The 144,179-nt window shown below is 45.3% G+C and overlaps 1 protein-coding gene and 4 pseudogenes across 1 annotated transcript; 2 read left to right on the forward strand and 3 right to left on the reverse strand.

Annotated features, from left to right (window-relative positions):
* Positions 1-9,258: 9,258 nt before the first annotated feature.
* On the reverse strand, positions 9,259-10,103 carry LOC143386980 (bcl-2-like protein 1 pseudogene; annotated as a pseudogene).
* Positions 10,104-11,261: 1,158 nt separating this feature from the next.
* LOC143386998 (ras association domain-containing protein 5 pseudogene) lies at positions 11,262-12,049 on the reverse strand (annotated as a pseudogene).
* Positions 12,050-20,318: 8,269 nt separating this feature from the next.
* On the forward strand, positions 20,319-21,390 carry LOC143386987 (olfactory receptor 1468-like; annotated as a pseudogene).
* Positions 21,391-28,045: 6,655 nt separating this feature from the next.
* On the forward strand, positions 28,046-97,746 carry LOC143642310 (polyunsaturated fatty acid lipoxygenase ALOX15-like; annotated as a pseudogene).
* Positions 97,747-141,723: 43,977 nt separating this feature from the next.
* On the reverse strand, positions 141,724-142,683 carry LOC143642311 (olfactory receptor 1E16-like). The gene has a single exon (XM_077110633.1). It carries the CDS (start codon positions 142,681-142,683, stop codon positions 141,724-141,726), a length of 960 nt encoding a protein of 319 aa, XP_076966748.1.
* Positions 142,684-144,179: the final 1,496 nt, after the last annotated feature.

Consider the following 144,179-nt stretch of genomic DNA (forward strand, 5'->3'; position numbering starts at 1 on the left):
AGGCGCTAAGTGCTATTGAGTCTGTTTTTCTGTGGGGACAAGTGCATGGAGTACTGCATACATGGCATATGTTAAAAGTGTCTGAGCGGCAGGCCACTCCCTTTGTGCCAGGCATGTAAGCGGCAGGCTGCTTACCCCGTAGGCACAACCCTGGGCATTAGGGTTGTAGTCCCTGTGCTTGCACCATGGCCCACTCCTCAATTGGTCGCTGCAAGGGCAGTTAGCAGAATTGCACTGATGGCTGCCTGTAATCTGCTTAGCTACTGCCTCAGTATATATACATGGTAACTGTGCAATAAAATCAGACCTGCTTCCTGCTTGGTCTCCAGAGGTCTTGATTAGTGACTCTGGAGCCACACTGTCCTCTACCCTGTTCTGTGGACCTCCTCGCTGGATGAGACAGAGCCCACACACTTTTCAACCTCACTCTTCAAGGATCACCTTTCCCTCCTTGGTTTTACAAGTTATCAATAAACTTTACATCAATGCTCTTACATCAATGATCTTAACTATCTTTATCTATAGATCTTTATCAATCAATAAACTTTACATCAATGATCTTCTCCTGTAATGATTCCATGAAGGAAAGGGAATCTTAATATGGGTCAAAGATTGAAAAATGTGGAATTTGAACATGCCGATGCTCTACTATGTGTCAGTACTGAACCTGTTTAAGACTGCAAAATATTTGATTGTGGGGGTTCTTCTCATCTCTCCCCCACCTCAGAAATAGAATATGCAGCCTTACACTTTCCAACGTGAGCTACATGTACATTGTCTGGATTGTTATCATTGGCTCATGAGTTTCCTTGTCTCCTGCAAATGATGACAACCAACTGTATCATTTCAACTTCTATTAAATGGCACTGACCTCCACATCTCTGCAGCCCAGACCTTCTCCATATCAAAACATAATAGTTTTTATCCTCATTTTTCAATGGACATCTTCACTTGATGATTTCTGAGTCACACAAATTTGAGCTCCATTATCTACTCACATATATTCTTTATCCTACATTCTGTTTCTTGATTCACATAACTTCTATGTAGTTATCCAGAAACAAAATAAAATATTGATACATACTATTACATAAATGTACCTTGAGCTGGGGAACAAAAGTGACCAAATTATATTATGCATACATAACAATGAATCTCACTATTCTATATAATTTAATGCACCTATAAAATAAATGAAAAAACATACATGTACCTTGAAAACAATATGTTAATTGAAATAAGGCAGCTGTAAAGACCATATATTGTATAATTCTATTCATATGAAATATTAAGTCTAGGAAAATAATAAAGATGTACATTGTCTGGATTGTTATCATTGGCTCATGATGTTGTTGCAAACTGCTGAGTATTTGTACATATGGAGAAATAAAGAGTAGTTATTAATTGGGGTAATGATTAGGTTTTAAAATTGTGGTGAAGGGTGCACCAATCTGGGAAAATACACAAAAATAACTATTTAAATGTACACTTTAAATCAGTGAATGAAATGGTATGTATAGTATATGTTAAAAATTTGTGAATAATGTTTTTATAGTTCAGATCGATGGCTACATAGTTACAGTAAGGTAGGAACAAGAAGTTCAGTGTGCTATTTGGCTGATAGGTTACCATAATGTACTGTGCATTTCAATAAGCTGGAAAAAAATTTTTTTTAATATTTTCCCCATAAAGAAATGGCAAATGTTTGAGGACTTAGAAAACTTAATTTAAACATTATACAATATTTACATTTGTCAAAATGTTGCAAGCTGTCCTGATAATATGTACAATTTTCATGAGTTTTTTCTGTCAGTTTAATATAAATGAAAATAAAAATGAAAAAATATTTTTAAATGTTACAAGCTTTCTGAAGTGTCTATGTGTCCTTTTATTGTGATATTCTTTTGTATCTATCAGAAGATAGTTTTTTTCCTCCCTATAGTTCTTGCACCTAGTTTTCAGTGCAATTGAATATAGGATTCATTTTTTGTTAGATTTTTCTGGTATAAAAGAAATTGATTTAATTTAAATATTAATCCTTTGTCTTGTCACTAATACTTTTTTTGTTGTAGTTTGACACTGAGATTTCAGAGTTTATCTATGATAAAAACTGGTGTTACCTTAACAACCACATGGAGATTAAAAAAAACAAGTGACAACAATATTCAAAGGAATATTGTATGTATAGTGCAAAATGGTATAGTCTGCTTCTTTTATTTTTGGCAGTTAAAATAATAGAAATTTATTTTCTCTGTGTTCCAGAGAAAAGAAGTTCAAAGTGAGGTGTCAGCAGGGCCTTGGTCCCCATAAGACTGAGCAGACCCTCCCTTGCATCTGCACAGCTCTAGGGGTAGACATCAGGCTGGAGGTTTTTTTAGCTGGTAACTCTATTTCTTTGTTTTCTGCTTTCAGCATCACATGGTGCGCTCTCTGTGTCTCTGCCTTCACAAAGCTTTTTTTTTTTTTTTCTCTCTCCTTAAATGGGCATTGCTTATATTAGACTAGAGTTCACCACCATGGCTTCATTTTAACTTGAATACAAAATACAAAATAAGGGCATATTCACAAGTGCTGTGGGTTGTGACTTCAACATACCTTTTTGGGTGACACAATTCAACCCATAATAACAGATGTTTAGGTCTTATATGCTGGTGGGACAGGATATAATGGGACCTATTTCTACTAGCTAATTGGGACAGGAGTGGGGGCTAGGTGCGTGCCTGAGCAGGGGAGAGAGGGAAGCAGGATGGACTGGTCAGTGTGAGATCTGTCATATCCCCTGGTTCACTCAAAACAACAACAACAACAAAACAAACAAATAAACAAAAAACAGAGTCTGAGGATTGGAGAAGGGAAACAAGCTCTGCTTTCAGCCAACTCTGTGAGGCAGAGGACACAGAGAGGGACTACTCAGGGGTCAAGTGTTAAAGTGTGCAGGCAGAGAGAGAGAGAGAGGGAGACTTTCTTTGCCTGTTCAAGGAACACAATGCAGCTTTGGCACAAGGAGGGTCTCAAGGACATATACTGACCATCTGAAGCACTTGCAGCCTCAAGATCAAGGGCGCTGGGAGATAGCAGAAATATTAATGGGGGCCATTGCCAATGGCAGAATAGGGCCCTTTCAAGATGGTTTTAGAGAAGATCAAGGGAGAAGTGCAAGTCCCAAATGTGGGGAGCCGCTCTGAATGACCCCTGCCTTCCAGTCCCGAAGCAGGAGGCTCTGAGCAATCACTACATTTCGTGGTAACTTGGGCGTTGCCCAGCTCGGACGGTAAAGGCAGGTCTTCAGGTGTAGGTGTCGCCCCTAGGGTTGTGTTTCATTTACCTGTCCCTTCTAACCCTGCCTCTTCTGGCCTTTTTTTGGATAGAACTTTCTAAAGAACAAGAGTCCCCCAATAAAAGCCCACTTCCAAACGTACTCTCTCTCTCTCTCTCTCTCTCTTGCCAGCCTCTCATGACTTTCTCTTGCTCTCCTCTTTGGGGAGCCTGAGACTGAGAGTTGAGAAACTGTCTTGAAGCTTGTGTAAAGGTAATTTGTGTCTGGGTTTTATTTGATGTCCCTGCAAATTACAAGCGACCTGAAGTTCAGCTGCTCACGCAGGTCGGGGACGGCAAAGCCCCCCAAATCATCATAATCTACTTTTGTGAATACACCCTCCACACACTTACACACAGAAGTGGTTTCTCAAGTAACCACATGGGAGGTTGATATCGTTAATCATTGTATGAGGAAAAGGAAAAGGAGAACACTTGTTTGGAACCTAGAGTTTGAGGTTGTGCATTGTGCTAGTTTTTTTTTTTTTTTTTTTTTTTTTTTTGTCTGCGACCCAAACAAGAAAAACTGTGACTTAATAAGAAAAACTTAGAGGAGGAAAAGTTTATTTTAGCTCACAGTTTCACAGGTTCAGTCCTTGGTTGGCCAACTCCATTGTTCTGGGGCCCAGGGTGACAGTCCCTGGACGGGTTAATAAAGCTCTCATTGATTTGAACTTGAACTTAAGAGTGTTTTCTGAACACAATAATCAAGTCTTGTCTGGTGAGTACCTTACTGTGTTATCATTGGTCTTAAGACAAAGGCAAAGTCACTTTCAAGCGACAAATTGTACTTCATTATTTGACCTGTATCTACCCCCACTGTCTCCTCTGTCCCCACCGTGACACTTGCATCCCACTCTCCAGCAATGCTGGACCTAAGATTGTAAATTATTGTCTCTAGCATGTTAGACTCAGTTTCCCCCAGCCTATCACTTTTTCCCCTCTGCTTCCTCTTTGCCTGGCCCATCCTGATTTATCCTGTAATATGGCACTTGCTAACACAAACCTTGCTCTTTTCACCAGATCAAGTGAGTCCTGCTGCAGGTCCCACAGCCTCCTGCACTCATGTCACACCACTGGATGTCCTGATCACTGGTGGGTAGCTGACTTCCCACCAGATTGTATAATCCATGCAGGAAACTCCATGCCTGCCTCATACCTGCAGCAGGGCAGCTCCTGGCATGGTGCCTGATGTGGCCAAGGCTTCTTCAGTATTTGTTGGCTGTCCTTCAGGCTAAGACAGATTCCTTCAACTTTAAAGGCAACAAAGTTCCGTTAGGTTAGAATTACACTCCTGCTAAATCTTTCTGGAATTAGAATTCATTAGACTTACCCATTTGGCCCTAAATTTTGACATTCTAGTACCAAGGTCACACATGTAATTTTGTATTTACAAAAAATATTAGGGTACATGGAATGTGCTATAGTTTTCAGTGATACCAGTGACTAAAAACAACATCCTTTTACTTTAATCCACATGATTCCATTGATATTGATGTGCAAAAAATAAATATGATGAACATTTTGTAAGGTATGGGGAGGAAAGGTGCATTTTTTTAAAGACTTTGCTTCAATTCTTCTTCAGATGTTCACACCATAAGTGATGGTTAATTGTTATATGTCAAATTGGCTACGCCCTGATACCAAATAACAGTTCTAAATGTTGCTGCAAAGGTATTTTTTTTTTAGAGAGAGAGAGAGAGAGAGAGGGAGAGAGAGAATTTTAATATTTATTTTTTAGTTATCGGCAGGCACAACATCTTTGTTTGTATGTGGTGCTGAGGATCGAACCCGGGCCGCACGCATTCCAGGCGAGCGCGCTACCGCTTGAGCCACATCCCCAGCCCCTGCAAAGGTATTTTATGAGATGGACATCATCACCCTAGGTACATGTATGACTGCACATATGGTATGATGCTACCTCGTGTACAACCACAGAAATGTAAAGTTGTGCTGCAATTGTGTACAATGAATCAAAATTTATTCTGCTGTCATATATACCTAATTAAAAAAAATAAATTAATTTTTAAAATACATTTAAAAAATTTAAAGAGTATTAAAATTTAAATCATTAGACCTTGAGTAAAGTAGATTACCCTCTGTTTTAGGCAGCTTTTTTGCCGCTGTGACTAAAGGACCTGACTAACACAATCGTAGAGGAGGAAAAGTTTATTTAGGTGTTTAGTTTCAGAGGTTTCAGTCCATAGGAGGCTAGCTTCATTCCTCAAGGCTTGAAGTGAAGTTGAACATTATGGCATAAGAGTGTGGCAGAAGGAAGCAGCTCACATGGTGATCGGAAAGCACAGAGAGAGAGAGGTCTTCACTTGCCAGATACAAATATATACCCAAAGCCACATCCCAATTCCCATCTCCTCCAGCCACACCCTACCATTTCAGTTACCACTCAATTAATCCCCATCAAGGGATTAATTCACTGATTGGGTTAAGGCTCTTGTAACATAATAATTTCTTCTCTGAACCTTCTTGAATTGTCTCACATGTGAGCTTTTGGGGGACACCTCACATTCAAACCCTAATACCCTCCCTAATGTGATGAGCCTTGTGCAGTCATTTGAAGGACTTAACAGAAAAATCTTGAGTCTCTAAAGACAAAAATTTCTTCCTCCAGAATATTCTGGACTCAAGATTATAACATTCTCCTCTTTCCAGGGATCCCAGTAGGTGGGCCTGCCCTGCAGATATCAGACTTATCAGCCCCTAGGACCATGTGCATTATATTTTTAAAATAAATCCCCCACCCAAACACACACACTTCTGTTTTCTTCTGCACAACCCAAACTGTTAAATAAACAGAGGAGGCACATTAAGAGATGTAGGAAGCTCATAACTGAGCTCAGATTGCTGGAAACTTCACTCTGCTGATGGTGTGTAATACAGCTACACCAACAGTTTTTATATGTGGACAAAAGAAAATATCCTCTGAACAAACACTTGCACACTGAGCAACACAACCATGGAAAGCACTACCAGCAATCACACCACCTCTGGGAGGGAAGGAAACCCAACATGTCTTCCAAAGGCTCAGATCTCAGCATAGGTCCCAGGTCTAACTGTGCTTTAAAGTCTGAATTTTCCCATAATTTTCTTATTTTATAAACACCCTTATCTCTTTATATATAGCTATATGCCCCCATATATATGTGTGTGTGTGTACACACACATAACTTTTTTTTCCTTCTCAAAAATAAAATAGCCATCCCAATCAAGGGAGAGTCTCAGCAGCATTCAGCGGTTGCAGCAGGAGCCATGCCTTCTTTTAAGGTCAGAGACATGCAGGACAAAGAGAATAATATGCAGCAGGGACAGGGAGAGATTTTTTTTTTAAGGGAGGAAAGTGATAAGGCTGAGCATGAGGCAGCAGATAACCAGGTTTTTTTGTGGCTTAAAAAATTGTTGTTAGCTCGCATTGCTTTTGTAGTTCTGAAGATGATGCACAGCGTTTATGACAAGGGATTAGCATTGCTCTGGGATGAGGCAGTATGGACTTAGCCTTGGAAAAGGAGGAAAATTCTGAGGCTACATGAAGCTTGGGCTGGAACTGACTCAAGAGGGACTTGGGAAGGCAGAGGACAGCAAAGAAACGGTCATTCAGAGGCTGGATGAGGACACCAGTTCTGTTTTTGAGAAATGGCAAGTCCTTCTCCCTTTGTATTGGAGCGTCTCTGTGGTCCTGGCTACTTGCTGGAATCATCTGGCTAATTTATTTTAAGCTTGACCCTGAACAAGGAGCCAGTACAAATATTCAGAGTCAGGAATCTGATCCTCCTTGTCAATGTGCCCTGATATTACTTCTTGGGAAGTCACAGTCCAGGAAGCCAGATGGGTAGGAAGTATGTGACCCTCACCCTATGCTCCAAGTGAGGGCTCCCCTGGCCTTGTCTCCCACACTGCTGATGTCCACCTCCTGGCAGAAGCAAGCCAGCAGCAGAGCTTCATGCAAACACGCCCTGCTCCCATCTCTCTGCAACAAAAGGCACTGAGGTCAATGGGGAGGCCATGCCCACAGGTTCACTGAGCACATGCCTGGCCAGCTTCAAAACAGCAAGGGCTCCAGGTTGGCCCAGTTGGAGATCTCCCCCTGTAATCAAGGCCACACCTCTGGCAGCACCTGGAGACCCGAGAGTTCAGGGGGAGGAAGGAGGCAGTGCTGGAGGACCAGGGGGGAACCCAAGACAGCCAGGCCCTCATCTGCTGAAGATGGAGCAAGGCTGTAGACAACTTAGTATTTAATTTGAATAAAGAGTACAAAAATCCAACGTCATCCAAATATTATGGAGATTAAAAATCTCACCATTTGATTTTATAAGTCCTGAAGGAAAAAATAAGCTTGAAATAGTAAGCCACAAAAATAACGTTGAAACTACTCTTTAGCTTTGAAGACCCTTATATTGACTTTGGCAAGTTTTATGCCAAATGCAATGCTAGTAGTATTCACATTGTATGTTTTATCATTTTACATGTTTTTGTGTTTGGGATTGGACCCAGAGCTGCATGCATGCTGGGTAGTAAACCACCAATGAGCTATACCTCAGCTCCTAACTTTTTTCTTCCCACTGAGTCAACACAGTTTACTACTGACTTGCACTTTCACTTCCACACAGACTATTTTAAAGAGCTACAACAACTGAAGGAGGGAGGGGGGACAGGTGCCTCTCAGGAGCTAAGACCCCTAGAACAGCTTTCCTGGAACAGGGCAAGGGAAGGAGCATTAATTAGGCTGTCAATCTCCAGGCACCAGCTCTCCACCTGCACGCTCACAGCAAGCCAGCAGCTCCTCACACATGAATACACACACACACACACACACACACACACACACACACACACTTAATAAAAATAGTATATCATCTTCACAAGGAATGAAAACTTTTCTGGAATATGTACAGCAGAGGGTCTGGGGTGGCCGGTGATATGCTGGGACCCCCAGGGATGAGACAGGACAAGGCTGGAGTAGAGGGAGGCCCGAAGGGCTCTTGGCCAGGCCACTTTGACCTTGGTAGCCCTGATGCCCAGGATGGACAGTAGGGCAATATCTACCTGGTCAGGCAACACAGGCCCCTCCAGTCAACCCCATCCATTGGCCTGTGCCCTAAGGTCTCCTTCCCACCATTCCTTCCTGCATTAGGGAAGACCCCAGGGCTCCGACTGCTGTTCCCTATATTTCCCCTTTACATCCGGGGTGAGGCCCCTGAATCCCTGTACCCAATGGACAGTAGCCCAGTGCAACGATGCCACAGGATGGTCCTGTAGGAAGTGAGGCAGCTGAGGCCATAAATAGCTCTGAGGCAACTGTCTTGGGCCCAGGTGGTCCCTCGGTCATGGTCATGGGAGCCAGGAGAGAGGAGGGAAAGGGACTGGGGGGGTGTTAAACTACAAGGGCCATCCTAGGTTTAGCATGGGGGTACTTCCTGAAGTGATAGCACCCTCCCTCTTAATTGGGACTGGCTTCTAGCCAGAGGCCTCTGGGAAATATTCACACTAGGAGGGGGGACTTGGTCCAGGCCAGAGGTGAGGAGGAAGTCCTGATCCTTGCTTCTTTATCCCAAGCAGCCTGAATTCCTAATTAGTCAAAAGTGGCCTCTAAATGGTTCTTGGGGGCAGAGATGGAAGGAATAGGTCCAGAGGGGATGGAAAATGATGATCAACTCTGAGGCTACAAACATCAAAACAACAACAAAAAAAGACAATATAGTTTTTTCCTAGTGAAGTGGGTCAAAAACTGTTCTAGCTCTTTACCAAGAAAGCAGTCTCACAGGCTAAGGGGTAGTAAGGATTCTACCAACGAGGTAGGGCCCTCCTGATCCTAGCTGCCCCTACCCCCTGCCAGCCTTGAAAGGGCAGATTTTAGGGAAAATTTGTAGACTTTGAGGCCAAGAGAACTGAGGTATGCAGGTAGGTGGCTGTCACAGAAGCGTGGTAGATCTAGAAAACTAATTGCAGGGAACCAGGTATAGGCCCAAGCCAGTGATGGACGGTGGGCGTGGCCTGCCTGTAATGGTTCTCCTGGTGACAATGCTGGCTGGACAAGGGATGTGGTGAGGTGGGGTGGAGTGAGAGGGAGGGTGAGTGGGTGGTCAGTGTCTGGTCATTTCCAGTGAACAGTCAGACCAGCAGAATCATGCCAGCCACAGTCATGCCCGTCAGGAAACAACGGTTGAAGCACTCCTGGCCCTTCTAGCTCTTCACTGCAACATTATTCCCATAGAGTTCCCCAAAAGTGTCCCATCCACCATTCTCCTGGATCCAAGTCTCTAGGTGATCATTCAGGTAAATGGCCATCCAACTCAACAATACCTGCATCTCCTTGTCTATGCATTCCACGAACTATGTTCCCTGAAGGACAAAAAATGCCACAATGTGACCCCAGTTTACCTCATCCTGGAAGAGTTCATTCACTACCTGTTCAAAGCTCTGATGATCCCAGAGTGATGTGGAGCTGGGACATCACGTCACCGAATGCCTTCCAGCACCATAGTTCAAACTTGTCACCTGCCTCCCTTAGTGCTTGCTTCACTCCTGCCATGGGGGCACCTCCAGGGCATCCAAACTCCTGCTGTGGCCATGGCTCCACTCACCATGGGGCTGTCCATCAGATGCCAGGATGGGTTTCCATTGATGGCACTGGTGGGCTCCGCCTCTGATTCAGTCCCTTCTGGGGCTTCAATCTTATTCTCTTCCACTTCACTAAACTGACTCCAGCTGTATTCTTTCTGGGAAAGCTTGTAGGACAGAAAGTCAATCACTAGCTCCTGGTTGCTCTGAGCCATTTTTAAAATAGAGATGGGCTCAATCAGTCCAGTGTCCAAAACATCTGCTCACTCACTGTGTCTGATCTCTGCTTAATGATTCTCTTCTAAGATCCAAAGCCAAGATAAGATTCTGAGAGGACGGGCTGCTCTTTGTTGAATTCCAGACCCTACTTCCTCCACAGTGCCCGCCCACTGCTCCCGGTCTGGTCTCTGCCTGTGCTGCCACCTACCAGTTGCACAGCATGTCCTCTCCAAGATGGAAGAGGCATGTAAGGTCGCCACCGCCGACGCTCAATAATCTCCCTAGACATGATTCTCTGCAATGCTTTCTGGCTTTCTCTTGCTGCCTGATTTCTGGACTCAACAGGAGACTTTAAAAATGGTAAATGGCTAGTTTCCCCTTAATGGAAACACATGAGGATGATGGCAACGTTAAATTCAAATTTGTAACTTAAAAACAAACAGCATTGACAAAGATGTGACGATCAAACACATGTATGTATGCCTTTGGGTTTACACATGCACAGTTCTGCTAATGAGGACCAGGGCCAGAGCAGGCAGCAACTTCGCTGCAAATCTCTAAGCCAGCCTCAGCCTTGGTGCTCCTTACCCCAGCAGCTAGGCCAGAGGCCACATGAACTTCCCTTAAGCAGGAACAGCAGGTGCCTTGGGCAGTGTGGGACAACCCTTTTCTGAACATTATTCTGCTTTCAGGAACTTAGCTCAGACCTGTTAAAGGAATATGCTACAATACTTGACCTAAATAAAGGTTTTGAAGGTGGCAAATAAGAGAAACTAAAGATGAGTCAAAGCCAGAGAAAGAACATATAGTTCTAAAACCTTTTACTCTTTTCCTTTTGCTGGCTGGTGTGAGAAGTTCTGGTTTGGTGACAAAAGAGGCAACTATTTGGTCAGTGAAAGGCTTGCAGCTTGAGAGATGCCAATGTTGTCCATCTCATGAATTCTGATCCTTGGCCGAGTCTGTTGGGGGGCACAGCATGAGAAGTGGGCAGAAGTCAACCCCCACACAGACACTTGTCCATGGAAGAGACTTTGTGCCACGTCTAGAACAGCTGGGCGGGACAGAGGTGTCCTGAGAAAAAGCATCTGCTGCAAAATAATAACTATTAATAAAAACAAATCTGAGAGCATTAGGAGGAGAGGAAGCAAGACCAGTTACCCAGGTTTGCCCTGGGATTCTCTTAAAGCCTCTTCCAATTTCTGTCTAAACTTGTCGTGCTTCTTCTGCACTTGCTGGATTTTGTCCTGTTCCTCCTTTTCCAAGATCCTTAGGAAGTTCTGGAGCTCAGGGATGAAGAATGTGTCCCACTCCCCTCTCCAGTTTCATTCTCCTTTAGCACAAAGTTGAGGACATCTGTGTCTGGCCGGCAAGGAGGCACAGATAGAGGGAGCAGTCAGCAACAAAGAGTTTCTAGAAGAGGACTTGACCATCCTTGTGTATTTGCTTAAAAAGTGCAAACTTTGGGGGATTTTCCACTACCATAAACCTCTTGAGCAGCCCCTGGATGACCTTGCAGACTGTGATTGTGCTGCTGATGGGCAGCTACTAGATGATATCCAGTGGCATGTAGAAAGATGTCCGCTTGTCCGTCATCGCCCCAGGTTCACCTCCTTGATGGCATCGTTGATGGACTGGGCCCTGATCCCAGCAGGCACTGCCATGGGCCGCAGAAGTTTCAAATGCACTTTGATGAAACCCGTGTAGGTGCCATCTTCGCTCAGCTTCATGTCCAGGCAGTTCTTCTCCAGGCTATTGTGGCTGTTGATATGCTTGATCTCCTGCAGTGTAGGCAGAGGAGATTCCCGAGATTCCCTCCTCCACTATCTTACAGATGTTCTCTGACAGATGCCTGCTCTTCACATTCCTTAAAAAGGTCCTCTTGGCCAGTGAAGAAACAATCTTCCAACTCCTCCTCTAGGCTGCAGTACTTCTTACTGCTCATGCTCCAGCTGCACCAGAGCTGAGCCGGCGGGCGGGGCCGCCTGCTTTTGTCAGTAGGGCGCGAGTGGCCCAGGCGGCCCGACTGTCCCCGCGCACTGCCTGAACTTGCACAGCTGATGGATCAGCCCCGGGGGTCAGGACCCTGCGCCGAACTCACGCGCCTTGCTCTTGGCCGCTCTGGGCATCTGCCATTTCATCTCCGGCCGCACTGCACTAGCTGGCTAGCTCGCTCAGCCCAGGGGCGCCATCTCCTCTGTTTTTGAAGAATTGTCGAATAAATTCTCCAGAACAGCTGCACAATTTTACATCCCCACCAGCAATGTATGGGAGTTCCAATTCCTCCGCATTCTTACCAATATTTTTTTTCCCATTTTTAAAAGCTAAAATCAACCTGGTGTACAACTAGCATTTTGGAAAGCATTCCTTGAAACTTTTAAGATCTGTAGAGGATGACTGATGACATTGAACATCTTTTCATGGACACTGGGCCAAATGGGGCCATTTATACATCTCTTTTGGAGAAATATTCCTTGAGTTCCTTTGCACATTTTAATTGGGCTTTTTGTCTTTAACACTTAGTTGTGAGAATTCTTTATACATTTCTACATATTAATACTCTTACAAACTGATATGCAAATGTTTTCTCCCATTTGTAGGTTGTTTATTAACTTTTCAGATAGTGTTTGTTGATACATACATGCTTTTTATTCATCTATTCTTGCTTCTGTTGTGAGGTTCTTTTTTGTTGTTGTTGTTATTGTTGTTTGTTTTGTTTTGGTCATAATCACAGAACCACAGCTAAATCCACCTTCGTGAAGATTACTCTTACATTCTAGGAGTTTCATAGTTTTAATTCTCATATTTAAATCTTTCAGTAATGTATGTGTTACCTGTTTGTATGTCTTCTTTTGAGAAATATCTATTTCAGGGCCCTTGCCCATTTCTTAAGGGGATTATCAATTTTCTTTCAATAGAGTTTGTGTTCCTTAAATATATTGGATATTAATCTCTTATCAAATGCATGACTTGCTAACAAAGAATATTTGTATATTTTATTTTTCTTTATTTCTTTCATCAGTGCTTTGTATTTTTTGCTCCTATAGATCTTTGATGTATTTTTGTTAGATTTATAACAAAATATTACACTTTACGGGGATGAGAATAAAAATGACATTGTGTTTTTAATATAAAATTCCATTGTTAGAGTGAAGGAAATCAACTGACTCATGTATATTAGCTTGGATCATACAATCTTCCTATAACCCATTTGTTAGTTATGGAGTTATTTTGTGAACTTTTTTTGGTTTACTACTTAGAGGACCATGTCAGCATCAGACACAGTTTTATTTCTACTTTTCCAATCTATCACTATTTGTTTTTCCCCTCTTATCACATTAGCCATGATTCTAGTACTATGTTGAAAAGCGGAGATGATAAGCAACAAGCTTGTCTTGTTTATGATTTTAGGGAGAATGTATCAAGTTTCCCACCATTAAGTATATAAGCTGTAGGTTATTTGGTAGCTATTCTTTCTGAAGTTGAGGTTCTTCCTATCTATAACTAACTTATAACTAACTTACCAAGGTTTTTTTTTTTTTTTTTCATGAATGGGTACTGGATTTTGTCAAGTGATTTTTCTCTGCATTTATTGATTTGATCATGGGATTGTTTTTTCTATAGGTTGTAATGTAATGGATTTTACATTATTGATTTTTGAATGTTGAACCAGCCTCATATATCACTTGGATAGATTTCACTTGGTCATGGTTTATAATTCTTTTTATACATGATTGTATTTCATTTGCTAATATTTTTGGTTGAGAATTTTTACATCTGTATTCATGAAAGATATTTGACTGTACTTTTCTTATAATGTCTTTATTGGGTTTTGGTATTCTGGTAATTCTGTTCTCATAGGATGAAATAAGAAGTATTCCCTCTTCTTCTTTATTCCAAAGAGGGTCTACAGAATTGGTATCATTTTCTCCTTAAATGTTGGTAGAATATACCCAAATATACTATTTGGGCTTGGCACTTTCTCTTTTGGAAGGTTACTTATTGACTCAATTTCCTTGATTGGTACAGGCCTATTCTGATCATCTATTTCTTCCTGGGTGCACTTGTGAGATTTTTTTTTCTTTCAAGGAATTGGTCTCTTGCATCTAGATTAGTGAATTCATGGTAATATAGTTGTTCACAATATTATTTTATTCCTGATGTAAGTATTTATGTCATTTGTCTCTATCTCTTCCTTTCTCTCTCTTAGTCTGACTAGAGGCATCTTAATTTCATAGATCTTTTCAAAGAAGCAGCTTTTAGTTTTACTGGTTTTCTTTATTGATTTCCGCTTCAATTACATTGATTTCTATTCTCATTCTATTATTTATTTAATTCTGTTTAATTTAAATTTAATTTACTCTTCTTTTTCTAACTTGATAAAATAGAAGTATGGACAATCATCTTTAGATATTTTTTACTTTTGAATACATGCATTTAATGCTATAAGTTTTTCTCTAGGGACTGCTTTTGTTGCATCCTGGTAATTTTTATAAGATGTACTTTCCTTTTCATTGAGTGCAAAATAATTTTAAGGATTGTTTGAGAATTGAAAAATTGACCCTTTTATTATTATGTAATGAGAAAGGGCAAAAAAAGAACATGACAATTACTTCTGGAATTTTTCATTACATATTGTAGGACTGTGGTTTAGTGGAAGTAACTGCAATCAGGAAAAATGAGAACATGGATAAGTGGGACTATTGTGTCTCAAAACTATAAAACACTGATTAAAGAAACAAAAGATGTAAGAAATGGAAATGCATACTATGGTCTGGACTGGAAGACTCAATATTCTTAAGATGTTGACTCTTCAAAAACTTCTCTCAGGATTCAGAAAAATTCCAATCATAATTCCAACAAGATTCTTTTGTGTACAAAATGATGATCTTACTATAGAATTTATGCGTGAAGGCAAAGCTAGAAATTAAAATCAGTTTTGAAAGAGAAGAGCAAAATAGAAAGTTTCACATTTCTTATTTCTAGTCTATTAAGTGACAATGACCAAGTAAGTGTGATATTAAAGAAAAGATAGAAACATATATCACTATTGAGAGTCATAATAGCATAAAATGCAGAACTAGATTCACGCTTATATCCTCCATTGATTTTTAATACTGTAACCAAGGCAAATCAGTGGAATATAGCCTTCAACAAATGATGCTGGAGAAATCAGATTTCTCATGCTAAAGAAACAAAACAATAACAACAACAACAACAAAACCCTTTACTCCATTCCTCTCATTCTATAAAATAATTAACTTAAAATGTATCATAGACCTTGTTATTTGTGTGAGTATGAGGAGAGTTCCCATGACATCTTTCTCTGGAGTCAGAAAAATCCCAGAGACAGATGCAGTGGCACACACCTATAAGCCCAGCGTCTTGGGAGGCTGAGGCATGAAGATTGTGAGTTCAAAGCCAGCCTCAGCAACTTAGTGAGGCACTAAGCAACTCAATGAGACTGTGTCTCTAGATAAAATACAAAAAAGGGCTGGGGATATGGCTCAGTGGTTGAGTGTCCCTGAGTTCAATCCCAGTACCAAAATAAAATAAAAAGTCCCAGAACAAAAATTAAAGAACAGGTGGAGAAGGACTGAAGGAAGGTGATGTCAAGTTGCATCCTCTCAAGCTGGTTGAAGCCAGTGCAGAGCTGGTTCCTGCAGCTGTGGCTGAACGAAGCGATGAGACTGATGAACCTAAAATGTTGTATCAATATATATATATATATATATATATATATATATATATATATATATTGCTCAAAGTATGTGCTCTTTTGCCAGGAACATAGAACATGACATTAGGAAGTCATCTGATATATATGAAGAGTATTTGGGAGGGTGTTAATGATGGGTGCTATGAAGGTTTTCCTAGAGAGGTATGGAGGCAAAAGTAACTAAATAATGTGGAATCTGGGCTTCTTTTTCTAACTTGACCTGAGACAGTATTGGACATGATGTGGGGGTGTTCATCTTTTTTCTTATTCCTGTCCTTTCCTTATATAGGCATATATGAGCAGGCTGCACCAGCACAGAACTCCTGCCCATTCCCCAAGCAGCCAGTGATTAAGCATCCATCCCTGAGCTTGTTTCCATCCTCAGTGTTCCCCAAAGAATAGTCAGGTGTGATCTATGGCTATAATCACTCACTGCGGCAGAACTCTGAGAAAATTGTCCTAGTGAGATCCTGAGTAATTACTTTGTTTATAATTAGTTACCCCAGGATCTGAAGTCCATCGGGAGCCGGTTCCCTATGGTGCAGCAATGAATAGCAAGAGATATGAGCTGGGGTGGTGTAGACACAGATTATGACTATAGAGGTTTTTACTTCACATGCCTACAATGAATGAAGGGAGATGGATCTCAGGTCAGAGGTCACTCTTAGAAATCCTAGGTAAATCAAGAAGGGTGGTGCTTATTTCAACTGTAGTGTCTTTTTAATCTGAAGGTATAGTTTTTCCAGGTTATGCATTCTCTAGGATTTTTTTTTTAATGGGATGGCTTATCTGTTCTATACCCCTCTGCCTCTCACATCTTCCCAACATTCTATAAGTATTTTGTCTAATGTCTACAAGTTGAATTGTTAATGATAACATTCATAAATATCAATGTGCAGTATATCTTATGATACAACAACAAGATTATATAATTTCAACATAATGACAGCTCTGTGAGCTAGGTAGGCTTTAATGCAATAGAGTTTAAATAGAATTGCTTTCTTTTAAAATCATCTGTAAAGAATTAACATTTTTTGGACAGCCCCCCTCTTAAGACATTGTGATTAAATTTTTCTGAGAGGATCCAATAATCTGCAGTTTAAAGAAAATGTTTGTCCTTCCTATTCCTGTTCAACCCATCTACCAAAGCATTGACTTTCTGTGGGTATTAAGGAAAAATATAAAACCTGAACCATGAAGTCAGAATAAGTATTTTAACATTATGCCCAAGTGAGTTGCATGTACACTAAAGTCTAGAAGCCCTGCCCTCATTGATTCCTATGTGCACCCCGCACTGAGAATTCCTGATTTCAAGGGTCAGGGAGACATGAAGGTTAATCCATCCTCAGCACAGCAGCTGAAAGTGATGCCTCTTGTTTGTGACTCCTAGACACACTCTTGACATCCGGGATGGAAAGAAAAATTGTGAGAAGCCAGATATGTGATTTGCAGTAGACATTTTCTTCCCATTGCAATGCCAGCAGATAATGTTCAAATGTAAAAACTGCTAATGCAGCAGAATTAAACACCACTAGCAGGGTGAAGATCCCAGTGGTTGGCTTCCATTATGTCTTTTTAGTTAAGGAGCTCCTTACATCTCTTAATGCCCCTCCTCTGATTTATTTGTCATATTTGGGGTACAGTTATATTAGAGTCAGAATTTTCCAGAAATCAGAACCAGACCATTTACATAGATAAATATGTGTAGATAAAGAGGAAGGGGTAGAGAAGAACAGGATAAAGAGTGAAAAAGAGATTCATTTTAAGAAATTAACTCTCATGATCATGGGACTGGCAGGTCTGAAATCTACAGGGCAGGTCAGTAGAGCAGATGCCCAGTAGTGTTGATGCTACCATCTTGGGTCTGAAGGCAAACTGGAGTAGAACCCTTTTCTCTTCAGCAGACTTTCCTTTTAAGGCAAGACACCCCCCGCCCCAAGAAGGGTGATTTGTTTTATTGATTTGAATGCTAATCATAATACAATGCCTTCCCAGAACCATCTAGATTGGTGTTTGACTAAAGCAAGGTGGTGTGGTTTGGATCTGGAATGGCCACCAATCTCATGTGTTCAGAGGTGGGGCTTTGGGGAAGTGATTGGATCATAAGGCCTCTGACTTCATCAGTGGATTAGTCCATTGAGGGTGGAATGAGCCGTAGGGAGGTGGGACCTAGATGGAGGAAACAGGTCACTGGAGACAAGCCCTGGAAGGAGTTTATCTCTGGGCCCTTCCCTCCCTCCTTACTCTCTTTCTGCTTCCTGGCTGCCATGAGCTGAGCAGCTTTCCTTCACCACACCCTTACATCATTTTGATCTGCCTTACCTTAGGCCTATAACAACAGAGCCCAGACACCCATGGACGGAAACCCTAAACTGTGAACCAAAATAAACTTTCCACCTTTAAATTGCTTATGTCAGGGATTTTGGTCATAGTGATGAAAATCTAACTAAGACTTACACATTAGGTACCAGGGTCTAGCCGAGTTGAAAGGAAATGAAACTAACCATCACATGGGCTATGGATAGTGGAGGAAGAACTCAATTAAGGGCTTGAAGGTAGAATTGTTTTTGTTTCCCCCATAATTTCTAAAATTACCATCATGTTAATTTTTCCCCACACCAATATCAATGACATAAGGTGAAATGAAGCATAAAAGATTTTTAGATGAGGTGCTGTGGTTGTAGCTCAGTGGTAGAGTGCTGGTCTTGCATGTGTGAGGCCCTGGGTTTGATTCTCAGCACCACATAAAAATAAACAACAAAAAAATAAAGGTATTATGTCCATCTACACTAAATAAATAAATAAATAAGATTAGAAACCTCCTAGGTTCCTAGGGACTTAAAGAAAGGGGGAGTTTTAGACCAACTCAATACAAAGTAGTGAAATGAGCAGTAGATCTGATGTACCCTGATGTTTTTCATGTTTGCAAAATTACATCCATGAAGTTTGTAACAGAGTGTCAAAATACATAGCTAAATGGTAAAGAAGTGAGTTCTTGTTCTGGAAACAATTGATAGTAGCAGCAATTTTAACTTGATAGAGTTTTGCTGTCTTTTAAGGTGAAGGAATGCGTGCCTCAGCCTGAAAGGCAGTCAGTAAGTATTTATAGGACACTGACCACGTCAGGCTCCATGCCAGGGGCTTGCCCTGCTGCAGTATGAGGCAGACCTGACTTTTCTTCATGGAGTTCCTAATCAATGGGAAGTCAGCCATCAACCAGGGATCAGGGCACTGAGTGCCATGAGATGAGTCCAGGATGCTGTGGAAACTATAGCACGATACCAGGAAGGTTTAGCTTAGCAAGTGCCACGTAATACCCCTGAAAGATGAGAGGGTAGGCCAGGTGAAGAGGGAGGCAAGGAAAGCAGGTGGGAGGCAGGAGAAACAGCAAGTGCGAAACACTGGAGCCTAGAAATGATGGCTTCAGCCCAGCACTGCTGACAGGGGAGGCAAGAGGCATTGTGCAGCCAGGAGGAGAGGCTGAGGAAGTGGGAAAGGATCAGGTAATGAAGTGTCTTTTGTGCTCCTGAAGGGAACTTTGCCTTTTTTCTTAAGAGCACTGAGAATCTATCACTGGATGTAACCAGAAGAGAGGGATGACCAGATTTCATCTTATAATGTCACAGTGCAAAAGAAAGTATTTGGAGGAGAAGGGTATTGAAGCTTAGAAGCAGGAATTTAAGAGGCAGTTCGCACAGTTCAAGTGACATAGGAGGTCAGCTTGTCTAAGGTAGTGATGTTTGGAACAAAGAGTGGATGAATTCAGAATGCAGTGCAGACTCTGTAGGACTTTCTGGGTTGGGTATGGATAGTGAGAGAAATGAGTGAGTGAAACAAAACTCTCAGGTTTCTGAGTTTGAGCCTGAATTCCTTTTACTTAATATGAGAGACAGGAGGACAGGGTTGGGAAAGGAGCAGGCAGAGATTATGAATTTCACTTGGGATCTGTTTTACTTACTATACCTGTGGTACATTCAAGGGAAGATAGTCATTAAGCCTTAAAATAGGGTTCTGTAGGATAGAAAGAGGTCAACTCCTGAGTTTTAAATGATATTTGAATCCTTGAAGTACATGAGTTTTTCTTGGGAGTATATGTTGAATTAGAAGACTGCAAAATTTAGAAAAATTCCTAAAGAGCATTAGCATGTCAGAAACTGAAAAAGCAGGACCCAGTTATAATCACTGAGGGTGACTGGCCTGGCAGAAAAGCAAAAACCAAACCAAACCAAACCACATCAATACATTTTGTGTGTCAGAATGTTTACAAAAGAATGGAATATTATAGCATGTTAAAAAGAAGTGAAGCAAATGTCATGTCTTGTTTTAAAGATTATAATTATTCACATTGTGATATAAGATGGTAATTATTGCAAAGAGAGTGAAATAAAGATTTTTTGAAAGACCCCTAACAGGTTATATATCATAGAAATATGTAATTTTATTTGAGTTTCTAAAGGACTGTATTATTTTCTCTTTAAGAGACTGGAGACAGAGCATGATAGGAAGGAACCAAACTCTCATCTCAGAGTTTCTCCTCCTAGGCCTGCCCATTCAGCCAGAGCACCAAAACCTGTTCTATGCCTTGTTCCTGCCTATGTAACTTGCCTCTGTCCTAGGGAAGGTCCTCCCCATCATCCTCATTCACCTGGACTCCCATCTGCACACACCTATGTATTTGTTTTTCAGCAACTTGTCTTTTTCTGACCTCTGGTTTCCTCTGTGACCATTCCTAAATTGTTGCAGAACATGCAGATCCAAATTCCCTCCATCCCCTATGCAGGCTGCCTGACTCAAATGAACTTCCTCCTGTTTTTTGGAGACCTGGAGAGCTTCCTCCTTGTGGCCATGACCTATGACTACTATGTGGCCACCTGCTTCCCCCTGCACTACATCACCATCATGAGCCCCAAGCTCTGTCTCTCCCTGGTGGTGCTGTCCTGGGTGCTGACCATGCTCCATGCCCTGTTGCACACTCTGCTCATGGCAAGACTAGTTTTTTGTTTTTTTTTTTTTGTTTGTTTGTTTGTTTTGTTTTTTTGTGATGCTGGGAATTGAGCCCAGGGCCTTGTGCATGTGCGGCCATCACTGTACCAACTGAGCTATAACCCCACCTAAGACTGTCTCTTTTGGGTGGATGATATGATCCCCCACTTTTTCTGTGACTTGTCTGCTGTGCTGAAGCTGGCCTGCTCTGACACTCATGTCAAGGAGCTAGTGATATTTATCATGGGAGGACCGTTGTTGTCTTCCCATTCCTACTCATCATTATATCTTATGCATGAATTTTCTCCTCCATCCTCAAGGTCCCTTCTTCCCGTGGTATTCACAAGGCCTTCTCCACGTGTGGCTCCCACATTTCCATGGTGTCACTGTTCTTTGGGACAATTATTGGCCTCTATTTATGTCCATCAGCTAATAATTCTACTGTGAAAGAACCCATCATGTCTCTGATGTACACGATGGTGACTCCCATGCTGAACCCCTTCATCTACAGCCTGAGGAACAGAGACGTGAAGGGAGCCCTAGGAAGAGTTGTTTGTAAAAAGAAAAATCTCTTCTGTGTTTGATGGAAACACTTGTGATTTTCATATCAATTTTTTCCAGTGAATGTATGGATATTAATATTGGAATATTATTCCAGATTTTTCCCCTCACCTTGGGAACCTTTGCTGATGTAACACACTCACTACACAGTGGTTCAAACGTAAAGGAGAGGAAGCTTGGCTGAGCAGTTCACCTAGGGAAGGGGGTCTTGGTGATCTGATTTTGCCTTTCTTTGTCTTTCCCAAGTGATCCTGGGAAAGCCAGGTGTAAGAATTACTGTTTGATGTGATGTCCATGCCTGACATCCTTAAGTTATCCCAAGATCTTATCATTTTATCCAGAACTCTGCTTTGTCTCTGGTGTAGTTTTTAAATAGTGCTCTATAATCTTAGGTTAATATTAAATAAGATACAAAAATCTCAACCTTGTGGGTGAGAGCCCCTTGCCCTCCAGTGCTCCCCCAATGTCTCTTACATATGCTCTCCTGCAGACGTTTTCACATCATTTTATCTTGAAGCCTTCTTCCCTCCCTCTCCTGGATTTATTTTCATGTTTAACATTTTCTGACTTGACCTAAACATAAATGGATCTTTCTTTTTTAAAATAGATATTTTATTTTTGCTACAATATTTCATTTTGTTACATATCCTGGTGATTACCAAAATGAAACTTTATTATTATTTTCCCCCAGTAATAGGAAGAGTAACTAGAGGTTGGTCAAAATTTTTAGTTTGTAAGAACACCTCTCTTCTATTTTGGTATTTTGGACTTTGACAATGTATTTTATGTTTTTTTTTCCTACTCTCATGACAATTCAATAGGATTAGAAAAAATAGCATTGTTGTTTTACAGGCTTAAATTGAAGTTCAACATTTTCTCATATCACAAAGAGGGTCAGTTTGAACAAATGAAAAATCACAGACCATCTGATTCTACAGTTTCTTCTCATTCTTCTCCCACTTCTGAAAGAGAAAGAGAATCCATTTTTAATTTCCTTCCTTCCTCCCTCCCTCCCTCCCTTTTTTTGGTACTGGAGTGCTTTACCACTGAGCTATATCCCTAGTCCTCTGTATTTTTAATTTTGAGTAGGGTCTCTCTAGGTTGCTGAGGCTGGCCTCAAATTTGCTATCCTCCTGTCTCAGTCTCCCAAGTTATTGTACCACCAACAATGCAGTTATTTTTCTTAAACTCTTGGCAGCACTATGGAATGGTCCTTGATCTGTTTGTTTCCTTCACGCTCAGCAGTACTCAGTCTCTTCTGGGTCATAAGGGTGAGGGCCCCTTGCTTAACCATGTTCAGTTTCCTCTTGATTCTAGGGTGAGCTCCCCTCACCTAACAGTGCTCACTCTGTGTCCTCTAAGTGAGCACCCCTCACCCACCATTGCTCAGGATTCTCTGAGTTCTAGATTCTATCGTTTCACCAGAGTAGAAACCCACTGGGATCTGTGGATAAGGAGCAATTCCTACCTTGACAGGACATTGTGAAATATGGCAAAGGATCATTTCCCACCATCTTGGAGAACTTCCTGAGACCTGTGAGAAACCACACTGTCCCACCATCACTGTGGTGCCTGAGATATTGCCCTGAAGGATATTCTCTCAAAGAATCTGTGTTGTGTGAATCCTGAGTGTGAGCTCCCCTTGTCCACCAGCATGCAGACTCCTCAGTATCCTGAGTATGAGTACCCTCCTGCTCAGTGATGAGTCTTCTCTGTGTCTTGTGGGTGAGAGCCCCTCGCCCTCCAGTGCTCGATTTCTTTTGGTTCCTGTGGGTGAGCGCTCTTTGCCCACCAGTGCTAAAGCACCTCTGTGTCCAGGGGTCTCACCCCAGTGTGTCTTCATTGCAGTTGGTTCTTTGTTGCCTACTAGTGAGCACCACCCTCTCTCTAGTGTTACTTCTTTATGAGAATATGGTGGGTGTTTTTCCTGCAGTTCCCTGGGCACCTTTGATCTTCGTTGTTGAGTGCATATTTCCTTTCTTGCCTGTCCCTTGTAGAGTTTGTTTTGTGTTTTGTTCTGGGCTCTTGAGATGCTGGGAGTTTGAATTTCTTGGCTGCCTCTCGTGTGGTGCAGGAGTACTCTCAACTCACGGTGGTCCTTCATCACCCCAGCTTGTGATGATTCCTGGAGACATCTGGCTGTCCTGGTTGGGTTGTTCTGTCCTCTTACTTAGTAGATAGATCTGTGGCTGCTGACAGGCTTTCTGCAGGGTGCCTTTCTGCACTGTGCCAGAGCTGGCTATCCTGAGGCTCAGAAGCCCTGAGACAGAGATTTCCTGTACCTATCCCTGAGCCTCCTTCTGCACAGCTACCTCCTTCTCAGGGTCCTCCCTGGGAAAGGCTGGGAACAGGGTTCTGCCCTCCTCCCAGGCTCTCTTTTTGTCCCTTCTGGGTTCTTATTCACTGATGACAGCCACAGTCAGCTTCATGGTCCACCTTCTCAGTCACCTAGACTCTTTCCCAGGTTGGTCAGCTCTTCCCTAGAGGAAGTGTTGGGGATTGAGAGTGGGTTCTTCTTCCCCATCTTTAGTCCAGAGTTTTGGGGACATACTCACCATGTTCTGCTCTGTACCCAGTGGAAGGAACAGCACTGAGGGGAGGAACAAGAACTCCAGACACAGTGGATCTACACGTCTGCTTCTCCCAGCTTCGTTCCTGTAGGTGGCACTGCTTCTATGGGACAGGTGGAGGCAGATCAGCATCTTCCTTTGTTTTGGCCAAATGGAGATTGAATTCATTTTTTTCTTTTTATATTGTCTTTTCTTATTTGTGATGTTGGTGAGTGCCCCTATCCAGTCAGCAGGGACTCTAGATTGTTGGACCCTGGGAATAAAAAAATGTCGTCCCCTATGCTTGCTGCCCTGCTGAAACTCCCAAGGGTTCCCAGCCTACTGACCCTGGGCCCCTCACTGAGGTGCTGTCCATGTCCCCTGCACAGTTAGAAGCTATGGCCAGCCTGGGCCTGTGGTATCCCAGCTTCCAGTGTCTCTTCAGTCCCCTCCTGGACTCCCCACCTTTCTTCCCTTTTCCCCCTGTGCCAGGCCCCTTCAACAAATCCTCCTAAGGGCATGGAGCCCCCCACCTTCCCAGACCACCCTCAAGTAGCTCCTGGGCTTCAGGGCAGGTCACTGGGGCATAGTCAGGGCTGGAGTGAGAGTCCAGAGAGGAGGGCCTCCGAACCCCACCCTGGAGGCCCACCCCATGGTTAATATCCCCCTCCATAGTTTCGCATTCTAGGAGGCAGCAGCTGGAGTCCAGCTCACTGGAGAAATGTGAAGGACATGGGGCAAATTCCTTCAGTGGGAAGATCTGCATCTGGGTCAACAGAAGGAAAGGTGAGGGGTGGAGGGAGTCCACAGCTTGAGGGCATGGGAAAACTGAGTTGTGTGGTGTGGCTGCTGTCCTGTGGCTACCCAGGTGTGGCCGAGGGAAGGGCAGCAGGAGGGCTGGGCCCTGATCCCTCAGTGTATCACTAGATGCAGCTGGGGCAGGAAGGGCTCAGGAGGGCCCAGGAGGGCCCAGGAGGGTGAGCCCCAGGGGAATGCAAGCCCCTCCTCCAGGTCCCAAGGCTCCACGGCCACCCCACATGGCACAAGAAACATGATCAGCAGCTGCAGGACACAAGGACACATGTGCACCGAATTTGCATATACTGGCTGAATAATGAACCACAAAAGAGCTTTAATAACTTTCAAAGTATGGTGTGGATGGGCAGTGTGTGTGTGTGCTGTGTTTGTGTGTGGACAGTTGGGTGCTGTGCATGTTGTGTGTTGTTTGTACAGCACAATTTGGACAGGATGGTGTGTTTCTTGGCATTTGAGTTGTCATACTGTGTGTTGAGTGGGTGTATGTGACTATGTGTGTTGGGTTGTGTGATGTGCAAGGAGGTGTGTGGGCATCTGGTATGTGTGTGTGTAGTTTTGTCCGTCAATTCTAGTGTGACTGTGCCTTTACAGAGCCAGACCCTCAGGGTCAAGGTGCCACCTACCCTGTGTTGGTGAGTGGCAGTTATGGTAATGACAATGATCCCTTTGTCCACAGAACAGTCTGTGGCAGACAAGGAACTCCTGAGATTGACATATAAGGCAAGGCCCAAGTGTCCATCATAGAATTCCAGTGTCAAGATGGCAGTTGGCTGGTGGGCCTGGTGCCCAGCAGGATCGTGGTTTCCCGTGGCCTCATGGAGGACTTCATCAATTTCCTCTGGGTTCTTGTCTCCAAATATGCTACAAGCCCAACAAGCCAGTAGGAAGTTTTGGAAAGCAAGTTGGTAACTGGACCAGCACACAACCCAGACTCAAGCTCACCTTCCTTGGGCTCAATAATGCAGATGAAGCAATCGAAGAAACTCTGCTCACTTAGCCACTTCTAGAAATTGTCAAGCACTTGAAAGGGGAAGAGGAGGTGTTTACCCAGTAAGGCAGGATGAGCCCATGAAATGTGCACTGCAATGTGAAATGGAAATTCTGTTTCAGACCAAGGGAGAAAACACTTCTGTGATGAGGAGTGAAGGTGAAGGAGCTGAGAAGCTGGACAAAGTGGGCAGGGCCATGGTGCAGCTTCACAGAAGGCCACAGGGAGGAGGTACAGACCCCCCTGTCAGATGAAGTCAGGCCAAAGCACCCCAGCTCTGCACATTTTTGGTTCTGAGGTTTTGACCGTGGGTTGTGTGCATTGGCCCATAGATATGTGTATATGGAGTACTCTGTGTGCATTCATTATTTGGGTCTTTAGGGAACGTTTGTCTGCTAGATGCTAGACAGTGGTCCTTCCCTGACAGGGCTCTGCCTGGCCATTTGCCCTGTGCCTCCAGAGCCCTGCACTGCTGCCTGCCACTCCCTGCGGCTCTCTCCCAGCAGCCCTGGAGCATTCTTCTTCAGGGCTCCATCCCTCAGCAGTGCCCTGGCCAGGCCTGCGTGCCACCCTCAATCAGAACATGGCCACAGAGTTGGCACCATCACCCTCCTAGCCAGGTTGGGCCTTCCTGGACTTCTGCACCAGCTCCCAGCCCAAGGAGTGGGACTGAGCCTCCTTATGGGTGTTCTGGAGGCTACAGGGGAGCCAGACAGTGGAAGTTAGAGGGGGAGAGGAGAAAATGTGAGCACAGAGCAAGTGGAGGCTGGGGGACAGGAAATGCAGGCTGATGGGGAGGAGGCTCCCAGTGAGGGTGCTGACTTGAGGGTGTGAAGACAGGAGGAGCTCCTGGCTCCACCCTGCTGGTAAGACTGGGAAGGACAGAGCTTTCCTATGTTGACAGCACCTTATCTGCCCTGAGTCTGGCAGGATGCTCAACACACCTCATGTCATGAACCATCTGCCTCCAGTCTGTAAGGGAACAGTGATTGCCTCAGTTTCCAAGTGGCAAAGGATGCTCAGGGGGTTTATGTGACTTTGACAGTGGTACCTAAGCAACAAGGGGAAGGGCATGTACCAGAACCCAGACCCATCTGCCCCTGGGCCCATACTCTGTGTGGTACTAGCAGCACCCTCCAGGGGAGGACACAATCAGGAGCTGGTCAAGGAGGGACTGGGACCTGTCCTGTTGCCTGTGAGGATGTTCTGCCTGGGTGTTCCAGTAAGATGACAAATGATGTCTATCAAGCAGATGTCCCCAAGGGAGCACTGTGAGTTGGTGGGCTCATTCAAAGACTTGGACATTAAATCAATTGACTAGATTTAAATCAATTCTAGGAGCAATAGAAGCTGTTTCTACAGAGCAGGGTAAAGCACAAAGCCAAGGTTGTTAAGATGAAAACCAAAGCCTAGACCAAGTCCAGGGCTGAGGTGAGCCAGGTCAAGACAAAACCAAATGCCAAGATAAAGACCAGGGCAACCCCATCCTAGACACACCTGAGCCAAGCTCAGCTGACAGCGGTCAGGCAGCAGGACCAGGTTGTTGAGGCAGGGCCAGGTGTGGTGGTGCTGGGTACTTGCTCCCTCCACAGGCAGATCTGGGATCATCCTGGACCCTGATGCTGGCTCTTGGCACATCAGTGTGTGAATGTTTAAAAAACATACATGTATTTGTTGATGTGTGGTACCTGGAAGGGAACCCAGGGGCACTCTGCCAGACGTTTTTTCTTTTTAATTTCAACATAGGATCTCAGGAAGTTGTCCAGGCAGGCCACAAACATGTGATCTTCCGGATCTCCTCAGCCTCCTGGTAACTGGCATTAAGGTGTGGCCACTGCACCAAGCTCTATGGATGTTTTGACCTGGTGACCACACTCAGTGGAAGACTTGTGCACACTGCAGGGTGAGTTCCCTCGTCTCTTCTGGAGTGACCTTCTGGCAGATTCTGGGAGTCTCCTGAGTTTCTAGATGACAGTCCTCTAGAGTTTCTAGAGGACTCCTCAACACAGAAATGTTTCCTCCCTTGGTAATTCTAGTCTTTGGCAAGGAATGTGGCTGCAGAATATGCCCCTGACTAGGGCTGAGATGATGGGCCCAGTCCATTGATGAAAGGGACAGATTGATGGGGACCTTAACTAGCAAAAAGGATCTGACCCACATGGTTTGAGGAATGACACGGACCTGAAAAGTGCATCTTTCTGCCCCTGCAGGGAAGAATAGGTTGTAGGGAAAGGTAAATAGAAACATATGCCATCCTCCAGATGCAAAGGCAGCATTGGCTCTTTGGAAAATTCAGACTACAGATGTCCCCTGCCATCTGCGACAATGGCCTTGCTCAGCCCTGCCGAGTGGAAAGAAGGTGAAGGCCTCATCCAGCCCTGGTCAGAGGTGGAGTGGAGGCATCTGCTAAGTACCTTCCAGGTCAGCTTCAGCAGCAGAATGTGTAAGGCCTCCATCTCCCTGCTCACAGACTGCAGAGATCCCGCCTGGCACCAGGGCTGAGGTCTCCTGTGCGTCTCCATGCAGGCCACCGCTTCCTCCTGCTCTCACCTTCTCCACCTTCCCCAAGGTTTCCACAGTGATGTGTGCTGTTTTGTAACACAATAAAGATAGAATTTAATTGCAGATAGAATGTTTTCCCAAAGACCCTGAGTGTGAGTTAGCAGCCAGGGTCACCTGATCACTGTTGTGATGCCTAATTGACCCCACAGCTGGGGCATCCAGGAGCCTGCCCCTGATCACAGACGGTCTCCCAGGTAGAACTGCAGGATCCACATTTTTGATGGGGGAGGATGAGGCAGAGGAGATCCGGGATCCCTTAGCTCTACCATTGGAGGAAGGGACTGGGTTTTGGGAACACACTTAGGTGCATGTACCCCAAGGGTAAATGAGGAGATAGCAAAGTTCTCCATGCATGCAGCATTGGGAGGATGGGGAATAAGGTAGATCTGAGCACCTGTTTTGAGCCCCACATCCTCCCTGATGTCCCCAATGACCTTCATGGTGGATAGCCCCAGAGCCCTGGAGAGAAGTGGAGGCCCATAAGGTGAAAGGGGGGTCCTGGTAACTTGGACAGGACAGTGATGGCAGCCAGGGAACCTGGAATCTGGGGCTGCGGGGGGCAGATGCTGACCAGGGCCCCCTCTCCACTTCAAGCCCTCCTGGTGCTGCTCTTGATGGACCCCAGGCAAGTGCTTCAGGAATCCAGGTAAAAGCTTATCCCAGGAACCCACTTTTTCTAAGCCTGTTTTATTGCTCAAGTTTGGCTCAGGAAGGGTCTTTTGACACTGATTTTTAACAATCTGTCACTTCTCCTCTGATGAGGGGTCAGATCAGACAAAAGGACAGGACAAGTCCATTCCAGCGACATGGGCCCAGACCACTTGATGGACAATCAGTAATGTCTTCAGAAAAGGTTATTTGGAGACAGGGGCATTGTCAGAATGAAGATGGGCAGGTGCCAACCCTACCCAAAGCAGGCATTGCCAAGGCTTCAGAGCAGTTTCCCCAGTGTTCCACTAGGTGGAAGCAGTGGGCATCTTTGCAGGTTGGCTCTTTTCATTCATAAGCTCAGGGTTCCCTTGAGGGGATCTCAATAAAGGGCCAGAAGACAGGGAGCCCCACATCCCTCAAGACTGCAGGATGGACAAGACGGGGAGACTGAGACAAAGCCCAATAAAAATCAGAAATTTTCAAAGAAATTCCATATTGCCCTTTTCTCAATCCCTGCCATTTCCTACCAACATCCCAGCTCCCTGCAGTCAACTGTCCCATGCCCAGGATGGAAGCTTTGGCCAGATCAAGGCCCTGGCCCAGGAAGGAATGTAGGGCTGGAGGGAACTGGTCATGTCCCCAGCAGGGTCCCCTGGGCCTACACAACTGCATCTCCCAGCTTTGTTCCTATTGATGGCAGTGCTTCTGTAGGACAGAAGAGGAAGATCAGATTCTCCCTCTGTCTCCTGGCTTCCTTCCTGCAGATGGAAGGACAGGCAGAGGCAGATCAGCTTCATGCTCCATTTTGACCAAATTGTGATTCAATTCATTTTTCTGTTTTATATTGTCTTCTCTGACACTGGTGAACGCCCCAATCAGTCAGCAGGGACTCCAGATTCTTGGGTCCAGAAGTAAAAAAGGTTCCTCCCCAGTGTCTGCTCCCCTTCTAGGGCTCCCAAGGGTCCCCAGTCTACAGACCCTGGACCCCTCACTGAGGTGCTGTCCATGTCCCCTGCACAGCAGGTATGGCTATGTGCAGCCTGGGCCTTCGATGCCCCAGCTTCCAGCGTCTCTTTAGTCCCCTTCTGAATTCCCCACCTTTCATCCCTTCTCCCCCTGTACCAGGCCCCCAAAGCATGTCCCCCTAAGGACATGGATCTCCCACTTGCACAGACCACTCCAAGCAGCTCCTGAGCTTTGGGGTAGGTCGCTGAGGCACAGTCAGAGCTGGAGGGAGAGTCCAGAGAGGAGGGTCTCTGAGCTCACCCTGGAGGCCCACCCCATGGTTAATATTCCCCTCTCCAGTTCTGCATTCCCCGGGGAGGCATGAGCATTGGAGAAATGTGAAGGACACCAGGCAAAGTCCTTGGGTGGGAAGTTCCTGGACCAGCAGAAGGAAAGGCCACTTGGGTGATGGGTGGAGGGAGCCCACAGCTCTAGATCATGGGGATACTGAGTTGTGTGGTGTGGCTTCAGTCCTGTGGGTGCCCAGGGGTGTCCTTGGTTGACAGGTAGCATGAGAGCTGGGTCCTGGTCCCTCAGTATATCACCAGAGGCAGCTGGGATGGGAAGGGCTCAGCAGGGCCCAGGAGAGTGAGCCCCAGGGGCGCATGAGCCCCTCCTCTAGGACCTAAGACCCCCCATGGCCACACCACATGGCCCTGGAACCTGAGGTGCAGCTGTAGGACACAGAGACACACGTGCACAGACCTTTCCAAACATTGATCATATAGTGAGCCAAAAAAAGCTTTAATAATGTTCAAAGAATGGTGTAGGTGTGTAGTATAATGTTTATGTATATGGTGTGTGTGCAGTGTGTGTGTGCTGTGTGCATGTCGTGTGTGTGCTGGGTTTGTGTGTGGATAGTTGGGTGCTGTGCATGTTGTGTGTTGTCTGTACAGCACAGTTTGGATAGGATGGTGTGCTTTGTGGCATGTGAGTTGTAGTACTGTGTGTTGAGTGGGTGTGTGTGACGTGTGTATTGGGTTGTGTGATGTGTAAGGAGGTGTGTGCTTGCCTGATGTGTGCCTCTGTGTTTTGTCCATCAATTCCAGGGAGACTATGCCTTTGTAGAGTCAGACCCTCATGATCAAGGTGAGCAGAGCTGGTGCCACCCATCCTGCTGGCGAATGGCAGATATGGTGATGGCTATGATTCTGTGTCCACAGGACATCATGTGGCAGACAAGAAATGCCCCTGAGACTGACATATAAGGCAAGGCCCAAGTGTCCATCACAGGATTCCATGGCAGTCGGTTGGTGGGGCCAGTGCCCAGCAAGATTGTGGCTTCCAGTGGCCTCATGGAGGACTTTACCAATTTCCTCTTGGTTGTTGTCTCCTGAATTTTGAAGAATAAGATCCACAGACAATGATAAAAGGGAAGAGTAAAAGGATCAGGATTTACTTAAGGGAGAAAGGACAGATTCACCATGTGGGAGGAGGCCTGATAGCAGAAAAACCCATTTTGGTGTGCCAACTTAGGAGTTTATACATGGTTCTGGGTAGAGCATGGAGAAAAAGCTATGTTAAACAGTCAGAATCAAAGCCACTGTCTTCCTTTCCATCCAGGTTCACCCCCACATGTCCTCCTATACCTTCCATCTGGGTTCACCCCCACCTTATGGTTTTCCACCTCTGGGATAAAGGAGTTGGCTGGACTGTTCCATAGGACAGTCCAGCCCACAGGGGAGCCTCAGGTCTTTTACATTTGAATTAGGCCTTGATGGTGTTCATTAATGTCTACCCTTAGCCTCCAGGTGTGCTTCCTGTGACTGAAGAAGACTAACTAGGATATTCTTACACAGTGTTGCCACTGTTCATTTGCTTGCTTAGAACTCTTTAAAGGAAAAGAAGATTTGTCTATATGGGTTCTTTCCATTGTTCTTACCTGTACCCACCCTTCACTCCTTTCAGAGGAGTCTGGGATGTAATCTACATGATTGGCTAATTTTAGAATTAGGGTGGGCAAAAGGAAAGGGCTGCGATTGGATCCAATAAAGGCTGAATACCAGACTGTGAAAAAGAGCCACTAGACTTTCTATTTCTCATACTCAGGGCATCTTCCTGTGGATCACCCTGCCTCATCCTCCTGGGGCTGGGGCCAGAGGCTGCCCAGACCCCTGTTACAGAAGACTTAAAGGGTCTTTTAATGTGGACTCCCACAGTGACCCTGGGGAGATGGAAGGCAGAGCTCTAACCAAGAGGAAGCTGCCAGGTAGGGCCATGGGGGTGTCCCTGGGGCTGGGTGACAGCCCTTTGGAGCTATAGGGGCTGACAATGGCTCACAGGGTAGGGGTAGCTAGGTTTTTCCTGCTCTCTGTTGATTGGTTAATTTGAACAATTTGAGTGGACAAAGGGGCATAGGACTGCCCCTAGTTGTCCTGTACTGGGCCCTGGGGCTATTAGGTCAGAGCTTCATTTTAGCAGGAGGAGGGAAGTGGTTAGGGACTGAACTTAACTGCTGCTCAAGGAGGACACTGGCCAGCTCCAGCTGGAGTCTCAAGATTAGACCCAGACAACACACATACAGTAATAAAAACTCAGCTCCATCTCCCTACTCAGGCCAGGGTGCTAAGTGCATAGTGAGGGTCCGGCAGCTGACATTCAGATGCACCTGCGGCCAGAGGGGCAAGAGTCTGAGCTGGAAAGGTTCCAAGTTCAGTCACAGTGTCCCCACCCCATGTTCCAGTCTCCCTGCAGTGCCTGCCTTGCAGCTGCATTGGGCCTTCAGGCTGGTGAGCCCCTTGTTGGAAATACCCTGTGCTGCAAGAAATCAGGCACTGCTCAAGTTACTCAGCAAGGCAAACATTACTTCTGCAGAAGGATGTGCTCTGGAACAGTTCAGTGAGAAAGCACCCTGGGGTGGGCAGGCTGCCTCTTTTTATCCCTAAGGCAGCACTGCCCCTTGCTCTGTAAGAAGCCCTCAGGGCCTACCATCTATGTGATTGACTCACTTTAAAACTGTGGAAAAGGGAAGGGCTGTAGTTAAAATGGCAGCAACTGGCTCTTACACCAGGCTAGCTAAATACTCATTCTGAAAATGGGCCTCAGGACTTTGTGTTTCTCACACCTTCACACCCATCCTCCCTGCCTGTCAACCCCTGCACAGTCTCACTGTCCCTTTGAAGGGTAGTGCGACTTAGCGAGCACTGGCCCACTGGCTTGAGTGACTGTCCTCGCAGGCACTGCCCCCACTTTCCCAAGTTTCTGAACTTCTGCTTGAGCAAAGGTGACCTCCTTTGGGACAGTTACTGGGGTCACTGCCAATGTTACCATAGAAACCACCAGCGCCTCCTGGCGGGACAGTCCCTGTTCCTCTGGCTGGTGCAGTCTCCCTGACCAGGCATGGGGGCTGGCAAACTCAAACCCCATTTACCACCCACATTGGCCCTGGATGAGGCCGGTTCCTGGATGGAAATAGGCTGGCCGGGTGTGCCACAGGCTTGGAGAGCCTCCGCCTTACAGGGGTGTCCAACCATTGAGTCGCATCCCCAGCCTTTTTTATTTTGAGAGAAGGTCTCGTTTGGTTGTACAGGCTGGCCAGAACTTGAGATCTTTCTGCCTCAGCCTCCCTGGTGGCTGGGATCAGAAGCGTGGCCAGGAGGAAGAGGCTCAAGAGCAGAGGCATTCCCTCAAGGTAGCGCCCTGCTGGTCCGGGTCCGAAGCCTGGGGGAGGGAGCTGCAAGCCGCCCTGTCTTCATCCCTTGTGGGTGACGCCGGACCTTTTGCACCCCAGTCTCATTGTGAAGCCTGGGCGGGCGCCATAGTACACAGCAGCCCTCCGCGGCGTCCAGAGGGGAGCAGGGAGGTGGGTCGCCGCGTGCCCGCTGCCTAGCGCCCCCTAAAGGTTCCGAAGGAAACCTCGCGCGCGCCCCCAACCGTTGAGAAGGAAACCTCGCAGGCCAGAGGACGGACGGTTCAGGAAGGAAACCTCCCGGGCCAGGTGGGCGACGCCAAGGCAAGTTGGGGTTTATTTTTACTACTATTTATTTATTATTAAGTTGAAATGGAAAATAAGAGAATTTTAAGAGAACATTCTTTTTTTTATTTTAAAAATATAATTTTTATTTTTTTCTAATTAGTTATGCATGAGAGTAGAATGTACTTTGATATATCATACATAAATGGAGTCTGATTTCACATTCTTCTGTTTGCACATGATGTAGAATCCCACAGGTATTATAGTCATATATGTACATAGGGTAATAATGTTGATTCATTCTATTGTCCTTCTTACCCCAGATCCCCACCCCCTCATCTTTTTGACAAACCCTTGAGCTATGAGTTATGACAAGATGCTGAGGATCCTTTAAAAAGCCGTCAGTCGTTGAGTGGCACTGGCCTGTATCCCAGTGCCTTGGATGGCTGAGGAGGAGGATCTCAAGTTTTAGAGTAGCCTGGGCAACTTCAAGACCCTGTCTCAAAATAAAATAAAAATATGTCTGTAACCCAGCAGTCCATGCCCCTGGGTTCAATCCTCAGTACTACTAAATGAATTGATTAAATAAATTAAATAAAAATAAATAAAGGAGAAAATCTTTGGAGCTGAGTTGGTGGCAGTGCTGCCAGAACAAAGAGGATGTTGAGCCCCACAAGTGGCTGCAGGATCCCTGTGGGCCCAGGACACTTGAGGTAGGAAGCCCAGGCCTATGGGCAGGCCCAGCTTCAGAAGCCTCACCAGAATCTGGAAATGCAAAGGGGTTACCCTAGGCTGGAGGCCAGAGGCTGCCTGGATCTGTGTTTTGGGGTTCTGGGCTGAAAGCAGCAGCCCCTGGGATGCACAGTCGGGGGCTGTGTCCAGTCCCTGCCTGCTGGCAGAAGTGTGGTCTTGTGCTAGGGGTGCTCCTGGGGTGCCAGGAGGAAGAAGGTGAGAATGGGATTGGGGGTGAGGAATCCCTGGGGTGACAGAATGCTCTTTCATGGCTGCTTGTCAGGAAGCAATCCCCAGGGAGCCAGATGTGACAGGCACAGAATAGCAGAGATGGCCTACAGGACTAGAGTTAGAGCCCTGGAGAGGGATGACATGTGGACAGCCTTAGGAATCTGGAGACATAAAAGAATAAGTTGCTCTAAACAAGGTTCCCAGGTATAACGCCAGGGCAGTCCCTGGTCAGTGGCCAGAGCCTGCCTGCCCCCCACTTGAGATGTGATGCTTGCTCCAACATACCCCTGCTGTTAGGTCCCCATCGCCATCAACATGAGGTCTTCAGAAGAACTGAGCTGAGGCAGGTGTCATGGTTTTCCACCTTCAAAACTGAGCTAATTGGCCTCTTCTTTTTCATAAAGTTAGCTGCTTTGGGCATTTTTTGCAGTGATCCAAGTCTGACTAACACGCAGCTGACATTCATGCTCAATTCCACAGGCTCATAGTCCAAGGTCATGGCACTGGAAGACTTGGTGTCTGGAGGGGGCCACTTTCTGGTTGGCAGACATCACCTCTGGCTGTGCTCTCACATGTCAGAAGCTTAGGCCTCTTTCAGGAGAGCACTAATGCCACCCATAGAGCCTCTGCCCCCCTGACCGAATCCTCTCTCCAATGCTCCACAAATTTCAACATTCAATTGGGGGAGGAGGTCAGCAAGCATTAAGGCCATGCAGTTCCTCCCAAAATACACATCCTCCTTGAACATATAGAATATATTTGTTCTCTTCCAGTAGCCCCAAACACCAATTTAGGATGAACAGGTTTTCAGGAAATGGCTGGGGACTGAGAAAGAAAAAAAAAATCTTTCTTAGAAATTTTCTAACTTTAAATGGGCACCATTACACTCCACCCCCCTCCCCATTCCCATGTGTTCCTAAGCCTTGAGGGCTCTGGAGTGCCATCATCTAACTGGCCATTTGCTGCTGGGCTGCAGTGGGAACCCTATCAAGGCACCTGGGGCAGAGCAGATGTTTCTTCCTGAACACAGAGCACTGTCACAAACTGCAGAGCAGGAGGCAAGAAGGAGCCCAGGTGCAGAGGTGCCCAGGAAGCCCAGTGACTGTACCTGGTGTAGGATGCCTCAGTACTCTGGGCTGACACCAGTGACTCCATTTTGACTCTGACAATTTCCTCCTCTTGAGGGGCTTTCTCTGAAGACTTTGCTGATCTTCCACCAGGTGGTTTGGTCCCTCGATGCCGAGGTGGACTTGCCCCATCCTTGGTCTGATCTGGTCCCATATCAGAGGGGAAGTCAGTGTGGAAAGGCCCTTTTGGGTCTAACTTGGGTGACAGAGAGAGTTAGAAGGAGTGGTTCTTAGGCTGAACCTACCTGGAACCCATCATCAAGTTACATTACAGGAGCTGTCCATGGTCCTGTAAGGCGATGCAGACGCTATTACTCTGTGACAAAACACCAGAGAAATCGACTTACAAGAAGAAGTGTTATTTTGGCTCATGGTTCCAGAATTTCAGACCATGGTCACTGGCTCTATTGACTCTGGGCCCCAGGTAGAACATCATGACGGGAAGCTCCTGGCAGAGAAAAGCTGCTGGCTTCTTGGGGGCTGGGAAGGAGAGGGAGAGGGAGGGCCTGGGGATGAGATCACCCTTCTTCTCCCTAAGCCCCTCATCCTTCCTCCCCACCTTCCAGTATTCTCCTCCAAGGTGACCCAGTAAAGGACTGATCCGTCAGCGAGGTCAGAGTTGTCTTGATCTGATCACTTCCCCCAAGCCCCACTCTGAACACTGCTGCCCTGGGGACCAAGACTTCAACACAGGACTTTGAGGGGACAGTTCAGTTGCAAACCCTGTAATGCCTACCATGTACAAACTCCAGATGGACTAGTGCCATGTGCAGGTGCAAGTGCTGGTCACTCACCGTCACCACCTACAGCACACAACAGATTTGGGTATGAAAAGCTCAAGATTTTTGTTTTTGTTGGTCCTGGAGATTGAGCTGCATCCCCAATCCTTTTTATTTTTATTTTGATACAGGGTCTCCCTAAGTTGCTGAGGTTGTCCTTAAATTCACAATCTTCCTCCCTCAGCCTCCCGAGTTGCTGGGATCACAGGCATGTGCCACCTGGCCTAGCTTAAGATTTTTGTTTATGAATCCTGCAAGACGTTCCTAAAACACCAAATGGATTTTAAAAAGTACATTTTAAAGAATTTCATGTAAGCAAAGGAGTGATAGAAATAGAGCAGCAGCTGACATTTTGCAGAGAAGTCCCTGCCGTCCCTGCCATGGCTGCTGGCATTGGGCCACATAGTAAAGGGTTCTCAACAGGCAGAAAGGGCCAGAGCTGCTGCCTCTATCAGAATAGCCTTCATTAGCCCACCTACCACAAAGCAAAAGATGTTTCCCTCAAACTGACTGCTACCTAAAATAGAAAGTGGCTATTTTAAAGCTTAAGCATTGAATGAGTTGTCCTTATACAAATTATTGACTTCCAGATATTTTAAAATGGATGACAAAAATGATCCTTAAATATCTTAAAACTTCATTGTTCAAAGTCCACTGAAGTATGTCTCCATATGAGATTGCTTTCTAATTAAAGTTTTTTTCTAGATACTTACATTGTTCCTCTAGAATAGTAATTCTCAAAAGATCAGATAATCCTTGATGACATCAGTGTTTTCTGTACCAAGAATCTGTGAACCACATGGAACAGACCCAAATGCAGTGCCTTTCAACAGACTTCATGAATCTGAGTACTTGATTCATACTTAGCAGAGGATGGCTTAGTATTTTAACTCACTTATAAATTATTTTGGATGTTTTATTCCTATCACATATATTTATCCTCACCAAATTTATTATTATTATTATTATTATTATTATTTGGTTTGGGGTTTGAATTCAGGGACACTCAACCGTTGAGCCACGTCCCCAGCCCTATTTTGTATTTTATTTAGAGTCAGGGTCTCACTGTGTTCCTTAGCACCTTGCTAAGTTTCTGAAGCTGACTTCGAACTCACATTCCTCCCTCAGCCTCCTGAACCGCTGGGATTATAGGCATGTGCCATAGCGACTGGCCACCAAATTTATTTTTAAGTTATTTCTTGATTACCTTCTCATGAAATTTTGAGATGCCAGAGAAGCATTGTTAATGCTTTAACCTAAAACCCTAAAAATTGCTGTAATAATACTGAACGGCAGGAAACCCCCAGCCCCAAACAAAAACAAAACCAAACAAACGTGTTTCAGTTTTGAAGTCGACTTTATTGTCTCTGACAAATCTAAATTAACCCATTTGTCAGAGATCTTGCTAGGTTAAGAGTTTAGCCATGAGACAAAGCACCATGTATGTAAATACCAAGTCTATACACAGGCAGTTAGATCTGAGTCATGCTGTGATCTGCTGAAACAAGCTGAGGTCACATGGTCGTATGATTTAACATTAGGATGCTATGGGCAAGTCTTTATCAAAGTTTTCCATGCCCAAACAGTCTGAGAGTTAATTTATTTTCCTTCCTTCCTTCCTTTCTTCCTTCCTTCCTTCCTTTCTTCCTTTTCAGAGAGACAATTCATTTAGGAAAGCAGATTCACATTCAGGGGTGTGTTAACTTGAGGATTGATGAACAGTCCCCTAAGTAACCTTGAATAAGTGGAGCTTACCAGCAAAGGAGCAGAGAGGGCCCTAAAGCCAAAATCTTCCTTTGAAACAAAACAAATGTATAATTTAAGTGTACAAAACCAAAGAATGAATTTATCACTAAAACCCCCCAAACCCATAAGCACAAAAGGACGAAAGCGAGGCAGCCGTGGACATCCTAGTGAAGTTGCTCTGGGACTTCTGGGCAGTCTGCTCAGGTGGGTTCTGATTCAGTGCTGTGGTTTCTGGCAGAGGCTGGTCTGGTGGTTGAGCTGTGGTCCCTGCAGCCAAACCACAGTCCCTGTCCATCCCTATGAGGCCCAGACACCTCAGGGCTCCTTTAAAACCACAGCCCCCTGGGGAAGTCTGTGGTGGGGGTACAAGTTGGTAATAAGGACATGCCCCGGCTCTGTAGCCCTGGGGACACTGGGGCTAACCTGTGGGGGAGAGGCAGGCTCTGCCTGGTCACAAGGGCCTCTGGCTGAGGAGCTTGAGGACTATGAGAGATCCCGGGCCTGTGTGGGGGCAGTGACTGTGCTGCTGAGTGGGTTCCTTCCTAGCATGTCAGCCAAGGACCAGAAGCCACCTGGCACGGCACGTGTCTCAGGGAGCATAGAACATCAAGGGGGTGTAAGGTGGCTCCAGGGTCAGGGCCACCACACCCATAGAAGCAGGCTATGTGCTTCTGAAATGAAATCCTAGTGTCACTAGATGGGGTCTGAGGAGGTCCCAGGAGGGAGAAGAGGACATCAACTCAGCCCTGGAAGGTAGTTGACTTGCTGCAGAAAGGAATTACAGGACCTGTCAATAGAGACACAGGCAAAGATTTATTCAGGAAGGCAAGCCACAGAGCAGGGTCTGTGCCTGGGGTGAGATGTGCTTTTGGGGTCCCAAACACTTCTTTGCAAGGAAACCTTGTAGATGGTGAACATGAGAAGCAGGGGTTGTGGTATCATCCTGATGAACCCTATTCCTTGGGTCATGGGGTGCAGGGTGGATCACGGCCATCGGGTTCCCCCTCAGGACCCTCAGGTTGACACTATCTAGTTGATATGCAGCACCTGGACTGAACCCACATCCTGGGTCTTGAACAATCTCTCTCCAGGCTTCTTTTAATCAGTCTAAAAATACTTTCTGTAAACTGAGTTTGTAGGCGCTACAAACCTGGCCTTACAGGACTCCAAGACTTGTAGGACTTTTAAAGAATCCAGGCCTGGAGGAAAACAGGCCTGGGGCTGAAGGTGAGGGCGATCTTTTAGGTACAGAGCTGCAGTCCCTCTTTCCTTCCCTGTTTCCCTCCTTTCTCCAGGTCCTTATTTCTTCTATGCTACCTCACTGTGAGACCGCTGTGTGTCACAGTCCACTGACAGCTGTCAGGACCCTGGCCTGTTGGCACCCTGGAGGGAGCATCTGTCTCTTCAGAGTCCCAGGAATATCAAGTTAAGTTTTCAGCAGGACTGTTGTCACCAGGCACCATTTCCTCTAGCCTCTGCCAGTCCAACACTCAGGGCACATAACTCTGCTCACTCCCAGCTGGTGCCGCTGTCCTGCAGCCAAACCACTGTCCCTGTCCATCCCCAGGGCCCCAGACACCTCAGGGCTCCTTTAAAAACCACAGCCCCCTGGGGAAGTCTGTGACAGGGTTGCAAGTTGGTAATAAGGACATGCCCCAGCTCTGTAGCCCTGGGGACACTGGGGCTAGCCTGGGGGAAGAGGCAGGTTCTGCCTGGTCACAAGTGCCCCTGGCTGAGGAGCTTGAGGACTATGAGAGATCCCAGGCCTGTGGTGGGACTTTCTTCCCACCCTTCAATGAGCACCACACAGGAGCCTATGGGACTCCTGTCAGGACCCAGTGCAGCATGGCAGTCTGCATGTGCCTGGGGAGGGCTGGAGAAGGGGAGAAGAGAAAGGGGAGACCCAGGTTTCCTGGGGCTGAGCACAGAGGAAACAAGGTTTAGAGACCAGGCGTGGGGTCCCTATTTAGAAAGCAGCAGGCAGAGATGCCCCTGGCACCAGCAGGAACTAGATGGGAAACTGGGGCTCTCAAACTCCACAGTTACACTATGACCCCAAATCCCTGATGCCCAGGACAGCACCCCCAATGGAATCAATCAATTCAAGGGACAAAAATCAGAAACTGAATTTGGCCAGGGCTCTTCAGGTCTTGACTTGAGCCAATGGGGGCAGAGGTCATTAGGTCCAATGAAATGGACAGTCAGTCTTGAGGGCACGGACACGCTCACCAATGAGCTGTGCCTGCCCCTCCCCCACCCATTATGACATCAATAACATCCTGGATACAAAGGAGAGAGGTTGGGCAGAGCTCCAACAGACTACCTGGAGACACGTCTCAGACCACCAGGGCAGAGGACACAGTGAGGCATAGGACATAGTGCCCTGTTTCCATGAACAGAGAAGAACCCAAGAAACCTAGAGATCAGGGCCAATGTCACATCAGAACAGGAGACATCTGAGAACACTGAGTGCTGAATTCACATGAGGAATAAGATATTAACTGGTGACAAAGAAATTTCCCCAGCAGTACTCAGACAGCTCAAGGTCTTGCAAATGAGTGCCCTATGCACAGGAGTAATAAATGCCACCCGGATATAAGTGATAGAGATCTTTGCCAAGCAGTGCTCAGTATCCTTAGGACACATGGAGGGTGCATCCCCATCACAAGTTCTATTTCCTCCTCTCCCACCCTGGCCAAGGTAAGACAGACATGGGGTTGAGGGATCCTCTGCAAAACACGTCTGGGACTCTGAGCCCTGTGAGGAAGCTCTCCTCTCCAAAAGCGCTCTTTCACCAGGGTTCCTGCTGGTGTGCACCCTGAGCACCCCAGTACTCACACTGGGGTCCTAGGGGTGAACACCCCTCACCCAGCAGTGCTCCTGGCGGCCCTGAGTGTGGAGGGAAGCCGCCCTGGCACCTGGGGGGCTCAGGTTTCCTTAGTTCCAGGGGGTGAGCACCACTCCCTTGGGCAGTAATGGGAATGGCCTGCTGGGTGTGGGTGAGCGCCCCAGGTGGCCTGCAGTCCACATGCCTCTGCGCCCTGCTGGTGAGCGCCCCTCGACCAGCAGTGCTGAGTGTGCTCAGGGATGCTGCTGGTGCCCCCATATCAGCCCCCGCCTCAACTCCCAAAAGTCCCAGCCCTGTTCCCTTTCCCCAGGGTCCTGCTTGGCAGGGCCCCTGGGTCCCTGGCATTCATTCTGCACTGCGTCCTGCGGGTGAGCGCCCCTCGCCCGCCAGTGCCCAGTGTCCCCAGGGTCCTGTGGGTGAGCCGCCTGCCTTGTGGGGGGGGCCCAGCAGGCTTCCTTGTCCTCCGGGGCCTGCGGGTGAGCGCCCCTCGCCCGCGGGTCCTCGGTGTGCCCGGGCCTCTGGGGTTAGCCCCCCAGGCGCGCCAGGGACCAGTGACCTCTGGGGCCCGCGGGTGAGCGCCCCTCGCCCGCTGGTCCCCAGTGTCCTCTGTGTCCCGAGGCTGAGCGCCCCCGGCTCAGTCCCCTCTGGGTCCTGAGGGGTGAGCGCCCCTCGCCCAGCAGTTCCCAGTGGGTCTCCTCTGGGGCCCGTGGGTGGTGCCCCTCCCTCGCCAGGGCTCAGTCTGCCCTGGGCCCTGTGGGTGAGCGCCCCTCGCCTGCCAGGGCTCAGTGTCCTCTGGGCCTGTGGGTGGGTGGGGGGGGACTTCCCCGTTGCCCGCCAGGGCCCAGTCTCCCCTGAGCCCTGAGGCCACGTGGCGCCTGGGGAGTGAACTGTGTGGCTGGGGTCTTTCTCTCCCACGCCTGGACGGGACACCCTCTTTGGCCGGAGGGGTGAAGAGTCCCTGTGGAGGCCGCCACCCTGGAGACTTGGAGCTAGGTGGAGAGTTCCTCCTGGCAAACACCTGGCTTTTGGCCTTCGAAGCGGCCCTGCAGGCAGCCTTGTGCTCAAAACCTGCGACCCCAAGAACACTGTTAGGGGATCTCAACTCCAAGGGCACCCAGGACCCGGATCCATCCCGCCTGACACAGCATTTTCTGGCCTTTGGGCCCATGGGGCTGTGCTCCTGTGCATGACCACAACCTGCCCGGGATGGCGGAGGTCCCTGGGAAGAGTGGATGTGGATGTCCAAGGCTTGTGGGGATCTCCTGGGACGCGCCAGCGGGCGCTCTCTGGGCCCCAGGGAAGAACCCTGTGGGACCCTTGGATCCGGAGCCACGCCCGCCTGGGCGGGAGCCTGGGAGATTGGACAGAGGACATCTCCCCACCGTCATGGAGGACCTGCTGAGACCCGGGAAAAGGGCAGCACTGTCCCACCCTGGCCCAGGTAAGGGAGACTTGGGGCTGAGGGCATCTCCGCCAAAGGTGCCCAGGACTCTGAGCCCTGTGGGTGAGCGCCCCTCGCCCACAGGCACTCATTCTCCAGGGTTGCTGCGGGTGAGCTCCCTCAGCCCCCCAGCGCCGCTCAGGCTGCTCGGGGTTCTGGGGGTGAGCGCCCCTCACCCAGCAGTGCTCCGGGCCGGCCCTGAGTGTGCAGGGGAGCCGCCCCGGCCCTGGGGGTGGGGGGCTTAGGCTTCCTTCCTTCCTGGGGGTTAGCACCCCTCCCTTCAGCAGTGCTGGGCCTGGCCTGCCGGCTGTGGGTGAGCGCCCCAGGCGGCCTGCAGTCCCCAGGGCGCTCTGGGCCCTGCTGGTGAGCGCCCCTGGGCCTTCAGTGCTCAGGGTGCTTGGGCCTGCTGCTGGTGCGCGCCTGGCGGCCCCCGCCCCAACTCCCCGCGGTCCCAGCCCTGTTCCCTTTCCCCAGGGTCCTGCTTGGCAGGGCCCCTGGGTCCCTGGCATTCCTTCTGCACTGCGTCCTGCGGGTGAGCGCCCCTCGCCCGCCAGTGCCCAGTGTCCCCAGGGTCCTGTGGGTGAGCCGCCTGCCTTGTGGGGGGGCCCAGCAGGCTTCCTTGTCCTCCGGGGCCTGCGGGTGAGCGCCCCTCGCCCGCGGGTCCTCGGTGTGCCCGGGCCTCTGGGGTTAGCCCCCCAGGCGCGCCAGGGACCAGTGACCTCTGGGGCCCGCGGGTGAGCGCCCCTCGCCCGCTGGTCCCCAGTGTCCTCTGTGTCCCGAGGCTGAGCGCCCCCGGCTCAGTCCCCTCTGGGTCCTGAGGGGTGAGCGCCCCTCGCCCAGCAGTTCCCAGTGGGTCTCCTCTGGGGCCCGTGGGTGGTGCCCCTCCCTCGCCAGGGCTCAGTCTGCCCTGGGCCCTGTGGGTGAGCGCCCCTCGCCTGCCAGGGCTCAGTGTCCTCTGGGCCTGTGGGTGGGTGGGGTGGGAAGGACTTCCCCGTTGCCCGCCAGGGCCCAGTCTCCCCTGAGCCCTGAGGCCACCTGGCGCCTGGGGAGTGAACTGTGTGGCTGGGGTCTTTCTCTCCCACGCCGGGACGGGACACCCTCTTTGGCCGGAGGGGTGAAGAGTCCCTGTGGAGGCCGCCACCCTGGAGACTTGGAGCTAGGTGGAGAGTTCCTCCTGGCAAACACCTGGCTTTTGGCCTTCGAAGCGGCCCTGCAGGCAGCCTTGTGCTCAAAACCTGCGACCCCAAGAACACTGTTAGGGGATCTCAACTCCAAGGGCACCCAGGACCCGGATCCATCCCGCCTGACACAGCATTTTCTGGCCTTTGGGCCCATGGGGCTGTGCTCCTGTGCATGACCACAACCTGCCCGGGATGGCGGAGGTCCCTGGGAAGAGTGGATGTGGATGTCCAAGGCTTGTGGGGATCTCCTGGGACGCGCCAGCGGGCGCTCTCTGGGCCCCAGGGAAGAACCCTGTGGGACCCTTGGATCCGGAGCCACGCCCGCCTGGGCGGGAGCCTGGGAGATTGGACAGAGGACATCTCCCCACCGTCATGGAGGACCTGCTGAGACCCGGGAAAAGGGCAGCACTGTCCCACCCTGGCCCAGGTAAGGGAGACTTGGGGCTGAGGGCATCTCCGCCAAAGGTGCCCAGGACTCTGAGCCCTGTGGGTGAGCGCCCCTCGCCCACAGGCACTCATTCTCCAGGGTTGCTGCGGGTGAGCTCCCTCAGCCCCCCAGCGCCGCTCAGGCTGCTCGGGGTTCTGGGGGTGAGCGCCCCTCACCCAGCAGTGCTCCGGGCCGGCCCTGAGTGTGCAGGGGAGCCGCCCCGGCCCTGGGGGTGGGGGGCTTAGGCTTCCTTCCTTCCTGGGGGTTAGCACCCCTCCCTTCAGCAGTGCTGGGCCTGGCCTGCCAGCTGTGGGTGAGCGCCCCAGGCGGCCTGCAGTCCCCAGGGCGCTCTGGGCCCTGCTGGTGAGCGCCCCTGGGCCTTCAGTGCTCAGGGTGCTTGGGCCTGCTGCTGGTGCACGCCTGGCGGCCCCCGCCCCAACTCCCCGGGGTCCCAGCCCTGTTCCCTTTCCCCAGGGTCCTGCTTGGCAGGGCCCCTGGGTCCCTGGCATTCCTTCTGCACTGCGTCCTGCGGGTGAGCGCCCCTCGCCCGCCAGTGCCCAGTGTCCCCAGGGTCCTGTGGGTGAGCCGCCTGCCTTGTGGGGGGGCCCAGCAGGCTTCCTTGTCCTCCGGGGCCTGCGGGTGAGCACCCCTCGCCCGCGGGTCCTAGGTGTGCCCGGGCCTCTGGGGTTAGCCCCCCAGGCGCGCCAGGGACCAGTGACCTCTGGGGCCCGCGGGTGAGCGCCCCTCGCCCGCTGGTCCCCAGTGTCCTCTGTGTCCCGAGGCTGAGCGCCCCCGGCTCAGTCCCCTCTGGGTCCTGAGGGGTGAGCGCCCCTCGCCCAGCAGTTCCCAGTGGGTCTCCTCTGGGGCCCGTGGGTGGTGCCCCTCCCTCGCCAGGGCTCAGTCTGCCCTGGGCCCTGTGGGTGAGCGCCCCTCGCCTGCCAGGGCTCAGTGTCCTCTGGGCCTGTGGGTGGGTGGGGGGGGGGACTTCCCCGTTGCCCGCCAGGGCCCAGTCTCCCCTGAGCCCTGAGGCCACCTGGCGCCTGGGGAGTGAACTGTGTGGCTGGGGTCTTTCTCTCCCACGCCGGGACGGGACACCCTCTTTGGCCGGAGGGGTGAAGAGTCCCTGTGGAGGCCGCCACCCTGGAGACTTGGAGCTAGGTGGAGAGTTCCTCCTGGCAAACACCTGGCTTTTGGCCTTCGAAGCGGCCCTGCAGGCAGCCTTGTGCTCAAAACCTGCGACCCCAAGAACACTGTTAGGGGATCTCAACTCCAAGGGCACCCAGGACCCGGATCCATCCCGCCTGACACAGCATTTTCTGGCCTTTGGGCCCATGGGGCTGTGCTCCTGTGCATGACCACAACCTGCCCGGGATGGCGGAGGTCCCTGGGGAGAGTGGATGTGGATGTCCAAGGCTTGTGGGGATCTCCTGGGACGCGCCAGCGGGCGCTCTCTGGGCCCCAGGGAAGAACCCTGTGGGACCCTTGGATCCGGAGCCACGCCCGCCTGGGCGGGAGCCTGGGAGATTGGACAGAGGACATCTCCCCACCGTCATGGAGGACCTGCTGAGACCCGGGAAAAGGGCAGCACTGTCCCACCCTGGCCCAGGTAAGGGAGACTTGGGGCTGAGGGCATCTCCGCCAAAGGTGCCCAGGACTCTGAGCCCTGTGGGTGAGCGCCCCTCGCCCACAGGCACTCATTCTCCAGGGTTGCTGCGGGTGAGCTCCCTCAGCCCCCCAGCGCCGCTCAGGCTGCTCGGGGTTCTGGGGGTGAGCGCCCCTCACCCAGCAGTGCTCCGGGCCGGCCCTGAGTGTGCAGGGGAGCCGCCCCGGCCCTGGGGGTGGGGGGCTTAGGCTTCCTTCCTTCCTGGGGGTTAGCACCCCTCCCTTCAGCAGTGCTGGGCCTGGCCTGCCGGCTGTGGGTGAGCGCCCCAGGCGGCCTGCAGTCCCCAGGGCGCTCTGGGCCCTGCTGGTGAGCGCCCCTGGGCCTTCAGTGCTCAGGGTGCTTGGGCCTGCTGCTGGTGCGCGCCTGGCGGCCCCCGCCCCAACTCCCCGCGGTCCCAGCCCTGTTCCCTTTCCCCAGGGTCCTGCTTGGCAGGGCCCCTGGGTCCCTGGCATTCCTTCTGCACTGCGTCCTGCGGGTGAGCGCCCCTCGCCCGCCAGTGCCCAGTGTCCCCAGGGTCCTGTGGGTGAGCCGCCTGCCTTGTGGGGGGGCCCAGCAGGCTTCCTTGTCCTCCGGGGCCTGCGGGTGAGCGCCCCTCGCCCGCGGGTCCTCGGTGTGCCCGGGCCTCTGGGGTTAGCCCCCCAGGCGCGCCAGGGACCAGTGACCTCTGGGGCCCGCGGGTGAGCGCCCCTCGCCCGCTGGTCCCCAGTGTCCTCTGTGTCCCGAGGCTGAGCGCCCCCGGCTCAGTCCCCTCTGGGTCCTGAGGGGTGAGCGCCCCTCGCCCAGCAGTTCCCAGTGGGTCTCCTCTGGGGCCCGTGGGTGGTGCCCCTCCCTCGCCAGGGCTCAGTCTGCCCTGGGCCCTGTGGGTGAGCGCCCCTCGCCTGCCAGGGCTCAGTGTCCTCTGGGCCTGTGGGTGGGTGGGGTGGGAAGGACTTCCCCGTTGCCCGCCAGGGCCCAGTCTCCCCTGAGCCCTGAGGCCACCTGGCGCCTGGGGAGTGAACTGTGTGGCTGGGGTCTTTCTCTCCCACGCCGGGACGGGACACCCTCTTTGGCCGGAGGGGTGAAGAGTCCCTGTGGAGGCCGCCACCCTGGAGACTTGGAGCTAGGTGGAGAGTTCCTCCTGGCAAACACCTGGCTTTTGGCCTTCGAAGCGGCCCTGCAGGCAGCCTTGTGCTCAAAACCTGCGACCCCAAGAACACTGTTAGGGGATCTCAACTCCAAGGGCACCCAGGACCCGGATCCATCCCGCCTGACACAGCATTTTCTGGCCTTTGGGCCCATGGGGCTGTGCTCCTGTGCATGACCACAACCTGCCCGGGATGGCGGAGGTCCCTGGGAAGAGTGGATGTGGATGTCCAAGGCTTGTGGGGATCTCCTGGGACGCGCCAGCGGGCGCTCTCTGGGCCCCAGGGAAGAACCCTGTGGGACCCTTGGATCCGGAGCCACGCCCGCCTGGGCGGGAGCCTGGGAGATTGGACAGAGGACATCTCCCCACCGTCATGGAGGACCTGCTGAGACCCGGGAAAAGGGCAGCACTGTCCCACCCTGGCCCAGGTAAGGGAGACTTGGGGCTGAGGGCATCTCCGCCAAAGGTGCCCAGGACTCTGAGCCCTGTGGGTGAGCGCCCCTCGCCCACAGGCACTCATTCTCCAGGGTTGCTGCGGGTGAGCTCCCTCAGCCCCCCAGCGCCGCTCAGGCTGCTCGGGGTTCTGGGGGTGAGCGCCCCTCACCCAGCAGTGCTCCGGGCCGGCCCTGAGTGTGCAGGGGAGCCGCCCCGGCCCTGGGGGTGGGGGGCTTAGGCTTCCTTCCTTCCTGGGGGTTAGCACCCCTCCCTTCAGCAGTGCTGGGCCTGGCCTGCCGGCTGTGGGTGAGCGCCCCAGGCGGCCTGCAGTCCCCAGGGCGCTCTGGGCCCTGCTGGTGAGCGCCCCTGGGCCTTCAGTGCTCAGGGTGCTTGGGCGTGCTGCTGGTGCGCGCCTGGCGGCCCCCGCCCCAACTCCCCGCGGTCCCAGCCCTGTTCCCTTTCCCCAGGGTCCTGCTTGGCAGGGCCCCTGGGTCCCTGGCATTCCTTCTGCACTGCGTCCTGCGGGTGAGCGCCCCTCGCCCGCCAGTGCCCAGTGTCCCCAGGGTCCTGTGGGTGAGCCGCCTGCCTTGTGGGGGGGCCCAGCAGGCTTCCTTGTCCTCCGGGGCCTGCGGGTGAGCGCCCCTCGCCCGCGGGTCCTCGGTGTGCCCGGGCCTCTGGGGTTAGCCCCCCAGGCGCGCCAGGGACCAGTGACCTCTGGGGCCCGCGGGTGAGCGCCCCTCGCCCGCTGGTCCCCAGTGTCCTCTGTGTCCCGAGGCTGAGCGCCCCCGGCTCAGTCCCCTCTGGGTCCTGAGGGGTGAGCGCCCCTCGCCCAGCAGTTCCCAGTGGGTCTCCTCTGGGGCCCGTGGGTGGTGCCCCTCCCTCGCCAGGGCTCAGTCTGCCCTGGGCCCTGTGGGTGAGCGCCCCTCGCCTGCCAGGGCTCAGTGTCCTCTGGGCCTGTGGGTGGGTGGGGTGGGAAGGACTTCCCCGTTGCCCGCCAGGGCCCAGTCTCCCCTGAGCCCTGAGGCCACCTGGCGCCTGGGGAGTGAACTGTGTGGCTGGGGTCTTTCTCTCCCACGCCGGGACGGGACACCCTCTTTGGCCGGAGGGGTGAAGAGTCCCTGTGGAGGCCGCCACCCTGGAGACTTGGAGCTAGGTGGAGAGTTCCTCCTGGCAAACACCTGGCTTTTGGCCTTCGAAGCGGCCCTGCAGGCAGCCTTGTGCTCAAAACCTGCGACCCCAAGAACACTGTTAGGGGATCTCAACTCCAAGGGCACCCAGGACCCGGATCCATCCCGCCTGACACAGCATTTTCTGGCCTTTGGGCCCATGGGGCTGTGCTCCTGTGCATGACCACAACCTGCCCGGGATGGCGGAGGTCCCTGGGAAGAGTGGATGTGGATGTCCAAGGCTTGTGGGGATCTCCTGGGACGCGCCAGCGGGCGCTCTCTGGGCCCCAGGGAAGAACCCTGTGGGACCCTTGGATCCGGAGCCACGCCCGCCTGGGCGGGAGCCTGGGAGATTGGACAGAGGACATCTCCCCACCGTCATGGAGGACCTGCTGAGACCCGGGAAAAGGGCAGCACTGTCCCACCCTGGCCCAGGTAAGGGAGACTTGGGGCTGAGGGCATCTCCGCCAAAGGTGCCCAGGACTCTGAGCCCTGTGGGTGAGCGCCCCTCGCCCACAGGCACTCATTCTCCAGGGTTGCTGCGGGTGAGCTCCCTCAGCCCCCCAGCGCCGCTCAGGCTGCTCGGGGTTCTGGGGGTGAGCGCCCCTCACCCAGCAGTGCTCCGGGCCGGCCCTGAGTGTGCAGGGGAGCCGCCCCGGCCCTGGGGGTGGGGGGCTTAGGCTTCCTTCCTTCCTGGGGGTTAGCACCCCTCCCTTCAGCAGTGCTGGGCCTGGCCTGCCGGCTGTGGGTGAGCGCCCCAGGCGGCCTGCAGTCCCCAGGGCGCTCTGGGCCCTGCTGGTGAGCGCCCCTGGGCCTTCAGTGCTCAGGGTGCTTGGGCGTGCTGCTGGTGCGCGCCTGGCGGCCCCCGCCCCAACTCCCCGCGGTCCCAGCCCTGTTCCCTTTCCCCAGGGTCCTGCTTGGCAGGGCCCCTGGGTCCCTGGCATTCCTTCTGCACTGCGTCCTGCGGGTGAGCGCCCCTCGCCCGCCAGTGCCCAGTGTCCCCAGGGTCCTGTGGGTGAGCCGCCTGCCTTGTGGGGGGGCCCAGCAGGCTTCCTTGTCCTCCGGGGCCTGCGGGTGAGCGCCCCTCGCCCGCGGGTCCTCGGTGTGCCCGGGCCTCTGGGGTTAGCCCCCCAGGCGCGCCAGGGACCAGTGACCTCTGGGGCCCGCGGGTGAGCGCCCCTCGCCCGCTGGTCCCCAGTGTCCTCTGTGTCCCGAGGCTGAGCGCCCCCGGCTCAGTCCCCTCTGGGTCCTGAGGGGTGAGCGCCCCTCGCCCAGCAGTTCCCAGTGGGTCTCCTCTGGGGCCCGTGGGTGGTGCCCCTCCCTCGCCAGGGCTCAGTCTGCCCTGGGCCCTGTGGGTGAGCGCCCCTCGCCTGCCAGGGCTCAGTGTCCTCTGGGCCTGTGGGTGGGTGGGGTGGGAAGGACTTCCCCGTTGCCCGCCAGGGCCCAGTCTCCCCTGAGCCCTGAGGCCACCTGGCGCCTGGGGAGTGAACTGTGTGGCTGGGGTCTTTCTCTCCCACGCCGGGACGGGACACCCTCTTTGGCCGGAGGGGTGAAGAGTCCCTGTGGAGGCCGCCACCCTGGAGACTTGGAGCTAGGTGGAGAGTTCCTCCTGGCAAACACCTGGCTTTTGGCCTTCGAAGCGGCCCTGCAGGCAGCCTTGTGCTCAAAACCTGCGACCCCAAGAACACTGTTAGGGGATCTCAACTCCAAGGGCACCCAGGACCCGGATCCATCCCGCCTGACACAGCATTTTCTGGCCTTTGGGCCCATGGGGCTGTGCTCCTGTGCATGACCACAACCTGCCCGGGATGGCGGAGGTCCCTGGGAAGAGTGGATGTGGATGTCCAAGGCTTGTGGGGATCTCCTGGGACGCGCCAGCGGGCGCTCTCTGGGCCCCAGGGAAGAACCCTGTGGGACCCTTGGATCCGGAGCCACGCCCGCCTGGGCGGGAGCCTGGGAGATTGGACAGAGGACATCTCCCCACCGTCATGGAGGACCTGCTGAGACCCGGGAAAAGGGCAGCACTGTCCCACCCTGGCCCAGGTAAGGGAGACTTGGGGCTGAGGGCATCTCCGCCAAAGGTGCCCAGGACTCTGAGCCCTGTGGGTGAGCGCCCCTCGCCCACAGGCACTCATTCTCCAGGGTTGCTGCGGGTGAGCTCCCTCAGCCCCCCAGCGCCGCTCAGGCTGCTCGGGGTTCTGGGGGTGAGCGCCCCTCACCCAGCAGTGCTCCGGGCCGGCCCTGAGTGTGCAGGGGAGCCGCCCCGGCCCTGGGGGTGGGGGGCTTAGGCTTCCTTCCTTCCTGGGGGTTAGCACCCCTCCCTTCAGCAGTGCTGGGCCTGGCCTGCTGGCTGTGGGTGAGCGCCCCAGGCGGCCTGCAGTCCCCAGGGCGCTCTGGGCCCTGCTGGTGAGCGCCCCTGGGCCTTCAGTGCTCAGGGTGCTTGGGCCTGCTGCTGGTGCGCGCCTGGCGGCCCCCGCCCCAACTCCCCGCGGTCCCAGCCCTGTTCCCTTTCCCCAGGGTCCTGCTTGGCAGGGCCCCTGGGTCCCTGGCATTCCTTCTGCACTGCGTCCTGCGGGTGAGCGCCCCTCGCCCGCCAGTGCCCAGTGTCCCCAGGGTCCTGTGGGTGAGCCGCCTGCCTTGTGGGGGGGCCCAGCAGGCTTCCTTGTCCTCCGGGGCCTGCGGGTGAGCGCCCCTCGCCCGCGGGTCCTCGGTGTGCCCGGGCCTCTGGGGTTAGCCCCCCAGGCGCGCCAGGGACCAGTGACCTCTGGGGCCCGCGGGTGAGCGCCCCTCGCCCGCTGGTCCCCAGTGTCCTCTGTGTCCCGAGGCTGAGCAGCCCCGGCTCAGTACCCTCTGGGTCCTGAGGGGTGAGCGCCCCTCGCCCAGCAGTTCCCAGTGGGTCTCCTCTGGGGCCCGTGGGTGGTGCCCCTCCCTCGCCAGGGCTCAGTCTGCCCTGGGCCCTGTGGGTGAGCGCCCCTCGCCTGCCAGGGCTCAGTGTCCTCTGGGCCTGTGGGTGGGTGGGGTGGGAAGGACTTCCCCGTTGCCCGCCAGGGCCCAGTCTCCCCTGAGCCCTGAGGCCACCTGGCGCCTGGGGAGTGAACTGTGTGGCTGGGGTCTTTCTCTCCCACGCCGGGACGGGACACCCTCTTTGGCCGGAGGGGTGAAGAGTCCCTGTGGAGGCCGCCACCCTGGAGACTTGGAGCTAGGTGGAGAGTTCCTCCTGGCAAACACCTGGCTTTTGGCCTTCGAAGCGGCCCTGCAGGCAGCCTTGTGCTCAAAACCTGCGACCCCAAGAACACTGTTAGGGGATCTCAACTCCAAGGGCACCCAGGACCCGGATCCATCCCGCCTGACACAGCATTTTCTGGCCTTTGGGCCCATGGGGCTGTGCTCCTGTGCATGACCACAACCTGCCCGGGATGGCGGAGGTCCCTGGGAAGAGTGGATGTGGATGTCCAAGGCTTGTGGGGATCTCCTGGGACGCGCCAGCGGGCGCTCTCTGGGCCCCAGGGAAGAACCCTGTGGGACCCTTGGATCCGGAGCCACGCCCGCCTGGGCGGGAGCCTGGGAGATTGGACAGAGGACATCTCCCCACCGTCATGGAGGACCTGCTGAGACCCGGGAAAAGGGCAGCACTGTCCCACCCTGGCCCAGGTAAGGGAGACTTGGGGCTGAGGGCATCTCCGCCAAAGGTGCCCAGGACTCTGAGCCCTGTGGGTGAGCGCCCCTCGCCCACAGGCACTCATTCTCCAGGGTTGCTGCGGGTGAGCTCCCTCAGCCCCCCAGCGCCGCTCAGGCTGCTCGGGGTTCTGGGGGTGAGCGCCCCTCACCCAGCAGTGCTCCGGGCCGGCCCTGAGTGTGCAGGGGAGCCGCCCCGGCCCTGGGGGTGGGGGGCTTAGGCTTCCTTCCTTCCTGGGGGTTAGCACCCCTCCCTTCAGCAGTGCTGGGCCTGGCCTGCCGGCTGTGGGTGAGCGCCCCAGGCGGCCTGCAGTCCCCAGGGCGCTCTGGGCCCTGCTGGTGAGCGCCCCTGGGCCTTCAGTGCTCAGGGTGCTTGGGCGTGCTGCTGGTGCGCGCCTGGCGGCCCCCGCCCCAACTCCCCGCGGTCCCAGCCCTGTTCCCTTTCCCCAGGGTCCTGCTTGGCAGGGCCCCTGGGTCCCTGGCATTCCTTCTGCACTGCGTCCTGCGGGTGAGCGCCCCTCGCCCGCCAGTGCCCAGTGTCCCCAGGGTCCTGTGGGTGAGCCGCCTGCCTTGTGGGGGGGCCCAGCAGGCTTCCTTGTCCTCCGGGGCCTGCGGGTGAGCGCCCCTCGCCCGCGGGTCCTCGGTGTGCCCGGGCCTCTGGGGTTAGCCCCCCAGGCGCGCCAGGGACCAGTGACCTCTGGGGCCCGCGGGTGAGCGCCCCTCGCCCGCTGGTCCCCAGTGTCCTCTGTGTCCCGAGGCTGAGCAGCCCCGGCTCAGTACCCTCTGGGTCCTGAGGGGTGAGCGCCCCTCGCCCAGCAGTTCCCAGTGGGTCTCCTCTGGGGCCCGTGGGTGGTGCCCCTCCCTCGCCAGGGCTCAGTCTGCCCTGGGCCCTGTGGGTGAGCGCCCCTCGCCTGCCAGGGCTCAGTGTCCTCTGGGCCTGTGGGTGGGTGGGGTGGGAAGGACTTCCCCGTTGCCCGCCAGGGCCCAGTCTCCCCTGAGCCCTGAGGCCACCTGGCGCCTGGGGAGTGAACTGTGTGGCTGGGGTCTTTCTCTCCCACGCCGGGACGGGACACCCTCTTTGGCCGGAGGGGTGAAGAGTCCCTGTGGAGGCCGCCACCCTGGAGACTTGGAGCTAGGTGGAGAGTTCCTCCTGGCAAACACCTGGCTTTTGGCCTTCGAAGCGGCCCTGCAGGCAGCCTTGTGCTCAAAACCTGCGACCCCAAGAACACTGTTAGGGGATCTCAACTCCAAGGGCACCCAGGACCCGGATCCATCCCGCCTGACACAGCATTTTCTGGCCTTTGGGCCCATGGGGCTGTGCTCCTGTGCATGACCACAACCTGCCCGGGATGGCGGAGGTCCCTGGGAAGAGTGGATGTGGATGTCCAAGGCTTGTGGGGATCTCCTGGGACGCGCCAGCGGGCGCTCTCTGGGCCCCAGGGAAGAACCCTGTGGGACCCTTGGATCCGGAGCCACGCCCGCCTGGGCGGGAGCCTGGGAGATTGGACAGAGGACATCTCCCCACCGTCATGGAGGACCTGCTGAGACCCGGGAAAAGGGCAGCACTGTCCCACCCTGGCCCAGGTAAGGGAGACTTGGGGCTGAGGGCATCTCCGCCAAAGGTGCCCAGGACTCTGAGCCCTGTGGGTGAGCGCCCCTCGCCCACAGGCACTCATTCTCCAGGGTTGCTGCGGGTGAGCTCCCTCAGCCCCCCAGCGCCGCTCAGGCTGCTCGGGGTTCTGGGGGTGAGCGCCCCTCACCCAGCAGTGCTCCGGGCCGGCCCTGAGTGTGCAGGGGAGCCGCCCCGGCCCTGGGGGTGGGGGGCTTAGGCTTCCTTCCTTCCTGGGGGTTAGCACCCCTCCCTTCAGCAGTGCTGGGCCTGGCCTGCTGGCTGTGGGTGAGCGCCCCAGGCGGCCTGCAGTCCCCAGGGCGCTCTGGGCCCTGCTGGTGAGCGCCCCTGGGCCTTCAGTGCTCAGGGTGCTTGGGCGTGCTGCTGGTGCGCGCCTGGCGGCCCCCGCCCCAACTCCCCGCGGTCCCAGCCCTGTTCCCTTTCCCCAGGGTCCTGCTTGGCAGGGCCCCTGGGTCCCTGGCATTCCTTCTGCACTGCGTCCTGCGGGTGAGCGCCCCTCGCCCGCCAGTGCCCAGTGTCCCCAGGGTCCTGTGGGTGAGCCGCCTGCCTTGTGGGGGGGCCCAGCAGGCTTCCTTGTCCTCCGGGGCCTGCGGGTGAGCGCCCCTCGCCCGCGGGTCCTCGGTGTGCCCGGGCCTCTGGGGTTAGCCCCCCAGGCGCGCCAGGGACCAGTGACCTCTGGGGCCCGCGGGTGAGCGCCCCTCGCCCGCTGGTCCCCAGTGTCCTCTGTGTCCCGAGGCTGAGCGCCCCCGGCTCAGTCCCCTCTGGGTCCTGAGGGGTGAGCGCCCCTCGCCCAGCAGTTCCCAGTGGGTCTCCTCTGGGGCCCGTGGGTGGTGCCCCTCCCTCGCCAGGGCTCAGTCTGCCCTGGGCCCTGTGGGTGAGCGCCCCTCGCCTGCCAGGGCTCAGTGTCCTCTGGGCCTGTGGGTGGGTGGGGTGGGAAGGACTTCCCCGTTGCCCGCCAGGGCCCAGTCTCCCCTGAGCCCTGAGGCCACCTGGCGCCTGGGGAGTGAACTGTGTGGCTGGGGTCTTTCTCTCCCACGCCGGGACGGGACACCCTCTTTGGCCGGAGGGGTGAAGAGTCCCTGTGGAGGCCGCCACCCTGGAGACTTGGAGCTAGGTGGAGAGTTCCTCCTGGCAAACACCTGGCTTTTGGCCTTCGAAGCGGCCCTGCAGGCAGCCTTGTGCTCAAAACCTGCGACCCCAAGAACACTGTTAGGGGATCTCAACTCCAAGGGCACCCAGGACCCGGATCCATCCCGCCTGACACAGCATTTTCTGGCCTTTGGGCCCATGGGGCTGTGCTCCTGTGCATGACCACAACCTGCCCGGGATGGCGGAGGTCCCTGGGAAGAGTGGATGTGGATGTCCAAGGCTTGTGGGGATCTCCTGGGACGCGCCAGCGGGCGCTCTCTGGGCCCCAGGGAAGAACCCTGTGGGACCCTTGGATCCGGAGCCACGCCCGCCTGGGCGGGAGCCTGGGAGATTGGACAGAGGACATCTCCCCACCGTCATGGAGGACCTGCTGAGACCCGGGAAAAGGGCAGCACTGTCCCACCCTGGCCCAGGTAAGGGAGACTTGGGGCTGAGGGCATCTCCGCCAAAGGTGCCCAGGACTCTGAGCCCTGTGGGTGAGCGCCCCTCGCCCACAGGCACTCATTCTCCAGGGTTGCTGCGGGTGAGCTCCCTCAGCCCCCCAGCGCCGCTCAGGCTGCTCGGGGTTCTGGGGGTGAGCGCCCCTCACCCAGCAGTGCTCCGGGCCGGCCCTGAGTGTGCAGGGGAGCCGCCCCGGCCCTGGGGGTGGGGGGCTTAGGCTTCCTTCCTTCCTGGGGGTTAGCACCCCTCCCTTCAGCAGTGCTGGGCCTGGCCTGCCGGCTGTGGGTGAGCGCCCCAGGCGGCCTGCAGTCCCCAGGGCGCTCTGGGCCCTGCTGGTGAGCGCCCCTGGGCCTTCAGTGCTCAGTGTGCTTGGGCGTGCTGCTGGTGCGCGCCTGGCGGCCCCCGCCCCAACTCCCCGGGGTCCCAGCCCTGTTCCCTTTCCCCAGGGTCCTGCTTGGCAGGGCCCCTGGGTCCCTGGCATTCCTTCTGCACTGCGTCCTGCGGGTGAGCGCCCCTCGCCCGCCAGTGCCCAGTGTCCCCAGGGTCCTGTGGGTGAGCCGCCTGCCTTGTGGGGGGGCCCAGCAGGCTTCCTTGTCCTCCGGGGCCTGCGGGTGAGCGCCCCTCGCCCGCGGGTCCTCGGTGTGCCCGGGCCTCTGGGGTTAGCCCCCCAGGCGCGCCAGGGACCAGTGACCTCTGGGGCCCGCGGGTGAGCGCCCCTCGCCCGCTGGTCCCCAGTGTCCTCTGTGTCCCGAGGCTGAGCGCCCCCGGCTCAGTCCCCTCTGGGTCCTGAGGGGTGAGCGCCCCTCGCCCAGCAGTTCCCAGTGGGTCTCCTCTGGGGCCCGTGGGTGGTGCCCCTCCCTCGCCAGGGCTCAGTCTGCCCTGGGCCCTGTGGGTGAGCGCCCCTCGCCTGCCAGGGCTCAGTGTCCTCTGGGCCTGTGGGTGGGTGGGGTGGGAAGGACTTCCCCGTTGCCCGCCAGGGCCCAGTCTCCCCTGAGCCCTGAGGCCACCTGGCGCCTGGGGAGTGAACTGTGTGGCTGGGGTCTTTCTCTCCCACGCCGGGACGGGACACCCTCTTTGGCCGGAGGGGTGAAGAGTCCCTGTGGAGGCCGCCACCCTGGAGACTTGGAGCTAGGTGGAGAGTTCCTCCTGGCAAACACCTGGCTTTTGGCCTTCGAAGCGGCCCTGCAGGCAGCCTTGTGCTCAAAACCTGCGACCCCAAGAACACTGTTAGGGGATCTCAACTCCAAGGGCACCCAGGACCCGGATCCATCCCACCTGACACAGCCTTTTCTGGCCTTTGGACCAGAGTTTTGGCAGAGAACATCTTTCCACCGTTATGGAGGACCTGCTGAGACCCGGGAAAAAGGCACCACTGTCCCACCGTGGCCCAGATAAGGGACACTTGGGGCTGAGGGCATCTCTGCCAAAGGTGCCCAGGACTCTGAACCCTGTGGGTGAGTCTCTTTAGTGTCCTGAGGGTGAGTGCCCTCCTGCTCAAGGGTAAGTCTCTCCTTGTTTTGAGGGTGAGTGCCCCTCGCTCACCAGTGCTCAATGTCTCTTGCTTACTGTGGTTGTGCGCTCTTTGCTAGACTCCTCTTGGTTCTCTGTGTCTGAGCCTCTTTCTCACCAATGTTTAGGTCCTCTGGGTCCTTTGTCCCCATCCCATCTGTCTTCACTGCAGTTGTCCCTTGGTGTCTTGCTGGTGAGCACAACCCTCTCGCTAGTGTTAACTTCCTTATGAGAATATGGTGAGTGTTTTTCTTCCAGTGTTTTCAGTGGGCACCCTTCTTCTTTGTTTTCGAGTATTTCCTTTTTTGATTGGTTTAATTTTTTAATTTCTTTTCTTTTCTTTTTTTCTGTAGAGCTGGTTATGTGCTTTGTTTGGGGCTTTGAATTTCTTGGCTGCCTCTCGTGAGGGGCATGGCTACTCTACATGTGTAGCTGACCTTCATGTCCCCAGCTTGTGATGCTTCCTGGAGACATTTGGGCGTCCTGGCTGGGTTGTTCTGTCCTCTCCTTTAGTGGATAGATCTGTGGCTGCTGACAGACTGTTGCGTGGTACCTTTCCACACTGTGCCAGAGCTGTGGTCTTGAGGTTTAGAGCCCCTGAGGTAGACATTTCCTGCCCCCAACCCTGAGCCTCCTTTTGCACAGGCAGCCTCCTTCCCAGGGGCCTCCCTAAGGAAAGCCTGGAAACGGGGTCTCTGCCCTCATCCCAGGTCCTCTTCTTTACTGGGCTCTCATTCACTCTGATGACAGCCACTGTTAGCTTCACGGTCTGCCTACTCAGCCACCTGGACTCTTTTGAGTATTTCCTTTTTGGCTTGTTTTTTTGTAGAGCTTGTTCTATGGTTCCTTTTGGGATCTTGAGATACTGGGAGTTTGAATTTCTTGGCCTCCTCTTGTGTGGTGCATGGCTGCTCTAAATGTGTAGCTGACCTTCATGTCCCCAGCTTGTGATGGTTCCTGGAGACATTTGGCTGTCCTGGCTGTTCCTTCCTGGAAGAAGTGTTGGGGTTTGAGAGTGGGTTCTTCTTCCCCATCTTGAGTTCCAGCATTTTGGGGACATACTCGCCATGTTCTGCTCTGTGCCCAGTGGGAGGAGCAGCACTGAGGAGAGGAACAAGAGCTCCAGGCCTAGCAGGTGAGTGGGGAAAGGATCTGAGTGGGGTGGGCCTGGGCCTTGCTTTGTTCTCTCCCCCAGTGGTGCGCCATGCCCTGTAGCCCTCCTGGGACTTCAGAGGCCCCCAGTGGGCCCCTCCCTGGACCCCACCTGTGGTTCCATTGGATGTCAATCAGCAGGCTTTCTGAAGAGCACTTGTGTGCTCATTATTAACTTCACTGGTACAGAGGATGTGACACACACTTCACAAATCATCTTAAAATAAACCTCTCTCGATTGTAAATTCCACAGATCAAGGGCTTTTCACTAAATGCTTCAGTTCTGGCTGGACTTTTGTATCTGTAGCCAGCTGATGGTTGCCACAGAACCATCATGGACAAGATCAATCTCATAGCAAATGCTCCATGCTATCTAATTCAAGAAGAGAATTTGCTTGTGCTATTCACTGGCTGATAGTTGAGTGTAGTTCTGACAAGAATGTTGGTTGATAATTTCATTGATACATAAGACAAAAACAAAGCAAGCAGAACATTCATGTGCATTGCACTACTTTGTTAGGGCAAAGGTGTGTTCTTGGTTGAATGGATGCTAGTGTTGAGTACTGGAAGTGTAGTTCAACACACTTTTGTAGCTATTCATAATGGAATAGCTACAGACATAAACATTCCTGCATTATTAACCTTTTCTCCATCTCATCATTAAATTGAGACAATGAACAAAACAGCAAACCAGCCTGCAACAGGTGGTGATTGCTGATTTTCCTTTTGTAGATGCCTCATGCGACCCGTACTCTGCATGGCCAGGGAGGGACCTGGAGTAGAGCAGCGCCATGATTGCAACTGAACATGACTCAGGTGAATCCTGAGTATGGGTGTTAGCAAGACTCGGTGGAGAGATCTCCAGGTCGTAAGCCATGAGAACAGGAGGGAACAGGCGGCCCAGAGTCTGGTCCTAGCAGCATAGGGTGGGCTGAAATGTCCAAATGTGAGCCCTGCCATGGCCGAGCATGGCTTCTACACACATGTTCCCATGCACATGGCATTGAAGGAGGATGCAGCAGAGCTGGGAGGGTTTGGGGCCACGGGCCAGCTCTGTCCTAGAGCCCAACTGTGAAGGCTAATACCCCCTTGCTGTCTCCCCTGCTTCCATCCAGCTTCCAGGGCTGCTCTCCCTCCCCAGGCTTCTCCTGGCCCTCTGGTCCCTCCAAATGACTCTTCTCCTGGAGCCTCCACCACTGCTTCCCTCTAGAAAAACCCAAACCAAAGATCACAGCTTGGCTTGGGCTCTACAGGCCTCCTCTGAACCTGAAGTTAGAGTTTAAGAAAACCATATATACTTTCATTCAGAGCAACCAACAGGGACTTTCAGGAGAAAAAGAAACCGCTGAAAACTGAGAGATTGGGCAAACGCATCCACCTTAGTAGGGCTTTAGAATCTGGCACTCAGAAACATAAATAAAAGCAAAGCCACCCTCTGATCAGCAAAGACATTTCTTAAAATCAAGTGTCACTGAGGATGAGTTGAAATGGATATTTTCAAATAAACTACAGGCCAAAAAGCCAGTAGGACGTATATGGAAAGTAAGTTCATAACTGGACCAGCACACAATCCAGCCTCAACACACATGCCTTGGGCTCAATAATGCAGATGGAACAATCAGAAGGAACTCTGGCTCACTTGTCCACTTCTAGAAATTGTAAAGCACTTGAAAAGGGGCAGGAGGAAGTGTTTATCCAGTAAGGCAGGATGCGCCCATGAAATGGGCAGTGCAGTGTGATAAGAAAATTCTTTTTCAGACCAAGGGAGGAAACACTGTGTGATGAGGAATGAAGGTGAAGGAGCTGAGAAGCTGGACAGAGTGGGAAGAACATGGTGCAGCTGCACAGAAGGCCACAGGGAGCAGGAACAGATCCAGCTGTCAGATGGCCTCAGGACAAGGCACCCCCTCTCTGCACAGTTCTGGTTCGGAAGTTTTGACCTTGGTCCATAGGTATGTGTCTGTGGAATACGACGCGTACATTCATTAGCTGGGTCTTTGGGGGTGTGGGGGAAGGTCTACTTGTCTACTAGATGGTATATAGCAGCCTTTCCCACACAGGCCTCTGCCCTGGCCACTTGCCCTTGCCTCTAGATTCCTGCACTGCTGCCTGCCACTCTCTGCAGCTCTCTTCCAGTAGCCCTGGAGCATTCTTGTGCAAGGCTCCATCCCTCAGCAGTGCCCTGGCCAGGCTGGCAGGCCACCCTCAAGAAGGGCACAGCCACAGAGCTGGCACCATCACCCTCCAGAATAAGCAGGGCCCTCTCTTGAGCTGCAGGACTGGCCTCTGCCCCAGCACCCAACTCAAGGCGTGTTACTGAGCCTTCTTTTGCAGGGGGAGACAGGCAGTAGGATTGGAGAGGAAGAGAGAGAGGATGTGAGCATAGAGCAAGTCGGCTGCGTGGGAGCAGGAACTGAGGGGCACTTGGAAGGAACGTCATAGGTCCAGTCCAACTTGAAAAGGCACAAGGGTAGGAAGAGCTTCTGGCTCCATCCTGGGGTAAAACTGGGGAGTAAAGAGCTTTCCTAAGTTGAGAGCTTTTTTCCTGCCCTCAGTCAGCAGGATGCTCGACATACCTGATGTCATGGACCACCTGCCTCAAGTCTGTAAGGGAGCAGGGATCCCCTCAGTTTCCAAATGGCAGAGGTGCTCAGGGGATTGATGTGACTTTGTCAGTGGAACCCAAGCAATGAGGGGCAGAGAAGGTACCAGAATCCAGGCCCATCTGCCCCCGGGCCCAGCTCTGTGTGGTACTAGCAGCACCCTCCAAGGGAAGGATGCAGACAGGGGCCGGTTAAGGAGAGGCCGAGTCCTGTCCTGTGGCCTATGAGGCTGTTCTGCCTGACTGTTCCAGTGAGGTGACAGGCACTGTCTACCAAGCAGCTGTCCCCAAGAGAGCCCCATGGGTTGGTGGGCTCGTTCAGAGACTTGGACATACCTAGACTGAAGTTAAATCGAGGAGCACACAGAAGCCTGTGTAAACAGAGTAGGATAAGTCACAAGGCCAAGGGTCCATACAAGACTAAAAGCCCAGAACAAGTCCAGGCTGAGCTGAGCCAGGTCAAGACAAAACAAATGCCAAGATAAAGACCAGGGCAACCCCATCCTAGACACATCTGAGCCAAGCTCAGCTGAAGCGGGCAGGCAGTAGGACCAGGCATGTTGAGGCAGGGACAGGCGTGGTGTGGTGGGTACTCGCTTCCTCCACAGGCAGGTCTGGAGTCATCCTGGATCCTAATGTTGGCTCTTGGCACATCAGTGTGTGGATGCAGATTGTGCTCCTGACCAGGCCTGAGATGATGGGTCTAGTCCATAGATGAAAGGGACAGACTGATGGGGGGACCATAACTAGAGAAAAGATCTGATCCCCATGGCTTGAGGGATGACACTGACCTGAGAGGTTCTTGTTTCTGCCCTTCCAGGGAAGAAGTGGCTGTAGTGACAGGTAACACAAGCCATCCCCACACGGAAAGGCAGCCTTGGCTCTTTTGGAAAATCCGGACTGCAGATGTCCCCTGCCCTCTAAGACAATGGTCTTGCTCAGCCCTGCCATGTGGAAAGGAGGCGAAGGCCAATGCAGCTGTGGTCAGAGGTGGAGTGGAGGCGTCTACCAAGTGCCTCCTGATCAGCTTTAACAGCGGAGTGCTCAAGGTTTGGCTGCTTCTGCTGGCCTCCATCTCCCTGCTCACAGACCGCAGAGACGCCCACCTGGCTCCGGGGCTGAGGTCTCCTGTGTGTCTCCATGCAGCCCACCGCTTCCTCCTGCTCTCACATTCTCCACCTTCCCCAATGATGTGTGCTGTTTTGTAACACAATAAAGATAGAATTTAATTGCAGATAAAATGTTTTCCCAAAGACCCTGAGTGTGAGTTTGTAGCCATGGTCACTGGGTCACTGTGCTGATGCCTCATTGACCCCACATCTGGGACCTCCGGGAGCCTATTCCTGATCACAGATGGACTCCCAGCTAGAACTGCAGGATCCACACTTTTGAAGGGGGAGGATGAGGCACAGGAGGTGCAGGAGCTCTGAGATCTACCATTAGAGAAAGTATCTGGGTTTTGGCATTGCATTCAGGTATAGGTAGCCCAAGGGTGAATGAGGAGAGTATGGGGGCTCAGATGGCAAAGTTCTCCATGCACACAGGTTGGGGAGGATGGGGAGGATGGGGAGGATGGGGAATGAGAGGGGAGGTGGGTCTGAGCACATGCTATGAGCCCATGTCCTCACAGACTTCCTCAGTGACCTTCATGGTGGACACCCACAGAACCCTGGAGAAAAGTAGGGTCCTGGGAACTTGCACAGGACAGTGACTGCAGCCAGGGAGCCTGGAGCCTGGGGCTGGGCAGGAGGCCACATGCTGACCAGGCCTGCTCCACACTGAAAGCCCTCCCAGTGCTGCACCTGGCAGACCCAAGGCAGGTGCTTCAGGACTCAGGTAAATGCTTAGCCTGGGAACCACTCTTTCTAAGCCTGTTTTGTTGCTCAAATTTGGCAAAAATTTGGTCTTTTGACACTCTTAACAGTCTGTCCCTTTCCGTTTGACAAGATCATTTAGATCAGTCTAAATGATGGGAAAAGTCATCCTAGTGACATGGGCTCAGATCACTTGTTGGATAATCAGTAATGTCTTCAGAAAAAATTATTCAGAGATGCGGGAATTGTCAAAATGAAGATGGCCCAAACCAGGTGTTGTCAAGGCTTTGGAGCAGGATTCCCATGTCCTCCACTAGGTGGAGCCAGTGGACGTCTTTGCAGGTTGGCTTTTTCACTCTCAAGGTTTGGGTGCCCTTGAGGGGATCCTCAGCATCAACCTTCAATAAAGGGCCAGATGACATGGAGCTCGACATCCCTTAGGACTGTGGGATGGACAAGATGGAGGACAGTGCACCGATCAATTAAAATCAGAAAATTTCAAAGAAAAGCTCCTAGTTATTTTCTCTCAGTCCCTGCCATTTCCTGCCATGTCCCAGTTCCCTGCAGGCTAGCATTCCTTGACCAGGATGGAAGCATTTGCCAGGCCAAAGCCCTGGCTCAGGAAGAAAAGTAGGGCTGGAGGGAACTGACCATGCTCCTTAGGAGTGTCCCCAGGGCCTACCCATCTGTGTCCCCAGGCTTCCTTCCTGTAGGTGGCAGTGTTTCTGTGGGACAGGCAGATGCAGGTCAGCTTCTTCCACTGTTTTGGCCAAATTGTGATTAAATTCATTTTTCCTTTTTACGTTGTCTTCTCCTGGTTCTGATGTTGGCCAATATCCCAGTCAATCAGCAGGGACTGCAGATTCTTGGGCCCCAGGAATACAAAAGTTCTTCTCCTGTGCCTATGACCCTGCTGGGACTCCCAAGTGTCCCCAGGCTACTGACCTTGGGGCCCTCACTGAGGTGCTGTCCATGTTCCCTGCACATCCAGTGGCCATGAGCAGCCTGGACCTGCAGTGTCTGAGCTTCCAGGGTCTCTTCAGTCCCCTCCTGGACTCCCCACGTTTCTTCCCTTCTCCTCCTCTGCCAGACTCCCACAGCAAGTCCTCCTGAGGGCAGGCCCCACCTTCCCAGGCCACCCCAGCTGCTCCTGGGCTTTGGGGCAGGTCACTGGGGCACAGTCAGGGTTGGAGGGAGATTCCAGAGAGGAGGGCCTCTGAGCCCTACCCTGGAGGGCTACCCTTCTGCCCCCCATCTGCTCTGAGAGCTCTGTGCCTTTCCTGCTGTTTCCAAGGCCTGGAGTCACTTATGGCCTAGACCAGATGGATGAAGAGGCTGGGGGAGGCCATGCCATCCAGGAGGCAGGGAAGGTTCTGGCTGAGACAGACACTGGGGTAGCCATGGGGATGGCAAGTGAAACAGGAAATGTCAGGTGTCTCTCCTGCCCTTTATATTCAACTCACCCCTGAAGTGGCAGCCCTCATGCTTTCCCCACAGGGTGAAGATCGGGCAACCCCACAGGCCCTGGACCTGCCTCAGCAGAAAGGGCACTGGTGGGATCTGGGTTTCATAGAAACAAGAATAATTGTTTAGTGTAGGTGTGTCTCATGCAGCAAGAGGAGTGAGTCCCAGCAGGACTGCCTGGAGGACACAGTGCCCCACAGGCCCATGTGTTAAAGGCCAGTCCCCAGATGGTGCTTCTGCAAGGTGGTGGAACTCAGGAGGTCAGGCCTAGTGGGAGGTTTCATTCAAGTCACCCTGTTTCTTCTTTTTTTCTCTCTTGCATCCCAGACATGAGTTGTGAAGTTGGCTCTGCCCTGGTCTCCTCCATGACATGCTGTCTCACCACAGGCCCCAAATAGAATAGAGGATCAATAAAACAATTTTTTTTCTTGAAAGATTAACAAGATTGATAAGCCCCTATGCAAACACAACAAAGAGAAAAACATAGAAAAGCCATGATCATAAAAGTAGGGATGAAAGAGGAGAAATCACCACAGATATCACAAAAATTCAGCAAATCATTAAGGACTATTTTGAAAACTTTTACTCCAATACACTGAAAAAACCTAGAAGTGGATACATTTCTAGATAAGTTGCTCTGAGGACTGAGAATGTGTAGGTGCAGAAGAAAGATCTGTCAAAACTGAATCAAGAGGAAAAAGAAAACCTAAGCAGACAAATAACTTATAGTGAGATAGAGGAGGTAGAGAGACAGATTAAAAGACTCTCACAGGCTAGGGTTGTGGCTCAGTGGTGGAGCGTTTGCCTAGCATGCCTGAGGCACTGAGTTTAATTATTAGTACCACATACTAATAAATGTGGGATAAGGTGTGCCAGGGTGTACTGTGAAGCCATTCAGCTCTTAAAGGCACCTGCGCCCCCCCCCCAAAAGAAAAGAAAGAATGAAAAAATGCAGTATTGTTGACATTCCTTCTTCAAGGCTGAGTGAACTGTATCCTCTGTTCTGGGTGGAGGCCAGAGGGATGGGCTGTCATCCAGGCCACCAGGCCTGTAAGCAATACTTGATGTCTGTATCAATTGTTTTTTTCCCTGTGATCTTGGTTCCAAACACAGAATTGTCACCCCATTCTCATCAGTGGTGCTGACCCTTGTAAGTTGTAATTTATAGTTATATTCTTAATGGTTTGTTTTTTTAATGTGTGTGTGAAGCTATGTTCAAGAAAGGGATCATAGAAAGAGTGAACATATCTTAATCTCATTGAAGAAATGCCTTTTGGATTTCTAATAAATATTTATTTTGCCGGTTATGGCCACATTTTATTCTTGGTATGTGAATGTGAAGACTGACTAGAAATCCTGGAGTATTCCTTAACAGAAATGGATATGAGGAAGGCCAGTTTTTGGACCAAAAACATTATTGGTCCCAGTTCAGGGCCAGCATGCTGTAAGACATGTGACCTTCACATACTGTCTACACTTCAATGTGCATGCATGTCCAGGATTCTATCTGAACCACTCAGCAACTGTGGAAGCAGCTCGAGTAAAGGATTCACAGTCAGATGGTGTTAGTGGTTCAGGCCACAAGATGCCCATGCAGTGCTCTACCCATCTGGCCCTGCTGGCTCTCAGCTTATTTTGCATGGCTACAACCCCATGGCTCCACCAGGAGACCAATGGACCAAATCTTCTTATCTGACTTACAGGATTCTCATGAGGAGACAATGGAAGAATGAGCATGAAAGAGCTGCTAGTGTTACTATCTTTATTGCCCATCAGCCCAACTCATATGTGTGAGCATTTTTATTCTTTTTAAAATTTGTTCTAATTAGTTATGCATGAAAGTAGAATGCATTTTGACATTGTACACAAATGGAATACAACTTCTCATTAGTTATTTCATAAAGACGATTATTTTCAACCTGATTCTTCCCATACTGCTTTATCTTGTGGAAAGTGTGACCAATTTATTAAGTGAAATACTGCATTTGGTGAATTATTTTCTGGATTTAAATGATTCCCAGAATATCTTCCTTCACTGAGGCAAGTCTTATTGAGGGGCCAAGAAAAGGCTATTTTTCCGAGCACTGCATACCTGAAATCTCAGTGGCTTAGGAGGCTGAGGTGGGAGCATTGGGAGTTCAAAGCCAGCCTCAGCAATTTAGCAAGGCCCTAAGCAACTCAGTGAGACCCTGTCTCTAAATAAAATATAAAAAAAGGCATAGGGATGTGGATCAGTGGTAAAGCACCCATGGTTTCAATGCCTGGTATCCCCCCCCGCAAAAAAAATGCTGTTGAACACAATCACATCTTAGAATAAATAGGTTTTAGCTCAGGATCTAGGAATAGGCCATTCATGGGAACATTCTGGGTAGGCTGATAGAAAAAGGGTGGAAACCCTTCTTGGAGGATATATTTCTGGGAATGGGACACCTGGGTCAATGGTCATGAACATTTTTATGGCACATGATACTGTGAAAAATGAACTGCCAAAATGGTCACAGCAGTTTTTTTCAGCTTTTGAAATAATAGGCTATCCTCTATAGCTCTTTCATTTGTGTGTTATCTTCATAAGATAGTTTTATAGGTTCAGTATTATATCCCAGTTTAATAGGTGGGGAAATTGAGACCTGGAGTAAATGGCATGAGATGCAAAGGTCATGATTTTTCCTGGCCTGAAGATCCAAGTTCTATGAAGTTTAATTAGGCTGGTATCAAGAAAGACCACTTTTTTTTAACTGTTCCAGGCCGTTTCTCTGACAATGCAGCAACATTTTGCAGAAAGGAAGGGATACAATGCAATTCTATAAAAATGTATCTCACCTGCTGTGTGTGAGGACTTAGAACTAATTCAATAAAAATTAGACATCCAATATGCCCAATGATAGAGGAGACAAATATAAAAGAGAAATTTCTTTCCTTAAAAATGGTGGAAGGAGGGGGAAGGATGTGAACACTGAGTGCCTATAACATGCCATGCATCTTACCCACAGAGTCTTATTTAATCCTTACAATACCCCAGTGGTTACTCTAGTTCCTTCATCAGTTCTATTTTCCAGTAGTTATTTCAAAGCTGTCATTCTTGACCCCATTTCTCTGTAAAAACCTATAGGTAGTTTAATCTCCTACTTAGTAGTGAAAATAGAAGCCATCAGATGGAAACACCTTCAACTTTTGACCACCAAACCTACAAAGTTATCTGTATTCACACCCACAGCATTAAAATATTCTGTCAGGGGACCCTCTCTACTTCCTTGAGATTTCTTATGCTATTTCATAATTGTGAAATTTATTTCTCCACTTAACAGATCCTTTTCTAAAATTAACCTTAGGGCCTAACCGAAAGGGCCAAAAAAGGTATTTAGGGCCTCACCTAAATTGATAAAATTTAGGTTAGGCCTCAAATGATATTTAGGACCTAACCTAACCTGTGTCACAATAAATATCATAAAATGTTTTATGATATTTAGCTAATTTGGCTCTAATATTTTTCTTTCTAAATTTTCACTTCGTATTAATTATATGTTAAACATAGCATTCTTCTATAGACCCCAGGTTTTTTGAGGGCGGTTGAAATAACTTGATCAAGTCCCTGTTCTTTTTCTCAGCCAAGAGAGGAAATATCAATTCTGTTTTTCAGTTTGATAGGGTGTAAAACCCTGGGCTGACCATTCACTTTATGTCATATGTGAGTTCAGCCCTGCTTCCCTGGAATTGTGTACTGTGTGACCCAGGAAGCCTCATGTGGCATCCCTGGGTGAAATACTCCATAGAGAGCCTCCAAGTCATTGGTCTGATGTGTTAAGGAACTACTATCTGCCCAGCACTGGACTTTGTGTGTCTGTGTTGGGGTGGGGGTTATAAAGAAGGTCTCTGTGGGTAAGTTATATGTCTCTTGATGGCAATATATGTGAAAATACAGAGATAGTAAAAGGTTTGGGGAGTCCCTAAGCAGACACTTCCCTTCAGACTGTGTCTGCATGGGGTATGCAAATGCAGGCCTTGCAAATGTGCCCTGGTCCAGTTCCTCTGGTGCACCCAAGACTTGTAGGCTCCTCTCTCAGTGCGATGGCCTTGGTCACCTCGGTCCTCAGAGTTTCCCCGCTGCCCCTTCCAACTTGCTTTTCCTATTGGAGCGTAACTGTATGTAGGTCACCATTCCTGTCCCAGTGGCATCTCTGTGGTCTCCAGGCACATCTTCTGTGGTCTCCGAGTCAATCTGCTCTTCGGAGGAAGCCCTCTGGGATGGCTTCACACTCATCAGATCAATCTCATGTATCCAAAAAGACTGATGGACTTCTAGGTGGTAAGCAATGTATTCAAAGTTACGGATACTTCAAAGAACAAGACACTCTCCCTGCTCCCTTAGAGCTTTTTTTAGTTTAAGTAAACAAATATTAAACTGTCCTCTACTCCAGTTTCATAAATTAGTACTTTCGCAGTTGTGGTATGTGTTAGTCTGATATAAAAGTTAGTGTGTTTGTATAACAGAGGGGCCTAACCTAGGCTGGATCACACTGAGGACAAGTGTTATCTGAGTCAAGGGATGAGAAGGTGGGACAGACTTTCGAGAAGTGAAAACACATAGGCAAGGACCCCAAGGTAGTAGAGAGCTTGATGCATCTGAGGTCTGGAGAATCAACCCTATGTAGCCCAACTGCTGGAGCAAGGAGCCAAGTGACATGAGATGATGCTGGAGGGGTGGCCATGCCCAGAGCATGTAGGACTTGTCCCATCAAGGTGAGGCTTTGACATTTCATTTCAAGGGTAAGGAGAAGCCACCAAAATGTCTCTCACAGGGGAATTACTGAGTGGGAACTTTTCCCTGTTTAATCTGATGGGGTTGCAGGCTTAAAAGTGTGTTTTATTACTACTATTTTTCTCCTGCTGTTCTTTGAGATATAGTAACAGTCTGAAGAGTGTAGAATGGAGTGAGTTTCACTCAAGAGAGGTGGTGAGAAGACCCAGGGAGTGACTGAGAAAGAAGGAAAAAAGAAGGAGGGAGATTGGTGGAATGTGGAGATGTTAAGGTAGAGAAGGGCATTTGGGCACACTCATTTATTCAACTAACGTTTATTAGGCATTTAATAGATTGCAGACCCTGAAAAAGACACTGTTAATGTCCTTGACATGGCATAGATGGAAGGATGGGCAAATGGATCAACTAAGTTATATAGAGAAAAAGGTTTCATACCTAAAATGAGAGTTGAGTTGCATTTGGAAGGAAACCCAGGAATTAGCTAGAGCAAGGCCTGGGGTGGGTGTGTATGTGTGTGGGAGGGATATGCATGAAGTTGGGAGAAAATTTTAGGGGGAAGAATCAGTTTGGATGGAGGTGTTCAGGAATAAAACAACACGAAGGCCTTGGAACAGAGAGAATGGGAATGGAGTCTAGAGAGGTGGCGGGGGAGGGAGCAGCTCACAAAGGGACTTTTGTGCTATGTTTGAACTAAATGCTGGGCACTGAGCTAAGTGCTGGCATGCATTAACTTGCTTAATTCTCACAGTAACCCCTGGAAGAAGCATTATTATTATGAGCACTCCTATTTTATACATGAGAAAACAAGAGTTGGCAGATTATCAGAAATAATAAAAATAAAACTGAAAAATGACTAACACTACATAGCCATGTGTTCTAGATTAAGAAAAAAATCACATCTAATTAGAAACACGGAAGATGATAACAATTGAGTCAGGAAATATTAGGCTCAATAGAAATAATGAATCTCCAAAACTGAAACCACAATGACCTAAATGGCACATGAGAAATTTTATAAATAACTAAAACTCGATGAAAGGATGAAGTTTTCTTGCCAAAATTCACGACTGGAAAAAGTGACCCTGAGGATTTGGACTCAAATAAAACATAACAGAACATTTACAGTGGGAGAAGGACACTTGGTAAAACGTACATGCTAAAGTCGATTGAGCGTGGTGCAGTGGCACATGCCTGTGATCCCAGCAGCTGAGGATGGTGAGGCAGAAGAATCGTAGTTTCAAAGCCAACCTCAGCAACAGTGAGGCGCTAAGCAATTCAGCAAGACCCTGTCTCTAAATAAAATAAATAGGGCTGGGGATGTGGGCAAGTGGTTGAGTGCCCCTGATTAGTCCCCAGTTACTCCCCCCCCAAATACATAAAGTCAACTGACACATTTTTACTATAACATTCAGAAGGAAGTTTTGTACGCAATGATTTTTCTAGTGAAAATTTTAGAAATCATTTAGTTGTTCTCTATAAAACAATAAATATGGAATGAAATTGGCTTAGTGGAGTTAGCTCTGGAAGAATGAAAATGTTTATGTATCTATATAAGTTCCAGATAATACTATTTTTGGTAAAACATTTGAAGCCATAAACATGTTTCCTTGGAGTTCAAATCATAGGATAAAAATGTTCCTTACTTGGCTGCTGTGGCCTAAAAGAGGAGAGGGGAGGACCCTGAGGCTGCGGTGGGAAGGGAGGGAGGCAGTGTTTTGCCAGAGGTCCTTCCAGGACAAGAATCATGGGAGGTGAGGGATTTCAGCGTTAAAAAATGGGAGAATTTCTTTCTTTTCTCTTTTATGCTTTCAATAATTTCTTGAAAGAATATGTTTGCAAACCACAGACACATTTCCATGGGTTAGGGTCACATTTCCACAGTGTCCACTGCCCTCTGTTATGGGTCTTTACCACCTAGGCTGGCAACTTCTGGAGTCCAAAGATCTCCTCACACTTTAGCTAGGAACAAGAGTGAGTGTTCAGCCAAAATGAGAAGTGGAAGATGCGAGGAATGCACCTGTTTCCAATTGTCCATATTGAGAAGGACAGGAAGCATTTCAAGGCAAGCGCAAGACATCTGTGTTTCTAGATGTATTTGTCACCTTTATAATCAGCCCTCATTTCTCTTTTAACATGTTATCTAAAGAAGAGCAGCTAAAAATCTACTATGGATATCACAATTATTGCTAGTTTATGAACTGAATACTTAATATAGTGTCATTAACTCAATTATGAAAAATTTTAAAAGTAGTCTGCCCCATTAGTTTCTAGTAGCACTTAAACATTACTTGAAACATACATTTCATGCCACATTTAAGTTAATAACTTTGCATATAGTATCTATATCTTTTATACTTTGAAAGTGAAGGCTGTTTTTAGGAATGTTAAACTATCAAAATGTGAATGTATAAAAATCTATGCAGAAATAGGAAGAACACTTATTTGAAGAAACTATATACATAAAATATAACTTTAAAAGACATTCATTAATTTATTCCTTTCTTTAGACACTGGTGTGGGTGCCTCCTGCGTGGGGGACTGGGTCAGGTGCTGTGAACTTGAACTTAAATAAGGCACAACTCTGTTCTTGAGGACCGTATAGACTGGTCTGTTTTCAAGATGCCCCATAAAAAGTGAACTAGCACTGATTTCTAGTGGAAAGAGGAGCGAATACTTTTTGCATTGAGAGTGACTTTTGTTGTCTTTGCGAAACCTTCTTTCTTTTCATAAGAAGCCTCATTCACAAATACAGGGTACATGGTACAGTCTCCGCCCAACAGGATAGTCTTTCCGTCAAGCGTCATAAACATGGGGTCCCCAGGGGGCAATGGTTTCCAGTCTTGATCCTCTCGGAAGACAGTTAAAATAATAAATTACAAAATTCTTGTGTCTGACTCCAGATAATTAACCAATACCTTTCTGTTCTTTAAAAACTGATACTTGAAGGGTGTCCTGAGAGGCATGCAAGAGGCCTGACTCCACTGGAACCATGTAACTGTCTTGGGCAGCAGTTTTAAGAGTTTCCCTGTTAATTCTTACAGTTGACATGTGACACCAAGTTTGCCTTGAATGTGGTCAAAGAGGTTTATAATATTAAAAGGAAAAATAAATTTCATATCCACCTAAGCGCATATTCCACTTTATGCCATCTGAAGTGAAATTCTGTATAGCAAAATTTAGGAAATATTTTTTCAGAGCCTTCTGTGTGCAAGACATTCTACTATTGGGGACATAAAAATGAGTCACATTGTATTTGCACACAGGGAGACTTTATTCTGATGAGGATTGGTGAGTGGTTTTGGGAAAAGTCTAAGACAAGGTGGATGTACTGAGGTGTGTCCCCACATTATGTTAACAACTGTGTTATCTGACACGTCCTGCCCCAGGGATTTGGCCCTTCGATCCTTCAAGCAACAATGTTGTCAGATCATAGGAAGTCTAGAACAGTTCTTCTCCAACTTGGCTGTGCTTACAAATCATCTGGGGATTTTGCTAAAATGCAGATTTTGATGCTAATGGTCAGGGGTGAGGACCTGTGATTCTGCATTTCTAATATTTTCCAGCAGCATCAACATCATGCAGGAGTTTATTAGAAAAGCAGAATTTTGTTCCCCTCTGCAGACTTTTTAAATCAAAATCTTCATCTTAACAAATTCTCAGAGGTTTACATGTAGAATACTGAAATACATAAAGTACTACATCTCAGTGATTTTCTCAATGCTAGCCATATTTGAGAATCACTTGAGATTTTACCATATATTTACATGGGTACAGGGGCTGGCCCCATCTCAGATATAGCAAATCAGAATTAAAAAGTGGCTTTATTTTTAACAAATACATTTTTACTAAGATTTTATTTGAAAAATTTATATAGAGTAAAATTCATTAATTTTTGTGTGCAGTTGTGAATTCTGACATATACATAGCATACAGTCTATACCCTATAACTATGTAATAAAAACATCTATGTTATCATCCACTTCCTCCAGTCCCTCATGCTTCTCATTTTTATAGTTCACTCTTCTCTTTTCTTTCCCTCCCTTCCTTTCTTTTCCTTCCTTCCTTCCTTTCTGTAAGTCCCAGGTGATTTTTACAGGGTGGCCTGGTTGAGAATGCTGCTCTGAACAAGTGCTTTTCAGGCAGAGATATGCGCAGAATCACTGAAGGAACTTCCACACCCGTTGGTTGGTCGCATCTGCAGAGGTTCCCGGATAGTACAGTGCTCCCCAGACCTGAGTCCTGTGAAATCACCTGGTGAAGTCATTTGATTCCCTGTGACCACCTTGGTAAATTAAATTAGAACCTCTGGGACCCGGGAACCTGAACTTTTGAAAGGCTCCTCAGCTGGTTCTTACATGGCCTGAGTTTGAGAAGCACTGCTTTAGTAGTTTGTGATGGGTTCCATGCATTTGGGGAGAAAAACCCCTAGGTGATTCTGATAAGTAACCCCAATTAAGGACCATTACTCTTAGAATCTAAGAGTACCAGTATCTTTGGCTCCAGGGACAGCATCCTCTCTGCTCAGTTTACATTCCACTGACAGTGCTCTTCCTGCTATTCATCAAACCCTCCAAGTTATCTCCAGACCCAGGCTCTTTGCACATGTTTTCTATGTCTGACTTCTCATCTTCCAGGTTCCTGTTTCAGTGTCACTATTTCAGAGATGACTCTTCCTGACTATTCCATCTAATTGGACCCCTTTGTTGTCCACTGCTACATTATTGTTTATTTCATTCATAGTACTTATTGCAGTCTGAAATGACCTGTTTTATGTATTCCTTATTCAGTTAATATGGAAGTTCCATGAGGACTCTGCCTATTTTGAATCTCAGGACACATCACAGGCTTAGTAGTCATTCAAAAATATTTACTGAGATAACTAACCAATCAAACCCTCCTTGTAGAACATTGAGTCATTCCTTACTGTCTATCAACTCCAAATTACTTTTCCAGACTTTTGGGATCACCCTCTGACACTGTTAACTGCTGATCTCAATGTCACTTCTCAGTCCCCCAGGATTGTTTTTCCTATCCTTGAGGGTTTTAAATGTTTTGCCATCATCATCTTGGCCTGTGTCTCCTGTGCTGGGTTTTGTTGTTGTTGGCTACAAGGTTTTCTTTCTTTCTCTCCCTGAGTCTTTACCTCTCCTTTAAAACACTGTTGAAGGTGCCTTGCTCTGGTTTCTACTGGGATCCCATTAAACCACAAAGCAGGGTTTTCCCCACTGGTGTGTGCTAAGAGCCACAGCCAATTAATATGATGCATGGCATTTTTGATTGAAAGGTGATGCCAGCTAGCCATTGAGATGATATGATTATGTTAAAAATTACATTCATATGGATACCGGACTCCTGCTGTTTACCTCGGCCTTCTGCGGGACTCCTGGAGAGTTCCCATTGGTTGGGAAAGTGCAGTAGGAGGGAATTCCGGGGGAGGAACTTGCTCTGGGGTTCCGGGAGGAGACCGGGGAACGCCGCGTGTGTAGATCGGGAATCTTCCCGGGCGCTTACGTGGTATTGGCGGCTATTTCAAAAATAAAGTTTGTTCCTGTTTGAGTGGCTCGTGATCTTGTGCCCAGCCAGACTGCGGCAATTGGTGGCCTGAGCGGGGGACGCCTGAAGCTTGGAGGTGAGTAAAATTGCTCGCCCCTGAGGGAAGGCGACAGAATGGGTGACCATTTCAAAAAACAATGTGTTCTTCTTTTGATTTATTTTGTTTTTGTTTCAAGCTGCCTATCCCTAGAATTTTCTCAGGCAACCTGGGAAAAATGGTTGGCTCAAGGTTTGAAGTTCTTCGGCCCTGAGAAAGAGAAAATTGATACAACTATTCTTTGCTCCGTTTTTTGTTTCATTCTGTTTCGGTTTTGTTTTATGTTATCTTATTGGGTTGCGTTACCTTTATAGTAGATTAGAAACTAGTAAAAAACAAACCGAAAGACTGCTAAGTAAATTATTAGAGGTCCAGACTGTGGTAGAAAACATGTCAGGTCAAGCAAAAGAGAAGGTCTCTCGAGTTAGTCAAACAGAGGAAAATTTGAAGAAAGAAAGCTTAGAGGAAAAACAACCATCAGGCAGGGAATTACAACAGGAGGCTGCTACTAACTCCGTTCTATCACCAGAGGGCGTAAATCAACCAACAGCTCCACCTACAGCTGAGCGGCCCTCAACCCCCGTAGTTGATGGACAAAATCCTGAGGCAGGACCCCAAAAATTAGCATGCCCTGTACTTGAGCAGGCAGGAGGGCAACGAATTCACCATGCTTTAGATTTCAAAACAGTGAAGCAATTAAAGGAGGCTGTAACAACCTATGGCCCGCAAGCACCCTTCACCATAAGTATGGTCGAATCTATTACCAACTTGGACATGACACCAGCAGATTGGGCTAACATGTGTCGATCTGTGCTAAATGGAGGACAATATTTGTTATGGAAGGTTGCCAATGAGGAATTTTGCACGGAGACAGCTAGGCGAAATGCAGCAGCCGGTTACCCTCAAAGAAATCTAGAAATGTTGTTAGGAAAGGGACCTTATGAGGGTCAACGGCAACAAATTGAATATGATCCTGGTGTATATGCACAAATTGCTGTAGATGCGGTTAGGGCATGGAAAACTTTACAGGGGCATGGAGATTTACAAGGACAGTTATCTAAGGTAATACAAGGAACTAATGAACCTTACGCTGAATTTGTAGATAGGCTTATTCAGACAGCTTCTAGAATATTTGGAGATAAAGAACAGGCAATGCCATTTATAAAACAACTGGCTTATGACCAAGCAAATCGTTGCTGCAGAGAGGTCATTAGACCATGGAAACATGAAGATTTAAACACATATATTAAATTATGTAGAGACATTAATGAACAAGGGCAAGTCTTAGCAGCAGTACAACAGGCTTTAGATGCCAGGCCAAAAACATGCTACAATTGTGATCAAACAGGACATTTTAAAAGGAGTTGCCCCATAGGAGGAGGGTTTAACAAAGCTAGGTATCAAAGAAATAGAATACCAGGTAATTTCCCACGATGCCGTAGAGGGAGACATTGGGCTAATGAATGCCATTCTCAAACCACCATAGAGGGCACTCTGTTATCAAAAAACAGACAAGGACCAAGTGTTTACCCACGATATCGTGGAGAAAGGCATCAGGCTCCATTGCCAAAAAACGGACTGGAGGGCCCAATGCTCCGGGGCCCAAAACCACAAATATACGGGGCAATGGAGGAACCCAGCAGCACCATCAAGGTAGTGCCCAGGACACATTATCCATTAGATCCCTCATCAGACAAACTAGTGGGAGCACAGGGTTGGACATCTGCGTCTCTGCAAGAGCAGTACTAACTCCAGAGATGGGAGTTCAAATCATTCCCACAGGAGTAAAAGGACCTCTTCCCCAAGGAACAGTAGGCTTATTATTGGGACGCAGTTCTTCTACATTAAAAGGATTTATGATAAGTCCCGGCGTAATTGATCCCGATTATGAAGGTGAAATAAAAATTATAGCTAGTTCTCCAAGAGGTATATCAGTAATTTCACCAGGGGATAGAATAGCACAGTTATTAATAGTACCCAGCCTACATGATAAATTTTCCAGTCGTACTGTAGAAAGAGGTACCAGGGGATTGGGCTCCATAGGTGTAGATTGGGCTATGCTGTCTTTAAATTTAGATTCTCGCCCCATGCTAAAACTAAATATTCAAGGACATGACTTTAATGGGCTGCTGGACACAGGTGCTGACCTCAGCATCATATCTCATCAAGAATGGGCAAAACATTGGCCATTACAACAAGCCACTCAAACCCTTCGAGGCCTAGGAGTGGCGACTAATCCCCATAGAAGTGCAATGGTATTAGATTGGAAGGATCCTGAAGGATGTGAAGGAACTATACAGCCCTATGTATTGGATCATCTTCCTATAAATTTATGGGGACGAGATGTCCTAGATCAATTAGGTTTGACATTAACAAATAACATCAGTCCTAACATGCCCACTACTAGGGCTAGACAAGGCTTTAGGAAAGAAAAAAGATTAAGAGAACAAGAACAAAGTATGACAGCACCAATTCAAATAGATCAAGAAATAATAGACATGGATTGGGTTTTCAAAAAGGGCCACTCAAAATTACTTGGAAATCAGACAGACCAGTGTGGGTTCCTCAGTGGCCCTTGACTGAAGAAAAGATACAAGTAGCCCATGACCTGGTCAAACAACAATTAGCGGAGGGACATATACAACCTTCCATATCTCCCCATAATACTCCCATTTTTGTCATTAAAAAGAAATCTGGTAAATGGAGATTATTACAAGATTTAAGAGCCATTAATAATGAGATGGTTATTATGGGACCTGCTCAATCAGGGATTCCCCAATTGTCTGCTTTACCAAAAACCTGGTATGTTTTAGCTATAGATATTAAAGATTGTTTTTTTTTCAATTCCAATTCATCCTGAGGATAGTCCACATTTTGCATTTACTATTCCTGCACTAAATCATGAAGGTCCTGATCAGAGATATGAATGGAAAGTACTCCCTCAGGGGATGGCTAATAGTCCAACTATGTGTCAAATTTATGTTAACAAAGCAATCCAAACACTTAGAAATCAAAATCCTGAACTACAAATATTTGACTATATGGATGATATGTTATTGGCACATAAAGATAAAAACACATTGCTAGAATGTTATGCCACACTTACAAATTTATTAAAAGGTTATAATCTAGAGATAGCAATAGATAAAGTACAATTAAGTCTTCCAATTAATTATCTAGGAGTTCTGTTATCCTCATCCATGGTCCATCCACCAAAAATTCAAATACGAGTAGATCAACTCAAATCACTTAATGACTTCCAAAGTTATTAGGAGACATAAATTGGATAAAGCCTTATCTAGGTATACCAACAGGAGAGTTGGGACCTTTATTTGATATCCTAAAAGGTCCATCAGATCCAAATTCACCCCGAATGTTAACGCCTGAAGCAAGAAAGGCATTAAAAATCATTGAAACATATATGGAAAATATGCATTTGGATAGAATTGATATAAGTTGCCTTTATTATTTATTGTACTACCAACAAAAAATATTCCTACAGGAGTATTTTGGCAAGAAGGTCCATTATTATGGATACATTTATCTTATTCTCCTAACACTATTCTTACTAGGTATCCTGAGGCTGTAGGACAATTAATACTCAAAGGAATAAAAGCAGCAAAGGGAGTGTTTGGAATTTCTCCCAATAAAATTATTACTCCATATACTATGAATCAAATCGATGAGTTAGCTAATGAGTTAAATACTTGGGCAATAATCATGTGCAAATCTAATGTTTCATTTGATAACCACTTACCATCTAAACCTTTATTGTCTTTTTGGTCATCGCATCCTGTAATTTTTCCAAAAATGACAAGAAAAACACCTATTGGGAATGCTCCAAATATATTCACTGATGGATCAAATAATGGTACAGCAGCAATAGTTACACCTGATCAAACTTTTACATTTTTAGTACCCAAACAATCAGCTCAAAAGGTAGAGCTTAATGCAGTATTACAGGCTTTTGTGATGTTTAAAGATTCTGTATTTAATTTATTTTCCGATAGTCAGTACATAGTAATGCTATAGTATCCCTTGAAGATGATGGTAGGATTTCCCCTTCCTCTACTGTTTTCTCTTTGCTTTCCACTATACAAAGTCTAATCTGGGACAGAAAAGATCCATTCTTTATAGGACATATCAGGGCACATACAGGATTGCCTGGAGCCCTTAGTTTGGGCAATGATTTAGCAGATAAAACTACACATGACATACATATTTTCTCTACACTAGAAGAAGCTACAAATTTTCATAAAAAGTTCCATGTCAGTGCTAATACTTTACAAAAGCGTTTTAAAATAACTAAGGAACAAGTTATACAATAAAAATTGTGTGACCTTTTTACCACAAGTTAATCTTGGAGTCAATCCTAGAGGACTGCTACCTAACCATATTTGGCAGATGGACGTCACACACTTGCCAGAATTTGGAAAATTGAAATATTTGCATGTTACAGTTGATACTTCTTCTGGATTTTTGATGGGATCCCTTCATGCCAGAGAAAAAACTAAAGATGTTATAGCTCATTGCTTACAAATTTTTGCCACTGTGGGCGTTCCAAAACAGTTAAAAACAGATAATGCCCCTGGTTATACTTCAACCTCTTTTAAACAGTTTTGCTCATCATTTGGCATTACTCATATAACAGGAATCCCATACAATCCACAGGGACAAGGCATAGTTGAAAGAGCTCATCAAACTATTAAAATGTACTTATTAAAGCAAAAAGAAGGAATTGGGAAGGGGTATATATTCCCCAAAGATAAACTTAAAATAACCCTTTTTACTCTAAACTTTTAAAATTTGGATTCATCAGGGCTTACTGTTGCAGAAAGGCATATGTGTCCAAAAAATGTACATAAGCCCAAGGTACTTTGGAAGGATATTCTAACAGGACAATGGAAAGGTCCTGACCCAGTAATTGTGTGGAGTCGGGGGTCTGTTTGTGTGTTTCCACAGGGAGAACAGCAGCCAATTTGGATTCCAGAGAGATTAACTAAGGTCCTGACCCAGTGATTGCCTGGAGTCGGGGGTCTGTTTATGTGTTTCCACAGGGAGAACAGCAGCTGATCTGGATTCCAGAGAGATTAACTAAAGCGATTTCTACAGACCAAAAAGAAGATGATTTGGCTCAAATCCATAACAGCTGATATCCAGAACTCCAGTTTAGTTATTCTTACATCTGAGACAGAACCAGAATGCTTTTTTCAATATCTATTTTATTATTGCCCTTTCCCATATCATGAAGTTCTATTTTGTTTTTTGAGCTCATACAGACCTAGGTTAATGTTTTGCTGATCAGTTCTATTTTTTGACTATAGAGTTTTTAAACATTGCAATGGAGATTTCACCTGTAAAAGTTATAAGGCCTTTACTATTATGTTATGTGTCGTATGTATTATGTGTGCACACTTGTGTTTTGTGTTATATGTTTGAATGTACGTATGTCCATATGATGAGCGCTCATGAAAAAATGGATCCAAATAATTTTTTTTATTTATTCACGTGATTTAAATGGTTTAATTTAAATTAGGTAAACAACTGTTGAGGATTGTTTTAATATGTGAACAAAAAAGGAGGTTAACAGATCTGTTTGTTTACTTTCACCTTTCCTTTTCATTATATTTAATAATTCTCTTAAAGATAATGTAAATTATTAAGAAAATTGTTTTCTTTTAATGCCTTCTGGAATGTTACATAATTTTTTCTTTAGCCATTATTGCCAGAATTCCTATCTTCATCCCAGTGCCAGTGAAGACAATGTAAATTGTTAAGAAAATTGTTTTCTTTTAGTGCCTTCTGGAATGTTACATAATTTTTTCTTTAGTCTTTATTGCCAGAATTCCTATCTTCATCCCAATGCATGAAGACAAAGATAAAACCAATCTACAGCTTCTGCAATAGCCATCACTGAACTGCTTACAGAACTTACCTGGACTATGTATCACTTGTATGCATTGTGAACTCACCTATATGCATTGTGAACTATCTGTTAGTGCAGCGACTTGTGGTAGTGTTGGGGTATTTTTGCTGATGATGTCATCGGTGGTACAATTTTTCCAAAAGGAGCCGTCAATTGGCTTGGTGTATCTTCCTCCCTTCTGCTTGTCATGATCATTCAGCTAAAATTTGGGGGCCAACAGAGGTGAGGCAAAGAACCTCACCCCCCTGCTGGTACAAAGACCTCTACACAGGTGTGGCTATATACTGGACCGGTAGTCAGTGACGGGTAAGATCCAATTACAATGGTACCAACCTAAGAACGGGTAAGGACCATATGTACTATTGGACAACCTAAGGCAGGCACGGTCCCTAAGCCACATGCTTGTCGTTTAAATAGAGAGGGGGAGATGTTGAGAGCCACAGCTGAAGGGGCTCCAGCAAACTTTCAGACTGCCAGCTGATGATTGGCTCACAGCGGCCCCAGCAACACCTAGCTGATTGGCTCCTCTGTGGAGATGCTCATTGAGTTGTTTCCCTGCCCTTTCAGACTACCAGCTGATGATTGGCTCACAGCAGCCCCAGCAACATCTAGCAACATCTAGCTGATTGGCTCCTCTGTGATGATGCTCATTGGGCTGTTTCCCTGCCCTTTCAGACCATGGAGCTGCTCATTGGGGGACTTTTTTGGATCCGCCCATGCGACCCAGCCAATCGGCCTCAAGAGCAGGAGGATTGTGGGAGGAAGAGGCTGGGTTGGAGTGTGTGGCTTGTGGGAAGCTGGTGGTGGCAGTTGGGCTCTGAGGGTTTTTTCCTGAGGAGCTGTTTTGTTTGGAGTGTGTGGTTCTAAAAATAAAGTTAGTTTCTTTTGACAAGTGGCTCCTGAATTGTGCCCAGCCAGACTGCGGCACTCTTAGTTGTTTTTCTCAGGTATTTTGTCACAGGAATGGAAGTCTGACTAACACAGACTCTCAGTATAATTAGTCATTAGCAAAATGTAAGTTAAAATGACAATGGCATATCATTACACATCTATTTGCATGGTGAACTGCACATCTCCAACCCCTGCCCAGAAACCACCTTTCACTTACAAGATGATGATACCAAGTAAGGGGAGGAGTGCAGAGTAACTGGCACTCTCATGCATTTCAAATGAGAGACTAAACATAAAAGAACAATGGCCAGATTAAATATAGAACTCTGTCCTACAACCTTTCTAGCAACCATCCAGGGAAGTCAAATCACACTGTGGCAGAAACCAAACCACAACTTCTGCAGCAATTGGCTCAAAATGGTTAAGACTAGGTCAATAATACTAGAATTTTTGTCCCTGCTTCCACTTAAGACCAACCACAGAAAGCCAAATATTCTCCCCAAATCAATCACATAGCTTCCCCACACTGCAGACCCCAATCAGCTTGTTTTCAGAAAACTTCTACAAGAAGTGGGAAACCCACTCATCTCTATTCCCCTTCCTGAGATCTCAATTGTTGAGAATTTGTCTTTAGGAGTGGAATCAGATACATATCAATTTCATTTCCTGAATTTGATGAGGTTCCTTTAAGGCCAACCCTAGTGTTTTGTCCTATTTTCTGAGAGAACGAATGTTCTCTCCTTCTCTTATGTGAATTCAGGAAGGCCTTAAGGTCATTTTGAAGCCTGAGTTTTCCAATTTGAGCTTTCTCTGTAATTTGCTCACTCTAACAAATCCTATTTTTCCAAACTGTATTCCATAGCATGCGGGTGTTTTGTTCATTCTGAAGCTCCTCCAGCCTAGTGCATTTGAGCAGAGTGGTCTTTATTCTGACATGTGAGAATGTGTTTATTTGAAATCTGATGTCCAATTTCTGAAAAGTCATCACTGAATACCCTCTAAAAACTTTTGGGCAATTACAGAGTCAGAGGCATTCACAACTCCAAGGTCATTTACAATTTCTGACACTGGCTCTTGTAACTTTTTATTAATCTTTTTCTTCTTTCCCTTAGGCCTACATTTCTGTGGCATACTCTGGCCACAATCCCAAACCCTCTTATTCATCTCAGTTCTGTACTCCTTGAAAACATATTGAGTTTTTGGTTGCAAGTGTTCTTTTTTTTTGGTGTGTGGGGGTCCTGGAGATTGAACTCAGGGGCACATGACCATTGAGCCACGTCAGCCTTTTTTTGTATTTTATTTAGAGACAGAGTCTCACTGAGTTTCTTAGTGTTTCCCCATTGCTGAGGCTGGCTTTAAACTTGTGATCCTCCTTCTCAGTCTCCCGAGCCACTGGGATTATAGGTATGCACCACCGTCCCTGGATATTGCAAGTATATTTAACCAGAGGTTCCGATGTTTACCTCATGTACTGGAGTCAGCCTCCTGGGAATCCTGTCTCAGTAGAAGAAAGATTAAAGACTGATTAATTTTAACCACATCCTATATGTTTCTTGGAAGATTCTAGTCTCATAGGAAGTGAGATACTTAAGAAGTTAGTTAGCACTAACTGGGGATTAAACCCAGGGCTTTGTGCATGGCAGGCAAGCGATTTACCACGAAGCCACATTTCCAGCTCCAAGAAATCATCTTTTTCAAAACTTGAAATTTTACTTTACAGTCAAGTAAATGATCATGTAGTTGGTAGCTGCTATTAATTGGGGAGGAATATCTGTATAAGGATTAATTTTGAAAGTGGTCAGTTCATTGTGAATATTTTTGGCTTTACAGAAGCTTGTGAGTTTGGGAATTCAGAAAATAAGTACATGGTCCCTATTAATTATCTGTTGCTGAATTACCATTACCTAAAAACTCAGAGGCATTAGACAACAAACATCACCTCCCACAGTTTGAAGAGTCAAATGGTTGTAGATCAGGTCTCTGGTGAGGTTTCAGTTAAGATGCTGGCTGGAACTGCAGTTATCTGGAGGTCTGAAAAAGGCTGGAGGATCTGCTTCCAAGATAACATGCTCACACGGTTGTTGGTGGAGGCCTCAGTTCTTGGCTGTCTCGTGGCAGAAATGTTCATTTGCTTGCCATGTAGACGTCTCCACAGAGTTTCTTTTCCTTTCTTTCTTTCTCTGCCTCTCTTCCTATTCCTTATTTTCTTCCTTCTTTCCTTCCTTTCCTTCTTTGGGTACTGGGGATTTAACCCAAGGGCATTCTGCCACTCAGCTACATCCCCAGCTCTTTTTATTTTTTTGAGAGGGCCTCACTAAATTGCTGAGGCTGGACTTGAACTTGCAATCCTCCTGCCTCAGCCTCCCAAGTTGTTGAGATTTCATGTGTGTGCCACTGTGCCTGGCTCCACAGAATTTCTGGAGTGTCCTCATGACATGGTAACTGAGTTCTTCCTCATGAGAGGGGAGGTAGGGAGAAGGAAAACAATGTTTTAAAGACCTAGCCTTGGAAGTGACTTCCATCACTTTTGCCATATTCAGACCAACCCTGATAGAATTTTAGAGGAGACTATCTATAAAACAAGAAAAATAATATCTCTAATACTATGGATGTTATGTGGTAGAGATCCCTGGGGGCCATTTTGAAGACTGAATGCCCTCTGACTCTCGACTTAGGTTCCTCCCTTGTGCAAAACAGACTCAATCCCTTTCAAGATGCACCAAAGTCTGATCCCATTATAGATTCATTACAGAAGCCCAGCATTTCACCATTCAAGTCAGCTTCAGGTATGGCTAAGATTTCCCAGTGTATTTCATTAAGTGCAGCATCTCAAGTATAATTCCTCTCCTCCTAAAGACCTGTAAATTAAAGGGGAGTCATCTGCCCTCCTCTCCCTAACATGCAATGGTGGAACAGACATAGGATGACTTTGATAGATATTCCTGGCCAAAAAGGGAGAATTGGCTCAGGTTTTACCTCTCTCGGTCACAACTGCATCATTATCTAAACTCACTGAGGTTACCCACAAGTCACTGAGTGGCTTTTGGATGTTTTCCCAACTCTTCAATTACACTTTTAATCTGTAAGAAAATTACTGGGTTTGTGTCATAACTATGGATGATAAATTTTGTGACATTTTGATTTTTCTGAATTTAATTTGGAAGAGAAAATTTGAACTTTGCTTTTGGGGCTTTCCTAACAGCCATGTTTGATTATAGTTAATGCCTCTATGATAGTTTTTATAGTCTTACATTTTGCCCAAGATTAAATTTTTGGGAAAAACCTTTCATGCTTCTTTAAAACTTTACAAATTCATTCCAAATTATATAAGAAACGAGAGTCCTTTCCCCACCTTATCCCCGTTCTCTAAAGCTAACCACTGCTAGTTTTTGATGAACACCCTTTCAGGTATTTATTTGTGCTTATTGATGACAGTTTATATTCAACATTGATAAAGTTTTTAATGTTTGAGAATATTGTGTCCATCTTACAATATTCATCTTATTTAATGCTCAGTTTATTAAACATCTCTAAATAGAAGTTGGAAACCTAAACTTCAAAAAAATACTTAAACGTTGCAAATTTCATTGCATTGTGTTAAACAGTTTAAACTGCAATTGCAAATTTAATTTGATGATTCTTTTGAGTACACTTTAAACGGTACACAAAATAAACACCAATACAATGATTATAAGACTTACTACAACTGTTCTTAAATCTATTTTAAAACATCAACCCTATGGATTTAACTCATGACTTCATTGGTTTTTACTTGTTTTTGTTTTTCCCTAGGAATAAAGTTTCCTTCTTCCCTTCCCTTTCCTGATGGTTTCTTGGTATGTTTCCCAGGTTGGCCCTGAACTCCTAGGCTCAAATGATCCTCTTGCCTCAGCCTCCTGAGTAGCTGGAGACTCCAGGGGTATGCCTTTACACATGGCTTAGATACTTCCTTAAGGTTGCTAAAATATTTCTTTTATTGTTTTCTTCTTGATACTTAAATCTTGTTACTTGTTAGACCTCTAATATCCTCAATCCTCAGATCTGCTAAAGCTGTAAAATCACACTTCCTAACAGATTAATTCATGGTTGGGGTACTGAAGCTTGTTTCTCCCAAGGAACTGTCTTTTCCAGCTACCTCAATAAACCTTTCAGTGTTTGTATCTTTCACAGAAGTCTTTGTTTCTGCAATCTGTCTTTTCCCTTGAAATGATGCACTCTTTTATTCACTTGGCCAGAGTTGTGGAACCCCTTATTCTCATTGTCCTGTTTTGTTTTTTTTAATATCTATGTGCTCTTTTTTAAGTATTTATTTTTTAGTTGTAGTTGGACACAATACCTTTATTTTATTTATTTTTATGTAGTGCTAAGGATTGAACCCAGGATCTCGAGTGCTCTACCTCTGAGCCACAACCCCAGCCCACATTGTCCTGTTTTGTTATAGTATTAAAAGCATATGTAGCCAGGTACAGTGGCACACATCTGTTATCCCAGTGATCCAGGTTGAGGCAGGAGGATCACAAGTTCAAGACCAGCCTCAGCAACTTAGTGAGGCTCTAAGCAACTTAGTGACACCCTGTCTCAAAATAAAAAATAAAAAGGGCTGAGGATGTGGCTCAGCAGTAGAGCACCCTTGAGTTCAATCCCCAGTACCAGAAACAACAACAACAACAATAAAACATATGCATGCATTGCTAATGTATTCTCATGACTAATGGGGCATCTATCTAATAGATTCTTCTCCTGGGAGAGACAGATTGCATTTACCCATAAGTTTCTCTTTAGGAAATTTGACTACCTGTCAACTCAGGACCCCCTTCTCCTTGGTCAGGAAGTATAGGCACCAGCACTCGTTAACTGTTTGACCTCCTTCCCATCTGGTTATCATGTGTAACCGCATGTGCTGATCAGTCTTTCCTCTTTTGGGAACAGTTCCAATTTTTTCCAGATCTATTTGGCTCACATACAATTATCTGTTTTTATATTTTTCTATTTACTAATAGAAATAAACATACATCTCTTAATTACAATGGATGAACTTTGAAGAAACACACCATTCTTTTTTTTTCATTAAAACCTATAAAATGTCAAAAGTCCTAATTATTCACTCTTTTGCATTATGTTATTTTTTGGTAACAGTTTATAACAACTTTTTTCTTTTGAATATTATGAATTCAGGCCTTTTATAAACTATAGCAGACACTCTTTGGCACCTACCTCCCAATCATTAATCCAAACTTCTCGCTTATTGGAGGAGCCCCAAATATGTTTGGGTGTCCATAATTGCTCAATTAAGTCAGGGCTAAGTTCTAACTAAGTCAAGAGAATCACAGTGGTTCCATCTCCTTTGCCCATTTAATGGTTTCAGGCTTGACACTCAGTTTTGGGAAAAGAGATAAGGGGAATGTGATGTTTTCAGATTCAAAATGGAGTCATTTATGTCAAACCCTAACCAAAGAGAGTCAGGAAGCCATGAGCACATTTGCCTAATAACAGGGAATATCTCAAGAGACTCTGGAACTGCAACTTTCTTGCTGAGGCCATTTAAAAAAAAAATGTCTGTCCATTAGTAGCCTATTCAGTCTTGGACTGATACTACTTTTTTTAAAAATTAATTTTTGTAGCCAAGGATTATTGTTTCAAAAAGCTTATGTAATCATCCTCATTTGCCTTTAAAAAACTTTGTCTCCCACCCTCCTTCTCTTTCTTTCTTTGTGGTAACTGAACACAGGGGCACTCTGCCGTTGAGCTATAGTGTCAGCACTTTATATTTATTTTTTGAGACAGGGTCTTGCTAAATTGCAAGTCTGGCCTCCAAATTGTGGTCCTCCTCCCTCAGCCTCCCGAGTCTCTGGGATTACAGTCTTTGTCTTTCTATGCCCACCTGGCTATGTCTATGAGTTGCTATGACTTGCATATCCAGGATTCAGGAACAGTCCCCTGCTGTTCCTGAATCAACACTGTGTTTTAGAGAGCTGTTTTTTGTTTGTTTGTTTGTTTGTTGTGGCTCATTTTGAATTGATGGAAAAAAGCTGGATGGTTTCTGAGAAAACTTTCTCGGTTCTTAAAAAGAAAGCACAAAATGATTCTTTTTTTCCCACTAGATATTGTGTCTATATGGGATTATTGGAACAATAGCAGTTATTACATAGTGCCACCATAACATAATTAAAGAGGTAACCTATTGAGGAACTAACCGATGAAGAATGACAGTATGGAAAGATCAGGGTAAACCCAAAAGAAAGCCCCCTAAAATACCTTGGGTTGCTTGGTGATATTGTTGAACCAGTGACCCAAACAACCCTACAGCCAACCTACCTTATGAACTTCTTATTTCCTAATTTTTCCCAATTGTTTGAGTCATTTTGAATTTTTATGTTTGTTGCACTCAAAAGTATTCTGACACACGTATCTATTTTTTAAAGATATTTAAAAATATTTGTATCTTTTTAAATTTTTTTTAATATTTATTTTTTAGTTGTAGTTGGACACAATACCTTTATTTATTTATTTTTATGTGGTGCTGAGGATCGAACCCAGGGCCTTGAACATGCTAGGCGTGTGCTCTCCCATTGAGCTACAACCCCAGTCCCTGTACCTTTTTTTTTTTTAAATTTATTTTTATGTGGTGCTGAGGATTGAACCCAGGGCCTCACACATGCTAGGCTAGTGCTGTATCGCTGAGCCACAACCACAGCCCCACATATCTATTTTAATGAACCCTATTTATTGTTTTGTTTTTGCTACTCAAAATATAACAATGTGCCTAGTGGGAGCCCTTATAATTGAACATTAAGACCTCTTAATACTGTCTGTGACTTTTTTGAGAGAACCCTTACCTTTTAACCACAGCAGTATGTTCTGGGCTTATTCTATGTTGTTTATACCTGCCAAAAGATATGGAATCAGCTATCCTCCAAGGGTCCAAGTTTCTTTTAGTGGAGAATAATATTGTAGAACAAAATCAGGGCTTTAAGAAGCTGATGTAGGTGGGCTGGGGTGGTGGCTCAGTGGTAGAGCATTTGCCTAGCATGTGTGAGGCACTGGGTTCGATTCTCAGCACCATATATAAATAAATGAATAAAATAAAGGTTCATCAATGTCTAAAAATATTAAAAAAAAAGAGAGAAGCTGATGTAGGTAAATAAATGACCATTATGTCTTTTTGGACCCTGTTAGTAGTGATAGAGTTGGAAAGGTTAATTTTCCTTATATAAATAGTTGCTACAAGTAAATAAGAAAAAGACCAAAAACCAATAGAAAAATGAAATAGCCAGTTCACAAAAAAGGAAACATAAATAGCTCCTATAATATGAAAAGATGCTCAACTGTAGCCATCATAAAAATGCAAATTAAATTAAAATGGGGGTGCAATTTTTACCTATCAATAGAAGTGGTTATTATTACACCATTGACATAGGCATTCTCATATCTTGGCTACTGGTGGAAGTGTAAATTTGTACAACTTTCTATGGCAGGAAATTTATCAATTTCTGCCAAAATTACACTTGCTTTTGGCTTATAAATTCTATTTCTAGGATTTTGTGTTACAGATATGGTTACACAAAAGAAATGATGTATGCACCAGATTTATTCCTTTCAACAACAACAAAAGTTATAAAAGATTGTTGATAACTTAAAGTCTACCAATAAGGGATTGGCAGAGTATATACAGCAAAACTGTAGCTACCTTCACAAATACAAGGAAGTTTTTAATGTTTTAATGCTAATATGAAATGATTTCCTGATTTACATTGCACTATGGAAAAAACAAGGTGCAGAACAGTGTATAAAATGTGCTACCATATGCAGGAAAAGAACAAAAATTATAGGTATACATTTGCTTGGGAATGTGCACAGAAGACACTAGCAACAGTGTGAACAGGGTGGATTGGAACTAGGAGAGAGGAAGAACCTAGTGAATATCACTTTGTACATTCTGAATTTTGAATCATGCAAATGTACTTTTGCCAAAAAGTAAATGGATCAGAAAATATGCGTTACTAACATATTTCCATCAACTTCTTTAGTGTTACTAGGTGTGCAGTATTCCATGGCATGGTGGCACCAGTTTATTTTAATATTTGTGTATTATTTACATTGCCTAATAGTTATTTGTTTACCTTATCTCCCCAAAAGGAAGAATTTATTTATAATTGATTTTTTCAGCTCAGTGTGTTTCAGAAAATGCTCATTGACATCCTCAAGCCCAGACAGTGTGCTAATGCCAGGGGAGACAAAATTGAATTGTGTGGAGAATGTGGTTCCTGCCTAAGAGGAGCTCACATTAGTGGGAGTTATAGACATATAAATTACCACTATGCATTATGAAGTGTGCAATAATAGGAATATGTACAAGAGGGAAAGTCATAGAGGGGAAAGTTGATTTGCTCTGGCTCAGTGAGAGGGGTAGAATTGCCAGGGAAGACTTTGCTGAAAAACTGGAGTTTATCAGAGTTTGGAGGGATACACAGAATGTTCTAGGAGTAGGTCCTTGGAGAGAAGAGCATGGGGCATTCTGGGGAACACATGGCTTCAGTCCAATGTGGAGGACCAGGCAATGAGGAAGGAATGCTGTGGGATGAGGAGAAGGAGGGCAGATGGGGATAACATAGGTGTTGAATATCAAGAAGGTTCATATCTGCAGATAACAAGGAAGGCAGTCGTTTTTAAGCTCCAAAGTAATGAGCACAAAGAAAGCAAAGTGTACAAATCAAACGCTACGGAAGACCATGTCTCCTCTCCCACTACCTCTCCACTGCAACCTTAAGCGTGTCCTATGGCCTGGGAGAAGCAATTTGCAAGGAGTTCATGTTTGTTTAGGTGGAGGAGGACTTCCCAGTCGTCTGGATTTGCCCCAAAGTCCGCCCTAGGCTCACTCTTCTCACTGGGTTTTCCCGGATTAGGTGTTGTTGATTCCTTCTTGTAGACTTTCTGCTCAAATCCTCTTCTGCTTCCTCCTCCCATCAAGATAATGGGGTGCCTGGCCGCCCTCAGCCTTGGCTGGGGTCTCACCGCTGTAACTGCGGGATCCAGCTCCTCTGCCAGCGTTAACAGTGTGCTCTCCAGCCTGCAGCGCAGGGTTCCCAGGGCCTGATCCTTGCTAGCGCTTGACCCAGTCAATGAAATAGGGAGGAAACTAGTAAGGAAAGAGAGCACCTTTCCATCTCTTGTCCTTTACCTTCTCACTGTGGGTTGAGTTATTTGGCATTTCAGAATAGGGTCTTGGGGGCCCCTGCTCAATGTGGACTCCCTTTATCTCGCTCCCCTTTCCCTGAAGTCCGGGGAAAGCAGTCCAGGGGAAGCAAGACCCAGCCCAAGTACACAATCCTGTGGGTCCCACTGATTCTGAACCTCTCAGCATGCATGCTGAATTGTCGCCTACAGGAACAGGAGTTCAAGGTGGAAGTCTCAGAGTACTTGGGGTCCCTGCTGTTTGTGAAAGTGCGCAAAAGGCACCTCATTAAGGATGACAACTGGTTCTGCAACTGGATCTCTGTGAAGGGCCCTGGAGATGGAGGGCCTGAGTACAGGTTCCCTTGTTACCGTTGGGTGCAGGGCAACCACATCTTGAGCCTTGCTGAGGGCACTGGTAAGCACCAGGGACAAGTGTGTGAGAAGGCACAAGAGAGGCTGAAGGTCTGTGTGTGTGTGTGTGTGCGCGGTGCGAGCTTGTGCGTGCAGATGTGGAAGCTAGAACCTGGAGGGCAGGAGTTGTTTGGGAATTGTCAAAACAGAAGGTTACTGGCACAGGTGTCAAGGAGACAGGAGAGGGACATGAAGCTGTAGGGGCCAGCTAGAAAGACCAAGAAGATAGGGATAGGGTCAGGCCCTCAGTGAAGTCATACCATGCCCTCTTTACTTTCAGGCTGCACAGTGGTTGAAGACTCTCAAGGCCTGTTCAAGAAGCACAGGGAAGAGGAACTGGAAGAGAGAAGAAAGTTGTACAAGTTAGTCCCCTGTAGGGCATGATGTAACATGTGGGGCATGTTGCATCAGAAAAGAGGAAACCTAACTTGCTGGCTGCTACCCGCTTCCTGGTCCTGGGTCATCATGGCTATGATGGTGCCTGGCAGTCAGCCAGAAGGCATTACCGTGGGTTGTGACAAAAAATTGGACCACCTCTAGGATAGGCTCAGAACCCTTCTGCCCTGGTGGACAGCTTGCGTCACCCATTATCATATACCCTGTAGGATGGGTATACACATGAACTCTCCCCACCCTGCTGATCTTTATCCTGATTGGCTCCTGTACATTATATTAGCTGTGTGTATTTTCTCAATAAACCAGCTCCTGCTTTGACTGGTCTCCCTGATGCATCTGATTGTCCTCCAGCGAGGGACCCTCTCCTTTCTTGGCTCATCCAGTTGGAGCGAGCTCTCCCCATCTCTCCCGCAGGTCGTAGGTTGGGAGGGAATGAGGGCTAAAAACCCCAACAGTCGCCCATCCCCTGACTCATGATGAGTGGTTAATTCTCTGGAATACCAATGCCTGATTTTATTTCTGCCCCCGCAGGTGGGGTAACTAGAAGGCTGGCTTAGTCCTGAATGTGGCTGGGACTAGTTTATCTGACCTCCCTGAAGATGAATGATTTCTGGAAAACAAGAGAGTTGACTTTGAAGCTTCACTGGCCGTAGGGTGAGACCAAGGGGGCCCTGGTGAGAATCTTGATCTAGTGGAGGCCAATAGGCCTATGTACTGCACTGGACTGACCAGTCCAAGATAGGTGCCCGTGGCTGTAGTGTTTGCGTCTACGAATCAGTGTCTAACTGTTTGTCCTATTCTTCCCTGAAGGCTGGCTGACCTGGCTGTCAAAAGATCTGTGAATATTCTGAGTAACTGGAATGATGTGGATGACTATAACCGGATTTTTTGGTGTGGCTACAGCAAGCTGGCTGGTTAGTCCCACCTACCCCAGTACTTCTCCCTGGACCTTTTATCACCTAGATCCCACCCAGTCTGGGTTAATGAAAGAACCAGGGTTGGGAGACCAGAGGTTTAGATCCCCTGATAAGCTGGGGTCAAATGAGGATGGTTTGGTGGGGGTCAGGAGGACCAGGATCTCAGGTCTCATAGCATGCTCTACTGCCATTCCCCAGAGCGAGTGCGGCAGTCCTGGAAGGAGGATGCCTTCTTTGGGTATCAGTTTCTCAATGGCGCCAACCCCATGCTGCTGAGGCGCTCCATTCAGCTTCCTGAACGCCTAGTGTTTCCTCCAGGGATGGAGGAACTGCAGGCTCAGTTGCAGAAGGAGCTCAAGGTATGAACCCTAAGGAGATTGAACAGTGAAATGGGAGTGGTGTTAGCATCAACTGTGCTGCAGTAGGGTTCACCATGGGCCTGGCTTATGGCTGATTGGCAAGAAGGACTCCTACAGAAATCCTGAGCAATCCTGAGAAGTACAGCTCCATGGCTTTTCTTCCCACATGAGAGTGGTGCAATTGTGAAGGGTGGGGTGTATGAGGTGGGATGGTTGATAGACTGAGTCAAAATGAGAAAATGGGACTGAGCCTTGGTGCTATGGATTCAGGGAGTGTGCAGTACAATCAGGGCCAGAGGATTGTTAATCTGGGACAATATGGGACAATTGATAGAGAAAATTCAGAGGATTACAGGGTCAGGCAGACTTAGATTTGAATCCTGGCTCTTCTATTTGTAAGCTGTGTGAACTCAGACAAAATACCCAACTTCTCTGATTATCTATTTCATTTTCTGTAAAACTGGGAATGATTCAAGTAGAATGTATACGAATTTCATGAGACAGTATGCACATAATCCACTACTGGTACAAAGTAGGTGATGAAGACAAGTCAATTTCCTTCTCTTCTCCATTTGGGGAATCAGGGTGGGAAGAAGACACCTTATGCTGAGAGAAGCCCTTGCCCTCTCCCCCACCCAGGAAGGCACCTTGTTTGAAGCTGATTTTTACCTACTGGATGGGATCAAGGCCAATGTCATCTGTAATCATCAACAGCACCTGGCTGCCCCTCTGGTCATGCTGAAACTGCAGCCTGATGGGCAACTCTTACCCATGGCCATTCAGGTGAGAGGACTTGGGATTTCTGCTCCTTGTTGGTTGGCCGTTTCAAATCAGCCCCTCATTCAAGTTGGCTGAGGACTCACTCTCTGAGACACTGGAGGAGTCATTAAATGAAGAAATGGGTGAAGTCTTTGATTTTAAGGGTTTTGCAGCCTCATTGGAAATATAGACAATACTAAAGTCAGAGACAGTCTGAAAGGAATCCCTGCAAGAGGGCCAGGACTTAGACAAACGGGAGGAGAGGAAGGACCTATCCCCAGGGGCAAGATGTGTTGGGCAGAGAAGCGGAGGTAGAGAAGTCAGGAGATTCTCTGTGATTGGAGTGGGCGAATAATATGAGGTGAGAGGATAAAACCTAAGGCAAGCTAAGGAGTAGGGATAAGGGAAGCTGGGGATGGCTGTTGTGAAAGATGTTGTAGGCACACTAGAGGGGAAGTTGTGTTTAGTGCCAGGTTTGGGGTCTCATGCTATAGCTCTGGGAGGTAAAGGACTCCCCTGGGGATAGAGACGGAGAGGAAAGATGGATAGGAGTGCAGAGGGAGATTCAACTGGATTCCAAAAGAGGGGAAAAGGGGGTGTCAGTCCATACCAGTAAAGAAGAAAAAAAATGCCTGGGTAGGGTTTTGACTTGTCAATTTTGAGGCAATGGGGAAACATTCAAATTGTCTAGCCGGCAGCTGAGAACTGAAGACTCAGTCCTCTGTGCAGAGGTGGTGTAGGAAGATCAGAGAGAGGCTGAGGTTTCTGAACAAGACTGTGGGATGAAGGGTTTGATTCCTGTCCACACTGTGGGAACTTAAAGGGGAAGTGGAGGCTGGAGAAGGCTCAGTTTCTGCTGAAGGCTGAGCGCACTGAGGCTTGTCCAACATCAATGCACTGCTCTGAATGGATAAGAGAAGGGTGGTGGGGGGAGAAATGGTAGCTGGAGTGGGAAGATGGAGAAAGACAGGCAAATGTGGAGGAAGAAGGGATAGGTAACATGCAAGAGAGGGGAAATGGTTGGGCACCTGACACTCAGCCCCTCTTCCAACTTTTCCTTGTCTTTGCTCCAGCTCCAACTGCCAAAGATCGGATCTATTCCACCACCGCTTTTCCTGCCCACGGATCCCCCAGTGGTCTGGCTCTTGGCCAAATGCTGGGTCCGTAGCTCTGAATTCCAGCTTCATGAGCTGCAGTCTCATCTTCTGAGAGGACACTTGATGGCTGAGGTCTTTGCTGTGGCCACCATGAGGTGCCTTCCATCAGTACATCCTGTCTTCAAGGTAATACCTTATTCCCAACTCGACTCTCTTGCCTGCTTCTCTTTCCACCTCACTGCACATTCTCACCTCTGACATCTCAGTGCTTTGTGAGAACCAGCAATGGAAAATAAGAGAGCTAGGGAGTGGGAGAGGGCCTGCATTTTCAATTGTCACCTCCCCAAGGGGGCAAACAGGTTTCTTGGGGAGAGGAGTAAAAAATATTACTGTTTTTTTTTAATCTATAAAGCACAGATATTCATACATACAGGCTAATGACTAAAGATTCCATCCATAGGGGACCATGCAAATAACATAAAAGACTTTCACATAAAAGATTTGAAAAGCTAGCAATTAGGGCAACACATTCACTCATTCAAAATAGTTATTGGGTGCAAGAATCATTCTAGATGCCAGTGGTAACATCTGGATCAGACAATGTCCTGATCTTTTGGGATTTTCATCTCCAATGAGGGCAGACTATAAAGATTGTGTTGCAATATAGGGGCTGTGACAAGTATGATATAGGGAATCAGAGCAGGGTAGTGTGATGGTGAGTTTAGATTGGGTGTCAGGAAAGGTTCCCTCAAGGAGGTGACATAAAGGGTAAGAAAACAAGAAGCCAGCCAATGAACTGGTTAAGGGCCCTCGGTGTTCCAGGCTAGTGGGATAGCCTGTGCAGGGACCCTTACATAGAATGATCTTGATTTGTCTGAAGAACAGAAAGAAGGGGAGTGTGGTGGACAAGGGAGAGGGAAGCAGGAGGTTCTGGAGGCAAGTGTAGGTCTCACCAGACCTTCTTGAAGGGGACTGTTATTCCCCTCAAGGGGGTGTGTGTGACAATCACTGTGTGTGTGTGTGTGTGTGTGTGTGTATGTGTGTGTGAAAAATATTATCTTCATGTATAAAGCATAGATATTATAGCACAGAAACATATACAATGTTTGTAGCATTAACATTTCTTGGATGAATGTGAGATTAGGAAAAAAATGTCTCAAAAAGATTCTTATGGGGGTTTTGATAAAAAAAATTTGAAGAATATTCACCTAGACTTATGAAAAGAATATGGAAAGAAAAGGAGAGTGATTTCTTTCAGTTATAAAGCACTAAGGCAGTGTTTTGTGGAGGGAATTAGGCAGTGCAGGTTAGTAGCGAACTCTTGGTGTTGAGGGGCCACTGAGCCCCAGGTCTGTGCTTTTCCTGAAGACCTGTTCTTTCCTCCCCTTTCCACGCTGGTTTCTGCAGGGTCCTGCTACAGATCTCTTTTGACTTTGCCCTTGCCTGCTTTTCTTCTTTTAGCTTATAGTTCCTCACCTGCGATACACCATGGAAATTAACCTTCGGGCCAGGAATGGGCTGGTCTCAGACTGTGGAGTTTTTGACCAGGTATGGGGAAAGAAGAGGGGATTCAGATTCTGGGTTCACTGTCCTTGCTGGCTCTAGCCTCAGACAGCTTGACTTGCCTGACTGTCTCTCCTCAATCCTCAGGTGGTGAGCGTAGGTGGGGGAGGCCATCTGGATCTGCTGAGGCATGCTGGAGGCCTTCTGACCTATAGCTCATTATGTCCCCCTGACGACTTAGCTGACCGGGGGCTCCTGGAAGTCAAGTCTTCCTACTATGCTCAAGATGCACTGCGGCTCTGGGAAATCATCCGTCGGTAAGGCAAGCAGGGAGGCAGGGCAGGTGGGGTGAGGGTGAGGGTGAAGAAGAAGGCTAGGAGAACAGGAGGGCTGTGTCTTGGTTGGGGAGCTGGATGCCCTGAATGGGCCACGTGAACAAGGAGCTGAGAGCTTCAGCTCTTCTTGCCCTGACCTCTTGTCTGGCAGGTATGTGGAAGGAATTATGGATCTGTACTATAAGACAGATGTGGCTGTGAGAGATGACCCTGAGCTGCAGAACTGGTGTCGAGAGATCACTGAAATTGGGCTGCTAGGGCCCCAGGATGGAGGTAATCAGAGTTCCTGTCCTCAGAACTAAGACAAAAGTTATAAGAGACCTCTCCAGAATCCTCTCTTCTTATATAGAATCTTCCAGAAGCATATCCAACCCATATAAAATCCAAAAGCCTCCTAGACACAGTAGGAGTAGTGCTAAAAAATGTTTAACAACTGGTTCCCCAGAAAAAAGAGCCCTGCCTGGTAGCATTTGCCCATTTCTGTGACATAAGTATCCCCACTGTGGCTACCAGCATGCTGAACAGTTGAGAAGTGGACATCTTTGTGAGCCAGCCCCAGCACCTGACTGATTGGGATCCTCCCAGCAGAGGTCCTCCATCCCCTGCCCCCCCACCGGCTCTCAGGTCAATTTCCACAGGTCACTGAGAGTTGCTGGCATCCCTCTTTACCACCCTTTTTCTCCTCTCTTTGCCTTATCTCTCTCAGATCTGCTCCTATGCCTGACCCCACAACTTTAACTCTCCCCACTTCTTGTAGGGTTTCCCACCTCTCTCCAGTCTCGGGCCCAGGCTTGCCACTTTGTCACCATGTGCATCTTCACCTGCACTGGGCAGCATTCTTCCATCCACCTGGGCCAGGTACTTAACCTTGACTGTTAACCTGGGCAACTGGGAATTTGTGGACTTCACTGGGGGGAGGGAGCTGAATACAGGTGAGCCAAAGGGTTTTCATGCTTAGCAGGCCTTGATTCTAGATTCCTGCTCCTATTTAGTTGGATTGGTTCTCTTGGATCCCTAATGCACCCTGCACCATGCGGCTGCCCCCACCAACTACCAAGGATGCCACTATGGAGACAGTGATGGCCACACTGCCCACTGTTAATCAGGCTACTCTCCAGATGTCCATCATTTGGCAGCTTGGCAGACGCCAGCCCATTATGGTGAGAACCAGATGCCCCGAGGGCCTGGGGAAGGAGGCAAAGGGGGAGGTGTGGTGCCCTGAACGGGGCTCATAGGTTCTAAGCTGTGTTTTCCTCTCCATCCCAGGTGCCTCTGGGCCAGCATGAGGAGGAGCGTTTTTCAAGCCCTGGGCCCAAGGCTGTGCTGAAGAGGTTCAGGGAGGAGCTGGCTGTCCTGGACAAGGAAATCGAAGTCCGGAATGAAAACCTAGACAGACCCTGTGAGTACCTGCGACCCAGCCTGGTGGAAAATAGTGTGGCCATATGAGTGTCCCAAGCTTTTGGTTGTTTTAGCTCTCCTCCGCCCAAACCACAGCCACCCTTCCCAAATGTGACCTTTCCCTTGTCTCTGCCCCTTGGAACACATCTCATTTTAGATGCGTCATCTAGGTGCCTCTATCCTTTCCTCTTTTCCTCCCTCCCTCTCTTCTTTGCTTACCATTCAGATCTCCTCTAGGGTCAATAATAGCCACCTTATACAAACTATTTCAAGAACATGATAGAGTGATAGTATATATTGTATCACACCTTTTATGAATTGAATTTGGTTTTGAACCTACATTTTAAAATAGTGATAGAAAAGAGCTTACACCCAGCTATTTTAAATAAAGCATTGCCAAAAGAATATGAAGCATCAAAAATGTTTTTTTTTTCTTTTTTTAACTGGATAGGATTTAGCATGTGTCCTGAAGTCAGACACATACTATAATGCAAACCAGTAACACAGAGATTCTAAAAAAAAAAAAAAATGTTGACACTCAGGATTTTCATTTTATGGTTCACTTAGAAAATAATAAGTGCAGGTAAGTTGGTCAAATTTAAGAAGATGTTCTGGAGAGATTTAGCCTCAGGTTTCAGCCTGAGGGATTCATCTTTCTAACCTATTTGCAGTTTATCGGTTGGAAAGTTCAAAATTAACATACTTCACGGGAAGAATACTAAAAATCTATTGATTGTCTTATCGAGCCAAAGGGTTTTCATGCTTAGCAGGCCTTGATTCTAGATTCCTGCTCCTATTTAGTTGGATTGGTTCTCTTGGATCCCTAGTGCACCCTGCACCATGCGGCTGCCCCCACCAAAAGGATTCAGTGAAATTCAACTCTGTATGTGGGTAAAATTAAGAAAAACAAACTTGGGAGTTTTGTTTCTTCATATAATAATAATCTGTAACCATCCATTTAAAAGCATAAACTAATAGTATACACAAACCAAAAACATTTCCTTTATAATATGAACAATGTTGCTTCTTGCCCTGATTCTATTTGATTTTATAGAAGTAATGGATGATAGTTGGTCTGATTTTTTGGGGGGGAGGTTCTGGGATTGAATCCAGGGGCATTTTACCACTGAGCTACATCTCCAGCCCTTTTTATTTTGTATTCTGAGACAAGGTCTTGTTAAGATGCCAAGGCTGGCTTTGAACTTGAGATCTTCCTGCCTCAGCCTCCTGAGCTGCTGGGATTACAGGTGGTACCACCATGCCCAGTTTGGCCTGATTCTTAAGGCAGAATTAGAAAAAAATTAGTTGAGAGGTTGGGGATGGAGAATTTAATGCTAGAGTATAGGAAAAATCTGCAAAAGGCAGGAGAGCAGAATATTGGCAAATACAGTTTAGGTCATACTGCAGGTTGTTCTTATATAATATATTCATCGGAACAGAAAGGTGTAACCCGGCAACTGGGCAGAAGGGAACTGCCCTGGAGAGGGCATAGCTGGAACAGTCTTGAGATGGGCCATGCACAGTGGCACATACCTGTTGTCTCAGCTAGTTGGGAGGCTGAGGCAGGAGGATTGAAAGTTCTAGGTCAACCTGGGCAACTTAGACCTGGTCACAAAATAAAAAATAAAAAGGATGCCCCTGGGTTCAATGCTCAGTAGCAGCGGCCGTAAGATCCAGAGAAAATCTGACTTTCCGGGAACCTTCCTTAACCCTAACCAGACCATGCCATGGAGCTCTCCTCCTTCTCTATCTTGCTCCTTTCCATGCCAATCTCTTTCATGGGTGATCAAGTGTGGGACATGACGGTGTGATGTCTGTGAGAAGCTAGAGAAAAAAATATGGGAAGTACTGCAAAGACAATTGACGGGAGGTGATGATGTTTTACACAGCCATAAGACTAGGTATGGAGAAAGGGGAGAGGTTGAATCCAAGGACTTAAGGCTGGTTGGGGGGGCAAAATAATTTTTATCTTAAATTTTTACGATTGCTATATAATACCCATGCAAAAAAAGTGCATGAAATGTAAAGTCCTGCTTGATGAGTCATCACCAAGAGGACAATCATGTAGCCACAGCCTGGAGCAAGAAAGAAAACTTTCCCAGCATCCCAGAAGGACCCACCCACCTACCAGTATTACTTTTGATTGAAAAAAACTCATTTTTTCCCCCAGTACTGGAGATTGAATGCAGGGCATCCCACATGTTAGGTAAGTGCTCTGTCATTAAGCTACATCTCTGACCCTTTTTCAGATTTTTATTTTAAGGCAATGTTTTTACCAAGTTGCTGAGGCTGGCTGGAACTTGAGATCCTCCTGCCTCAGCCTGCAGAGTATCTAGGATTCCAGGCAACAAATCATTCCAGGTGTGCGACACCATGATTAGCTGTCTCTTGACAATGGTTTGTTTTCTGTTGCTTATCCTTGCACTCCACAATTTAAAAAAAATAATATTTATTTTTTAGTTGTCGTTGGACACCATACCTTTATTGTATTTATTTTATTTATGTGGTGCTGAGGATCAAACCCAGGGCCTTGTACTTGTTAGGCAAGCACTCTACCACTGAACCACAACCCCAGTCCTCCATAATTTTTAATAGTATAGAAGATATTGTGTCTAGAGCAGCATAAACTGAAATAAATAGCACTCATGCTTATAAATGGGCTTGCTCTTCCTTTATGAGGCAATGATGATGGGGTATTGAGTCAATCTTGTCAAGAGAGAAGCCGGGTTGGGTTTTGTTGTTGGGTTTGTTTGCTTCAGCACAATACCACCTTCAAGTTCCTCTGGTGTTATCTTTGTGCTTAGGGTGGGGCCAGGGCACCAGAGGGTTCCTATGCTATCATCAGCTTCTAGACTTTTCTGTTTCTGAACAGTGGAGGGAGTCTCTCTCCATTTTCTTATAGTGGCTGCTTGGTGGTGGGTGGGACAAGGGCAAGGGACTTTCTCTTTGGCTGTGGTCCATCCTCAGTTTCAGGAAGCCCTCAGTATGCCTGTGTCTGGGGCTCTCTCTGAATCTGCAACTCCTACGTGTGGCAGCCAAAGTTTGGGGTCTTGTGTGGGAGAGAGTTTCTGGCGCTCTCTCAGGAGACCCCTATTGATGTTGATATGGAATTGTCAGCTGAGGGAGGTTCCCGGTCCTTCTTCCAGGGATCTAGAGTGCTGTTTGTGCTCCTCTTCCATTGATCTTCTCCCATGCTCTGGGGTGACTGGGTTTGCAGTCCCTCCCTCTGGCAGCTTGGGTATTGTGTTCTGTAAGGAAGAATGTTCCAGGCAGGACCTTCAGAATTTCCTGCAGTGGTGGTTGATCCTCCTGCAGGTCTACACCAGGGAGGGAGGCTCTCTCTCATCTTTGGTCATGTCCCCAGTCTTTCTCCTGAGCACCTGGGGGGAAGTCGGCAGAGAAGAGCCCATGGGCATGAATTGTTTCCCTTAGTCTGTAGCTCCCAGGAGTTCTATGCTTTCGAACACTCACACTTGCCTTTAGCAGTAAGTTAAAAAATTTAGCTGTTATCATTTGCTGGTATGGTAGTCCTGTCAAAGCTTCTGATCTGATACAGGGGCCTGCCTTTCAGAACTTGGAAGAGCAACTCTTTTTTTTTTTTTTTTTTTTTTTTTTAGTTGTAGATGGACACAATACCTTTATTTATTTTTATGTGGTGCTGAGGGATCGAACCCAGTGCCTCACACATGCAAGACAGGTGCTCTACCACTGAGCTATAGCTCCAGCCCAGAGGGGCTACTCTTTATTCAGACTTCAGGCTACTTGGTTGCCTTTCAACCATGGTTGACTGATGCTTTCAGGAAAAATTATGATTGTGTTTGTAATGGTTTATTTTGGTAGGATGGAGCACTGCATAGCCAGGCTCTCTGTATTCTAGGCAGCAATGAGACCAATAATTTTATATTCTGATAATAATGGCACTTTCTTTTTTTTTTTGAGAGATAGAGAGAATTTTAATATTTATTTTTTAGTATTCGGCGGACATAACATCTCTGTTTGTATGTGGTGCTGAGGATCGAACCCAGGCCGCACTCATGGCAGGCGAGCGCACTACCGCTTGAGCCACATCCCCAGCCCAATAATGGCACTTTCATTCTTTTATGTTCTATAAGTATTTTCCTTTGTTAAGAATATTGATTTGGGGGCTGGGATTGTAGCTCAGTGGTAGAGCACTCTCCTAGCACGTGGAAGGCCCTGGGTTTGATCCTCAGTACCACATTAAAAATAAATAAATAATAAATAAATAAAATAAAGATATTGTGTCCAGTTACAACCAAAAAATAAATATTAAAAAAAGAATATTGATTTGATCCTGTGATGAACTAATGACTTGGTAGGAGTTATTGAAAATACATGTCCTTATATTGTTCATAGCTCGTAAACTGTGCTTAAATCCCTAAATTAAGAGAGTTAAAAAAATTTTCAGCACCACAGCTGAGCATTTTCAGCGAAATGAAAATTTCATATGTGAATCTGTGGCCACTGTTTGTTTCTTTGGGGAGATATCATGAAAGTTTGGATGGGGAAATTCAGTTTAATCTGCTTCGATATATACAGATTATTCCTTAAAAGTAAATGTTAAGAGCTGGGGATATAGCCCAATTGGGAGAGTGCTTGCCTCGCATACATAAGGCCCTGAGTTCAATCCTTAACACCACATACACACACAAAAGTATGTGTTAAAAATTTTAACTTCAATATTTAATATAGGTTAGAAATATATGTACATATATTTACCTATACATACATATATGTACACATGTACTTATATATTCAGCAAAAATGATAATCCTTGGGGAAACAAGTTAAAATAATTTTTATCATTTATTTAAATTAATCTGTTTTTTCTTCTATTATACAGCCCAAGTTATATTCTTTTCCATAAAAAGATATAGCATTAGGTTTAATGAATTAGATTTTAATCAAAATGTTTATTATATAAATGAGTTGTTTTATTTATAACCAGGAAAGTATTAGACTTAAATATTTGAAAATTAACCAAATTTTTGCCTGATGAAAGGAAAATTAAAAGGAAGAAAGTTGATCATCATTAAGTTTCTCCATTTAAAAATATAAATTTGAGTCTACTTCAAGGACAATGATAAAATTTAAAAAATGACAATTTAGCTGGAGACTGCATAATAAAATGAAGAGAAATGAAGGTACATTCAAGCTAATGCATTATGCCTTATGAAAAGGAAGCATTGATGCTATTGAAATACACCTCCTTCAATATTGGGGAACGCATTTTAGAAAAACAATGAAGTATTTATTAATAAATGAAGCTATTAAACCATATATACATGTAGACATAGGATAATGAAATCATCATTTTGACCACTCTAGTAAATTCTATAAAAGAAAGTTGATTTTTTCTTTCTGGGCATGTGGAGACAATTTATTTGAATACATGATTTGAAGAGATAAAAAAATATATAAATTTGAGTTAGTGTTGTTTTTTAATATACAATAACAGTATTTGTTGGCAAAAGAATGGTGTCAACTCTGAAAATATATTTTTATTAAAGAGGACTATTTCAGACTTACCTGACAGTGGAATGAAATCAGACACCTTTTTTTTCCCCCCAGTTCCTTTTGTAACAAAGAACCAAATTAGAATAGTATGAAACTCTTGAGGTCCACAGGCTTTATCAAGTTTATTCCTCCTGGTTTTGGGTCAAGCCAATAAATTTATTGAAAAATTTGTATGCTCTTCATTCTTTTCTTCATTTCTCTCCCACAATATTTTGGATTTTCTAAGTATAGGATCATATTATCTGCAAACAGTGCTGATATGACTTCTTCCTTTCCTATTTTTATTCCTTCTAGTTCCTTCTCTTGCCTAGTTGCTCTGCCTAGAATTTCTAGTACTATATTAAACAGAAATGGTGGGACTGGACATCCTTATCTTGTTCTAGATTTTATTTTATTTTTATTTTTAAAAAAATATTTTATTTTTTAGTTGTAGTTGGACACAATACCGTTATTTTATTTATTTTTATGTGGTGCAAAGGATCGAACCCAGGGTCTCACACATGCTAGGTGAGCACTCTACCACTGAGCTGCAACCCCAGCCCCTCTTGTTCTAGATTTTAAAGGAAATACTTTTAGCTTTTCCCTATTTACTATGAGGTTAGCTTTGGGTTTGCTGTATATCGCCTATATGATGTTGAAGTAGCTTCTTTCTATCCCTATTTCTTTTATTTTAAATGTATTTTTCACTGGGCATAAGAATTTTAGTTTGCCAGTTATATATTCTTTCAGCACTTAATAGTTGCCATTCAGTCATCTTCTGGTTTCCTAGATACTGTTGAAAAATCAAGGTGTTACTGTTATTTTTTTCCTTTTAAAGAAATTTCTTCCACTCTCCCTTACTGCTTTAATGGTTTTCTTTTTGTCCTTCAATTCATTAATGCTTTTCTTTATCTTTCTTTCTTTTTTTTTTTACTTTATTTATTTTTATGTGGTGCTTAGGATTGGACCCATTGCCTCTCATGTGTTAGGCAAGTGCCATTCTGCTGAGCCACAACCCCAGCCCCAGTGTTTTTCTTTATATTTATCCTGATTGAACTATCAGAGAATTTTGAGTATTTGGATTTATGCTTTTCATTGGCTTAAAAAATGGCAGCTGGGTGTGGTGAATCATGCCTACAATACCAGGAACTGGGGAGGCTGAGGCAGGAGAATCAAAAGTTCAAGGCCAGCTTCAGCAACTTAGTGAGGCACTAAGCAACTTAGTGAGATCCCATCTCAGAATAACAAATAAAAAAAAAGGGGGATGGGGTTCAGTGGTAAAATTCCTCCGAGTTCAATCCCCAGTATATTAAAAAAAATTCTCAGCCATTGTCTATTCAAAATTGATGTGTTCAATTTCCATCTCCTCTCGTTGTAATTGGAAATCCAATTAAAAATAAAATGGAGTTTTAACTGTATTCCATATGTATATTTATTCATAAGAATTATATTCTTTTCCTTTTTGTGTTTCCTTTTTGTGAATGTGTTTCATCTTGTATACATGTTATTGGTTTGTCTTCCAATCAAGTAATAATTTTTTTGCTATATTAATATGTAAGTCAACCTACATTTAAATCCCTGATTTCAGTAATTGTAGTTTATAATTAAAATTTTCTTTTATATGTTCAAATCTGCTGCTAAAATCCTCTATTTTTCATTTGTTTTCTCCATATTTTATTGTTTTTTCAAGTCTGTAACTTTAAGCACACAACCATTGTTATTTTAAATAATTATTTGATAACTCTGATCTCTAGTTCATTTTGTAGATCTGGTTTTTTTTTCTCTTTGGGATTTTGGTCATATGTCTCTTAGCATTTTTAGTAATTTTTGAACAAATTTGGGACATTCTGTGTAATTTGTTTCGGAAAAGCTGGAGTGCTGTTCTCTTCCTCCAGAAGTGTTTCATCTTGTAAGCTGTCTCGTGCTGTCACATGAAAATCCTGTGAAAGTGTCCTATGACTTGTCTTTTTGCCATATCCTGTGAAAATAACCTTGAACCTCCAAAAGTCTATAATTATGATTGGTTATATTAATAATGTGTTGATTTGGTGTTCACATTTAAATTGTATTTTTGATTTCCAGAAATTATTATTTCTTGTGAATTTCCTTTGTTAGTTCCAGAGGAGATCTTTGGCTCATCCTTTTTGACCTCCATGTATGAAGTAATAAAGAAAAAAAGATAAATCTAAATTTTCTCTTTAAGCAAAGTGTTTGCCTCACTTACTGAATAGATTGGGTTGTGATATGGGTTGTCTGCATTGAGCAGAAAATGGTGCACCGAAAACAGAGACACCACGCTGTTGCAAAATGTGGGACAACTAAAGGAAAATAAAAGAAATGTTGGGTAAAGGCAGGAGCCTGTCAGCCTTTGATAGCTGCTTCTAACTCACTGGGAACAGTGCTGATGGAGAGTTGATTTGCTGAGAAAAGTTGTATTGTGTTTTAACTAGTACAGGGTACACTGCTTAACAAAGAGAACCCAAGTATAGCAATTAAAAAAAAAGGGGGAACAGAAAATTTATTTCTTTCTAAATAATGCTTCAGGGAATGTATTTACGGAGATTTGGATGTTCTGCTGCACAATTCAAGGGCCATTGTTCCTTCCACTTGTTTATACTTATCAAAGAGGAGGTTGTTTTTGAATTTATAGCAGTGGTCAGCAGGAATAGGAGGGTATTGCTTATATCCTTCAGAAAACTAAGTCATGATAAAATCTAATACCAATGAAGTCTGGGAAGTGTGGGGTAACTGGGCTGCAATGTGACACGCTATAATTACAGTAATGTCAAAGAAGGAGAAATTGGATTTTGAAGCAGTCTCTGTCACACATTGGAAAAGAAGAAAATTTGTAATTATTACTGTCATTTTTATCTAGAAACTTTTTGCCAAGTGGCATTGAGTATGTATTTAGGGTCACAGGTAAGTCTCATCTGTGATTTATCAGCATTTGGTTCAGGGGAGGTGCTGACCTTGGAATGAGTATTTCCAGCTTTCAACATTGATCAGATTAAAATTTTATCAGAGTTGAGACAAGCAGATCTTCCTGTTTTGAGACTGCAAAGTCTATAAGCAGGGAAACTGGTGAACTCAAATTTCTAAACCACTTAAAATATTGCTGCTTCTGTTCTGGTGAGGAAGAATCTTCTGGGACTCCTCAGAGGACATTGCATGCAGCAGGATGAGTAGCACAGATGTGATGGAACACATTTAATATTCTTATGTCCTGAAGTCTCTCCTTCTTCAATATGTCAGGGGTTTTTTATAACATCTAAACTTCTTTTGCATCATCCAGAGCTGCTTCTGACTTCTTATTGGCCATCCCAGCCAAGTGTGAGATTCCACCCCCCAAGGTGTGCACAGGCCAAAACTCTCTAATGAACAGAGTGACTCTCAGAACACACACTCTCTGTCAGTCCATACACATAAACAAATTTAACCTAATGTAAAACAATGTTTCTTTCATCTTGATTACCCTCAAAATTCCATTGCCAAAAAAAAGTCCTCGGATTTTTAATGACAAATAGATGAGCAAATTCTGAAATTCTCTCCTCATATAAATTTTGTTTTCTAGAATCTGAGGAGCAGGGCTGAAGTGGAGTTAACTGCTTTTAATTTTTTTTTTTTCTTGCACAGGGTTAGACTCCCTCTAGGCAGGCAGTAACAGCTTGTCAACACAGCCTCTTCGGGAAGAGGGTGTGAGGGGCTCATCCCTAATGGAATGGTGAGAACATGACTCCTACTCTTGGATGTCCACACAACTGTGGAATTTCACTTAATGTGATTAATCAGAAGTTCCTCTGAATTTTCTTTTCAGGCAACATCCCAACTGCCTAAACAAGCCATGATATATAACTGTTTTTAGTGACTGAGAAAGGCAAAATTTTTGAAGCCTGGACTGCAGCTTGTTGTAGGCAGAGGTCAACTTTAAAAGTGCCATAGAATGACAATAATGGCTTCTCACACTTGGTGGTCTGGACCCATTGTGATGGCTTGGGTGTGAGGTGTCCCCCTAAATCTCCTGTATTAATTCAGGAATGCTTGAAGGTGAAATGATTGGATTATGAGAGCTTTAACCTCCTTAGTTCATCCTAGTTTGAATCGAGTAACAAGATGAAGATCATAACTATAGGCAGATGAAGCAGAGCTGGACGAGGTGGGTCACCGGGAATATGCCCTTGAAGGATTATTCTTTCTTGGGCCCATTCTTTCTGTTTTATGGTTGCTGTGAATGGAGCTGCACTCCTCTGCCTCCCCCTTCTATTATGTTATTCTGCCTCACCCAGATCCCAGAGCAACGGAGTTGGCTGACCGTGGGCTAAATCTCTGAAACTATGAGCCCAAATAAATTTTCCTTCCTCTAAGTTGTTCTCATCAAGTATTTTGGTCACAGAGGTGAAAAGTTGACTAACACTTCCAGTTTTGTGCAAGCTGCTGTTATTAAGGTCCACTGAATAAGTTTACTGGTGAATGTCTTTTCTAATATCTCATTGGTTACCTTATTGTCAAATGTATATATGTTTGTTTCTGTGACTTGGGAAATGATCAGTTGATCTTTTGTCTCAGTGCTTACATATCCAAGCAGAATATATGCCCCTTATTGGATCTACCATCAGAAAGCGCAGTATGGTACATTTCAGAAGGGAAAACCACTTGCCCAATATTCCCTGAAATCCCATTACAGTGATCGGCATTCAAGTCTGTCCTCATTTATGGCTTTTTTCAATTCACAGAATCAAGTTCAGTTTCTTTCCTTACTTCCTTTTCCCCCTCCTTTCTTCTTTTGCAACACAATTCAGGTGTCTATAACGGATAAGAGATTCTTTCATGTGGCCAAAGAAAGTCTCTTGAGTTTTGATACTTGAAACAGTAAATGAGGAGTTTGAAATGACTTCCTTTATTTTTTTATATTTATTTTTTAGTTGTACTTGACACAATACCTTTATTTTATCTATCTATCTATCTATCTATCTATCTATCTATCTATCTATCTATCTAGTTATATATCTGGTGCCGAGGATCCAACCCAGGGCCTCGCACGTGCTAGGCAAGCACTCTACTGCTGAGCCACAACCCCAGCCCTCCTTTATTTTTGTTTTTAAGTTTATTATGAGAAGAACTAGCATGTGCATCAGAGTCCTGGAATTCCTAATACATCTTATGTTGTTTTAGAAAAGGAATCCCTTGTTCAATAGAGTCCCAGCCTCCATAAAGCTTGCTTCCAGGTGACTGAGTTGTTTTGTCACTAGATACCAAGAACTTCTAGTGTTGCACGCCAGAATTAGATCTCAACTCTAGATATTCTGGATTTCCCCGAGAGTCTGTTATTTACAACAAGCTCTTTGTTATTAATATCTATACTAGTAGCATTCTGTGTTTTTAAGCAAAGATACTAACTTGCCAACTTAAGCAAATCTATACATTTTTGGGGGGGCGGGGGTACCAGGGTTAACCCAGGGTGCTTAACCAATGAGTGGCACCCCCAGCCCTTTGGTTATTTATTTATTTATTTATTTTTGTGGTGCTGGGGATCAAACCCAGGGCCTTGTGAATGTGAGGCAAGCACTGTACCAACTGAGCTATATTTTCAACCCCTTATTTTTTATTTTGAGACAGTCTTACCAAGTTGCTTAGGCTGGCCTTGAACTTGTGATCCTGAAAGAAGAACATAGGAGAGAAAGGATGGGGGAAGTTGGTGTTTGTGTGTGTATATAGTGTAAAGGAATGAAATCCCTATATTACTTAAGAAGCTTTGTAAAATAATTGAGAAAAATCAAGAAATAATAGGACAGAAAGAAAGACAGACAGACAGACAGCAGAGTTATGGTTTGGATAAGTGTCCTGTTCCTTTCCACTCTTCTACTGATCTCCCTTTTCATGAGATTTGCCCCACTTTCTTTTCCCTTTTCCTATCTTCCACAAATGAGAGAAAACATGACCCTTGACCTTCTGAGTTTGGCTTCTTTTGCTTGACATACTGTCTTCAAGTTCCATCATTTTTACTTTTTTTTATGGCCAAATGAAAATCCATTGTGTGTATATATACCACATTTTCTTTATCCCTTCATTTGTTGGTGGACACCTAGTTTGGTTTCACAGTTTGGCTATTGTGAATTGTATTATCATAAACATGGGTCTGCATGTGTCACTGTGATATGATGACTGAATTTTTTTTATACACTACTGAGGTATAACTAGATTATATAGTGGTTCCATGTCTGGTCTTTTGAGAAACCTCCATACTGACTTTCATGAGGTTGTACTAATTTATAATCCCACCAACAGTGTAAAAGTGTGTTCCTTTTTTCTCACCCTCTCTGCAGCATTCATTATTATTTGTGTTCTTGATGACTGCCATTTTGACTGGTGTGAGGTGAAATCAAAGTATGGTCTTGATTTGCATTTCTCTCATTGCTAATGATTTTGAAAAATTTTCATATATTGGTTGCCCATTATTATTTCTTCTTTTGAGAATTTTCTGTTTAATTCATCTTCCCATTTATTAATTGGTTAGTTTGATTTTTTGTTGTTAAGTTTTTGAAGTTTTTAAAAATATATTCTAGATATTAATCCTCTGTCAGAAGAGTAGCTAGCAAAGATTTTCTCCCGTTTTGTAGGCTCTCTCTTCACATTCCAACTCGTTTCCTTTGCAAAAGCTTTTTAATTTGATGCCATCCCACATATTAACTCTTGGCATTATTTCATGAGCTTTGGAGATCCTATTGAGAAAGTTGTTGCCTGTCTTATATGCTGAAGTGCTGACTCTAAATTTTCTTCTAGCAGTCACATTGTTTCTGGTCTAATTCCTATGTCTTTAATCCATTTTGAATTTATTTTTGTGCAGACTGAGAGATAACGGTCTAGTCTTATTCTTCTACCTGTGGATAACCACTTTTCTTTGCACCATTTGTTCAAAAGACTGTCTTTTCTCCAATGTATGTTTTTAGCACCTTTATCAAGTATCAGATGACTATAGATGTGTGGGTTTGTCTCTGTGTCTTCTATTCTGTACCATTGTTCTGTGTGTCTGTTTTTATGCCAGTACCGTGCAGCTTTTGTCACTATAGCTCTGTAGTCTAATTTGAAGCCAGATATTGTGATGGCTCCAGTATTACTTTTGACTTAGGAATGCTTTGACTATTTTGGGTCGTTTATTCTTCCTAATGAATTTTAGGACTATTTTATCTAGTTCTGTGAAGAATGCCATTGGTATTTTGATGGGGATGGCATTTAATCTGCATATTACTTTTGGTAGTAAAGCTATTTAAACAATATAAATTCTGCCTGCCCACGAACATGGGAGGTCTTTCCATCTTGTGTCTTCTTCAATTTCTTTCTTCAATAATCTATAGTTTCAATATATGGATGTTAATTCTTGATAAGGTGGGAGGCCCTAGGGAAGAATAGCATTACCATAGATTACGTAGAGGGAAGTGATGGGAGGAGAGGGGAGGGGATGTGGGGATAGGAAAGATAGTAGAGTGAAACAGACATTATTCCTGTATGTATATATGTGACTATATGACCAATACGATTCTGCAACATGTACACTCAGAAAAATGAGAAATTATATCCCATCTATGTATGATACATCAAAGTGCATAAGTGTATTCTACTGTCATATATAACTAATTAAAACAAATTTAAAAAATATTCTATAGTTTCATTATAGAGGCCTTTCATCTCCTTGGTTATGTTTATTCCTAGGTATTTAATTTTTTTGAGGGTATTATGAATGGGATTGTTTTCTTGATTTTTTTCTCAGCAGATTCTTTGTTGGTATATAGGACAGCTATGGATTTTTGTGTGTTGATTTTGTAACCTGCTACTTTGCTAAATTTGTTTATTAGCTCTAACGGTTTTTTGGTTTTTTTGTTGTTAAAATAATATGTTAAGATAATGTTGTTAAGATAATATGTTTTTTTTGTTGTTAAGATAATATGATCCTATCTTTGGACTTTCTAAGATAGGATCATATTATCTTCAAACAGTGCTAATTTGACTTCTTCCTTTCCTATTTTTAACCCCTTTATTTCATTTCTTGCTTAATTGCTCTGCCTAGAATTTCTAGTACTACATTAAATAGTAGTGGTGAGAGTGGACATCCTTGTTGAAATTGCCAATTCTTAAAGGGATAACTAAGTTTAGAAAATAAACTATGAGCTTAATATGTATATATTACATATAGCAACGATTACTACAGAAAAACTTACAAATCCTCGTTTCAATAAAATTGTGATATTTTCCTAATCTCTTTTAATTGATTTTAATTTTATTCTTTATTTTTTGTGGTACTGGGAATTGAACCCAGGAGCATTCTGCCTCTGACCTACATCCCTTGGTCCCATCCTTTTTTCAACTTCTTTTGTTGAGGCTGCCCTCAAACTTGTGATCCTCCTACTTCAGCCTCCCAATTAGTTGGAATTATAGGCACGTGCCACAGTGACTGGTTTGACATCTCTAAAGTATCATAGAAGTTCTATTTGTGTTACAATTTTAAAGGTAATGCAAGTTATTTAATATTAAAACATGGTTCTTGGTTGCCATGTACACCTTTTATGAGTATTGGACTAATTCACATGTGCTTCTGAACCATGAACTGGAACATAAAGAGAAGCAAGAAAGTGGATACTTGACACTATTCGGAGAAGACACTTCTCTGTGTAAAGATCTGTCACAACTGTGCTCATCTGTGCTATGATAAAAGGGAGGGTTTGACGAGTTAATTTGTCTTTTCTCTCCCTCTAGTGTGTCTGTTGCTCAAGGTCTCCCCAAACATCTCAATATCTTGTCTCTGATGCTGGTGGTTGCCCAAGTCACAAATCTTCATAAAATTTGGGTGCAATCAATTATCTCTTGATTCAAGGACACTGAGTGAGCATGCTCATAAACATGTACTTGGGGACACTGAACAGTGTTAAACCCAGAACAGATGTTTAGAGTTCCTGAAAACTTTGTCCACCTGAAACGCTTTCTCTGCAAATCTTCCCAAATCTTTGCCCTGCTCTGCTTGCAGAGCCAGCTCAAAGCCAAAATGTTCCCCTTGGTGCCAGGTGTGGTAGCACATGCCTGCAATTCCAGCAACTTGGAAGGCTGAGGCAGGAGGATTGCAACTGTGAGACCAGCCTCAGCAACTTAGTGAGAGCCTGTATCAAAAGAAAAAAACAAACAAATTGGGTATGTGGCTCAGGGATAAAGCCCCCCCACCATTGATCCCTTGTACCAAAACAAACATTCCTCCCCCCGCAAAAAAAACCAAACTAAAACAAAACAACTACCTCTCCCCAACCCTGAAAGTCTACCCTGGTCACATTAACTTCTTTCTGCTCCTTATTTAACTCATTAACCTCCCACCACTACATACTGTTTGGAATAAGGTAATTTCACTTGAGTGGACCTGTTCCTGGAAAGGCTTGATTGCTAGCAAGAATTTATGTATATGAAGTCTAATTTTCAGTTTCCTTTCATTACAAACCTGGAGAGGAATTCCTTTTGAGAAAATTCTTCAGTGAAGAAAGACAACACTTTGACTGCCAGGAAATACTGGCAATGTCCCTTCTTACAACACCCCTTCTCTCTCAAGAGTCTCTGTCTCTCATATATGTACACGCACTCATATCATTGAAATTTCTGTCTGGGCCAGGCATGGTTATGCACACCTGTAATCCCAGCTATTTGGGGGGCTGAAATAGCAGGATCACAATTTAGTGAGACCCTGACTCAAAATAAAAAATAAAAAAACACTGGGAGTATGGCTCAATGGTAGAGCTCCTCATGGGTTCAATCCCCAGTATGACAAAAAACAAAACAAAACACAAAATGCAAATCAAAACACAAAATGCAAATCAAAACAAAACAACAACAAAGGACAAACCAGATCTCTATACTGATACAATAAATATTTGACTCCAGGGGTTTCCAACAGTTAGATTCCCTGGAAAACTCATCCAATGCAAAGCACCCAATATGGCTCTATTAAATAATTAAAACTTAAATGTGCTGTTTATTTAGCAACAAAAAAAGGAGAAATTTAAAGTACAAAAATGAAGCCAAAGGAGGATCTGGTGAAGTGTGATAATGCCATAGCCTGCACTGACTGTGACTTAGAGCTTTAGCTTTAGCCATATGGTGACCAGGACACAGCGCTGGGTCTCCCACTGTGAGGTGTTTAAGACTTCATAGGCAGGCCCTATAGCTGGTCTAGTTATCAAGATCCCTGGCATTGCTGACTTAACCAATATTTGGTCCACACAGCTCTCAATTCTGACAGGGACTCAGCCCAAACTCTGTTGGCCCTAGAGGGAGTAATGATGGTAGAGGCCAAAGTGTCCTGCATACCATCTTCTTGTGATCATGTTGTCCATGGTATGATCTGGAGCTCAATGATGTGCCTCTGGCCAGGGTGAGGAGCTTCTGTTACGTATCCAGGCAAGGTGAGAACCTGACCAAACCTGGCCTTAGAAAAATGCATTAGTGGGCTGGGGATGTGGCTCAAGTGGTAGCGCGCTCGCCTGGCATGCGTGCGGCCCGGGTTCGATTCTCAGCACCACGTACAAAGATGTTGTGTCCGCCGATAACCAAAAAATAAATATCAAAAAATTCTCTCTCTCTCTCTCTCTCTCCTCTCTCACTCTCTCTTTAAAAAAAAAAAAAAAAAAGAAAAATGCATTAGTCAACTTTTTTTTTTTTTTTTCTGTGAGCAAAATACTTGACATAAACAACTTAAAGGAAGAGGGATTTCTTTAGGCTCACAGTTTTAGTGGTTGGCTGGCTCCATTGCTTGGGCCTGAGGTGAGGCAGAATATCATGGCAGAAGGGTGTGGTGGAGGAAAGCTGTTCAGTTTAGAATGAGAGAGGAAGTGGCCAAGGACAAGAAATACTTTTCCCAAACAATCAAGAATGTGAAGAGAAAGCCTGCAGAATGGGAGAAAAACTTTGCCACCTGCATCCCAGATAGAGGATTAATCTCCAGAATATATAAAATACTCAAAAACTTAGTATCCCTTTCACCCCCCAAAAAAACGCAAAGAACACAATCAATAAATGGCCAAAGGAACTGAACAGACACTTCACAGAAGAAGAAATACATTTGATCAACAACTATGTGAAAAAATGTTCAACATCACTAGCAATTAGAGAAATGTAAATTAAAACTACACTGCAATTTCATCTCCAATAAGAATGGCAATTATCAAGAATATAAGTAACAATAAATATTGTTGAGGGTGTGGGGAAAAAGTTTCACTCACACATTGCTGGTGGGACCTGCAAATTGGTGAAACCACTCTGGGAAGCAGTATGGAAATTCCTCAGAAAACTTGGATTGGAACCACCATTTGACCCAGTTACCCCACTCCTCGGTTTATACCCAAAGGACTTAAAATCAGCATACTATAGTGATGCAGCCACATCAATGTTTATAGCAGCTCAACTCACAATAGCTAAGCTATGGAACCAACCTAGGTGCTCTTTCACAGATGAATGGATAAAAAAAATATGGTATATGTACACATATACATGGAAAATTATTCAGCCATAGAGAAGAATGAGGGCTGGGGATATAGCTCAGATGGTAGAGTACTTGCCTCACATGCACAAGGCCCTGGGTTCAATCCCCAGCACCACAAACACACACAGGAGGAGGAGGAGGAGGAGGAGGAGGAGGAAATTATGGCAGTTTCCAGTAAACGGATAGAACTGAATACTCTCATGCTAAGTGAAATAAACCAATCCCCCAAAAACCAAAGGCCAAATGTTCTCTTTGATATGTGGATGCTGACTTACAATAAGAGGGGAGGGGGAGGTAGGAGTAGAGACTCATTGGATTAGACAGGGGAAAATGGGGGGAAGGGAAGAGGGATGGGAATGGGAAAGATAGTAGAATGAATCAAAATAACTTCCTATGTTTATACATGAATATACAACCTGGTAACTCCATATCATGTACAAACACAAAAATGGGAAGTTATGCTCCATGTGTGTATGATATGTCAAAATACACTGTACTGTATAACTAAGAAGAACAAACAAACAAACAACAACAACAACTATATATATATATATATATTTTATTTCTAAGCCATGCTCTTTGAAACATGATCCCGTCACTTCCCCAAAACTCCAGTTCTAAATGTTGCCACATTGGGGACTGTGCCTTCGACACATGAGCCTTTGGGGGACATTCCATATCTGAACCAAAACAATGAATACATGTGTCACTCTGGAGGTGGAGGTGGATAAGTGGGTTTTCAGAAAGAGTAATATCACTCTGTTTTTATTATCCGTAGTGGTCGCTGATGAGCATCCTTGAGATAAGTAAGTCTTATTTGATTTATTTTGTAGCTATGTTTGATCCTTCTACAGATTGAGTTTACCACGAGCATTTGTCAATATAAACTGGACACATTAATCCCAGCTACTTGGGAAGCTGAGGCAGGAGGGTGACAAGTTCCAGGTAATTCCCCCTCCCCCATGTCACACAAAATGAATATATAGTCACCCAGACTAGTATGAGAATTAGGCTATTAAACAAAGAGTTAATGTCCTCTAAGGGAAGAGCAATAATATTCAGATGTTTAATTGGTCTGATAATTCTTCCTAGTGTGAGAGAGCTAATGTCTTCTGAAATGTGACACATCAATAGGATCTTGGAACTCTACCCTTCACAGGTGAATGTCTAGCAAATAAACTTATTTATTTATTTATTTTTATTTCTTACAGACATGACAATAGTGGAATGCATTATAATCATAATTATCCATTCACAGCACAATTTTTCGTAACTGTATATAAAATTAACGCCAAATTATGCCATTATATATGAGCTCTCATATATTTTTTTTGCATTACAATTCTTTTTTTTGATTTGAAAATGGTTTATTTTAAAAAATAAATATTTTTATATTTGCTTTAATCTTTAATATAGTAAATATCAATAGTATAGCCCATGCAAACAACTTCCTTGAGGGTCTTCAGTAGCTTTTAAAAATAATGAGTCCTAAGACCACAGAACTTGAGAACTACTCCTCTCATGCATAGCCTGTTTCATCGATGCAGAAATGTACCATTTACATGTTTTTCCGTTTCTGAAATTGGGACAGCATATCTTACAGTTTAAGGTATGTCCTATTTTTCAAATGGTGTGAAAATTTCCATTGGTAACATTTGGCAACATGAAGGAAACACTGGAATGAAAAATACCATTGTTTTTAGTCATTCTTCAAACCTCAAATATAATTGTCTGATATTTATTTTAACAAAAAAAATTCCATTCTTTTTCTCTTTTTCTAATTCAGAAGCAGTATTTCTCCTCAAGGCCTGTTTTTGAAGACCAAAAGCTATGGAAATATCAGTGAGCGGGTTGAGCTGAGGAAGAGGCTGGGCTATCAGTCGTTCAGGTGGTACTTGGATCATGTCTACCCAGAGATGCAGATCCCTGGGCCCAACACCAGGCCCCAGCTACCCATTTTCATCAACAGAGGACCCAAACGGCCCGCCCCGGGTCCTGCAGCGTGGCAGGGTGAGGTGGCTATCTTTGGCAGGTGTTTCACTAGAGGTGTGAAGACCCTCTCCAGGTCCTCCCTGCTGCCTGGAGGGAGGCTCACTTCCCAGGCAGGCCTGTGGCTGCGCCCTGCAGTGCACACAGCTGGCATTTTGAAAGTGATGGGTGGACTCTGCTGCATTACAATTCCTAATACACCTTTATACCACAATTTATCGTATCTCTGTTTGTATATAAGGCATGTTGATACCAAATTCACATCTTCATACATGTATTTTGTATAATGATGAGGGTCTACTTCAGGAAATAGAAAAAGAGGGAGTACTTCCAGCAACTAAACTTTAAGTGTCTAAATTGGAAGGAAAAGTGAGAAAGCTTGTGGTACAAAGGCTATTGTTGGCGAGAAGACTTGAGCCAGCAGAGGGTGCTGAGGCACCGCACATAAGACCTGATAGGCCTGTGGGCTAGAAAGGCCAGGAAGGGAAAAGAAGGATCTGGGAAAACCAGGACAGAGTTTTTCAATGAGGATGTTTCTTTAGATCCTCAGCAATCACTACATGCTCATTCAAGAGGCCTAACAGGGGTCCACAGCAAGCACTGCTGTCATGCACAATTAGTGATATGCAAATCAACACTGATTACTTGTCAAGGGGGCAACTGTGGGGTTACCAGGGCCTGGACACCTATTTCCAAGTCTCACAAAGGCCCTGTAGCCAATGTTGCCAATTCCAGTAGCATCTTCACAGTGAGTCTGGGGCTCTTCTGTCCTGCAGAATGCTCTATGGGAGAGACTTGAGAAACCTTGCTGTGTCCCAGTCTGTCTTCCTGTTGAGTCCTGACTTTCCTGCCTTTGCTAGTGGGGACCAGACATTGTTGTTTTTAGGTGGCAGCCTATCGCTGAAAGAGCTGCTCTTAACAAAACCATGCCCCCTCTAACTTTATGTTAAGTGCTTTCATTAGTGCATTATAATTATACAAAATACCGGAGTTCATTTTGACATAATCATACATACACAGAATTGAATTTACTCAGTCCCCAATGCTTCCTCCCTCCTTCTCTTCCTTCTTATCCATGTTTTACCTTCTTTACTGATCATTTATTTTTAAATTGGTGCTTTATTGATATAAATAAAAGTAGAGTTCATTTTTGGTATGTTTCTATATATGCATAGTATAATTTTGTCAAATTTATTTCACATTTCCTCCCTTATCCCTCCTTCCTGCCCCTCAATCTCTCTCCTCTACAATATTGATCACCTCTTTATTTTGGTGAGTTCTGCTCCCCATCCCCCATGCTTACTTGGCTCTAGTTTCTGCATGTGAGAGAAAATATTTGACTCCTGACTTTTTGAGTTTGGCTTATTTCTCTTAGCATGCTGCTATTCAGTTCCATGCATTTACGGGCAAATGCCATTTCTTCTTGTGGCTGAGTGTATATGCATATACACTCCATTGTGTATATGTATCATGTTTTCTTTATTCATTCATCTGTTGATGGGCATCTGGGCTCGTTTCATAAACTAGATTATTTTGAATTACGCTTCTATGAACATGAAGATTGATTTGCCTGTATCATTATAGTATGCTGATTTTATATCTTTTGGATAAATACAAAGGAGTGGGATAGCTGGGTCATATGGTGTTATGGTTTGGATGTGAAGTGTCCCCCAAAAGCTCACGTGTGAGACAATGCAAGAAGGTTCAGAGGGGAAACCTAATCAGTGAATTAATCCCTGCTGGGATTAACTGAGTGGTAATTGGAGGCAGGTGGGGTGTGGTGGAGGAAGTGGTTAATTGGGGCCATGGCTATGGGGTATACATTGAATTTGGAGAGGGGTCTCTCTCTTTCTCTGCTTCCAGGTCATCAGGTGAGCTGTTTCCCTCTGCCACACTCTTCCGCCATGATGTTCTCCTTCATTCAAGCCCTGAAGAATGGAGCTAGCCTTCAATGGATTGAGACCTCTGAAACCGTGAGTCCTCAAATAAATTCTTCCTCCTCTACAGTTGTGCTGGTCAGGTCATTTAGTCACCATAGTGAAAAAGCTGACTAAAACATATGGTACTTCCATTCCTATTCTTTCCTCCTCTCATTTGAAACCAAGGCCTTCATCCTAGGCTAGTCTCTTTCTTTTAGGTCTTTATCAAAGATTGTGTGAGGTAACCAACATACTCTGACACCATGATTTTTTTTTCCTACCAAATTCTGTAATGTGAGAGCATCTTCAGGCATAGGTTCTTAGTTTGTAAAGTTTAATGCAGAAAAGCAGAGTTCTCACAGTTTACCATCCTTATTTGAAGTACCCTAATTACTGGCACAAATTCTGCCACTTTTAGATTATTCACTTGCAACACCTAAGTGGCTTAAGCAAAACGGAGCTGTGCTTCTGATCTTTCTGCTGAAAACTTTTCTTCCCTCAATCTCCCTGTCAAGGCTAACGGCAACTCCATCCTTCCCATAGTTTGGGCTGAAAATCTTAAAACTTTCCTTGATTCTTCTCTTTTGTCCATAAAACTAAACACTAAAAAATATTGGCTATACAGGTTCAAATTCTGTTTTGGAAATAAGTACTCTTAGTAATGAAAAATCTTAGGTAAGGAGGCTTGTACAAAATTTAAAAAATGAAAATACAAGAATGATAGAAAAATAAGCAAAGCCAGATTATTATTAATTGGTACCTATAAACTCTAAGGGAAAATAAATACCTGGTTCTTTGCGTATTTTTGCTGAATGAAGCATAATATGGCTTGCAAACATTTAGAGGAAATCAAATCAGTGTGGCAACCAATCTGGCCTACTTTCATAGCATCTTCCAATGCCATTCCTGGCCTACAAAGGACAGCTGCTCTTGAGCTTGTTAAAGGTGCTGGTGCCTCTCAAACATTCCACACCGTGAAGGAAGTATCTTCTAGGCTTCCCCAGGAAACAGAGTCAGCTGAGGGCTTCTCTAATTTAACATAATAAATTAATTACAACATGCCCACTTCTCTGAACTTATTCTCTTCCTTAGTTCTCTTCCCAGAGATCTTTCATTTCATTTAGTGGAGACCACTGTTTTTCTAAATTCCAAGAAGAAATTCTGGCAATGTTATTTATTTTCTTCAGTACTGGGAATTGAACCCAGAGCCTCATCCATGCTAGGTAAGCACTCTAACATTGAGCCACACCCCCAACCCTTTTTATTTTGAAATGATATTTTGCTAAGTTGCCCAGGCTGGCTTTGAACTTGCAATCCTTCTGCCTTAGCCTTCCTAATAGCTGGTATGGCAGGCCTGCACCACTGCACCCTCATGACCCACACTATACACTCATGAAGTGTATTTTCTTCATTCTTGAATATGTACTTCCCATAGCTTGCTGTTCTTTTGGTGAATAGGTAAGTTTCCTCATTGTAGCATACTAAGAATAAACCCTAAAGATGTCTAAAAACAAAGGGGACAGGTAGAGGTCATTGCATGCTCTCCAGATCACAGGAAGCTCTGCCCTCTAGCTAGCTGAAAGGGGCTACTTATGCTAGCCAGAGGGTTATAGGAATCATGAGGTTGAAACTTTTCAAGTACATTCACTCAAATCTTCCCATCCCCGTCTCAGGGTCTCGCTGAGGCAGGAGAATCACAAATTCAAAGTCAGCTTCAGCAAAAGTGAGGTGCTAAGCAACTCAGTGAGACCTTGTCTCTAAATAAATACAAAACAGGGCTGGGGATGAAGCTCAGTGGTCGAGTGCCCCTGAGTTCAATCCCTAATCAAAAAAAAAAAGAAAAGAAGTATGCTAAAAATCCACTTACACACATGTGCACACGCAGACACACACACACACAAACACACCGTTATCCTTGAAAAATATTTTTTCCAGTATCAATTATTGAGTATTTTTCCACACATACAAATGAGAAAAATGTATGCTCAGCAATGTCATTCTGTGACTTTGTAAATAAACAGAAAAGGGACATGTTTTTGATCAAGCATATTCTAGTTCCAGACATTTATCATAATATGTAAGACATGTATGTATTTGATGATTATTAGAGCCTTGTGAATAATAGTGAATATGTAGAAATAGCATAAACATTTAACATAATTGATCTGGTTAAAAAGATTATGAAAGTCCAATTCATAGAGTCAGAAACTAATGTCTGCTAGCAGCTGGGGGGAGGGGAGAGGAGTGATTGCTGTGGGAGGAGAGTTTCTTTTGGGAATGATGAAAATTCTCAAAAAAGAGATTCTGAATGATAGTTGCAAAAATTATATGTTAAGACCTTTGACTCATAGCCTTATATCAGTAAATTTTATGTTATTACTTATGTTTGTATAGGACTGTTTTAGCATTACATAGTCGAATAAGTCAACGGAACACTCTGGAACTATCATAAATGATTATGTAAATTTTTTCACTTGTGTGTATGGAAAGGTGGTCACAATAACTGTTATGTTAAAACTCCAGATTACTCTTACACACACACACACACACACACACACACACACACAGACACACAATAGGAAAACTTGCAGCTTGCCCTTGTGTGTTGCTGATGATACCTGCCCTGCGTGTCACTATGAAAATGGAAGCAAGACATTCAAGGTGCACGTCATCCATGCTGCACCTGATGTGCTTTGCAAATAACCAATCTGTCACATATCTCTGCCTTCAAAGCCAATCTCTCCATTTCCTCCAGGAGACCCCAAGTTACTGGCAGATGGCCAAGGACCCAGGATGCCTCACCCACACTGCATTCTCTGCCTCTGGGGTGATCTTAAGGGGTTACACAACCTCTCTGAGCTGCCTCCTTGCACCCATAATGCTTTCTTATGGGTTTGAGAACCACAAGCAACAGGATGCGTGACTGCACTATGGAAACTGTAGAGTGTTAGGATGATCAGAGAGATCGTTATATTGCCTTTGAATACAAGGGTTCAGATTATAAGGAGATGTTTTGAAGTATGTGAGTATGTTTGTGAAAGACCGGAGACAAGGGAAGATAAAAAGGGGAAGAGAGAGAGGGGACACCTGAGACCTCCAGCCTTACCTGTGGCACTGCGCTGCTCTCAGACTCCCCTGGCTCTGCTGCCTCCACCTTCCTCCTCCATCCAGTGAAGGTCACAGTCAGGACATAGGAAACCTGAAGCAGGGCTGGGGACTCAGGGCTTCCTAGGGTAAAGGTGAAAAGCAGGGACACTGGCACCTGGACCTTTGGTGCCCATACAGGAGGAGACAGAAGACAGACTGTGGGTGCCCCCCACAGGGCTGGGGACCTGAGAGCTGAGGCTTGAGCCCCAGTTCAGGAAGGAAGGGGCTGAGTCAGGACTGTGCCAGGCCTATTAGTCAATTTTGGGGAGGCCTCGGGAAGCAATCCCAAGACAGCTTCTTCAGATGAACATGATTGCCCCGATGTTAATTTCTATGAGCCAGAGCCTTGGGAAAGGAACCTTGTTTACAAGGAGTTCGCCAGATTCTTTCTCCTCCTCCCCCTCTGTCTCCTTCCCTTTCCCTTTTTCTGGTGGTAGGATGAGTTTGAGTCTCCCAAACCACAGAGCCCTCAGCCCACCCTCTCTCTGCCCTAACCACTGTCTCAGAGCAGAGAGGATTCTAGGTTCAAACCATCCACCCCATACCCCCTCCATAGAGGAGCTGGCCTCAGCATTCCTGTCCAGACAACGCCTGCCACCTCTCCTTTCTACCTCCTCTTTAATGGGACCTTAAGCAAAGAGCCTCCAGTCTCATGCGCGGTAGCTGTCAAGCAGTGTCTCAGTTGGGAATCCTTCATGCTACAGGGGAGGACGAATGGTCTCAGGCTGGGCCTAGGTCCACTAGTAGACGGGCCATGATTATTGTTAAACATCTGGGCTGCTCCCACTTTTCAGTGCTAGCAGTAACAAACCTTCTGCTGGCCGCATTATGAGATGGGCAGATTGTCATTGGTGCCACCACCCAGACATCCCACAGAGTTGTTTGCATATAGCAGTCACCCCTCATCCATGGGGGGATATGTTACAAGACCTCCAGTGAGTGCCTAAAACTGCACGTAGATCCAAACCCTGTGTATGCTATGCTTTTTCCTCTGCTTTTCCTACTTATGAAAAGTCTAATTTATAAGTCAAGCACAGCAAGAGAGTAACAATCCTCACAATAAAACAATTATAATAATATTGTTTAAAAGTCATAAAAATTAAAAATAGAAAAGTTATTTAAAAGTTATAAATTGTTGATTTCTGGAATTTTTCATTTAATATTTTTGGACCCTAGCTGACTATGGCTAACAAACTACAGAAGGCAAAACCATGGATAAGTGGACACCATGGCTCTTGGCCTCCCTCCTGCTTCTGAGGTTCTTAGATTTGGTCTTCACCATAAACACCCACCTTCTGGGGGTTGCCCTGAGTCCAAACACCTCTCACCAAAACAACCTCAGTCCTACTCATGCCTGAGAGTCTGTCTTCCCACCCTTCTCCCTCCTCCTGATTTATTTGTGTATTGTTTACTGATGGGAGACATTGGCCTAAGCACTTGAGATACCACCATGAAGAAGGTGAACATAGTGCCTCCCCTGAGAGCTTGCAGACCAGGATGAGAGAGGCCTTCTAAAAGCAAATAGATGAGGGCCCCGAGAAAACAGTAACCTGAGAGAGAGAGTAGTGGGGGAGAGGAGCAGGCAAGTTCTTACGTTGGCGAGTCAGAAAGACTGAGAGGGTGGCAGCTCAATGGTAGAACATACTGCTTAGCATGCCAGAAGCCCTGGGTTCAGTCCCCAGCACCAAACAAACAAGCAAAAAGGACTCTGAGAAGGAGACATGTAATCCGGGAGAAGATCCTTCTAGGGAGGGGGAATAACATTTGTGAAGTTGCTCAAGTGGGAAATGAACCCTGTGTGTGGAGGACTGGTGGGAAGGCAGCCCTGGGTTTTGTAAGCAAAGCAGTGAGTGATGCAAAATGTAAGTGGTTAAGGAGATTAAGCCAGGGGAGTTACTCTGTTTTTATTCTGATTACCATGAGAAGTCACTAAAGTACTTTAAACAGGGAAATAGACTGTGTATTCAGAGATCAGGTAAATCCCAAAAATTTTGGCGGGAAACTATCAGGAGCAGTGGATGTTGATTTTCATCTGCTCTGTAGTAAAGCTTTTCTGGTGGGTAGTCTTCAGCTCTTCTTTGCATTCTGTGTTCTTTGCCTTATTTTATCTTTTGTTAATTATTATTATTATTATTATTATTATTATTATTATTATTATTATTTTCCTTCAGTAAGAGCAAATGAAATGATAGAATATTTCTGTTAGGCTACCCTAATGGGTATACAAGTTTGTGTGATCCTATTTTTTTTATTTATATATGACAGCAGAATGCATTACAATTCTTATTACACATATAGAGCACAATTTTTCATCTCTCTGGTTGTGTACCCAGTACATTCACACCAGTTCGTGTCATCATACCTGTATTTTGGATAATAATGATCATCACATTCAACCATTGTAAATACCCCAAGCCCTCTCCCTTCCCCTCCAACCCCTCTACCCTATCTAGAGTTCGTCTATTCCTCCCACGCTCCCCCTCCCTATTCCACTATGAATAAGCCTCCTTATATCAAAGAAAACATTTGGCATTTGTTTTTTGGGGGATTGGCTGACTTCACTTAGCATTATCTTCTCTAATTCCATCCATTTACCTGCAAATGCTAGGATTTTATTCTCTTTTATTGCTGAGTAATATTCCATTGTGTATATATGCCACATTTTTTATGCATTCATGTATTGAAGGACATCTAAGTTGGTTCCACAGTTTAGCTATTGTGAATTGTGCTGCTATAAACATTGATGTGGCTGTGCCCCTATAATATGCTGTTTTTAAGTCCTTTGGGTATAGACAGAAGAAAGGGATAGCTGGGTCAAATTGAGATTCCATTCCCAATTTTCCAAGAAATCTCCATACTGCTTTCTATATTGGCTGCACCAATTTGCAGTCCCACCAGCAATGTAAGAGTGTACCTTTTCCCCCACATCCTCGCCAACACTTATTTTTGTATGCATAATAGCTGCCATTCTGACTGGAGTGAGACGAAATCTTAGAGTGGTTTTGATTTGCATTTCTCTAATTGCTAGTGATGATGAACATTTTTTCATGTATTTATTGATTGATTGTATATCTTCTTCTGAGAAGTATATGTTTATGTCCTTGGCCCACTTATTGATTGGGTTATTTGGTTTTTTGGTGCTTAGCTTTTTGAGTTCTTTATATACCCTAGAGATTAGTGCTCTGATGTGTGAAGGGTAAAGATTTGCTCCCAAGATGTAGGCTCTCTATTCACCTCACAGATTGGTTCTTTTGCTGAAAAGAAGCTTTTTAGTTTGAATCCATTCCATTTATTGATTCTTTATTTTAATTCTTGTGCCACAGGTGTCTTTTTGTAAAATTGATATACATGCACTTGTATATTATTAGAAAAACCTGCAAGTGAATATATCAAACCACCAAGATCAGATATTAATTTTATTATTTAAAAAATAAGACATTAAAAATTTTACTATATGTATGAATGGACTCAGGCAGTGGGCATCGGTACTATAAACATCACAGAAAAAGAGCTGATCAAATATTATTTGCCTCATGATAGAAGAAAACACACCCCGTCCTACAGTCTTGCAGATGGGATGGAACTGGAGGCTGAGCAAGCCTCTGGTTGGAGGTCTGAAGCAGCCACGACCCAGGAACCTTCCACTTTAGCCATTGTCTTCCTCCAGGACAAATCACCCCCACAGTAAAGAGGAGTTGCTGAGAATAGACCCTAAATAGAGTAGTACATGAGGAAAAAGATAAACAAAGGCACGTTCCAGGTGTAATTGTGGAAGAGAAATAGAGCTAGGAGAGCTCAGAAAATGTGTCTGCATATTTGAATACTCCATCAAAACAAAATAGGGAAGTCTTAGATGGCAAAGTTAGGAAATCTATTGCTAACATCTTCCTTCTGAATTCAGGAAAAAGAGCTGCTGAAGCTGAGTTATAGAAAAAGATTGAGTACTAGAAAGAATGTAAAAACAATGGGCACTCGTCAACTTTAGAGAAAAATATTATTTATATAAACTTATTAGCAATTTAGAACACCTATAAAAATTAAAAGTTTCATTCCGTTAAATCCATTTACCAGACTTACTCTATCAGCAGTATAAAGAATAAAAAAATGTAAGTATTAGTAAGTTTATGACAACTTTGCTTCTAATTATAAAAATTTGTAGTTAATCAAATATCTATCAATAGGTGATTGAATAAAATATTGTACATGCATACAAAAATAGAATGAGATATATCTTAAGATGGGGATGTGAAATTTTTTTCCATGAAGTTTCAAATAAAAAAATACATGTTCGTGTGATCTTATTTGTGAAGTTGATATGCATGCACTTGTACATTATTAGAAAAACTTGCAAGTGTATGTATCAAACCACCAAGATTGGTTATTATTTAGTATTTAAAAACTAAGATATTAAAAATTTTACTATGTGTATAATTTGACTCTATCATTTATACTCCCAGGGATAGATAACCTATTAAATCATCCAAAATGGAATTAGCTTTATAACTGAAGATGTCCAATACAGAATTATTTGTAATTTTTTAAAATGAAGAGGCCAAATGCTCACCAATGGGGCAATGCTTCAGCCTCCTGGTGATACCATAACAGGTGAGATATAATGTAGCATGTTTGGGCATAAGAAATTTCTTATGAGATGTTGACAAAAAGCAAAACTTTCTTCAGGGTCAGAAAAATATTTAAAGTAAATATACCAATATGTTGCATGCAGTTATCTCTGTTGTTGAGATTAGACATGATTTTTATTTGTCTATTTCCCAATGAACCAAGATCTGGGACTTCTCTTGGGCAAGACCCTTTAATTCCTTCCAATGTCCCCAGGGCTCAGCTCAGGAATTGGGACCCCCCAGACATTAGTGTATCTATTGAGAGATTCCTTGCTTAAGATTCCAGCAAGGGTTCACTTCTCTATGCTGCTCAGCTCAGAGGTTAATCACACACAAAAAAAACTACACACAGTCCAAGGAATTTTGCTCAATAAATATATTTGGGTTCTGGAGAGTTTTGTATGATGTCTGAGAAGACGGCCTACAGCCCCTCAGAGCAGCATGTCATTGAACAGAGCTGACATGCTCTCCTCCCCAAACATACTTTCCAGACACCAGGACTCTCTCTAAAGGCTAGACAGAGAAACAAAAGAGCCAACATAAATTATAAAATAACAAATACATTTGACAAATGCTTTGGAGGAATATGACATATGCTTCTGTGGACAGAAAGGGAAATAATATTTAAATAGTTCTCATCCTCACCAAGCACTGAAGCAATTGCTTTCTATCCATAGACTTTTACTGACACCCAACAGGGTTTATCCCTGCCCTGTGTGCTGCAAGCACAGAGCTTTAATCAGATATGGTGAAAACTTGGTTTCCAGGTCTAGTGAGACTGGGATATAAACTTGAGCAAAGGGGAAATAACAAGATGTCTTGGGACCATACTCCATGGAATCATTCAGGGAAAGAAGAAATGAGGCTGAGACATTGCATTAGGAACATCCCATCACCGTCAGTCATCAGCCTGCCTCAGTGCTCCTATCTGTTTCCTCCCTAATGAGGCTCCAGGGAGGTTCTGCTTCCTCCAGGTTTCTTGATTCAGATGCTGGGTTAATCCCTAGGGAAAGTCTATGCAACCCAGTAAAACCCACTTGGTGAGTAAAAGTTTGGATTATTTTAAATGTCTCTTGGAGAACCTGGTCCTGCAGTCCCTCAACAGCAAGGTGCTATTACTGTCTCTCTCTACTTTTTTTCCACAGACGTGGGTCTCCATGAGGAGAGTAAATACATGGGTGGGGAGATGAGTGGTTGCTGCTGTTTTGCTTTTTGTTTTCTTAGGTACAAAGTAGAATAAATTCTATATCTCGGCTCATGGCACATTATCTATTCTTACACCTCTGGTTTTATTGTCTTTTATTTGTCCAAACTTTCTCTCTAATATATGTCGGCCATTTCAATATATGCACATATCCTTGAAGAAAATGTATCACTGAGCATTTGTGTGTTTTATTTACATAAATAGTATTGTGCTATATATCTAATTAAGTTTTTTACTTTTTGCATGAATACTAATTTTTATTATCCTTCTCCTTGTTTCTTATCTCTTTTAAATCCACTCTTTACGCACACAGTAATTTTCTTAAAGTTTAAATTGAACTTCTCACTTCACTGCTTAAATCATGACTTAACACTTAATATCACACTTAGGCAAAAAATGAAAACAGCTTACAAGACTTTACCTGGATTTGCTCCTACACATATCTACTATATCAACCATTATCATTCTATTTTCTTTGTTCCCAGTACTTCAGCCATATTGGATTTATTTCAGTCCTCTGGATTCACAAAGTTCTAAATCATCTTGGGGTTTTGCTTATCCCCTTGCCAGGAAGCTCCTCTCTCAACACTAAATGGCTTTCTGTTTCTCAGCCTTTGAGCTTCAGCTCAAATATGCATATTGGTGCAACCAAAATACTAGTCATCTTGGGTCAGGATTCCCTAGAAGCAGAGAAACTCATGGGAATGGAAAAAGCAGGCATTGAAGAGCCCTTTCAGAACAATATGGAAATAAGGAGGTTGCAGGTTCAGTATATCAACTTTACCCTGGTCTTGAGTGGGCCTCTGGAACACGAATTGCTCCCATAGAGCCAGTCCTACTTAGAGTCAAGAAACCAGCCTTGGACACCTGTATCAGTCAGTTCTTGGCCACTGGATGCCTGCCTCCTACCTCCCAGAGCAATGAGAGCTGGGGAGGTCTCTCTGACCAAAAGGAGAAATTATGAGCGTTAGCAGCCAACAATTACAGCAGCTGGGGATGTGGGGAGATGGGTGAACCAGCTCTTGCCCAAGTCCTGAGCAGATGGTGGAAATGGGGTTCCTCTCAGTGAAATGGGATGGCTGAGAAATAAAAGCTAAGAAAAATAGAATGGAGGAAAAAAACACAGAACCACAGAAATATAGTTTCAAAAAAAGGGGCAGGACAGGCATGCTGATCAGATGGATAGAACTTCTAGACTATGGCCAAAATGGAGCCCGTGCCTGCTTTATTTATATTGGGATACATCGAAGGCCTTCCATAGAATGTTGTTCACCAAAAAATGTTAAAGTTGGGCTGTCCATTTCCCAACAGGTTATGCCTGTTTCTGGAGCTATGATGAGGGCTCTTCCTAGCAGAGCAGAGTTAAAGGTCATGTTCATTGGGCAATCTATTGCAATGGGAGAGCCACATCTAAACCTCCAAGGCCAAACCTAAACCTCCCTGGCCTCCATGCCAAAAGAAGATATTCAAGTGATTCATGGATGGCTTTCTGCAACTAGCCAGTGAAAGGCGCCAACAGCATCCATCAGTAAGGGGTGAGGTACAAATGGTCTTCCTCCCAACATTCTATTCTTAGCTATGTACCCTGGAAAGTCTTCATTCACGTACCTGAAGAAAAATGCATAAGAAAAAGTCATTTCAGCTTTGTTGAAAATGGTAGAAAACTAGAAATTACTGATGAGGACTTTCTTCTTCTCTAATGCATTTATTTAGAGCCATGAATTTTTCTCTCATCAGCATTTTAGTTATGTTCTACAAATTTCGGTATATTGTATTTTCCTTTTAATTCAGTTCAATTCAGTTTTATTACACGTGTAACTTCTTTGTGGATTATTTAGGAGTATTATATTTGGCTTTCAAGTGCCTAGAAATTTTCCCCTTATCTTTGTGTTATTGGTTTCTTGTTGGATTTTATTGTGTTTAGAGAACACCTTGTGTATGATTTCAATTATGTTAAATCTGTTGAGGCTTGATTTATAGCCCAGGATATGGTCTATTTTGGTGTATGTTCTATGGGCTCTTGAAGATAGTACTTGTTCTGTTATTATCAAAGGGAGTGGTTGATAAATGCCAAATAGATCCTGTTGCTCACTGCTGTCTAGTTGTTCAATCAACTGTTGAAAGGGGGGATCTTGAATTCTGAAACTCTATTTGTGGATTTGTCTATGTATCCCTTCAGTTCTCTCAGTTTTTTTCCCCACATATTTTGCTTCTCAGTTGAATGATTACACATTTCAGATTGGTATGTCTTTGTAATAGATTCACCTTTTTATTATTATGAAATATCCCTCTCTGTCTCTGGTAATTTCCTTTGTTCCAAAAATCTACCTTATATGAAATTGATTTGTCCACTTCTTTTTTTTCTCATGAACATTTGCAGGTATTTTTCAATCCTACTACAACTGATAAGCTATTGCATTTTAATATTTGAAGAGAGCTTCTTGTGGACAGCGTATAGTTGGATGATGTTCATTTCAGACTCACTATGCCAATCTTTGTCTTTTACTTTGTGTATTTAGACCATTTATATTTAACATAGTTGTTAGAATATTCAGACTTAACATTTACCAATGTATTTTTTGTTTGAATTTGTCTTCTCTATTTTTCTTTTCTGATTTCTTCTTCCTGCCTTCTTGTGAGTTACTCAAATGTTTGATTTATCTTTAGTGTTTTTGAGTGTACCTTTTATATAGCTTGTTAAGTGGTTTCTATGGGCATTTACACTATACAAAACTTATCACATTTTAATGTTTTCATCATTTTAGCAGTTCAAACAAAATCTAAAAATATTACTTTCCTTTAAGGAATCCATTAAAATAGAAACTGCAATTACCCTCTGATCATTTTGTCCTCCTCATGAAGTAGAACTACAGGAAGAGATAGGTGTTACTTTTCTTCTACTCAGTGTAATTGATATTGATTTTCATGAAGATCTGTGGTTGCTACTACACAGTTAGGACAGGAAGTGATATGTCTTAAACTTCGAGCATTCACTTGGATATCTCTTAGTATTTCCATGAAGAGTAATAAATGTTAATAAGAAAGTTTAGTCATTATAACACAAAAAGAGCAGGATAGCTAAGAACTCAGGCCTGTATGGATGAAGACCAAAGACATTATAGCAGATCTACCAAAGTGACGGCCTAGGTAAGGGAAATTTAGAATGGGTAGTGGAGAGTGGAGATGATGACCTTAAATTACATCCTTGGGACAACCTACAGTATTGGGGACTGTATTTTGTTTCACTACATTTCTACTCAAATCTTTCCAACTCATAACTGTTCACCACCTTGAAGGGAATTCTTAATTATTGGATGTATTACCACACTATTTGGAAAGGACTGAGGTTGAATTCACTTTAATAACAAATAGAGGCCCCATATTGTAGGGTGATAGGTGGATAAAATGGGAAACTACAGATGGATCGGGTGTCACCCACCACCAAATCATTTTGGGGTAACTGAATATTCACTTTCAAAACAATAGATTTGAACCCCTGCCTCAGATTATATACAAAATTAATTAAAAATGGATCAAAAGCCTGGGTATAAGAACTAAAACTGTGAAAGTAATAGGAGAAAATAGAGGCATAGATTTTCATGACCTCAAATAAGGCAATGGTTTCTTAGCTATGACACCAAAAGCACACACCACAAAATAAAAAGAAGATAAGTTGCATATCATCAATTCTAAAACATTTGTGCTTCAAAAAACCCTATCAAGAAAGGGGGAAAAGCAACTTATAGATTGTGGGAGAAAATATTTGCCAATCATTTATCTGATGAGGGATTTCAATCTAGACTATACAAATGGCAATTACAATTCAATAATAAAAAGGCAACTAACAATGATACATTTAAGAAATTGGTCTGGATACAAGTTTTTCTGAGCAATCTCTCTGATCCCATATAATGGGATGGTGCATTTTTATTTAAGTGAGTCTATATAATTATCTTTTATAGGTACTTGAACTAATGTTTTTGTGTGAAGAAAATAATGTCTGTGGTTTTGTAGACAACTATGAAATAAAATTGTCTCACATACAAACAAAAAAGAAGGGAGAAAAAAGGCAGACATATCCACAGTGAGATAATACTCCACACCCTCCAGGATGGCCAGTTGGATAATGTTACCAAGGATGTGGAGAAATCGGAACTCTCATACACTGCTGGGGGGACTATAAAACAGCTCAACATCTTTGGAAAATAGTTTAGCAGTTCCTCAGAAGGCTAAGTGTAGGGTTACCTTGTGACCCAGCAATTCTACCCCAAGGAGTATCCCAGGGACATGAAAATGTACATCTACACAAAACTTGCCATAATGTTACTAACCCCATTTTTCATAATAGACAAAACCTGAAGACAACCCAAATGCCCACCAACTGGTGAATGGCTGAAAAAAAATGTAGCCTATCCATACAATGGAATAATATTTGGCAACAGAGAGGAATGATGCATGTTACATCATGTGTGGACCTTGAAAACATTATGCCACGTGAAAGAAGCCAGTCACCAAGGGCCATACTGTATGTCTGCATTACATGAGTGTCCAGAACAGGTGAATCTACAGACAGAAAGTAGACTGATTGCCAGGGCCTTGGAAAGGTGGGCAAGTGAGGGAGATGGCTGAAGAGTGAGGGGTTTCTTTGGGGTGATGAAAATTCTCTGCATTCAGTTATGGTGATTGTTCTGCAACTCCATAAATACACTAAAAGCCATTGGCTTTATATTGGAATAGGGGGATTTTGTTTTATGGGTATTATGGGGGTTAAATCTCAATAAAGCTGTTAATATTTTTTTATCATTTAATTTCATCATTTTAAATTTTTTTAGTTTCAATTATTTTTAAGTGACAAATAATACGTGTACATATTTATGGGGTATAATGTGATGTCTCCATACATATATACATCATAGAATGAAAGTTACAATTAGGTAGGAGGAATAAATTCTAGGGATCTATAGTTATTAATGTCCTACATATTTCACAATAGCTAAAAGAGGGGATTTGGTAAGTGGGGAGGGAGAAGGGACATGAAAAGAGAGGAACTGTGCATTGAAATTGACCAAATTATGCTATGTGCATAAATAAATAGACCATGGGGAATTTCACCTTATGTATGTCTATGAAGCATCAATTAAAAAAATAATGAATAAACAGCAGAAAGACCATAGAGTAGAAGAAGAGGAACCAGGGAGGGAGGAGAGGAGGGAAAGAAGAAGGACTGGGGATTGAGGTAGAGCAAATTATATTCCATGCATGTAGGATTATGTCAAAATGAACCTGGCTTTTATGTATAACTATAATGCACTAATAAAAGCATTTTGTAATAGAGGATTTTTAAATGTTCTCACCACAGAGAAATGATAAATATTTGCAGTGATGGCTATGCTAATTTAACTCCTAACATTTATTTGAACATTTATTAATTTTTTTGAAGAAAAAAAGAGAGAAGCCATTTATTAATCAAAGGAAGAGAGAAAGAGAACACGAGAAGACAAACTAAGAAATGATAGGGTGGGGAGCTGTTTCTCCCTCTGAAGATGGCCCACATTCTCCCTTGAATGTGCCTTTACTTTCCTAAATAAGCCTCTGTCTGCATTAAAAATAAAACAAAACAAACCAAACAAACAAACAAACAACAAGAAGAAAGAAAGGAAAAAGAAAAAAATGGCAGGGGGCTATAAATGTTTTGTACAATCATAAGATTACTTTGCTTAAGTCCATGCAAATAAATGTATAACACTAGATGAAATAAACAATCTATGAAGAAGGCAATACACAAAAAATAACCCTGAAAGGGATGGGAAATCTAAGCCAACTACATGCTGCAATGGAAAATAAGTGATTGTATTTTATCATTTTTTTCTTTTATTAAAACTGTGATAGAAAATGATCAGAAATTTTAGGAGCTTAAAAAGAGAAAGATTTTCTTGCTCACTTACATTACATATGAACTGAAGTTATGTGTACTTTGATTAATTGTTTCATGTGCCCTCTTCATTCAGGGACCCAAGCTGAAGAATCTTTGGGATGCCTTTCTTTGGTAAAAGAAGAAAAGAGCAAGAGAACTTAATAGAAATACAACAACTTTTGCCTGGAAAGGGCACATATCATATTCAGGCAAAGAATGGAAGGTTATAATCCTCTTTCAGGTGGGGAAGAAAACAACTGATGACAAAAATATAGTCTGGTCAGGCATGATGACGCCTATAATCCCAGCAGCTCTGGAGGCTGAGGCAGGAGGATCACAAGTTCAAGGCCAGCCTCAGCAACTTATCAAGTCTCTAAGCAACTTAGTGAGACCCTGTTTCAAAAACAAAATAAATAAAAGGGTTGGTGAGGTAGCTCTATGGTTAGCACCCTGGGTTCAATCACCAGTACAAAAAAAAGAGTAATAAACAAAGTATAATATCAATAAGAACTATACAAAAAATATATCACGGAAGAATCTTAATTTTAAGTATTCACACACACAGTCTCAGAAAAATAAAAGCAAGGTCCAACTGAACATTTAAAAAATACTGCATCTTCACCACAGAGGAGATAAATCCAGGAATGCAGAGCTGGTTATATATAGAAAAAATAATATTCTTATCCTTGGGAATGGTGAAAAGACATTTAACACCATTCAACACCCATGTACTTCTTGGGGAGAAAGGTTAGTCAAATGTTGCTTTTATGATTAGGGCTTCAAGCAAGCTGAACAATCATTTTCCTTTTAAAATATTTTAATTTTTAATATTTGTATTAGTGCATTATAGTTATTAATAATATTGGGGTTCATTTTGACACAATCCTACATTCATGAAATATAATGCTTCACCTCAGTCCCCCAAACTTCCTCTTTCCTGCCCGACTCTCCCTCCCCCAGATTCATGCATTAAATTCATGCATTATAGTTATACATAAAAGTGGAATGCAATGTGATATGAAATTGATCAAACTATGCTATGTGCACATGTGAATACATCACAATGCAACACACTTCTGACTTAAAAAAAATCAGTGAATATTTCATCAACATGATAAAAATATGCTTATCTTTGTTAAAAAGTCAACTTCTTTTATTTTAAAAAAATTTTTGTCTGTTATTTATATTTTTTTTATTTGTTCTTTTTAGATATAAATGACAATAGAGTATATTTTGACATATACATGGAATATAACTTATTCTAATTAGGGATCCCGTTCTTGTAGTTATACATGATATGCAGTTACATTGGTTGTGTATTCATATATTTATTGAGAGAATACTACATAAATATTTTAAATATTTAATATATTCTAACTCATTTAATCTTTGTTTTAAAAAAATTATTGGGGCCGGGTGGCAGTAGGGGAGGCTGTAATCTCAATATCTTGGGAGGCTGAGGCGGGGGATGGTGAGTTCAAAGCTAGCTTCAGCAACTTATCGAGGCTCTAAGCAATTCAGGGAGACCCTGTCTCTAAATAAAATATTAGAAAGGGCTGGGGGTGAGGCTCAGTGGTTAAGTGCCCTTGGGTTCAATCCTCAGGACCAAAAAAAAAAAAATGATGAAAAAGCAAAATTCTCAGTAGTGAAACAAAGGAGACATTTATACTAAAGTCAAGAATAATATGAGGATAAAATTCCTATTTCACATTGTATTAGAGAACTTATAAGACAATTATATAGGAAAAATCAATTAAAATGATAAGAATGGAAAGGCAAGGCAAAGACAGGTGCATGCCTTTAATCCCAATGACTGGGCAGGCTGAGGCAAGAGGACTGAGAATTTGAGGCCAGCCTATGCAGCTTGGCAAGGCCTTGTCTCAAAATAAAAAATAAAAAGGGCTGGTAGTGTTTCCCAGTGGTTAAGTATTCCTGGGTTGGATCCCCATTACTGCCAAAAAAAAGAAAGAAAGAAAGGTACAATTATCTCTATCTACAGATGAAAAGATTTTCTAAATAATACACACAAAAAACCTGAAGAACAAAGAACATTGATAACAGTCACAAGTTATAGAATCAACGTATACAAAATAATCCTCTTCACATTATAAACAACACCCAGATAGAAGATGTGATGAAAGAGAAGAACTCATATCAAATAAGAACCAAAGTGGGGGGGCCGCAAAATACCTAGGGGGGAAAACTTCAAAACAGGCATTCAAGACCTATGAGAGAAAACTCTCAAACTCTAATTAAAGGATCAGTTCAAGAAAGATAAATGAGATTATAAAATGATGCTAACACTATTCAATGAATGGCTGATGGAGACATAGTTATTGTAGGATACCAAACTAACATCACATCAAATACCCAACTGGTCACAGAGGAAAACAGAGATGTATTCCCCAAATCCAGTAGGAGTTCTTAGCATTAGTCAATCATGGCACACAACATCTTATGATGAATTTTAGCCCAAAATGTGTAACTTAAATGTAATCAGACTTCTATCAATAACTCCTGGTTGCAGGAATACAGGATCCCAAGAAACAAGCTAGGAAGAAATGATCAGAAGGATCTGACTGCCCTGTCACCATGGACACGGAGGTCAACATGGCTTTGTGTTAAGTGGCCTGGGCTGGGACCTGCAAATTTGAGAAAACAAGTTCCAGGTGATGCTGATGCTGCAGTCAGTGAACTTGACTAAGAAAAAGAGGAGAGAGGGTCTATCTCTTCATGTAGTCACTGCTGTGAAAAATAAATTGTCACAGACTAAAAATATCCACAGCAGGGATCTTATCAACCAGCCACAATGCATAGTCCTGGATAGGATTCCTATTTTGACAAACCAACCGGAAAGAACAATTTTGGGGATAACTGGAGAAAGTTGAATGTGGACTAGAGATAGATAATAATAAAGAGTTGTTGATTAATTATTCATTAATTGGTTGTAAAAATGTTATTTGGGATATAAAAGGTTTGAGGGGTTTTTTTCTTCATTTTTAAAGATGTAGTATAAATGTTTAGGGGACTGATACTACAATAATTATTATTTACTTTAAAATATTTTAGCATAAAAATGTGAATTTTGAAAACTTGCATGGAGTGCAGATGATATCTGTATTGACACTTTGAGAAAGGACGGTCTATTTTTTGTATCAAATGGACCCCTCCCTCCCATTTTCTCCATGAACTCATATGCCCTCTCTCCCCACAAACAGTAACTCTTCCATGAGGCAGGAACAGATGATGTTTCCAATACTAGCAGTAAAATACAAATGTAAGACTCCTCCCAAAAATTCAGATGAAGGAGACAAATTAAAATAATGAGAAAATAAATCATAGTTAAAGGGAATAGAGACCCAAGATCCAATCCGAGAATTTGAGAAACCCCAAAGGAAGCAAATTATTAGAGCCAGAAGCAATTTTTACTAAAACGGAAGGGTCACACATTTGTAAACCTAAATGGTTCTATGCACTCTGCACATAATTTCTGAAGGATAAAAAGACTCATACATTTACACATCCTGGGATTTTTTTAAATTTCAAAGATAAACAGTCATCAAACTCTATTAAATACTAAATAGCACCTATTGAAAGCTTACTGTCAGGATGCAATACCCAAAGTGCTCTGTCTTATTTTGCTTAGCCTTCATTTTGTATCAAGAAGAAACCATTTATTGTCTCCAACTACAGGTGAAGAAATTAATGTTCAGAGATCTTGCAGAATCCACACAGCTTTGTAGTGGTAGGATAAAGATTCAAACCCTATTTTCTCAAACTCTAAACTTGAGCTCTTCTCTTTGTCTGTATCAGATCGACCTCTCCCTCCCATTTTCTCCATGAACTCATATGCCTCTCTCCCCACAAACGGGAACTCTTCCATGAGGCAGGAACAGATCATGTTTCCCATACAAGCAGTAAGACATTCACTTATTCAACTGATATTTACTGAGGGTGGGCTATGTAAGTATCTGTAGATTATTTGCTCAAAGGAACCTGGATACAAGAAATATATATGAAATAGATTTTCTCAATTTTAGCAACCTCAAACTAGAGATGGGGGAAACATTTGAATACAGCAGCAAAGCACCAAGAATAAAAACTGTGAAATACTTCCAAACAAGTACAAGTAAAGCATAACACCTATAGAAAGAAAGCTAAAAAAGAAATTTATGAAGAAAATTCATAAGATATAAAAAATGGAAAAATATGCCATGTTCCAGGCTGAGAAAATTGATTATCACGAAAATTCTTACTCTCTCTAAATCAGAATATAAATACAAGGGCCTGGGTTGTGTCTCAGTGGTAAGGCACTTTCCTAGCATGTGTGAGACACTGGGTTCGATTCTCAGCACCACATACAAATAAATAAAGGTTCACTGACAACTAAAACAATATTAAAAAATATAAATATAATTCAGTTCCAATTAAATTATTAATAAGTCTCAACTTTAAAGTCAGTTCCAATGTCTTCTAGAGAAGTCTTTCTTGACTTTTTCATTTAAAGAAGTCTACCTCACCAGGAATGATGGTGCACATTGTAATCCCAGCAACTCGGCAGGCTGAGGCAGGAAGATCCCAAGTTCAAGGCCAGCCTCAAGAATTTTGCAAGATTCTGAGCAAATTAGTGAGATCCCACCTCTGGGTTCAATCCTCAGCACCAAAAAATTAACTAAATAAGTAACATAAGAAAGCCACCCTCACCTACGAGTTATTCTCCATCATATTGTGTGCTTATTAGTTTCGTGGCACTCTCTACTTGCTAAGGTTATCTTGTTGATGTTTATTTTCTCCACTGCCTTCACCCTGCCCTCTGGAAATAAGCTCCCTTTCTGGCTTGCTCACCACTGTATCTTCATTTCCTCAAACTAGTCAAGACAGACTAGAAACTGAGGCTACTGTGATAGGAGATGCTTATATAGAGCCTGTGACCGGGGTCAGTGAAAGACTGCAGCAGAATCCCCCTGTGCTTGTTTAAAATACAGATTCCTGAACACCACCCAGATCAGTTGAATTATAACCTCTAAAAAATTTCGTGAAATCTGCATTTTTTTAAACAATATTTCTGGGTAATTTTTATCCACCCTAAAGCTGAACTGTTAGAGAAGAAGGCTTCCCTGCATGGTACTCATGCAAGGAACAGTATCAGTTCTGAGAATGACTCAGCCATGGATCTGGTCTAAAATTAAAGACAACTTCCACAAATTTCTCCAGACCCTGACTCCCAGGAGGCATCATCTCTACCTGGAGAAATGGAGACTGAAAGTCCCCTTCTCTGATCATTGCTCTTAGGTGCTATCACTGTCTTGTATTTTCTCTTTGGAACTTTACTCTGGCTCCCATAAACAGGGCATGTCAAAGTGAACCATTAAATTATTGAGGGGAGACACCATAACCATGACCCACCAAATTCACAATCTAAATTCAGAGAACCATCAGAGTCTCTGGAACCAGCCACAGAGCCCCTGCAGATGTGCAGAGAGGCACCATTGGATCAGGACCAGCAATGAAACCAACACTTCCCCCTCATTCCCCAGGCAACACAAGGGGAGGACTGGCTCTATGAAGAGAGAAATGAGAGAGTTTTCTCTTACCACCTTCTGTCTTAATTTGCAGCAAGGAGGCTGAGGGTGGTGAACTGCATCTGTGCCCTGGTCTCCGCCACCTTATAGACTGGAGCTGAAGAGCAGAGGTCACGGAGGAGCAGTTCCCTGGAATCCCTTTTCCTCTCCATTCTCTTTGCTCAAGCTTTATCTCAAATCCCGGGGTCCTCACTGACCAATCCAAGAGAAGAGGCCTCCTGAAGAAAAATAGCAGAGACCAAGGACCCACCAGGTGCTGCACCTCCCAACATGGCTTCCCCCAAACCTGGAAGGTCCAGCCACTTTCTCTATCAGTCACACAGCTGGTGCAGAGGACAGAACCCTGGGCTGCGAGTTCTAGACTCAGCTTTGCTACTAGCTGGCTATGGGTTCACTGGGGCTAAGGTTTCACATGTGGGTCATGACATGGTTGTATGAGATGCTAGAAGAGGAGAGAAAGCTTGGGCATCAAGATTATGTCCAAAAAACGGAACCATATATTTTCTAACAGCCACCATTTGTGGCTGTGGCTCAGTGGTAGTGCACTTGCCTGGCATGTGTGAGGCACTGGGTTTGATTCTCAGCACCACATATAAATAAATAAATTAAATAAAGAGCTATCAACAATTAAAATAATAATAATAAAAACACCATTTGACATTTTAAGCTTTATGTGCTATATTGTTTTATTTATTCATTTTAAAATTTATTCTTTTTAGATATACATGACAGTACTGTGTATTTTGACATATTATACATTCATGGAGCATATCTTAGTCTAATTAAGAAAGTTCACCTAAGACCTTTTATCTCAAGTTTTTCTGCAGCTGTTATCAAGCATCAGTGGAGCTAGAGACATCTGGGTGCCCAACAGCACCTGCAAATATAGTTGCTTCTGTGAGTCAGGTGGTCTCCAGAGCCAGAGCCCAGGAGACTTTAAGACATTTGGCAGTAAATGAATGGATCTGGAGATTATCATGCTAAGAGAAATAAGCCAATCCCCCCAAAACCAGAAGTCGAATATTCTCTCTGATATGTGGATGCTAGCACACAATAAGGAGAGAGAAAATAGCAGTTTAGTGGATTAGACAAAGGGGAATGAAGGGAAAGGAGTGGAAATAGCATCAGGAAAGACAGTGGAATGAACTGGACATATCTTTCCTATGTTCATATATGAATACTCAAGTGAAACTCTATATCAGGTACAACCACAGGAATGGGATCCTAATTAGACTAAGATATGCTCCATGAATGTACAATATGTCAAAATACACAATACTGGGCTGGGATTGTGGCTCAGTGGTAGAGCACTCGCCTAGCATGGGCAGGACCCGGGTTCGATTCTCAGCACTACATAAAAATAAAGGCATTGTGCTGTGTCCATCTACAAAAAAGATTCATATTCTCTCTCTCTCTCTCTCTCTCTCTCTCTCTCTCTCTCTCTCAAAAATAAATAAATAAGCTTTTAAAAAGTTTATATATAAAAACACACAGTACTGTCATGTATATCTAAAAAGAATAAATTAAAAAATGAATAAATAAAAATATAGCTCGTAAAGCTTTAAAAAAAAAAGGAGAGCTGAGAGCTTCGAAGAAAGATCTGGCCTTCAGATAAAGTAGTGAGATCAGTAGACTATATGAAAGGAATGGATCTGAATATCATCAGTTAGAGAGGATGATTAAATAAATGAATGGACCAAGGTCAGAAACAGTCCATGTCTTGGTGGTGCTAAAATTTTAGAAAAGAATAATTACTCCCCTTCATTTGTAAGTGGGAGAAAATGAAAAGACTTTTCAGTCTCTGATCTTACACAGACTTAACAACTGACCCACTGGATGGCATGAAAAGTTGTTGAACTTCCTAGACTTTAGTCTGAAAATAAGTCATAATAGCTTCTCTACTTCCATCCAATTGTCATGGGGGTACAATAAAAAACATACAAGGACCTTCTGCAAAGTCAAAATATTACACAAAAGAGAGGCAACTGTAAAAACAGAAAATTTCCCATGATCTTTAACTTTTTTTGCCCCATGCTGGGTCAATAAATTCTAGGGTTCCTTGATTAGTTAATTACAAGTGAACACAAAATTGTTCAATGACACTATTGAACAGAAGGTTAGAAAAATTTATTGACATGATAGAGAATAAAAGACAATGTAGACATAAAAATAAAAAAGGGGCGTAGAAAAGTTAGGAGGTGGAATGATGACAGAATTTGTGCAGGAATATTATGTAAGAGTCGCTGGAGGTTTGCTGGGAGATTGAGTTATTGGGAAGTTCTTGAGTATTAATCTCAGATTATGGAGCACTATTTTAAAATGATACCATAGTCAAAGCTGACTTGAGATAAAATTGAAAGATCTAGGGATAACTTCAGAATGTAAGAATTGGAGAGCACAAAATGTAGTTTTACCTAGGCTTTTCCAGCATCAACTGGGAAAGACAGAGAGGAAAGCAAAGCTAGACCCACAAGACCACCTTCCCTAGTCCACTGATCTGCTAAAATTCCTTTCTTTTGCCTATTGAACAGTTATATTCTATGCTACTTCAACCAAAGTTCTCATGGTGAGGGAAAATTCTGAGAAAATATTCCAATATTAATATCACTAAGAATATTAATTTAATAATTATGTTAAAAGCCCTTCACACACACAGAAGAAAAATTTCTTTCTAAAAAGAGCCCTTCCTAGGGCTCCCTTTATGTCTCTGTTCCTTAGGCTGTAGATGAAGGGGTTCAGCATGGGAGTGACCACCATGTACATCAGAGCCATGACAGTGTCTTTCACAGTAGATTTATTAGCTGTTGGACATAAGTACAGACCAATGACTGTCCCATAGAACAGTGACACCACAGAGAGGTGGGAGCCACAGGTGGAGAAGGTCTTACGGATACCTCGAGCAGAAGGGACCTTGAGAATGGAGGACACTATCTTTGCATAGGACACAAGAATGAGTAGGAATGGGATGACAACAACAATTCCTCCTATAATAAATAGCACCCACTCATTTACTTGAGTGTCAGAGCAGGCCAGCTTTAGCAGGGCGGATATTTCACAGAAAAAGTGCGGGATCACATTGTCTGCACAGAAGGACAATCTGTTAACTAGCAGGGTGTGCAACAAGGAATAGAACGTGGTCTGCACCCAGGACAGCACCACCAGGGAGAGACAGAGCTTGGGGCTCATGATGGTGGTGTAGTGCAGGGGGAAGCAGATGGCCACATAGCGGTCATAGGCCATGGCCATGAGGATGAAGTTCCCAAGGTCTCCAAAAAATAGGACGAAGTATATTTGTGTCAGGCAGCCTGCATAGGGGATGGAAGGGACTTCACTCTGCATGTTCTGTAGCAATTTGGGCATGGTGACAGAGGAAAAGCAGAGGTCAGAGAAGGACAAGTTGCTGAGAAACAAATACATGGGAGTGTGTAGATGGGAGTCCAGGCAAATGAGGGTGATGATGAGGAGGTTCCCCAGGACGGTGGTAAGATACATGGCCAGGAACAGGACATAGAAGAGGTTCTGGTGCTCTGGCTGGATGGGCAGGCCCAGGAGGAGGAACTCTGAGATGAGAGTTTTGTTTTTCCCCATTATTATCTCTCTCCAATACCTTTAAGAGAAATAAAAAGGCCCTTTAAAAACCCAAGTGAAAATGATCATGTTTTTCTCATACACAGTGTTTACATGTTCTACAATAGTTGATCCCACCACCATCACAATAAGCATAACCTTCAAGTGTCTTTAATCTCTATGATCATTTATTACTTTTTCTCATCTTCTTTTCAACATGTTTCAGTAGCCCATTCTTTCCTAAATACTTACCTGTTTGCTTCTGTCACAAAAGGAGTGTTGGATTTTCTCTTCCCTTCCTGACTGGTCATTCTTAGCAACTGTAATTGGTTTCTGCTTTATAATATCTTATAGGATGATGTTCCTCAAATATTTTTGTAAATCCCATTCTTTTATAATTCTATATAGAACCATAAGAAAAATCTCACCATATGCCAACTACTTAGATTAATATTTAAACTTGGGCAGAGACGTCTCTCTCACCCACAGAACTCTGCATGCCACTGCTTGACGGTCCTCTTCTCTTGGATGTATCACAGGTGTCTTCAGCTCAAAGGTTCCTAATGAAATTCAGCATGGTGTGTTGCATCCATACTACTCTCCTCCTCTTCTGCTGTATCACATTTCAATAAAGGAATGCAAGATCCAATTGACAATGTATGAACTTTTTTTCTTCCATTCTTCTCTGGCACCATCAAATCCAGTCATATCTATCACATTCCATATATTCTACATTTCATTCCTCTGCTACTTCATCCACTCCTCATCACAAAAACCACATTCCTAGTAGTCCAGGTGAGACTCAAGTCAGTCCCCTGTTTCTCACACCTTAAATACCTTCTCATTCAATATGATTCATTCACATTGTGTCATTCTGAGATGGAAATCAGGTCATCTCTCCTGATTCATGCTTCAGGATATTCTCATTGCTCTTAAGATAAAGGTAAAGTTTCTTTGAAGGGCACAAATGGTGCTTCGTTACCTGAGCTGTGTCTCCCTCCATGGTCTCACCTTGCGCCCAAGTGACACAAGCCTTCCATTCTCCAGTGCTGCTGGACTGTAAATCTAAATTTATTGCCTCTAAAATTTCATACTTGGTGTTCCTCCAATCTATCACTTTCTCCCCTCTGCTTCCTCTTTCAGTTGTCTTATTTTGATTTATCATTCAGGGATGTTTATGACACTTGCGAAACTAAACCTCCCTGTGTCCCCACCCTCGTTGAGTTCGGTTGCTGTCTGCACTGCCTCCTGTTCTCATCCCATAGCAGTGAATGTCCTGATCACAGGTAGATGGCTGACTTCCCAGGCCATGTCTGCCTCTTGCCTGTAGCAGGGCAGCTCCTGGCAGGGTGACTGATGTGGCCAATGCTTCATCCATATTTGTTGGCTGTCCTTCAGGATGAGAAAAATTCCTTCTTCAAAGGCAGAAAACTCCCATTAGGTAAAATAATCACAGTTCTTAAATCCTCCCAGAATACAAACTTACTAGATTTCACCATTTAGCACTAAATTTTGAC

Source organism: Callospermophilus lateralis, chromosome 11 (genome assembly GCF_048772815.1).
Source record: "Callospermophilus lateralis isolate mCalLat2 chromosome 11, mCalLat2.hap1, whole genome shotgun sequence".
Taxonomy (NCBI): domain Eukaryota; kingdom Metazoa; phylum Chordata; class Mammalia; order Rodentia; family Sciuridae; genus Callospermophilus; species Callospermophilus lateralis.

What these genes read in the sequence shown, in the direction of transcription:
- LOC143642311 (XM_077110633.1), bottom strand. Translation starts at nt 142,683, where the DNA reads ATGGGGAAAAACAAAACTCTCATCTCAGAGTTCCTCCTCCTGGGCCTG.